Consider the following 144,179-nt stretch of genomic DNA (forward strand, 5'->3'; position numbering starts at 1 on the left):
TCTATATATTCAGGGTGAGGGTAGAAATATATATATATAAACACCCCCCCACACATATACAGTTTATATGTTGGGGTAGTGGTGGGGAGCTTGTATTCTGGAGAGGTAGCATAATGTATAGTGTTTGGGAGGGGATCTGTATGCTCAGGGCTTGGGAATATTTGCATGTGTGTGTCCATAGGTGTGTGAGAATTGTGTGTGTATATTAGTAAGACTGCAGAGGTTGTCGGTGTTTTTCTGTTTTGAGTGTGTCTGAGCATTTGGGGTGTATACTCATGAGGAGTTTGTGGGTGTGTGTATTTGTGATTTGTGAGTATATCAGGAGGCTTAGAGTCCTCTATGTGTCTATTTCCAAATGTAATGCCTGAAGAATTTAGTGGTGTTGCTTGTATGTGTGTTCTCAGTATTAGTGAGGTGGACTTATATGTACAGTTGACCCTTGAACAACACACGTTTGAACCACACGGGTCCACTTATAGTGGATTTTTTTTCCAGTAAATACTACAGGACTACTACACGATCCATGGATGCAGAACCACTGCATGGAGGGTTGGCGCCCTAACCCCCAAGTTGTTCAAGGGTCAGCTGTGTTTGATAAGTATAGGTTATTTGTGGCTGTGTGTGTTTTTGAGTTCCTGGGGCTTCTGGGTTATGTATTCTGGGGGATGTGAGAGTTTAGTTTGTGTGTTTGGAAACCAGTAGACGGTGTAGGTTATGTGTGTGTGCAGGAATCCTGGAGTATATGTATTTTAGGGCTGTGGGATTGCATATGGGTCTTTTTGGGGTTGCACATGAGACAGTTGTGTACTTGGTGAGCCTGTGTGTTTAGGTACTCAGTGTGTACATCTGGATGGCATATTGGTTGCACGTGTTTGTTTTCAGGCCCATGTTGTGTGTGTATATATAGTTGTGAGAGTGGAATGTGAATATTCAGGGTGAGTAAGATTTTGTCTGTAAAAATTTAGGTAGTAAGAGGTAGTCTGTTTGTGTATTTATTCAGGGTGAGGGTAGAAATGTACGTGTGGGTTCAGGATATATATATGTATGTATGTATATGTACAAACACATATGTGTATGTGGTATCCTTTTGGTTATATATCTGTGATGGGAGTTGAGGGTTCTACTTGGGGTGTAAGTGGATTGTGTGCACAAATTCATAGGAAAAGGTATGGGATGTGCTGGAACTGGTTCATAGTATCCTGGGATAGTCAATGGTGCATATCTCTTCCCAGCTCTGTGTTCAGTGATGTCAGGTGGGTAGCTTGAAATTGGTCATGCTGGGAATATTTGTACCACGTAGATAGCAGAGGTGAAGTCTTTCCCACCTTTCTCGGAGAGTTTTTTAGCACTTACCAGCACACCACTGATGTGCGTGTTTGGATGTATGTATGTATGAAGCAAGAATATTTGGGCATCGGTGGGTACGTATGGGACACCCATGTGAATTGTGAGTGGGGCATCTGGGGCTATGGGCCCCTGTATATGTGCATTGACCCTGGTAATTGTGAATCATTGCATTGCTCCTATCAGGTTGGTCTGTTCTTTAGGGCCAAAGAATCCCCATAAATGTTGTTGATTCCCAGTAGAAATCATGCAGATGGATACAGGAGTGTCTGTACCTTAGGCAGGTGGACACTCCTTCAGCATTTGTGTGGTCCTAGCATCTGGGTCCCTAGAAGGGGGGGCCTGGTGGACAGATGGCCATGCAGAGCAGAACCTTCACAGGTGTGTTGTTGGCGTGACAGGCAGCAGTCAGAAAGTCACGGGGCTTCCTGGATAGGCGGTCAGATGACCAAGGGCTCTCCCAGGAAAATACCCTGAGAATCAGTTGGACAGCTACAGGCGTTACTGGCTCTTCTGGGGCACAGCTGACGTGCAAGGACACCCTCCACATGGGGTCCAGAGCCACGTGTCCCTGAGCCCAACTGCCCCAGGGTGGTGGGAACTGTTGCGTATCAGGCTGGTCAACTGTATCACTAGGTCTCAACCAACCTGTCTCCATGGAAACCTAAGTCCTCAGGGATAGGCAGGACCTCTAGGGATCAGTGAGCTGACAAGGACAGAGGTGAGGAGGCTTTGTCCCTGAGGGAGAGTTGGGGACTGAGACCTGGAGAGCCTGGGGAGTCCCACTCTGAGGAGATATGGCTCTGATGTTCCCAAACCCTTTAGACATGTTCTCTGTTCTTTTCTGAAGGCTCATGATGCTTCTAGCAGTGGGAAGCTTATCTCAGTTTCATGCTTCTCTGATAGGATGAACTGACCCTTTTATTCACTATTCCACATCGAGCTGCAAACCCATCAGATGGAACCACGTGATCATTGTGGCCACCAGCTGACCCCACAGCCACCTTGTGCCTCCCTTGGACCCACCCAGGAATTTCTGAGCCTTCTTTATGGTGAGTCTTGTGGCCTTTTCTCCCTCATTGTGAATCCTCCTGCCAATAAAACATGCTGTGAATGTTAACAAAAGGAAACCTCAACTAGAATTGGAGTCTGGAAGGCCCGTAGAGGGAGCTCTCATGCCGTGTCACTCATCATCAATTACCCCAACAGGAAGAGGTCATTTACTGACCCCAAACAGGAATTGCAACCACTTTACTACCCCAGCTGGAGGAGGGAAGACTTCCTTCCTGGCCAGCAACAAGAAATAGAAAATAGAAATAGCTAATAGAAAATTCCGCAGTTTAGCCAATGAGAAGCCATTGTCACCTGAAGTTTCACTTTCCTCCAGTGAACTTTCATTTTTTCCCTTGATGATGACTTTCTTTCCTTGTCCCACCCTCTTTACTTTAAAAGCCTTCTGGGACTTCCCTGGTGGTCCAGGGGCTAAGACTCTGCTCTTCCAATGCACGGGGCATGGGTTCGATCCCTGGTCGGGGAACTAAGATTTCCACATGCCATGTGGCGTGGCCAAAAAACAAAAAGCCTTCCACGTTGTGTAACCCGTTGGAGTATCTCCCTTTCTATCAGATGAGATGCTGCCTGATTCATGAATCGTTTAATAAAGCCAATTTATTCAAACTTCAAAGTAAATCTTCAAATTTACTCAGTTAAATTTTGTTTTTTAATACATTGGTGGCATTCAGAGGTGGCCACTAACAGTTGAATATGTATCCCTCCAGAAATGTTCTGTATAAAAATATGTAAGTGCACTTTTCTAAAATCCACTCTTATGATTCCTCTTGCTAACAGGATGATTTTGTGATTAAATGCTTATCTTTTTAAAAAGAAAAAAATAAATATATTGGTGGCAGTGATGGGATCTGAAGCAAATTTCTGATAACATTTGGGACAAGGAGAAACAGGTGTGGTGCCCACAACTCCTTTGAGTTCACTGTCTTTCTTGCCATTCCTGAAGGTTGTTGGTAAGCTCCTCTTGGTTTGAGCTCCATTCTCTTTGATTGAGTTTGTGCTCGCAATCTAATTGGCTTTCCTTTACAGGGCAGCTCAGTTTGGCTGGTAGAGGATTCTCCCTGAGGCCAAACCCGTAGCCTTTCAGATGGAAATTCCCAGGACACAGTAACATCTCTTGGTTATTGCCAGTATATTTTTGAGTGGTAAACCCTAGCCCCTAATTTTGTTCCCTGGATTCCACATTGGGCACTGCTGGCAGTGTAGTCTGCACTTCCCCATCTGTTTGGCATCAGCCCTCAGTTTCCATGCTTGGAACTGTTGGTGGCGGCTATAGTTCTCCATTTTGTTAGGCATCAGTTTGCAGTCCCCATTCCTTGGGATTTGCTGGTTGGATCTTTTTCCTCAGTCCAGGGATCCCTGGGAATTGGTGGTGGTGCATACCAGGCCTTCTTTTGGCCAGGACATAGTAACATCTCTTTGTTACTGCTGATATATTAAGGCGCAGTTCTTTTGTGTGTTCTTTTGGGTTGACAAAGGCTAGCTAAGGAAATGAGATCCTTTATCACCAAAGAGTTGAGAATGCCAGCTTCTGGCACACCTGCTTATTTTATATTTGAGAACTATGGTCCTGGAGGCTGTAGATATTTAGAAAGATGGCAAAATTATACTAATATTGATCTAGAATTACAATGGTCATTGTGGGGAATGTTCCAGTTAGACAAGATTGTTCATTTGAGGAAAACACTGGAGAGCAAGGGTTCCCAAATTGGACAGGGAGAATGAGATGCCTGCTTTAATTGGTATGTAAAAGTTTACAGAAGGTTTCAAGATTCCAACATAGCTTCGTTTAGAGACTTAGAACAGAAAGCTAATGAAAAATTAAAGAGACAAAAGGTACCTGAAACAAAAGACCATAGGACGGATGTGACTGCAGATTTAACTCCTACTGTCCCCCCCCTTTCCTTTTTCACCTGAGTACTCTTGTTTTACTCATTTTCTGTCTGAAATACTTTTCTATTCCCAGGAGAATATTTAACAATTGCCATTTAAAGTAAAACTAGCTGAGGTTGCAGGTGAGCCCCCTCAGGTGTCCTTTACCCCTTGGTCAAAGACTGAACTGACAGCTATAGTCAAAGAATTCTCTAAACCTAGGGAGGAACTCCCAACATTTTTTGAAGAATTTAGAGTCACTGTCACGGCCTATGTCCCCAAACTGCTAGATCTTTATCCGCTTACACACATGTTGGTAGGACTGGGGGAAGCCCCAGAATGGACGCGGGAAGCAAAATGACATAATCCCTAGGATGATATTCAAGATCCTCAACCTAAAAAGGCTTGCAGAATAACAACTAACCTTTTATAAGCTGTTCCTAAAATCTTCCCTGCTCACACTTGGTCTATTATTAATTGGCCTAATAATGATTGGCCTGTTATTCACTCATACAAACAAAAGAGGGGTGAATCTGTGGAAGACTTTAGAGCCAGTCTGTAGGCTCTCTTTTTACAGCATTTGGGTTGCAAGCAAGAAAAAGGCCACTCAGCCTACTTTAACTGCCCTCTTTGTAAATGGATTATCTTCTGAGATTAGTGGATTGATAAAAGGGCAGAAAATAGGCTGGGAGGCTGTAGGCCTGACTGAACTCCTGACTGTAGCTGAGCATTTTGAAAGGACCTTGGAGCAAGATCACAAACAGAAATCCACCAAGCTCATAGCCTTACAGTTACAACAGCTCTAAGGCAAGAGACACAAAATAACACCTAGGCCTCCCCCATTACAACCTCCTAGGAGTCCATGATCAATTCGATGACCCAAAGTTGATGTTTCATTTGTAATCAGTGAGGACACTAGAAAAAAAGGTGTCCTCAAAGGTCCTATGCAAACTCTTCACAAATGCTCTCATATCTGTCTCAAAGGGAGGCCCCCCCCATGACCCTCTCCCCTAGTTGGCAGAACTCCAGAGGTTCTCTGGTAAACTATTACCAGCAATTACCTTAAACAGCCCAGAGGAAAATAGAATGAAAATTGATGAAAAACTGCCAAATTTTAGTTGATACTGGAGCTATGCTTTCTACTTTAAACCCCACTCTCATATTTTACTTTGAAATCTGCATTAAACCCTAACCCTAACTGTAAACATAATTACCTAACCCTTTCACACACTATCCCTAGCGCTAACCAGAGCTGTGCTTTCTACTCTAAAGCCCACCCTCAAAGAACAACAGGTCCCTCTGAGTCAAGAGGATGTTTCCATAGTGGGAGTACCTAATAAAGTTCAGAGATAATTTTTATCTCAACCAAGATTCCTTTTTGCTATGCAGTATAGCCCCAGTTAATCTATTCGGTAGAGATCTCTTTTCTAACTTAAAAGGGCCAGTACATTTTGCCTCCAGTGGAGATCTCACCTTAAAATTTCCTGATCAACCTGAACCTGATTATTTATGTTCCTTACAATCTGTCCTGGACATAAAAGAGGAAGTTCAGCAAAAGTTCTCTAATTTGGTGGAGATGCCTGCAAATTTGGGGGCTACTTCTGACAGTGTTAACATCAGAAGAATAAAAAAATGCAAACCTATAAAGATTCAGATAGATGTAGCTAAACCTCTCCCTAGGTTTCCTCAACAACTATTAAAGCCTGCGGTTATACAAGGTCTCACACCTATTGTAGAAAACTTAATTTCCCGGGAGGTAGTCATTCCTGTACTCGTCCCTGCAGCATGCCAATCTTGCCTGGTTGGAAACCTGGCAGGATGGCGATTTGTCCAGGACTTGGGAGCTGTTAATAAAAATAGTTATTCCCTGTTTTCCTGTTGTTCCAAACCTAGCCACCCTTCTGTCACAAGATTCAACTGACTTGGAATGGTGTACTGTTGGAGACCTTTGTTCACCTTTCTTCAGCATCCCGGAGACCCAACAGCCAATATCTATATGCCTTTACTTGGAACAATCAACAATATACCTGCACTTTTATGCCTCAAGGGTTCACTGGGACCCCTTCTTTTTTCTCCCAAGTACCTCACCAAGATTTAAGTACCCTCTAGTTCCCTGAGAAATCAACCTTTTTACCATATGGAGATAACCTCCTGCTGTACTCAGCTACTGTAAAGATTCCATAAGGCATGCATAAAAGATTCCATTTATTTGCTGCAACAGTTAGCTGAGAAAGAACACAAAGGAAAAATTACAATTATCTCTAGACACTGTTCATTACCTAGGACATAATCTAAGCACTGAAGGAATTCAGCTATCTGCAGAGAGAATTAGGCTGATACAGGAACTTCCTAGACTCACAACTAAGTGCTAGCATTGTGGATTTCTAGGTTTAGCTGGTTATTGCAAGCTCTGGGTTCCAAATTTTTCTCTGTTACCTCTTCCACTCTATGAACTTATTAAAGATTTAGTCCCTGAATCCTTTGCTTGGGAAGATAAACATAAGCAGGCTTTTATAAGGCTAAAACAAGCACTGCAAGAGCTGCCTGCCTTAGGGTTACCCAAATGATCAGGTTCAGGTTGATCCGGAAACTTTAAGGTGAGATCTCCACTGGAGGCAAAATATATTAGCCCTTTTAAGTTAGCAAAGAGATCTCTACCTAATAGATTAACTTTAGGTTATTCAAAACCTTTTACTTGATTTGTGCATGAATGGCATAATCAGGCCCCGCGGAACTATGTGAGCATGGTAGTAAACATAGGCCTTTTGCCTATTATAGCATGCAACTTGAGTCAGTTGCTTATGCCTATCTCAGTTGTCTTAAGGTTATAGCCACAACTGCAAATTTAGTGGAAGCCTTGGCAGATTTGACTCTAGAAAATGAAGTTTATTTGCAAACTCCACACATTGTCCACAGTCTTCTTAACTCTGAATTGACAACGTTTCACTGCAAGTGTCACTAGATTCACTTCCTGTGAAATCCTGCTTTCACCACCTAATCTTTATCTTAAACTTGACAACGTTCTCAATCCTGCTACACTACTACCTCTGTCTCACAAAGGTGAGGACCATGACTGCAAGGTAACAGTGTCCCATGGGAATTCCCTGGTAGGCCATTGCTTAGGACTCCGAGCTTCCACTGCAGGGAGCGCGGGTTCGATCTCTGGTCGAGGAACTAAGATCCCACAAGCCACGTGGCGCAGCCCAAAACAAAAACAAACACAAAACACAAAAACAAAACAAACAGAAAATAATGTCCGATTTTGTGACACCGTGTCCTGAGTAAAGATGTTACCAAGTCCAAGCTTGCTGTGCTTGCCGCACGACAGGCCAATAAATCGGAGATGAGGTGTTGAGGCAAGGAATATGACTTTATTCGGAAAGCCAGCAGACCGAGAAGATGGCGGACTAAAGTCTCAAAATAACCATCTTATCGGGGGTTGGATGCCAGTTTGTTTTATAGCACAGAGATGGGGAGGAGATGAGGAGGTAAAGTAAAAAGGCCATAAGTTTTGCGAATATCCCCTGGAATGGCCAGCCTCAGGGAGGGGATGTGTTAATTTCTTCTTAATTGCAGCCATCCACAGGTGGACAGAGTCCGTATGTTTCCCTGAACAAAGGCACTTTGGTTTAACATTCAGGCAGAGGAACAGGGTTCCCCGAGGCAGGCCATTATGTACAGACAGTATCCTTTTAGTGAACAAAAGCAGCGGAAGGCAAAGGTTAAAGTCAAAGAAACAGATCCAACGTGTAGTCAGATTTTGCTCCTCCCTGTTACAATTCCCTACTGTCAATGTCCATTCCACAGTCTTGTGGAAAAAGGGGTGACGGCCCTTCTAATTGCTTCGTCAGATGGAACTTTCCGGGAGTGTCCACCATCCGTGCCAGTGTTCCAAACGTTGTTTTTTTTTTTTTGTTCCTCTGTGGAAAGTGTCTCCTTTACACCTGTAGCCTTAAAAAAATATCCTCAGCCTAAAAGTTGAGAGTTATGATCTATTTGACGGGAATTTTGAGAGCTTCAAGCCTGGGAAGCAGCATCTCAAGTTAAGGAATTTGGCAGTTTTCTATGTATGGGAAGATGCAAGAGTCTGGGCTCACTGAAATCATTCATTTGATATGTACCTCAGCTACCCGGGGCCTGTATCCTATATTCTCATATCCTGAGTTTCGTCAGGGCTCACCGGCTCACGTTGGAGGGCTGCAATCGCTAATGACTGATGTGTCAGGCAATATTCCATTTCTCAGATCCTCTCCTCTTGGTCAGGATTTTGACCAATATTTGGGAGACATTTCAGGATCAAATTTTGTCCCACGGTGCTGGGAGGCTCATCCCAGGTCAGGGGAGAATTCTTGATGTGCCACTCCAGGTGCTAGTTTTTGGACTAGGCCCTATTGATAATTAAAGATCCTCTGGATCCTCTATCTAATTATGACCCAGGAGACATTTTCCCTTGTTTCTTCCTCCCATACCTAGAATCACACTATTACAATTATTTTATGTTATAAATGTGATCTATTTCCTCAAGATGTTTAGCCATAGAAGTATTGTTGGAGGCCTGGTTACATACTGGGTACTGTAAGAGACATCAATCTTATAAAATAGACAGGATATAAGTAATGCAGCTAGTAACGTTAACAAAGACACAGTGCAGCAGGGAGACACAAAGAGCAAACAATCTGGAAACAAAGAACAATGATCAGTATAACTACTTGTAATCCAATTGCAATAGCGAGCGACCAGAGGTACCATAACTGAGTTAGTGAGCCATCCGCTGTTTCAGTGTACTAGCAGTGCATACTTAGACATGCACGGCTTAATCTTTGAGACAAGCATACGCTACTGGCAGGATCAACCAGGTAGAGAGAAAAAGATAAATGTTTCAATTCTGCTTACAAGGGTATAATTTAACAAATTACTGTTAAGTCATAATTAGTTTAAGGGGAGAGTTTTGCTTACACCTGGAATACACAGATTTAACACAGTCATTTTTCAGATAGAAACCGTAAAAATTATAACCATAGTCACCAGTTTACCCAGTCATGTGCAACTAATCGTTTTTGTTAACAGCTTTATGAAGCCATCAGGTTTCCCATTAGAATTCTTCAAGATCTTACCCAGTTCACCTTTATGGTCTGAAAACCAGAAACTTGTATTTATCCAAAGGTCCCTTCGATAAATCTTCTTGAAGAGGAAGCATTTTTGCAAAGGCATCAGAGTGAAACCATAGCTGTGTACAATGACGAAAGACTTAAGAAGGCACTTTTTTTTTATTTTTGGGTGTAATTCAGATTTTATTGATTATGTCATTCCATACAACTTTAGGTAAACACGTTGAGAAAATATACTGGGAGTATTAAACATGATGGCAATATTGATGAAAATGTTCAAGTGTTTTACATAAGGTAGTTAAGAGGCACCACTGCCACCATCACCACCCCCCCCCCCCGAAATTTGTACATTTCGTATAAAAAGAGTAAAAATAGTTCATTGGCATTTAACTAGCATTATTCTTTGTAATCTATGAACCACGATATGCCTGAATAACTTCAGAATCTTCAGAGCAAAACAAAGCATTTTCTTCCACTAGCAGACATAGCAGTTTCAGTTTCTTTAAAAAACAAGCAAACAAATCAGCACAACAAAAACTATACACACAACCCCAAAACAAAAAAGTTGGCATATTCCAGTGGTCCGGAATTTTGACGTTTCTATCGCATTAATTCAAGAAATAAAATGTGATTCAGCATTTAAAAATGAGACAAGCTTCTTCACCATAGTTATACTTACTTTATAATTGAAACGATTTATCTGAAGCCAATGTTAACCCAGCAAAAACCATGGCTATAACTCAAACTGCTCTTTTGATAAAGAAACTTCTTTAAAAGTTAACTATTCTTTAAAAACTCAGACCCGAGCTGCACAGGTGTAATTGAGGAACCAACAACTGACTCTTCCAGAAACCACAGCAGCAGTTCTAAGTGTTTTTGAAGCTGGGGAGTATATACAGAATCACTGTAAACGGCACATACACATCAGTAACTTCCTGCTAAAACAGCATTTGAAAGACTTCTATGTCTATTTTTACAAAGATGAGTGGGCTGAGACATACATTTGGCTACTTGAAAAGAAACAAAGAGAAGGCACGTTTAAATCTGATTACGATGCAATTGACAAAGTAATGTGGTTGCTGCGGTGACATGCAGCACTTTCAGATAATAAAGAGAATTCTGACTGGTAACATTTTACCAGGGCATACCAAATTTTAGGAACTCCATATAATCTGTAGAATACCCGTATCATTTGGCATACAATATAACCTAAGAAGATTTATTGCTTATTTGACAACACTTCCCGTGTAATTCAACATACCAAGTCAACCTAATTAGTTAATATCTCTCTTTGGGATGTTTCAGGGGCCCTTTGAAGCACCCCAAAGTTAGCTAGAGGTCAAAGGAACTTCATTATAATTTGATTTGGGAAGTTTTGTCCGAAAAATAAGAAAAGGGTTTAAAACAGTGAGATAGGATCACATGTCACTGTGAAACAATAGTTATTCAGTTAGCCAAAGTAACAATAAAAGATTTCAAAGGCAAGTACAGAACAGATCTCTTAAAAGGTAGAAAAACTTAAAATCTGGTATCAAAGGCAGTCCATAATCTTAAGAAACCTTGTCTTCTTAACAGAGAGAAAAGCGAAATTCAAGTTTTGCACCAGCTTACTTTTAAAATTTATTGACTCAATTAAACTTATTTTAAACTTAGTCAATCCTGACCACGTACAGAACTCTTTTTTTCAGGGTCCACTTTCCATAAACCTTCTGTCACTTATTTTAGCACAATTCTGACTTTCAAGTGGTCAGATATCTGGAGAGACTAATTTTAGATAGACCTTCCTAAAAGATAAGTATTTTAAAAAGTTCATCTAAAGCTCTTATTTCATTTGCATTTTCTTTCCTTAAAAGTTTCTTCACATCAGGTTATTTCCTTGCTGACAAATTTGCAATAGATATAACAAGATTTTATTTAGCTTATATTAAACCTAGGCACAATAAAAGTATTATACTTAATGTTGATGATTCTAACAGCATGTCTATATTAATTAGATCAACAAACGAACGTTGGTACCAGGTCTTAATTAATACTGAATATTTCCCAGTTCACATGAACCTGAAGCTCATTTAGCTCAATTTCTCTTGAATTTAGAATAGTTTGGTTTGTAAGTGCTCACTTTTCTTTAAGCCAGTTAAATAGAGCTCATCCACAAATCCACCTCAGCAATGTTATCCAAAGACAAAGACATATACAAGGACACAAACATACAGAGACGTCATAGTTGTCATTTCCAAATTTCAGCAGGGAGTCAGGTACAGCCATGTGAAACCCATCAGTTTACAAAAAGAGGTTGGATTCAAATTAGGTTTCTGACAGATGGAAAAAATCAAACTCACTTGTCTAGATGGCTGAATTTTTACAGAAAAGACACTTAGGTTTTTTATTTATCCTTGGTAAGTCAATTTCTAAATTACTTTACCCTCTTTTAAAAAGATGCATTTTAAAAAGATGGCAGAGATGAGGGTTCCGGAGAAGACCAGAAAGGACGTTTGCATCTCAAAGACACAGGCAAGTTTTTCCTAGGATGACTTTGTTTCCCCTTTGTTTAATATTTACAAGCCTCTTAAGATAAACAGGGAGGGTTTGGAGAGTGGTATCTATTGGAGAGTCAATCAACTCGTTCCCCACTGTCAAAGTTCCCTGGGGCTCCTGTGGGGAAATTGGAATCGGGCGCCTCAAGTCCAAGGGCGTCGCCTGGCCTCTTAAAGGTTGTCAGCACAAGGGAAATTGCCCTGCTGTGGAAGTGGCTCCCGGTCCAAATTGGGTGGCCTGTGGAGTCTTAGATGGTGATACTAAATCAGGCTCCTGTGCTCTGGGGGTTAACACAGAAACTTCTATTTGATCCCCGTGGGTAGGGGAAACAGGAGGTGGTGAATATGCTGGCGGCATGGGGGGAGGGTGAGCAGTTGGAACAACTGCCGGTGCAGCTTGCTGTTTTGCAAAACACTTGTAACTGCGAGATCCTATAAAAGTTGAGTGAGCCATTCAGGGGCTACCGCCCTTCTGATCCTATATTTTGGGTCCGCACCCTATTACAATAGTATATCATGTGTTTCTTAGTCATAGGCTCAGGGCTATGTTTCACCCATTTATCTAATATAGGCCCCAAAGGGCTCTCCTTCAGGGTAGATGGAGTATTTCCCATTGTGTACACCAAAACGCAAAAGACGCAAGCAAACTCTGGCATCAGTGCACACCAAACCAAGACCAAAACCAACGAACCAGTTCCCAAATCGGTTCTGAGGGGGTGTAGTGGTGTAGAGAGCAGCCGTCTGGTCCAGAAGCCCACAGGCAGCTAGGAGGAGCTGTGTTAGTCCAAAGGCTCCGGGACACATAGTCCATTCTCAGCCCAGAAGGAGCAGCCAGGGGGAACCAGTGGGAGGGCTTGACTAATTGACCTTTGTGCCTGCTATAAAGCTTATTGTTTAGCTCTTCGCCAGTAAAATATGGAGGGTTTGTACGTGGCTGCATAAATGGGTCTACGAATGATGGACAAGTGTGGTATTTGTTGCCTCCGAAGTGTGAAGAGACCTAAGTAAGACGAGTTGGGCTTGCTATAGTGTGTTGGGGGGCTGAATAGTTAACAGCTGAGGTTTAGCTGCAAGAGGAATTTCCTGGCTTTTAGAGGATCAGTTAATGCCCAGAAATGTAATAGTTGTGGACAGCCCTTGAATTTTCTGTGGGGCAGTAGGCCACCTGTATGTTATAGATGGGTCACCAACCATGTTAGGGCCTCGTGCACCAATCTCCTGAGGGGCTCTGGATTAGAACATCAGTATAGTGCCAGACGGTGCAAGGGGACACCAGGTCTTGCCAGCAAAGACTGTGGGCAATAGCTGGGCTGTTAAGATAGCCAGTAGGCAGACAGGTTAAAACACACTGGGTGCCTTCTGCAGTAAAAGTAGACTGCAGCTGGGACTCCTCAATAACTGGTACTTAATAGAACATAATAGCTAGATTGTCACAGCAAAGTAATTCCCTGGAGCCCTTTGGATATCCTTAATTAACTGGACAGTGTTGGAAATGGGAGCCTTAATAGTGGGGATCAGCATTGATATTTCAGTAATTGCTTATAAGGCGCCACTCATTAATAGCAGGCTTTAATAGCAGCCAAATGGGGGAATTGAAAAGGAGAAATGGTGTGTTTAATGACTTCTTCTTGTCATAAATTTTGAATTTTGGGCTGCAATCCCACAGCCCCCTGTCATACATGTTATTGGAGGATATTTGCTGTCTTCGGTGGCAGTCTTATGGGCTCCCAATATTCAGCTTCCACCAGGAAGACCAGGGATTTGGGTTTGTTCCAAATGGCGTTGCGGTACATCAAGGCATCCATAGCTGTAACGGGAAAGGGTAGGGCCAAAGGGGCTACCACCACTACAAGATTTTTAATAAAGATTGTTTCAGTAGTGACATTCAATGGAAGCTGAATGCTTTCTACTCCCCTGACTATTATGCGTTGTAATCTAACGTGTGGCCCTTGCTTATAATTGAAGGGTTTCCCAGGAAGCACTGTAATTTGAGCTCCAGTTGTCAATGAGAGCCATAAGAAAAGTTGTTTATGTGTGTCCCAAGGATAATTAGAGAAGTATATGAGCAGTTGTCCCAGAGGAGGGCCACGCTCCAGGGATCTGCCAGGTCCCTAAGGCAGAGGCCTTGGCAGAGGTCAGGGTACAGGATTCGGAGAGGTGACAGCTGCCCATCACTCCAGTCTGCTGAAGAGTCTGTAACGCCTGAGCAAAAATTTCTACCTTGTGCTTGGGCTGTCCCAGGGTTACGTCATTAGGGACCCCGATCTCCAGAGCTGCCAATACAGGGAGGTCTGTTAGTCATCCCATGAAGGATGGAGCTGTGTGAAGCACCACCCCTTGGTGGAGACCAGTAAGGGTCCCAGAAGTCCCTATATCCCTTAAGGGTCCTCTGTTGGGTTCCTGGCCAATGGGGCAGTGGGGCCCATGTGCCTTTACTGGCAAGTGAGATTTGGGGCTTCAGAAAAATGATCTTCCTCATATCTAGCTACAACATGGATGCAGTCCAATGCCTGTTGTACTGTATCTGACGTTTCTTTGAATTGTAACAGCATGGCTTTATAATTAGGGGGAACACAGTTCTCCCCCTTCCCTTGGAGAAATTTTTTCTAGAAAAATTTGCATTTCTATCATGGTATCGTTACATGTCTCTGTTTCTTGTTCATGCTGGTCATCCGATGTTTTGGTGCAGTGGATGGTGACAGGGAATACCTGGAAGGGAGTTTTCCTCTTCCCTGACTCATATGCTGCCACTTCCCATTTAGGGTGTCCCAGTCAGCCTCGGTGGGGTCAAGGGATGATTTGCAACAGCAGCAAGAATTGCAGCAACATAGGAGGCACTTACCTCAGGGGCATTTGCCCGCTCGGGGTGCCATGATGCCCCTGGTAGAGCTGCCTCTGTCATGGGTTAGGGCTGTGTGGGGAACTCATGGATGTATGTTTGGGGTATAGGACGGTTTGGGGTAATAGTAAAGCTGTGTAGAGACTGTGTATGTGTGATCTGGGGAGAGATGAGGGGCCTGAGTGCCTTTATGAGTGTACGGTTGGTGTAGCATGGTGCGGCTGGGTGGTGGGGCTGGTTCTGGGTGTTTTGAGGCTGTGTGTGCAGGCATTTGAGAAGAGGTAGGGGTATGCATTTTAATGTTTTGTGTGTTGGATCTGTGTGTATTCAGAGTATAGGGGTTATACATATGCTCATCCTGTAGGGTAAGAGTTTAGGGAGTGTATTTTTGATGTGGAGGAATTTGCAGAGACTGGGGTTGTCAGTGTAAATTGGGGTTGCTAGCTGTGTGTGTATAATCAGGGGATGTGACAGAGGCTGTTTATAGTATCTCAAGAGGGAGATGGGTGTATGTTTGTATTGGGGGTGTGAGTTCATCATGTGTTCTGGGGGGAGTATTTAGGAGAAGGTTAGAAACATTGTGTCTCTCTGATGGTATTTTGTGTTTGTCTCAGCTTCTGAGGCATTGTACATACGTGGATGTTCACAGCTGTGGGGGGACTGTATGTGTTATATTTGGATTTTGGGGGTTGTGTCTTATATTAAGAAGTATGTGAGTTTGGTTTGAATGTATTTGGCTATTGTTGAAGGGTTTGTGTGTTTGCATTGGGGGGTTATATGGGGTTGGGTGGATTTTTGTGGGATATGAGGATTTAGGTGTTTGATTATCAGGGGCCGTTGGGGGTGTGTTTTTGTATTCAAGACTGTGGCTGTGATTTTATTGGGGTTTGTAGTGCATGTATACTGGAGCAGGAGGGTTCTGGGCACACAGGCATCTGCTTATAGGTAGGGAGTTTGTGTGTTTGAGGATGTTTGGAGCTCTGTGGGGCTGTGTGATGGTGGCACAGGCGACTGTGGGCAGGTGGAGTGTGTGTTGGGCTGGAAGGGAAACTCGAGGGCATGTTGGTGACTGTGAGGCGCCCATGTGAACTCCCACGTGGACTGACCTTTGTTCCTTCTGACCTTCTATGGCTTGTACCCATCCTGATCTTCTGTGGCAGCTACTCCCCTGGAATGGTCAGCAATACTCTGCTCATTCTTAGCCAGATGAGTCAGGAAATGTCACTTCCTCTGGCAGCTGGATGTGTCTCTTGCAAGTGAGTGGTCCTGGAGTCCAGGGTGCAGGACTGGTGGACAGATGCCGAGTGAGGCTGATTCCCCCGTGAGCCCTCTCCTCAGTGAGGTGGCCAGGAGGTCAGGGCTGTATCTCCAGAGGGTCAGACATGGCCAGTCCTGTCTAGAATGTGCTGGAGGGGCCAACTCATTGAACGGACCCTGCCAAGAGATAAACAGACCCCGAGGACAATTCCTAAGGGAGAAGTCTATACCTACCCATCTTCCACTTTCTGCTTTGGATGGCCTCTACCACAAGGTAAAAGCTAAGCCCCCTCACACGGCCCTTCTTGGCCTGGTCTTACTGACCGGCCAGTCTCTCCCCACATCCTGGCTCACTCTGGGCCCTCTGGTGATACAAGCATGAGGCCCCCCTGCATGTCAGTTCTCACCTCCTTGCCTTGGCCCTTGCTGCCCTTGCTGTTTGTCCTGCTCTTCCTCCCCCAAGGCCGTGAGTCACCTTCTCCAGGTGGGAAGGATCCACTGAAAATGCAAATTTGGGTAATTACTGCATCACCTGAGTCTCTAGCACGTGCCAGGCACTATGACGCTTGCCAAATCCATAAAAACCCCACAAAGCGGATGTGCTATTAGTTGCACTTTGCAGGTGATGAAGCTGAGGTTCAGAGGTGAGCAACCATGACCAAGTACCCTGTATGTACCAGAATATCAATCAGACTGGTCAACGTATCCAATAAAGCCAAACATTAGTCTGATCAGTACACCTAGATGCCAGGCTGTAAAGGCGCAAAATATGTCCCAGCAAGAGAAGGAGCAGTGCCAAGTACCCCAGCAAAGAAGCAGAGTTCATATCCTGCTTTCTTAATCAAAATAGCTGCAGATCAACCCCCAGTTTCCTAGTCTGTTAATAGGAGGAAAATACCAATGTGCGTTGTCCTATAAAACTACCTTAAGCTAGTATGTATGATCCCGAGTGCTTTGGTAATGACCCCAAATCATCATCATGAAGTTGGGATACTTCTTAAAACACTGCAAGTCTTACACACTGGCATATAGAATCTGTAAAGTCAGTTCTTTGGGTAATGATGGTAGATAGAAATGGCCCAGAAGGACAGAAGACAGAAAATAGAGCAGAAACTATTTGTCCAGAGGTGACAATGGGTCATAGTCAAGGTTCAAGCATTACTAGGGAGGTGGTGAAAATAGTAATGGGCATAGAGTGTAATAAGTCAAGGATATCTAATGTAGTTTCCAATGAAAGTTTGTGAAAGACATATAACTAAAAAGATAATAGGCTGGGAGGTGAAATAGTACAAAACATTTGATATATTTTTTACAAGGATAAAAGAAGATAGAAATGAACATTAAAGAAGTAGGTCAAATAGAAAAACTGTAAGATGGTAATAACCTCACAATATGATGAGGCAACTTAGATTTATTTTGTTTAAATAAATTGGTAGACTATATTTAGAGTAGTTTTAAGTTTAAAGAGAATTTGAGCAGAGTATCGAGTTCCCATACACCCCCTCACATCTATTCCCCAAACCAAAGTTTCCCCTATTATTAACGTCTTGCATTAGTGTGGGGCATTTTTTACAATTGATGAGCCAAAGTTCATACATTCCTATTAACTAATATCCATAGTTTACATTACAATTTACTCTGTTGCATATCCTATGGGTTTTGACGAATGTATGACAAGCATTGACCATTACAGTATCATACAGAATAGTTTAAGTGCCCTACCTTTTCCAGGATGTCATATAGCTGAAATCATGCAGTATGTATCCATTTCAGTTTGGCCTCTTTCATTTAGCAATATGTGTTTAGGGTTCCTCCATGTCTCTTCCATTTAGTACTCTTATAGCTCAAGCTGCCATAACATAATACTATAGGCTTGGTGACTTTAACAACTCACAGTTCTAGAGGCTTGGAAGTCTAAGATCATGGTGCTGGCCAATTCAGTGCCTGGTGAGGGCTCTCTTCCTGGCTTGCAGACAACTGTCTTTTCACTGTGTCCTCACATGGTGGAGAGAGACAGAAAAAACTCTCTGGTTTCCTCTTACAGGGGCACTAACAGAGCCTAATCCTCATGACATCATTTAATCTAATTACCTGCCAAAGGCCTCATCTCCAAATACCATCACTTTGTTAGAGCTTGAATATATGAATTTTGGGGGGACAGAATTCAGTTGATAGCCTTATTCTTCTAACAGTATAAAATATGACGAATAAAGAAAGCTCATCATTAAATTATCTCTTTTCTAGCAATACATAGATATTTACTTGCTTGTTATAAACTATTTACATATTTTAAGGTAAATGAATTAAAGATTTAAAAAAGTCAGGTAGGGCTTCCCTGGTGGTGCAGTGGTTGAGAATCTACCTGCCAATGCAGGGGACACGGGTTGGAGCCCTGGTCTGGGAAGATCCCACATGCCATGGAGCGACTAGGCCCGTGAGCCACAACTGTTGAGCCTGCGCGTCTGGAGCCCGTGCTCCGCAACAAGAGAGGCCGCGATAGTGAGAGGCCCGCCCACCGCGATGAAGAGTGGCCCCCGCTTGCCGCAACTAGAGAAAGCCCTCGCACAGAAACGAAGACCCAACACAGCCATAAATTAATTAATTAATTAATTTAAAAAAAAAAAAAAAGTCAGGTAGAACAAGATAAGAAATTGTAGGTACAAACATGTTGAAGCAAAAACACATAAACCCCGCCGTTGCATGGTCTCAAAAATTCAGTTAGAGTTCTAAGGTCTGATTTAGGTTTCCACCTCTGGTTCATGCCATTTGCTCTACCACAACAATAGGGATGGGGTAGTATGCTAAAGTTAGGACATTAAAAAAACCATTAGAAAACAGATACCTCGCTAAACTGAATGTTTATTTGGTGTGAATTGAGGCTGTTTCTTCTTAACGATATGATTCATATTAAAACTTGTCAGGACACAGTAAATTAACTAAACGTAACTTGGGGGGAAGCTTTACTTTTTACGGAGATAAAATTAACCGTTTTAACTCGCACGATTCAATAGCATTTTAGTACAGTCACCATGTTGTGCAACCCTTACTTCTATGTGGTTCAAAAATATTTTTATCGCTTTAAAGGGAAGACCTACCCATGCTTTCTTCTACCTAACCCCTGGGCAGTCACCAATCTGCTTTCTGTCTCTATAGAGACATCTATTTGGATATTTCATATAAGTGTAATTTATACAGCATGTGACCATTTATGTCTGGCTTCTTTCACATAGCATAATTTTCAAGGTTCACCCATATTGTAGTATGTATCATTACCTCATTTCTTTCTTCTTCCCATCTTTAATGAGGTATAATAGAGAAATAAAAATATATATTTAAGATATACAACTTGATGTTTTGATATACATATACATTTTTGAAATAATTGCCACAATCAAGCCAATTCACATATCCATCACCTCATATAATTACCATTTTCTTTTTTCTTTCTTTATGGTGAGAACACTTCAGATCTACCCTCTTAGCAAATTACAAGTACACAATACAGCATTGTTAACTGTATGCACATTGTTGTACACTAGATTTCCAGAAATTATTCACCTTGCATAACTGAAACTTTGTACCTCGTGATCAGTACCTGCCAATTTTCCCATCCCCTCATCTACTGTCAACCACTGTTCTGCACCCCACATCTATGACTATTTCAGATGCCACATAAAAGTAGCATCCTGAAGTGTTTGTAGCTGTCTTTCTGTATCTGGCTTATTTCACTTAGCATAATCTCTTTCAGGTTCATCCATGTTGTCACAAATAGCAGCATTTCCTTCATTTTAAAGGCTGAATAATATTCCATCGTATACAGGCATACCTTGGAGATACTGCAGGTTTGGTTCCAGACCACCAAAATAAAGCAAATATTGCAACAAAACAAGCCACATGAATTTTTTGGTTTACCCGTGCATATAAAACTTATGTGTATACTATATTATAGTGTGTTAATGTGCGATAGCATTGTGTCTAAAAAACCAATGTACTTACCTTAATTTTAAAGTAATGCTAATTGGGAAAATGGCACCAATGGACTTACTCAATGCAGGATCGCCACAAACCTTCAATCTGTAGACAATGTAGTATCTGCAAAGCACAATAAAACGAGATATGCCTGTTTATATACCACACTCTATTTATCCATTCATGAATCTACAGACACTTCAGTTGATCCAATATCTTGGCTACTGTGAAAAGTAAACATGGAAGTGCATATGTCTCTTCACGATACTGATTTCATTTCCTTTTGCTGTATACCCAGAAGTGGGATTGCTGAGTCATAAGTTAGTTGTATTTTTAATGTTCTGAGGAACTTCAATACTGTTTTCCTTAGTGGCTGTATCAACTTACATACCCAACAAAAATGCACGAGGGTTCCCTTTTCTCCGCATCCTCATCAACACTTGTTATCTTTTGTCTTTTTGATAATCGCCATTGTAATAGGTGTGAGGTGATATCTCATTGTGGTTTGACTTGCATTTCTCTGACTGTTAGTGATGTTGAGCACCTTTTCATACATCTGTTGGCCATTTATATGCCTCCTTTGGAGAAATGTCTATTCAAGTCCTTTGCCCATTTTTAAAAATAAATTTATTTTATTTATTTATTTATTTTTGGCTGCGTTGGGTCTTTGTTGCTGAGCGTGGGCTTTCTCTGGTTGAGGCGAGTGGGGGCCACTGTGTTGTGGTGCACGGGCTTCTCATTGCAGTTGCTTCTCTCATTGCAGAGCACGATCTCTAGGTGTGCGGGCTTCAGGAGTTGTGGCGTGTGGACTTAGTTGCTCCACGGCATGTGGGATCTTCCCAGACCAGGGCTCAAACCCGTGTCCCCTGCATTGGCAGGTGGATTCTTAACCACTGCACCACCAGGGAAGTCCCCCATTGGGATTTTAATAGGGATTGCATTGAATCTGTGGATCACTTTGGGTAGTATGGATATTTTAATGATAGTAAATCCTCCAGTTCATGAACATGGGATGTCTTTCCATATTATCAGTGTCATCTTTAATTTTCCTCATCCATTTTTTATACTTTTCAATGTAGACATCCTTCACCCCTTTGGCTAAATTTATTCCTAAGTATTTTATTCTTTGTAATGAAATTAAGAATGGGGTTGTTTTCTTAATTTCCTTTTTTGGGTAGGTCATTCCTTTTGTATAATGACTTCTATATGCTGATTTTATATCCTGCAACTTTACTAAACTCACTTATGAGTTCTAACAGTTTTTTGGTTTTTATTTATTTATTTATTTACTTACTTACTTACTTTTGGGTGTGTTGGGTCTTCGTTTCTGTGCGAGGGCTTTCTCTAGTTGTGGCGAGCAGGGGCCACTCTTCATCACGGTGCGTGGGCCTCTCACTATCGCGGCCTCTTGTTGCGGAACACAGGCTCCAGACGTGCAGGCTTAGTAGCTGTGGCTCATGGTCCCATTTGCTCCATGGCATGTGTGATCTTCCCAGACCAGGGCTCAAACCCGTGTCCCCTGCATTGGCCACTGCGCCACCAGGGAAGCCCCTCTAACAGTTTTTATTGCTGTTGTTGTTGAATCTTTAGGATTTTCTACATGTATGATCATGTCATCTGCAAACAGGTAATTTTACTTCTTCCTTTCTGATTTGGATGCATTTTATTTCTTTTTCTTGCCTAATTCCTCCGTCTTCCAGTGCTATGTTGAATAGAAGTGGTAAGTGTGGACATTCTTGCGTTCTTCCTGATATTAGAGGGACAGCTTTTAGTTTTTCACTGTTGAGTAAGATGTTTGCTGTGGTCTTTTCTTTTTCATATGCCTTTATTGTGTTGAGGTACATTCCTTCTACACCTAATTTGTTTAGAGTTTTTATCATGAAAGGATGTTGAATTTTGTCAAATCCTTTTCTGCCTCTATTGAGGCATATGCTGATCATATGATTTTTCCTTCATTTTGTTAGTGTGGTGTATCACATTGGTTGATTTGTGTATGTTGAACCATCCTTGCATCCCAGGAATAAATCTGACTTGAGCATGGGGTATGATAATTTAAATTTATTGTTAAAATTGGTTTGTTAATACTTTGTTGAGGATTTTTGCATCTATGTCTATCAAAGATATGGGCTGTAATTTTCTCTTCTTGTAGTGTCTGTGTCTGGCTTTGTTATCGGGGTAACGCTAGCCTTGTAAAATTAGTTTGGAAGTGTTCCCTCCTATCCAATTTTTTGGATGAGTTTGAAAAGGATTGGTAGTAATTCTTCAAATATTTGGCAAAATTCACCAGGGAAGCCATCTGGTCCTGGATTTTCTATTTTGCTTTTTTTTAAATTATTGATTCAATCTCCTTATTTGTTATTGGACTGTTCAGACTTTCTGTGTTATCTTGATTCAGTGTTGGTAGGTTGTATGTTTGTAGGAATTTATCCACTTCTTCTAGATTATCACATTTGTTGGCATAATTGATAATGGACCCTTATGATTACTTTATTTCTGAGGCATCACTTATATTGTCTCCTCTTTCATTTCTGATTTTATTGAGTTGTCTTTTGTATTTTTTTCTTAATTCGTGTAGTCAAGAGTCTTTCAAGTTTATCTTTCCAAAAAACACCACTTAGTTTTGTTTCTATTTTCTATTGTTTTTCTGTTCTCTGTTTGATTTATTTCTGCTCTAATCTTTACTATTTCCTTCCTTCTGCCAAATTTGAGATTACTTTTTTCTTCTTTTTCTAGTTCCTTGAGGCATAAAGTGAGATTGTTTACTTGAGGTTTTACTTCTCCTTTAATGAATGCATTCATCACTACAAACTTCTCCTGTAGTACTGCTTTTGCTGCATCCCATAAATCTTGGTGTGTTGTGTTTCATTTTAGTTTGTGTCAAGATTCTTTTAAAATTCCCTTTTGATTTTCTCTTTGACCCAATGGTTGCTCAAGACTGTATTATTCAACATGATAAATATAATTAACATTGCTGTGTGTCATGCATGAAGGTTAAGAGAGTAAATCCTAAGAGTTCTCATCACAAGGAAAACATTTTTTTCTTTTTCTTTTATTTTGTGGCCATATGAGATGATGTTCACTAAACTTACTGTGGTAATCATTTCTTGATGTACATAAGTCATATCTTTATGCTGTACACCTAAAACTTATGCAGGGCTCTATGGCAGTTATATCTCAATAAAAGTGGAACAGGGGAAAAGAGGATATTGTTTAGTTTCCACATATTGGTAAATTTTCTTGTTTTCTTTTCTTTATTAAAATTTTGTTTTTAATTTAATTCTTTGCTGTGTTGGGTCTTCGTCGCTGCATGCAGGCTTTCTCTAGTTGCAGTGAGCAGGGGCTACTCTTTGTTGTGGTGCACTGGCTTCTGATTGCAGTGGCTTTTCTTGTTGCGGAGAACAGGCTTTAAGGCACGCAGGCTTCAGTAGTTGCAGTACTCGGGTTCAGTAGTTGCGGCACGTGGGCCCTAGAGCGCAGGCTCAGTAGTTGTGGTGCACGGGCTTAGTTGCTCTGCATCATGTGAGATCTTTGCTTACCAGGGATTGAACCCATGTCCCCTGCATTGGCAGGCAGATTCTTAAGCACTGTGCCACCAGGGACGTCCAGATATTCCTGTTTTCTTACTCTTATGGGATTTCTAGTTTCATACCATTGTGAACAGAAAAGATACTTGAAACTATTTCAGACTTTTTAAATTTGTTAAGACTTGCTTGTGGCCTAACATATTATCTATTCTGGAGAATGGTGTGTGTGTACTTGAAATGAACGTGTATGTGCTGCTGTTGGATGAAATGTTTTGTATATGTCTGTAAGGACCATATGGTCTATAGTGTTGTTCAAGTCATGTTTGTTGATTGATTTTCCGTCTGGGTGTTCTATCCATTATTGTAACTGGGTTATTGAAGTCCCTTACTATTCGTGTACTGCAATCAATTTCTCCATTTAATTTCGATATTTCCTTTAGAGCTTTCTGTGCTCTGATGCTGGATGCATATATAATTGTTACATCCTCCTGTTGAGTTGACTCTTTTATTATCATATAGAAACCTTCTTTGTCTATACGATTTTTGACTTAATGCCTATTTTGTCTGTTATGCATATAGGAACTCTCACTTTGTTTTGGTTGCCATTTGCATGGAGTATCTTTTTCCATCCCTTCACTTTGAGCCTATATGTGTCTTTTAATCTAAAATGAGTCTCTTGTAGACAGCATAAGTTTGGATATTGTTTTTTTATCCATTCAGCCACTCTATTCCTTTTGATTGGGAAGATTAATCCATTTATATTAAACTAATTATCAATCAGTAAGGACTTACTATTGCTGTTTTGTTAATTGTCTTATGTGTGTTTTGCAGCTGTTTTGTCCTCTTTCTCTGTAGCTTTATTTCATTGTTGTTTGATTATTTTTTGGTAGTGATTTACTTTGATCCTTTTCTCTTTATCTTTTGTTTATTTATAATAGGCCTTTTCTTTGTGGTTAGCTGAAGGCTACATAGAAACCTTGTAGTTCTAAACATCTATTCTTTTACTCCCATCCAAACTTTGTGTCCTTATAGTCAATTTCCTTCTTTTTATATTGTTAACAAATTTCAACTTTTATCTCAGGGTGAAAGTACTTTATACAGCACCATTACAGTGTTATTATGCTATATTTGTGTGTGTGTGTATGAGTTTACCATTGAAATTTATGCTTTTGTTTGCTTTTGCATTTCTGTTCACATGTTTTCATTTCAAAGTGGTCTCCCTTAAGCATTTCTTATAAGGTAGGTCTAGTAGTGATGAACTCGCTTTGATTTTGTTGACTTTATCCCTCCTTTATTTTTAAAGCATAATTTTGCTAGGTATGGTCATTTTTGCTCACAGGTTTGTTTTTTTTTTCAGTACTTTGACGATATCATCCAAGTCTCTCCTGGCCTGTAAGGTTTCTGCTGAGAAATTCACAAATTGTTTTCTGGGAGTTCCTTCATATGTGCCAAGTCACTTTTCTCTTGTTCCTTTCAATATTCTCTCTTTGTACTTCACATTTAACAAGTTGATTATAACGTGATTGCGTGTAGTCTTCTTTGTGTTGATCCTATATTGAGCCCTTTGGTCTTACTTCTACTGCTACACTATTTATTTTCTAGATATCTTATATCCTTTTTGTCCTTCAGTTCCTTCATTATTACATTCTTTTGTGGTTGATGTGTTTCCCAGTTTACCATTTTGATTCTCTTCTTATTTCTTTTCTGTATATTTGTGAGGTAGTTTTCTTAGTGCTTATCCTAGGGGTTAAAGTAAACATCTTAATTTTATGAAAAAACAAATTTGAAATAATAACATTTTCATTTAATAATAACACAAATTCTGCTTATTTACATCCCGCATCCTCGTTTACACTGCACTTGTCACAAATGACATCCTTATGTATTGTGTGCCCGTTAATAGCCTTATAATAACTATTTTATATATTTGTCTTTTAAATCACATTTTGAAAAGAGGCGTTACAAAGCCTAACTGCAAATGTGTTGGCCTTTTAAACTTAGTGTAGTTACCTTTACCATTGGTTCATATGGTTTCAAGTTGCGTTTCATTTCAGCCTGAAGGATTCCTTTAACAGTTCTTATTGAGCAGATCTACTAGTAATGAACTTCATCAGTGTTTCTTTATATGAATGTCTTAATTTTCCTTTATTTAAAAAAAATCTGGTAAAATATACATAACGTAAAATTTATCATCTTAACAATTTAAGAGTGCAGGCCAGAGGCATGAAATATATTTACACTGCTGTGCTATCATTACCATCATCCATCCACAGAACTTTTCATCTTGCAAAACTATAATAGTCTGTACTCATGAAACAACAACTCTCCATTTCCCTTGCCCCCTCACCCCTGGAAACCACCAATATACTTTCTGTCTCTGTGAATTTGATTACTCTGTGTACTTCATATAAGTGGGATCATACAGTATTTGTCCTCTTGTGACTGGCTTATTTTACTTAGTGTAATGCCTGAAGGTTGATCCATGTTGTAGCATGTGTCAGAATTCCCTTCCTTTTTAGGACTGAATATTGATTTATTGTTTGTATAGGCCACATTTTGTATATCCCTTCATCCCTCAATGGACCCTTGAGTTTTTTCACCTTTTGCCTATAGTGAATAATTCTGCTATGAACATGGGTGAACACATAACTCTTTGAGTTCATAATTTCAATTCTTTTTGAGTATTTAATAGGAATTCGAATTATGGGATCATATGGTAATTCTATTTTTAATGTTTTGAGGAACGACCATACTGTTTTCCTTTCTGTGTGCACCATTTTCCATAGCCACCAACAGTGTACAAGTGTATACATACTACTGGATAGTAACCTTATCAGCTATAGGATTTGCATATATTTTCTCCCATTCAGCAGGTTCGTTTTATTTTTGGATGAAAGAAGTATTTTTAAATTTTGAATACCTAGTTTATCTATTTCTTTTATTACCTCCACTTTTGGTGTCATATTCAAGAACTCTTTGCCAAATTTCATGTCATGGTTTTCTTCCCAGAACTTTCTTCTAAGAGTTTTATAGTTTTAGGTCTCACATTTAGGTCTTTGATTCACTGAGTTACTTTCTGTATGTGGTGTAAGGTAAGGGTCTACCGTCATTCTTTTGAATGTGGATATTGTTTTTCCAGTACCATTTGTTGAAATCACTATCCTTTCCCCATTGGGTGGTCTTGGCACTCCTGTTGAAAATCATTTGGTGATGTATATACGGGTTTACTTCTGGGTTTCTATTTTGTTCCACTGGCCTATTCTCCGTCCTGTATGTGTGTTTATGCCAGTACTATTTTTATTACTGTGGTTGTGTAGTAGGTTTCAAAATCAAGAAATTTGAAACTTCCAATTTTGTTCTTTTTCCACATTATTTTGACTATTCAGGCCTTTAAATTCCATATGAACTTTAGGATGAATTTTACTACTTCTGAGAAAACCTCACTGTGATGTTTAAAGAGATTGCTTTTAATCCGTACATCCCTTTAAGTCGTGTTGACATATTAACAACATTAAGTCTTCCAATCTGTGAATACAAGATGCCTTTACATTTATTGGTGTCTTCATTAATTTCCTTCAGCAACGTTTTCTAGTTTTCAATGTACATGTCTTTTGTCCCGCTGGTTAAGTTATTCCTCGTCTTTTACTATATTTCATGATATTTTAAATGGTATTTTTTTTTAACTTTCCTTTTCAAACTTTTCATTCTTAGTGTATAGAGAAACAACTGATTTTTGAGTGTTGATTTTGTATCTGGCAAATTTTCTAAATTCATTTATTAATTCTAACAGATTTTTTTTGGTGCATGTGTGTTGTCTCTGAACAAATATAATTTTATTTCTTCCTTTCCGATTTAGATGCCTTTTATTTTTTTTCTTGCCTTATTTATTTGGCTAGGAATTCCAGTACTTTGCTGAATAGAAGTGGTGACAACAGGCATCCTTCCTTTGTTCCTGATCTTAGGGAGAAAGATTTCACCACTGAATATAATAGCTGTTGGTTTTCTATCTGTGACCTTTGTTATGTTGAAGTCATCAACTTGTATTCCTGGTTTGTTGAGTTTTTTTTTTTTTTAAATCATAAAATGGCATTGAATTTTGTCAAATGTTTTTTCTGCATCAATTAAGATGATCACATGGAGTTTAGTCCCTTCAATCTGTTTACGTGCTATACTACATTGATTTATTTTCATATGTTGAACCAACCTTGTCTTGCAAGAATAAATCCCATTTGGTCATGATGTATAATCCTTATAATGGGCTGTTCTGTCTCTTATTATTTTTTAAAGGGTTTTTGCATCAGTATTCATAAGGGATATTGGTCTCTAGTGTACTTTTCTTGTAGTGTCTTTAGGTTTGTAATTGATGTAATGTTAACCTCATAGAATGAGTGAAGATACATTCTCTCCTCTTAAATTGTTTGGAAGAACTTGAGAAGGATTGGTGTTAATTCTTCTTTAAGTTGTTGGTAGAATTCACCATGAAGATACCTGGTGCTGGGCGTTCAGTTGTTGGGAGATTTTTGATAACTGATTCCGTATCTTAACTTCTAGATCTGTTCAGATTTTGTATTTCTTGGTAGGATGTGTGTTTCTAGGAATGTGTTCATTTCATCTAAGTTATCAAATTAGTTGGTATACAACTGTCAATAGTACTCTATTGTAAGCCTTTTTATCTCTACAAAATTGGTAGTAATGTCCCTTTCTTCATTTCTCATTTTACATATTTTGTTCTTATCTCTTTTTTTAATAGTCAATCTAACTAGTTTTGTCAATTTTGTTGATCGTTTTCCTCTTTTTATAGCTATTTTGAGGCATAACTGACAAAACTGTAATATATCTAAAATGTATAACGTGATTATTTGATATACGTATATATTGTGAAAGGATCCTCACAATCAAGTTAATTAACATACCCATCACCTGTCATATATTTACTTTTTGTGTGTGAGGACACAAATTCTACTCTCTCAGAAATTTTCAGTTACAGAATACAGCATCATCAGTTAGTCCCCATGTTATACATTAGCTCCTCAGACCTTATTCCTTCATTTTATCCCTCATGTTATAACTGAAAATTTCTATCCATTTACCAGCGTGTTCCCATTTCCCCCCATGCCCAACTGCAGGCAACAATTTCTGCTCTGTGTTTCTATGATTCCGAATGTTTTTTTAGATTCCACACAAAAGTGATACCATGCAGCATTTGTCTTTTCTCCATCAGGCTTATTTCACTTAGCATAATGTTCTCCAGGCTCATTCATGTTCTTGCAAGTGTAAGGATTTACTTTAAGGCTGAATAATATCCCATTGTGTATGTTATGTATGTATATTTGTGTGTGTGTGTGTATCAGATCTTGTTTATCCATTCATCTATGAGAGACAGGCAGGTTCTTTCCATACCATTACTGTGAATAACATTTCAAAGTTTTTTTTTGTTTTTGTTTTTGTTTTTTTCCTGTACCACGTGGCTTGTGGGATCTTAGTTCCCCAACCACGGATTGAACCCGGGCCCTCCCCTCAGCAGTGAGAGCACGAAGTCCTAACCACTGGACAGCCGGGGAACTCCTAAAAAAATATTGTTTCTTTTTGCTATATGACCAGAAGTGGAATTGCTGGATCACATGGTATTCTAATTTTATTTTCTTGAGGAATCTCCATACTGTTTTCAGTATTGGTTGTACCAATTTACATTCCCAAAAACAGTGCACACAGATTCCCTTTTCTCCACATCCTCACTGGCATTTATCTCTTGTCTTTTTCATAATACACATACTAACAGGTGTGAGGTGATATCTCATTGTGGTTTTGATTTGCATTTCCCTGATGATTGGTGATGTGAATCACCTTTTCATATACCTGTTCCCCAGATGTTTGTCATCTTTGGAAAAATGTCTTTTTAGGTCCTTTGCCAATTTTTAAATTGTGTTATATGGTGTTTTTGCTACTGAGTTGTATGAGCTCCTTGTATACTTTGGATATTAACTTCTTTTTAGATACGTGATTTGCAAATATTTTCTCACACTCCATAGGTTGCTTTTTCTTTTTCTTAATGGTTACCTTTGCTGTTCAGAACCTTTTTCGTTTGATGTAGTCCCACTTGTACATTTTTGCTTTTGTTGCCTTTGCTTTTGGTGTCAAATCCAAAAGAACAGTATGAGATTAATGTCAAGATTACCCCCTATATTTTCTACTAAGAATTTTAAGGATCAGGTCCTATGTTCATGTCTTTAATTAATTTTGAGTTTATTTCTATGTCTGGCGTAATGTGACTTTTGCATGTGGCTATGCAGTTTCCCCAAAAACCGTTTATTGGAGAGACTCTCCTTTTCCCATAGTTTATTCTTGACTTCCTTGCTGAAAACTAATTGACTATGCATAGGTTTATTTTTGAGCTCTCTATTCCTTTTTGTTGATCTATGTTTCTGTTTTTTGCCAATACAGTACTTATTTGATTACTATAGCTTTGTATTATAGTTTGAAATCAGGAAGTGTGATGTCTCTAGTTTTGTTCTTCTTTCTCGAGATTGCTTTGGCTCTTTGGAGTCTTTTGTGGTTTCATATGAGTTTTAGGATTTTTTTTCTATTTCTCTAAAAAATGCTTTGGAATTTTGATAGAGCTTGCATTGAATCTGTAGATCACTTTGGATGGTATGGGCATTTTCACAATATTAACCCTTCCAATCCATGAACACAGAATATCTATCCATTTGTTTGTGTCTTCTTCAATTTCTTACATCCGTGTTTTATGGTTTTTAGTGTATAGATCTTTCACCCCATTAGATAAATTTGTTCCTAAGTATTTTACTTTTTTTCATACTATTGTAAATGAGATTATTTTCTTAATTTTTCTTTCTGATAGTTCATTGTTAGTTGATATTCGTTCATATACAAATGCAGCTGATTTTTGTATATTGATCCTGAAACTTTACAGAATTCAGTTATTCTAACAGGTTTTTTTTTTTTTTTTTGCAGTGTGTTTAGGGTTTTCCACATATAATATCATGTCATCTGCAAACAGACTTATTTTATTTATAACTTTACAATTTGGATGCCTTTTATTCGTTTTTCTTGCTTAATTGCTGTGGCTAGGACTTACAGTCATATGGTGAATGAAGGTGCTGAGAGTTGCATCCTTGTCTTGTTCCTGATCTTAGACAATCCTGTTCCTTGCTTCAGCTTCTCACTGTTGCGTGTGATGTTAGCTGTAGTCTTATCATATATGGCCGTTATTATGATAACGTACATTACATCTATACATAATTTGCTGAGTTTTTTTTTTCACACACACACACACACACACACACACACACACACACTGTATTTTATTTTTACAAGAGGTAAACTGACACCAAGCATTGTAAATGGATGACCACAACAAAAGCAACAATGATTGCAATTACCAAACACGAAACACACTCATACTATGCCATAATATTGACATTCAGTCCAGCAATCCTCCACTGTAACAGCTCCTTTACTTTGCAGTGAAAATTGATTTGTATATTTTTTGCCTCTGAGTCCTTGTGGGATTTTTTTTTTTATTCAAACAGAAAGTCACAAAAATTGTAATCATCCTCATCAGTCCACTCAGTCCCATGTAATTAATTTTTATCTTGATCTTTTGTTAGCACTTTTATGAATTCATCAGTTTTTCATTAGAGTTCCGAATATGCTTATTCATTCAGTTCAGCAGTATAGTTAGTTACCAGAAACCTGTACTTGTCAGAGTCTTTTCCATGAATGTCTTGAATATGAAACGCTTTTATAGGAACATTTTTGCAAAAGCATCAGAGTACACCCAGAACTGTCTGTAAATGACAAAAGACTTAAAAATGACCACGGTTAAAGATTTGATGAAAGTTCATAATAATGCAATTGACAAGGAGATTTAGTTATTCCTGAGATATACATTTTAAAGTAATAACTAGAATTATGACTTATAACATTATACCAGAACATATAAGATTTTTAGAAATTTCATGTACTGTCTGAAACATTTATATTAACATATTTCCATACAAACAACCCAAAGAAAGTTTCGTATTAGTTGTTTTTTTGGTTTTTTTTCTATACCGCAGGTTCTTATTAGTCATCAATTTTATACGTTATGGTGGCCTCATAGAATGAGTGTGGGAGTTTTCCTTCCTCTGCAATTTTTTGGAAGAGTTTGAGAAGGATGGGTGTTAGCTCTTCTCTAAATGTTTGATAGAATTCACCTGTGAAGACATCTGGTCCTGGACTTCTGTTTGTTGCAAGATTTTTAATCACAGTTTCAATTTCATTACTTGTGATTGGTCTGTTCATATTTTCTATTTCTTCCTGGTTCACTCTTGGAAGGTTATACCTTTCTAAGAATTTGTCCATTTCTTCCAGGTTGTCTATTTTATTGGCATATAGGTGTTTGTAGTAATCTCTTATAATCCTCTGTATTTCTGCGGTGTCTGTTGTAACTTCTCCTTTTTCATTTCTAATTTTATTGATTTGAGTCCTCTCCCTCTTTTTCTTGATGAGTCTGGCTAATGGTTCATCAAGTTTGTTTATCTTCTTAAAGAACCTGCTTTTAGTTTTATTGATCTTTGCTACTGTTTTCTTTGTTTCTATTTCATTTATTTCTGCTCTGATCTTTATGATTTCTTTCCTCCTGCTAACTTTGGGTTTTGTTTGTTGTTCTTTCTCTAGTTCCTTCAGGTATAATGTTGGATTGTTTATTTCAGATTTTTCTTGTTTCTTGAGGTAGGCTTATATAGCTCTAAAATTCCCTCTTAGAACTGCTCTTGCTGCATCCCATAGGTTTTGGATCCTCGTGTTTTCATTGTCATTTGTCTCTAGGTATTTTTTGATTTCCTCTTTGATTTCTTCACTGATCTCTTGGTTATTTGGTAATGTATTGTTTAGCCTCTAAGTGTTTGTGCTTCTTACTGTTTTTTCCCTGTGATTGTTTCCTAATCTTATAGCGTTGTGGTCAGAAAAGATGCTTGATATGATTTCAATTTTCTTAAATTTACTGAAGGTTGATTTGAGACCCAAGATGTGATCTATCCTGGGGAATGTTCCATGCGTACTTGTAAAGAAAGTTTAATCTGCGGTTTTTGGATGGAATGTCATATAAATATCAATTAACTCTATCTGGTCTATTGTGTCCTTTAAAGGTTGTGTTTCCTTACTTTTCTGTTTGGATTATCTGTCCATTGGTGTAAGTGAGGTGTTAAAGTCCCCCACTATTATTGTGTTACGGTCGATTTCCTCTTTTAGAGCTGTTAGCAGTTGCCTTATGTATTGAGGTGCTCCTATGTTGGATGCATATATATTTATAATTGTTATATTTTCTTCTTGGATTGATCCCTTGATCATTATGTAGTGTCCTTCCTTGTCTCTTGTAACAGTCTTTATTTTAAAGTCTATTTTATCCGATATGAGTATAGCTACTCCAGCTTTCTTTTGATTTCCATTTGCATGGAATATCTTTCTCCATCCCCTCGCTTTCAGTCTGTATGTGTCCGTAGATCTGAAGTGGGTCTCTTGTAGACAGCATATATATGGGTCTTGTTTTTTTATCCATTCAATTTGCTGAGTTTTTATCATGAAATAATGTTCACTTTTGTCAAAAGCTATTGCTGCATCCATTGAGCTGATCATATGATTTTATCCCTCATTTTATTAATGTGCTATATCACATTTATTGATTTACATGTGATGAACCATCTTTGCATCCCGGAAATAAACCTGCTTGGTCATGGTGTATGATTCTTGTAATGTGCTGTTGAAGTTTGTTTGGTAATATTTTGTTGAGGATTTTGGCATCTGTGTTCATCAAGGATGTTGAGCATTAATTTTATTTTCTTGTAGTGTGCTTGCCTGGCTTTGGTAGCAGGGTAATATTGGCCTTGTAAAATGAGATTGGAAGTTTTCCCTCCTCTTCACTTCTTTGGAAGTGTTTGAGATAGAATGGTTAATTTCTTTAAAGTGTTGGTAGAATTTACCAGTGAAGCCATCTGGTCTTGGAACTATTTTTGGTTGAGAGGTTTATTATTTACTGATTCAATCTCCTTACTTGTAATTTGTTCATAGTTTCTATTTTCTTATGATTCAGTCTTGGTAGGTTGTATGTTTCTAGGAATTTATCCATTTCTTCTAGGTTATCTAATTTGTTGGCATAAAATTGCTCATAGTAATTTCTTCTGATCCTTTATCTTTGTTGTTACTGTTATGTGTGGTAATATATCCCCTTTCACTTCTGATAATACTGAGTCTTCTCTTTTTTGCCTAGTTAGTCTAGCTAAAGGCTTGCACATCTTTTTTTTCCTAACTTTTAATAAACCAGCTCTTAGTTTCAGTGGTCGTCTCTTGTATTTCTAGTCCCTGTTTCATTTATATCTGCCCTAATTTTTATTTCCTTCCTTCTGATAACATTAGGCTTAGTATGTTGTTTAGTTCCTTGAGGTTTTTTAGTTGTTTTTTTTTTTAGGTTATTTATTTTAGACCTTTCTTTTTTCTTAATTAGACTTTTATCATTATAAACTTCCCTCTTAGAACTATTTTTGCTGCAGCTCGTAAGTTTTAGTACATTGTGTTTCATTTTCATTTGTCTCAAAATATCTTGTCAATTGCCCTTTGATTTCTTCTTCAGCCCTTTTGTTTAGGAGCCTGTTGTTTAACCTCCACATATTTGGGATATTTCTGGTTTTCCTCCTATAATGTATTTTAGTGTCATACCATTGTAGTTGGAAACGATACAGTGATTTCAGTTATATTATGACCTAACAGATGATCTATCATGGAGAGTATTCCATGTATGCTTGGGAAGAATGTGTATTCTTCTGTTCTGCATATGTCTGTTAGGTCCATCTGGTATTATGTGTAGTATGTGTAGTTTAGGTCCAATGTTTCCTTATTGATTTTCTTTTTGGATGGTGATCTATGCATTGTTGAAAATGGGGTATTGAAGTCTGGAAATACTGATTTGCTGCCTATTTCCGCCTTCAGGTCAGTTACTATTTGCTTTATATATTTAGGGTGCTTTGATATTGGAGGAATACAAATGTATAATTGTATGTCCTGTTATAACTAAATTTATTTTTTATCTTTATATAATGACCTTCTTTGTCTCTTGTTACAGTATTTGACTTCAAGTTTATATAAGTATAGCTACCATTGCTCTCTTTTGTTTTCCATTTGAATAGAATATCTTTTTCCATCCCTTTACTTTCAGTGTAAGTGTGTCATTAAAGCTGAAATGAGACTCTTGTTATCAGCAGACAGTTGGGTCTTCTTTTTAAATTCATAAAACCACTCTATGTCTTTTAATGCGAGAATTTAATTCATTTGCATATAGAGGAATCATTGACAGGTAAGGACTTACTAATTCCATCATATTAATTGTTTCCTGGCTTTTTTGTCATTCTTTTACTCCTTTCTTCTTTTCTTGCTGTCTTTCTTTGTGAATTGATAATTTTGTTGTGGTATGCTTTGATTCTTGTCTCTGTTTTTTGGATATCTACTAAAGGTTGTTGATTCTTTGTTATCGTGAGCCTTTCATACAACCTCTTAGACTTATGACATACTATTTTAAGGTGATAACTTAATTTTGAATACATACAAAAGCGCTACAATTTTACACTCTCCTTATTTTACGCTTTGATGTCACAATTCACATCTTTTTATATTGTGAATCCATTAAAAAATTATTGCAGTTATAGTTGTTCTTGTCTTTAACTTTTATACTAAAGTTATAAGAGATTTACCCATCACCATCACAATATTAGAGTATTCTGGGATTAACCAAGATGGCGGAGTAGAAGGACGTGCTCTCACTCCCCCTTGCGAGAGCACCAGAATCACAGCTGGCTGCTGGACAATCATCGACAGGAAGACACTGGACTTCACCAAGGAGGATACCCCACGTCCAAGGACAGAGGAGAAGCCACAGTGAGATGGTAGGAGGGGCGCAATCAGAGTAAAATCAAATCCCATAACTGCTGGGTGGGTGACTCACAGACTGGCAAGCACTTATACCACAGAAGTCCACCCACTGGAGTGAACGTTCTGAGCCCCACGTCAGGCTTCCCAACCTGGGGGTCCGGCAACAGGAGGAGGAATTCATAGAGAATCAGACTTTGAAGCCTAATGGGAATTGATTGCAGGACTTCAACAGGACTGGGGGAAACAGAGACCCCACTCTTGGAGGGCGCACACAAAATAGTGTGTGCATTGGGACCCAGGGGAAGGAGCAGTGACCCTGGGGGAGACTGAACCAGACATACCTGCTGGTATCTTTCCCATTTTTAAATATCATTTTCTAGAGTATCAGTATTATAATTTTTGCTTCAGTTACCACATGTGATTTAAAAATCTTGTGGGTGGAAGGATAATCTATTGTATATACTCATATTTCTGTTCTTTTCATTTTTTCTTCCTTCCTAATGCTCCAGTATTTCTTCTTTTATCATTTACTTCCATTTGAAGAACTTCCTTTAGACATTGTTTAAGGGTAGGTCTGCTAGCAACAAATTCTTTTAGTTTTCTTTCATCTAAAAAACATGTTCATTGCACTTCATTCCTAAAGAATAGTCTTGCCAGATGCACATTCATCAGTTGACAGTCTTTTCTTTCAGCACTTGAAGAAAAAGATTGTGCCATCTCCTTGTGAGCTCCAACGTTTTCTATTGTATGTGCTGTCATCTGAATTGGTGTGTTCCCCTCTCCCCCATGGGTAATGAGTCATTTCCTTCTGGCTGCTTTCAATATTTTTTTTGTTTTTAGTTTTCATAATTTTAAATATGATGTCTTAGTGTGGATATATTAGGATTTATTTAATAGTCACTTGGTTTCTTGAATCTGCACACGTAGGCCTTTTGCCAAATATGGGAAGTTTTCAGCCATTATTTATTTAAATAGTTTTTCAGTCCCATTCTCTCTTTGTGGGACTCTGATAACATAAATGTTAGCTTTTTTATTCTTGTCCCAGAGATTCTTTTTTTATCCCAGTCTATTTACTCTCTGTTGTTCAGATTTGCTAAGTTCTATTGACCTGTCCTCAAATTCTCTGATTCCATTTTCTGTCATATCAACTCTACCATTGACCCACTCCAATGACTTTTAAATTTTCTAATTTTTAGTTGTATCATTTCCACCTCACTTTTTGTATACCTTCTTTTTGTTGAAATTTTGTACTTTTTCCTTTGTTTCATTGTTTCAAGAGAACTTACAATTGCTTGAAGCATTTTGATGATGGCTGCTTTACTGTCCCATCTCAGTATTGGTGTCAGGTGATTGTCTTTTCTAATTTGTGATTCCTGGTTCTTGGTATGATGGGTAATTTTCTATTGTATCCTGAACATTTAGCTGTGATGTTAAGGGACTCTGCATCTTGTTTAAATCTTTCATTTTAGCAGGACATCATTCTGTCTTTAGGTTTGGCCCCCAGATCCTGGCCTAGCGCTGTGGGCTGTGTTTGTTCCAATAACAGTTTTCAAAACTCTGTGTGATACTGTGAATCTGTTTGGTTTATTTGGTAACACTCTTGCCCCCACTTTTCCCTGCTGTTGTTTTTGGAGTGTGTGGATGGAGCTTCCCAAAACAGGCTTCTTTGTGTCTGTAAGTAGGGGATGCTGTGGCCCAAAATAGGAAAAGTTTCACTGGCTGAGCCACTGATGTGTCAGGGTCCCCCTTCCCACTGTCACCTGGCCACCCGGTATCTGCCAGTAGGGGAGGGGACTCTCTTCCTGGGCTGGGCAATTTAAGGTGGGGCAGAGGGGACATGTCCTAGCTGGTGGTGCCTAGCTGCCAGGTGTCTTGCATGTAGATGGGGAGTCTCAGGTATGTGGGGATAAAGAACACTTTGTGGGACAGGTATTTCTTTGGCAGAATTGCCCTGGCTGCTACCAGCCAACTATCTAGTGTCCCTGGGTGAGGGGAGGGGAGTGTCAGTCCTGTGAGAAAAGAGAGCACTTCCCTTCACCACTTACTGTTATCAGGGGTCCTAATTGATACCACCTGCTGGTGCTGCTGGGCTCACCTGGTGTTGTCAGCAGGACTTCCATTCCATCCAGGGAGGAATGAGCCTATTTGGGCTGTCTTTTGCTAGTTTGGGATCCAGGAAATACTGGGCCACTCTCCTCTGTAGGGTGGGGGAGTGTAAGAAGCACTGTCACTATGTTGTTATTCTAATCACAAGGTCCATTCTCCAGGAAGTAGAGCTTAATTGCCCTCCCTAGGAGTATGAGCTACACTTACTAATTACTTTTAACGAACAGGGTATGCAAAGAGAAAAATGGTTGATCTTGTAGTGGAGAAACCTGTCCAACACTACCTTTATCAAGTGATCAAGGTTAACATCACCAGGAATAAATCATGTTGGCATCATGTACCCCTTGATATGGTACACTTCGTTTCTGTGGTATTCTTGCAAAAAGTCCATGATGCAAGTCTAATGAGAAAACTTCAGACAATCCCAAATTGAGGGGCATTCAATAAAATAGCTGACTAGCTCTTTTCAAGTGTCAAGGTCATGAAAGACGGAAACAGTGAAACTGTCACAGATTGGAGGACACTAAAGAGACATGATGACTAAATGCAGTGTCAGATCCTAGACTGGATCCTAGATCATAAAAAGGACAATAGTGGAAAATCTGAATACAGTGTGCAGTTCCTAATAGTGATGTCACAATGTTACTTTCTTAGCTTTAATAAACGTACTATGATTGTGTAAGCTGTTGATATTAGGAGGAAAAAGTGAAGTTACCAGTTGCCATTGACATTCTACTGTAAGCAATAGACTTCTTTGACTTATATATTTATTGTTATAGACTTGTAAGTTTCTCTTTTTCTTCCCAGTGGTTTATAAAAAATTTTTTTTTGCCCACCCATCTTTTTAAGCCAAAGCCCATGGTAATTATTGCTTCTTTCTCCCACAGACTGTGTATACGAGACTGCGGGACTCATGTCAAAAAGAGGTTTGTTTAAGCTATAAACTCTAAATACATAAAAAACAGTGAGCCCTGTGGTTTAATCAGAGTGCTGGCAGAGTTAAAACAATACAGCTCACAGATTTCTCAAATCACTATAAAGGGAATTATGGTCCCCTAGCAGTACTTCTTAAAAAGCCCTTTTCTTCTCGTCGGCAAACTACTTCTGTCTTCAGCTGCTTTGGTCAAACCCTCAGGGAGGGTTGAGGAAACCATTCTCCGTCATGCTTCTTCCTGTGCTTCCCTCCCCTTTCCCATCATGAGATCTCAGGAACCGGGATGAGGAGGGTGAACCCTAAGGGAGGGGGGCAAGGAGACCAGGCTGAAGTGTGAGTCAAGGTAGAAGTACCACGGCCCCCACTCGAAGGCAGGGTCAGGGTAAAGGCTGAAAAGTCTGTGTGCTCATTTCTGGGCCATCCAGAGGGAGACTCAGCCCAGGAAGTGTACCCCTAAGTGCTTCAACAACCTGTGAAAATACCAGACAGTTCTCTGCGTTTTACCAAGAATTCTGAAAGATACAAGAACATGACTGTGAAAGATGTTTTAAGCCAGTAAAGGCTGGCATGAAGAAATGTGATCACGGGAGTTCTCTGGTGGCCTAGTTAGGATTCTAGGCTTTCACTGCCGTGGCTTGGGTTCAATCCCTGGTCAGGGAACTGAGATCCTGCAAGCCACGTGGTGAGGCAAAAAGAAAAAAAAAGAAATATAGTCACAGCTTCAGTCTGCATGCCATGGTTTCCAGGAGAATCTTTGACAAATCGTGACCTGAAGCACTGAATGTGCCCTGGAACATTGTAGGTCATGCAGGAGAGTGGTTACTACTGTGTGGATTTTTTTAAAATAGCAGCTTTATTGAGGTATCATTCACATACCATACAACTCATCCATTTAAAGTGTGCCTTTCAATGTTTTTTAGCAGTTACCGAGTTGTGCAACCATCACCACAATTTTATAACATTTTGATATTCTCCCTCCCCGCAAAAAAGCAAATCCTGTACCCATGAGAAGTTACTCTCCATTTCCCCCAACCCTATTCCTCCTAGGCAACCACTAACCTGTCTTTCCCTGTGGTTTTGCCTGTTCTGGACATTTCATATAAATGGAATCATACAATATGTGGTCCTTTGTGACTGCTTCTTTCACTTAGCCTGTTTTCAAGGTTTACCCATGTCAGCGTGTATCAGCACTTCATTTCTTTTTATTACCAAACAATATTCCATCAATATGGATATACCACATTTTATTTACCGATTCATTGGTTGATGGACATTTGGGTTGTTTCCTCTTTGGGACTGTTACGAATATTACTGCTATAGACATTCATGTACAAGTTTTTATGCGGACATACGTTTCCATTTCTCTTGGGCATATACCTAGAAGTGGAACTGCCAGGCCATATGGCAAGTCTCTGTTTAACCTTTTGAGCAACTGCCAAACTACCAAAGCAGCTGCATCATTTTACATTCCCATCAGCAGTGTGTGAGGGTGGGTTTTTTAATGCCAAAGAATTTAGTTTGCTTGGGAAGCAAGTTACTTCTAGAACTCTTATTTACTGTGCATTTAAAGATATTCTTTTTTTTTTTTTTTTAAATGCTGATCCATTTATTTATTTATTTATTTATTTATTTATGGCTGTGTTGGGTCTTCGTTTCTGTGCGCGGGCTTTCTCTAGTTGCGGCAAGCGGGGGCCACTCTTCATCGCGGTGCGCGGGCCTCTCACTGTCTCGGCCTCTCTTGTTGCGGAGCACAGGCTCCAGACGCGCAGGCTCAGTAATTATGGCTCACGGGTCTAGTCTCTCCGCAGCATGTGGGATCTTCCTGGACCAGGGCTCGAACCTGTGTCCCCTGCATTGGCAGGCAGACTCTCAACCACTGCGCCACCAGGGAAGCCCTAAAGATATTCTTAACGCCTTTTTAAAAATTGGAACTTTATTTACTATGAGACCAAGCGCTTTAATACAGTTGAAACTAAAGATACATAAATTTTGCATCCTGCCTTTTTACTTAATTGTGTGGGAAGCTACACTTACTAAGCATGCAGGCAGTTTAATGACTAATACTTTATCATAAATAATATACCATATTTCCTCCATTGTTGACATTTAGGATTTTTTCAACCCTTCACTTATATGCTGCGATGAATTTTTTGGTATATAAATAGGTTTCTCTATTCTGAGACACTAAGAGATTGCCACCAGTACAGGACAAAGAATATGAACACTACTAAAGCTCTTGACTTACATCGGCAAGCTGCTTTAAAAAAATACTTACGACAACTTATGGTCCCACTATCAGTATATGAGCGTTCATTTCATTGTGCCTTCTCTAGCACTGGGTGTTCCTTCTTGTTCAGAAAACAAAATCAAAACCAAAGCCTTAATTTTAAGAAAAATGTTCTATTAAAGTAACATATAGAAAATTACACAAATCAGGGAAGGGCCTGTCAGTCCAGTGGTTAGGACTCCATGCTGTCACTTCCAGGGCCTCTCAGTGCAGCCGAAAAATAAAAATAAAATTACACGAATCATTAATGTCTGTATAGCTTGATGAATTTTCACAGAGTGAACACACCTATGTAAACAGACCCATCTCAGCAGACAGGACATTTCAGCACCTCAGAAGTTACCATCACCCCCTCCTGGGGAAGCCACCGTCTTAACTCCTAATACCATAGGGGAAAAAAGCCTTGATAATCTTAATGCATAAAAATGTATAAAGTAAACCAAGTTACCACAAAATTCCTAACCCTTTTCACCATTTGTTTCTTTTGGTAATCCAGGGCCTATACTTTGCAAAGATAGGTTTCTTTATTTCAGGTTCCCCAACTGGGTGGGAAAAGAGGGAACCCACATGATTTCTAATCCCAGGGTCTCAGATTTGACCTCAGCTGTGTGCCATGCTTGTGCCCAGTATCCCTCCTGGGAATCTGTAGAACTTCTTCCTTCCTGTCTTGCTTAGGTAATGATGGGCTTTTTCCTGCCCTTCATGAATTATCAAACCAAACTCTAGAGGATGCCACTCTAGGATTCTAAGCCAACAACAGAACTTTCACACAGTGAGTGAAGCATTTTACTCAAGGGAAGACCAGAGCTAAACCCATGGCCCTACTCCTGATCAATTTTTCTATAGGAGATGATCTCTTTCTAGAACAGGAGAGAACAAGTACCTTAGGAAGCCATTGCTCTTTTCCCCACAGACCTGGCAGAAGCTTGGAATGAAGGAACTCTTGTTTTTCCAGGTCTGGGAGCACAGGACATTTTTCTCCAGCCTGCCTGGTCAGCTGTGTTCCCTGGTCTTCCTCTTACATTGAAAGCTAAGAACTTGCATATAGGAAATGACGTCAGCACAAATTCCGGTGACTAGAGCTTTTGGGGGAGCACTTGGTCCTCTGCTGCTGCCACGTGAAGAGAAGGAATACAGAACAGGATTTTCCTCAGAGTCTCTTGGAAGATTCTAACATATTGCTGTTCTCAGCCCTGTCCCCCAACCTCACCTCAACCCACTATATTATATTATTTACAACCATCCCAAGACAGGGTGGGATAACATTATTACCTTTTACCCAAGAATCATGGCGGTCAAGTAATTGACCTGCATTTGATGGCAGAACTGGGGTTGGAACTCGGGGGCTCCTGAAATCGAGTTGAGTGTCCTTCTGTCATTCTGTACCTCTGCTGTGGATAGAAGCCTTCGGACTGTGGCAGCCTATGTGGAAAATCATGCGCTTTGGAGAAATCCCATGAAATCTATGCCCTATACTATAAACTATGAGAATTTAGGTAAGTTATTTACCAACTCTGAATCTGTTTATCATATAAAGGGAGGCAATACCTACTCTAAGCTGTTAAAGATTAAGTGAAAACACTACAAAATACCTTGCCGACTATCTAGGTTTGAATCCTGACTTCGCCTCTTTCTGATTGGAGGAGAAAATGTTTTAATCTCTAGACCTCCATTTCTATGTTTGTAACAGTATATCTTTTATTTAAAACAAACAAACAAAAAAACCTTATTTTACTGATGATAAACTGATCACAGTTATGGAAAAATTCAATGCCTGCACCTCAATGACTAAGTCATTTCAACTTAAGTTTCCTCATCTATAAAACAATCTGAGCAGGGATCTCATCCTTATACTGTAGGGTGGTGGTAGAAATCAAAAGTCATTGAGAACCATTTAAAAACTCATGATCAAGGAAATATTAAGGCTCCATGTTTCTTAGAAGACTTTGTGATCTTAAGATGCCTTAAGTGTCCAGGGGAAGCTACATTGTATTGTGTCTCTTATGTATCTGGTGAGATACTTTCCATTTTGTTAATGTCAGTACTGGAGCTAGATATTAAATAACTTGCCTGAGGTCACAGAGTTAGTATGATTGACCTGGGTCTGACTCACAGCTTTCTTCTTCAAAAACAGTGTTTTTTCAGGATGAGAAGGTCATGACCAGGACCTTAAGTTTTGTTAGAGAAATGAGACCTCTGGCCATGAAGATGGGTCACACAGAGTCTTGGAATGGCACCATAGGGCTACCGGGAATATATTCATAAGCAAATCTGAGGGAGGATGGGCTCAGGCCTGACATCTTTTTCAGAAGAGCAAAACACAATAGCAAACTCTACTGACCCTGTACTGCCTTCTCTCCTCACCCACCATCACTGCTCCCAACTGGATCAGAAGAGAGGCCTCCAGACAGCTGGTGAGAGGCCAGTCTCCCGGCAGCTGGGAGGTCCCATCCTTTTCGCCCACTGAGAGCACCTCTCATTTCTGCTACCTGGTATCCACTAAGGAGCAGGTCTCAGAGGACAGGGTGGCAGTGACTAGGGAACACTTGCAGCCTCAGGGCAAGACAGGCTCCTGTGCCTCCAAGAAGGCAAGGAGCAGGTATCAGCTCCAGGAAGCTGTTACCCTGCAGGCTGAGGAGTCTCGGAGACAGAGCCCTGTCCTCTCCAAGAGAGGTGCCCTTCCCCAAGAAGAAGCTCAGGAAGGCATCCTTGGCATCACCCCCAGGCAGCAGCTGAGTGCAGAGAGGCGTCCTTAGACGCCCCCCAGGCCCAGCCACCACTGCTCATGGCTTGGCCATGTCTAGAGAGTGTGCCCTCCTAGAGCCGAAATATTCCTGAACTCAGTGCCCAAAAAGAGGAGGGGAGGGCTTGCATTCCACACCCAGCCCCGCGCGACCCTGACCAGTTTTATTGAGATGGAATTGACATATAACATGGTATAAGTTTAAGGTGTACAAAGTGATGATTTATGCATCTATTGCAAAATGATTGCCACAATAAGATCCATCTCCTCACAGGGTTACAACTTTTTTTCCCTTATGATGAGAGCTTTAGACATCTATTCATTTAGCAACTTTTTTTCTTTTTTCTTTTTATTAGGAACTTTCAAATACAGTATTGTTAACCAATCATCATGTTGCACATTACACCCCCAGGCCTTAGTTGATAAGTGGAAGTTTGGACCTTTTGATCACCTTCCCCCAGTTCTCCCTCCCCCCACCCCCTGCCTCTTGTTTGTTCAAGTTCAGTTTCCCCCCCCCCTCCCCGATTCCATAGATAAGTGAGATCATGCAGTATTTGTCTTTGTCTTATTTCACTTAGCATAATGCCCTTAGGGTCTGTCTGCATTGTTGCAAAAAGAGCCTAGAATTTAATTCTGAGATAGCTGGCTGACAACTATAGCATCCCAGGACTAATTGGGGCATAGATTTCTAGAAAGGGTCAGGTATGTCCTTCTCAATCTGTCCTCTCTTCTCTTGCTCTCTCCTCCCCTCCTGCCTCCTTCCCCCCAATCTACACACTCATGTTCTCAAGCTGACAGTTGTCACCCACGCTGCAGCCTTGGGATTGCCTGTTCAGCCAGGGTTTCTTGTACTAGTGGGAGGGCATGAGGTGAGGAAAGTTCATATCAGGCAGGCCACCGAAACTTCTACTCTAGAGAACTTTCGAGGGCACAGAAAGCACTGACTCTTTTCTGAGGCCTGCTCTGGGGCTGGCCTGGCCCCAAGTGGGGAGAAGAGGCTCCCCAGCAGCAAACCCATCAAGAACCATGACTTGAATTCCTCTTCAGTTTGAGGTCCAAGTCGGTCACTCAGAGAGCTAGTTGGGGAAACAGCCTAGCTAAATAGCAGAGGTGTCTGTGTGTCTGAGGCGGTGGCCGGTGCTTTTAACACTGTTACAGAAATAAAAGCAAACTGGAAAAAAAAAAAAAAAAAAAGCCCTCTTGATTCTTGCTGCATTTCCAGTATTCACCACAAGGTGGCAGTGGGCTACAGGAAAAGAGGGAGCTCTTAGGCACAGGGTGTGCTCTTCAGCCCATCTGTCCCTGATGGTGATGAGGGGCCCTCCTTGGCATTCATGTCCCCCTCCCTTAGTGGGAATCATCCCAGGCACCTCCTTTCCCCTCCCTGCCCTTCTTCCACCCCTGGGTCTCACCATAGTCCCAATGGTTCTACACCCAGAGCTCCCGTCTGTGTTCTTTCAGGGATGCATCCCTTCCCCTGGGACTGGATAGCAGTGGCTGGAATTTATGTGTTTACTATGTGCCAGGCAGAGATCTAAACATTTACATGGATCATTTGATTTAATTATCAAAACAACACTCTGGTGCAGGCACAACAAGTCACCCTGTTGGACAGATGAATTGGGCGAATGGAGATTAAGAGCAGTTTTCTTGGTCACGTGGATCAAAAGCCCTTGGGCCCAGGCTTTACCTGAGGCCGTTTCCCCAGAGGTGGAGCCACAGCCACGTGGTAATCCACCTGCGTCAGCAAACCACAGTAAGTCACTCACAGCCAAACTCCCAGGAGTTCCCAGTTACCACATAACAAAGCCCAAACACAGGCTGGCCTCCCATCCCTCCCCAGGCAGCAGTGACTGTGCTAGGAGCAGCCTCCTTCCCACCTCCCAGGCCTTCTCCCAAATAAGATACTTCCAGGCTCTTTGGTCTGGCCTTTTACCATATCAGGGAGATTATCCTTATCTGGTCACAATCCTATTCTACCCTCAAGTCCTATTATGGGATGAAAGATGTCCCCTCAAAAATTCACATGTTGAAGTCCTAACCCCCAGAACCTCAGGACATGACCTTATTTAGAAATAGGGTCATTGCAGATGTAATCAGGTAGATGAGGTCATACTGGAATGGGATGGGGGTGTGGGAGGCAGGCCCTAATCCAACATGACTGGTTCTTAGAAAAAGAATGTCATGTGAAGACAGTGACACGAAGAGAGTGTCATGTGATGATGGGAGTGATGCAGCTACAAGCCAAGGAATGGCAGAGATGGCCATCAAACCACCAGGATCCAGGAGAGATGGGGAAACAGATCCTCCCACACAGCCCTCAGAGAGAACCAACCCTGCAAATATCTTGATTTTGGACCTGATTTTCCGACCTCCAGAACTGTGAGGCTATACATTTCTGTTAAGACACACAGCTTGTGGTACTTTGTTATGGCAGCCTTAGGCAATGAATACAAGACCCAATTCCAATACTTCCTCTTCAGAGCCTGCAGGGGCTTCCCCTGCTGTGGGTCAGGACTAACATCCCTGGCGGGCCCAGGAAGGCAAGGAGCAGGTATCAGCTGCAGGAAGCCTTTACCCTGCAGGCTTCAGAGTCTCGGTGGCACAGCCCTGTCCCGTCCAAGAGAGGTGCCCTACAAGAAGATGTCTTGGCATCATTCCCAGGTAGCGGCTGGGCATGCCCATGAGAGGAAGCCCCACTTAGTCCTGGCTCTGGCTGGGTCCTTAGACCCCAGGCCAGCCACCACTGCTCATGGCTTCGTCATCGGTGATGTCAAATGTCGCAGGGCCTTGCATTTCAGCTGATGCCTGTCTACCTTCGGGCTGAGAACTGTTCAAGGACAGTGTCCTGTCACCTTCAACCGAGACAGATCCGAACTGGGGACCTGAATGAGGCAGGGGACCCTGGGAAGTGGTAAAGTGAACAGGGCCAAAAAGGGGCAGATAAATGGGATGGAAGGAGGAAGAAGGAAGGGAGCAATAATTTCTCATTTGGTCTCAGCACCAAGAGTGGCCCTGAGGTTGTAGGGTCTGCTATTCCTCACTTACCTGCCTTCCACAGGGCAGTGCTGGGACTGAAACTTTCCTGAGGCCCCTTGGGTCCTAGTGGGGAAAGAGCCTGTTAAGTATTACTGATCTGAGCTTTACATACACATTCTCATGCCCACCCCTAATGATCGATCCAGGAGGCATTGTGATTTCTATTTTACAGATGAGAAAACCAAGGCTTGCATTTCGTAACTAGACCGAAGCCTCAAGGAGGCCAGGCCAGCAGCAGTCCCCCCCATCTGCTCTACCTGATTCCCAAGCCCTGGCGTTTGGAGCAGAACACCCCCGCCCCCATTGTGTTGGGTGCAGACTGTGGCCCTGGGGTTTGAGGTGGAGCCAAACGGGGTCACTGGAGCAGCCAGCTGTGACCCCTTCTGCCACATGGAAGCTCTGAACCTCCTTATCACCAACCTCCCTCGCTGAGTCTCATCGAAACCACCAAAGGCCCTGTCCCTGTCTTGTGATGGAGCCCAGAAAGCCCCGGGGCTGCCTGAAAGTCAGCTGCCTTGAAACAAAGGGCCACTCGTGCCCTTCCACCCCTCCCCCGTCACACAGCCCAGCGGGGACAGCAGGTATGTAAGCAAATGGGGGAAATAGGGCCACAGCTGCCGCCCAGCCCGGGCAGCACTCGGTCTTCTGAATTCCGGTTCCCACTAAGTGGTGATTACTGCAACTGCCTGGGGCCTGTTCCTTCCAGCCAGCTGACTGCAGCCAGGGGGGCGCTGGGAGAGCCGGAGCAGCTGGCGGCGTGCACTTCGGGCGGGGGCAGAGCCTCAGCGGCAGATGCCAGGCCCTGATTATTCCGGCAGGGCTGCAGAGAGGTCGCATTTGCACGTCAAAGGGGGTTGGGGCCCCAGTGCCCTCCTCTTGGGACCTGGGTCTATTCTGGGGAAAATCAAGTTGCTTTGAGTGAGTTCCACACCCGGGTCCACCTCCTTCTTAACACGAGGGCGGGTTTAAACATGACAAGGAGGAGTTACAGCCCACTCACTAGACCCTCCCAGGGACCCTCTGTCCAGCAGCTCTCCGTCTGGTGGAGTCTGTTCCGGTGGGAGGGGCTTTGGCGTTTAGCCCCCGCTCTGTTTCAACTGCCCTTTCATCTCAGTCCCCCCAACGTCCCTCCTTAGGGGGTGAATCATGCCCCCCAAAATGTTGACATCCTAACCCCCAGTACCTGGGAACGTGAACTTATTTGGAAGTAGGACCACAGCAGATGTAATTAGTTAAGATGAGATAGGCCTCTAATCCAAGGTGACTGGTGTCCTTACAAGAAGAGGAGAGACACAGAGGGATGCCAGGTGAAGACACGGAGACACAGGAGAGAAAATGGACAGGGGAAGACACAGGCAGAGAAGGGAGTGATGCTGCCACAAGCCAGCGGACACCTGGAGCTGGCAGAAGCTGGGAGAGGCAAAGAGCAGTTTCCCTAGAGCCTTCCGAGGGAGCACAGTCTTGCCAACACCTTGATTTTGGGCTTCTAGCTTCCAGAACTCTGAGATGATAGATTTCTGCCCTAAGCCACCCTGTTTGTGGTACTTGTTAGGCAGCCCTAGTACACTAGTAGACCCCTGAAAAATAGGGGTTAATATCCCTATGTAACTAAAGAAGAAACAGGCCTGGAAAACTGCTGTTCACAGGCCATGCTTCTTTGCAAAGTGTCACGAGGACCTCGCTGTAACACCTGAGCAGTGTGCTGGGGCAGGGGGCGACCAGCCCAAGTCCCCCCCCACCCCGTCATTACACCCCAAAGTAATTCAGGTTGTGACCAGGGTCCTGAAACCACACGATGAAATGGGAAAGAAGACTGGACGAGAAGCAGAATCACCCCTCCTTTACCCAAATCCACCTTCTCTCCCTCCCGGGGCTCCCGTGCTGTTTGCACAGGCTGCCCTGTCATTACTCAGGTGTGTGTCTCCTCACCCAGCCCCGGGAACGGGATGCATCCCACAACCTAGCTCCTCCTCCTCTCTGCTCAGTAAGTGCCACTGGCTTTGGCTTCTCTCCTGCTGGGTAGTGGGATAGGGGGTTGAAAGGAATTATCGCCCTAAAGGAGTTCACGGTCTGCAGGAAACCATGGAGGAAGATGTGTTCAACTCCTTCCAGGCCTGACCCTGACCCCTGGGCTAAAAAGCCACTGTCCTGCTTAGCCTCTGCGAAATGGGGCTGTTAACAGCCATGGCGGCCTTGGGTGAGATGTTCTTTGCACGCTGCAAATGCTGTTGTGAGCAGATAGGGTAGGGGGTCCCTGAAGAAAGAGAACCAGGCATGGCTCTCTTGACATAAGAGAAGGCATTTTGGGTCTAAGCCGTTTTGTGACCTAAGCCTGGCCACAATGCTTGCCCTTGAACGGGTCTCAGTATTTAATGATCTTAAGGGAAGTGAGGGAATGCAGGAACAAAGGAAAAGTAGTCAAGAAACAATAGTCCAGTGATAGAACAAAGTCCTAGTTTCTCCTCAAAGAGTATAGGTAACGGTCTGATACATACCGTTGAGTTCTGCGGGAACTAAGGCCCCCATCCAAGCGGAGGATGGAAGGATGATGTTGACTCCTGACTTCGATGAACTAAAGCTAGGACTATGCTGACCTTCGCCCCAAGTCTATGCTGAGTTCTCCTCTGCCCAAGCCCCTTCATGAATATGCATGTACCCTTACCTTAAAACTTCCCCAGTTCGGCTGTTCGGAGAGACATTGCTTTGGGAAAGATCCCCGGTGTTCTCCTTACTTGCTGCAAGTCATAAATCCTGCCTTCTGCCCTTTGCCTCAGCTGTCTTTGGGCTCGACACCCAGCAAGAGGCGAACCCAGCTTTCGGTTAGCACTGTGTCCTGTAAGACTCCACCTCACTCCCAGCAGTGGGTGACCTAACAGGTGGGGTTGTCTCCTCACCCACAACCCAGGCCCCCCAGTCACGACAGAACTGCCCTCCTCCTGGTCCTCCCCTTCCAGAGACATTGGCCTTCAGCTTTCCAGCCTCCGTGCCCCTCACTCAGGCCTGCAGATGCTGCTAGCTTCTTGACGGGGCAGGACGGGAGGCTGTAGAGGTAACGACTCTCCTTGTCTGTCCCTCCAGCCTCAGGAGGTGCAGATTGGAGCAGTAAGGGGGAAAGACAGCCAAGTGGGAACCAAGGGAGAGCGTTGTTCCAACAGTCACTCGCTGTGCGGGTGACCCTCGCTGAGGGCGCCTGTGTCGTGGGGATGGTGTATCTCACAGCACAGGGTTGCCATGGGTCCTGGGGAATGTGGACCTGCAGCCACGTAATCAGTGTGCTTTTGCCACAGGGTCTGGAGTCATTGGCCTCTCACCGCCGAGAGAGAGAGAGGAGGGCCAGTCACTGTGCCTGCCCTGTGGGGACACAAAGCAGGGGATCCCGCCCCAGCCTCCTGGCCAGGACGCTGCAGCAGCCTTAATGATCTCCGCTTCCTCATTAGGCTGCTGAATGGACAGCCTCCGCCCTCCCCCGTCCGGCCTCCCCATCGTCTGGCCATTTGTCTCCAGCCTTTTCCCTCTCCTCTGTGTACAGCACAATAGCCTGGAAATGGCCACTTCCTCTGTCATTTACTGCCTGGGATGGCCTCACCACAGAGTCTGAGGATGAGAGCCTTCACTAAGTACCCTCCAGATCACCATAGCCAGGGTGGGGTGGGGGACCTAGACCCTCGGAGGTGAAGGGGTTCGCTCAAGGTCATGTGGGGGAACTGGCAACAGAGGCCCATGTGAAGTCCGACCCCCCATCCAGAGCCCTCTGCTGAGTACCCACTGTGGCTGAGGAGGTGCCAGCCAGCTTTGGGGGCCCCTGCCCGGAGGTCACCTACAGCTAAACTGGTGGGCTGGCTCTTGGGCAACCCCGAGAACAGCACAGCACAGCCTGCCCCAAGCCTCCCTTCCCTTGCGGGCCCCAGTTCCTCCCCATGCCTAGTGTCCCATCCCTGGAGATTTGCTGGGGACATCCTAGGAGTCCTTAAACGTACCCTTCATCAGACACATTACATATATTCAACCAGTGTTCCTTCTCTTCTCTGTAATGGCCCAAATTCATAAACAAATACGGCTCTCGGCAGTGAGCGTCAGTGAGCACCTACCGAGTTGTGTTTTGGAGGCTCGAAGAGGGGAGTTGTGGATGTAAGCTGCACTTGAGCTTCGCACAGGACCCTTGGCTTGATCTTGGTGCCATCCGTGAGGGCTTGGAGGCTGCGGTGGAAAGAGCTAGGATGGAGGCCCCCATGCATGAGGCTTTGACTGGTGGTGCTGGGTTCCGAGGCGAGGGCAGACAGTAATGGGGAGGCAGCGAGGAGGAGGGGAGAAGAGGGAGAGTAGGGACCCTGGTGGACGCACGGTGGGTGACCCGGATCCCCCATCCAGGAAGAGACTCATCCCCCCACCTGTCCGGAGTGTTGTGGCTGCAACTGTCAGCTGAGTCCCTCTCTGCGTTTTGCCTCCTGGTCCACAGCCACACCTCGTCCCGGGAGTGGGGACAAAGGCCCAGCCCTCCTGCCCCACCCCGTGGGAGCCTCGCGGTGAAGTCTCCCTGCACGCAGTCCTGCTGGCTTCCTTCCCTGCGGCGTGGCCGGAGGCCTGCTCATCTCGGTCGTCGCAGAGTCGGCCTCCTGGGAAGCCTCTCCTGTGTGAGAGGCGCTTTCTGGAGGTTGACCTGTGCCCTGATGAGAGGGAGGGGTGAGATGGGAGGCACGCAGTGCCTTTCCCCGTTGAGAATCCCCTCCACCCCCTTCCCACCCACACCCACATGCACACACCTCTCGGGCCCCAGTTTTCAACATCAACTTTAAAAACACTAGAAACTAGGGGAAAGGAGCACTGTTTTTTATTTTCTGGTTTCCCTTCTGTGTATGTGTGTGTGTGTGTGTGTGTGTGTGTGTGTGTGTGTGTGTAAGAAAAGTTAATTAGCTTAATAGGCTTTTTCCTTTTCTGATAGAGTTATGCCCTTTGGGAATCTGTAGGTAGAAATACCCTATGAAACTAAAATATTTGAAAGATGGCAGTATGAAATTGAGCCTGAGAACGGTTTGCTTTTCTCGGGCTCAGGAAGCAGGAGGAGTGAGGTGGGAACCAGATTGGGAAAGACAGGCTTCGGGCTGGGGGGATTTTACTTAGGTGTTCCCATAGCTGTGTCCTTCTGTGATGCCAGCTCTCGCTTGGAGCTGGCCGGCTGGCATCGCTGTGGCCCCTCCCGCTTTCTAAGTATAGTCTTTGAGGCCCAGCCAGCTGGGAGCCAGAGCCAGCATTTCCCTGGAAAGCATTTGCTTGCACAGGGGCCAGGCCAGGGAAGCTGGTGTAGGGGGCTGGCGGGACTGGACTGCGGGCAGAGGTGCTCAGATCCCTCCCATTTCTTAGTTCCTCGGATGGGCCTGGCTCCCTTGGGCTCCCTGTGTGCACATCAACGTCTTGGATGGATGGTCCTGAGGCTTCTTCCAGGCTGACCTCTGGGTGGGCGGCCCTCTCCTCCAACCTGGTGGTGACCAAAGTGGGGATCAGAGCAGGCTGAGCTCCAGGCTGCTCAGCCGGGCGTTTGCAGGGGCTGGGGGTCAGCTGGGCCCCCAAGAGCCTGAGGCACTCAGACGGGAGTGGGGGACAAAGGCAAGGTGACCTTGAGGAGCTGAATCCCTCGCTGCACCGGTGCCCAGCTCCCCCGACGCTGGAGCCGAGCGATCTCACGTGACCTCACTTTTCTCCAGCTTGGGAAATACTTCAGAAAGCAACTCACTTCCTCCGAGGTCACCTGTCCCGGGACATCTATACTTCTGAAAGCTCAGCCCAAGGACGTGCATTGCTAACAGTGGAATTCCAGGACTCTGTGAGGGAAGGGCGTTCTTGAGGGGAAGAGGGGCCTCTCAGCCCGTGGGAAGGTGGGGAAGAGGAGTTCAGAACACAGCCTTTTATGGTCTGTCAGCCACCTGGGGGCTGTCGTAAGGGCGGAAGGAAGAGGCAGCTTCCTGTCAGAGCGAGAGGCTGGGCAGTGGCCACAGTCAGGCCTCACACACTGGGGGGTCCTGGCCTCTCAGAACCGCAGCTTCTTCGTACGTAAAATTCACGGTTGCTGTGAAGGGTAAACATAGTGTGGATTTGGGAAGTCATCCAGCCGCAGCCCAGGAGCTGATAACTTCCCTTCTAGGGGTGGACCGCACCCCCTAGTCGCCACCCGGTGACCTGCTCTGCTTTGCCCACCCTCCAGCCTGGAAGAACCAATCGAGCCAAGGGAACCCTGGGCCTTGAACCCTCGGGCTACGTGCTGCCTCGCTCTCGGCCCGCAGCCCAGGAGGGTGCCACCGGGTGATGGATGCTGGCAGGCAAATAATCCTGTTATTTTTGTTGCAAGGAATTTAATTTGCCTCACCTGTCACCGGTTACAAAAGCTGTCGTGAGCCTACTTACCTCTAAATTAGCCGTCATTGAGACAGTAGGGGGTGGGGAGAGCAGAAGGGAGAGTGCGGTGGGGACTGTGTGTGTGTGTGTGTGTGCATGTGGGCACGTGTGTGTACACGCGTGTGTGCAGGGCGGAAAGAGGGGAGGGGCCGTGAGAGCCGAGAGGCTGCGCTGGGAGAGACAGTGAACTGGGTTCTAACTGGCTCCCTCCAGGCAGGGGGTTTGGTCATTGCCACAGGCTTGCTCGGGCCCAGGTCTGCTCCAGCCCCTCCACCCCAACTCCCAGCAAATCCCTCTTTGTTCCTTTCTTCCCCCAGCTGTGCCCTTTCTCCCAGGAGCTTCCCCTGACAAGCCAGCCTTCTGGAGTTGAGAGCTGGGGAGAAAAAGCTGGGGGTGGTAGGGAGACAGCTGACCAGAATAAAGTCAGCCGTTCCCCAAGGCGGGGAGCTTTGCTAAGGCCGCTGGAGCCTGGGCCACCATTGTAGTTTATCACAGTTTGAAGCAGTGACATTATATTAACAAATAATAATAATTACAGTAACAATAAACTATGATAGCAGTAATAAAAATAGCAACACTCGATCTAACTTTTATCGGCATCATCTCATTGAATTGTCAAAACCACCCTCTGAAGCACAGGGAGGTTAAGTCACTGATCCAACATCACACGGCTCAGCAGCAGTGGAGTCTGGAGGTGAACTCAGCTAGCTCTGAGGCTGCACTTGACCCCTTGTCATGCTTGCCATAGAGGCTCCCTTGGCCGGTCTCACAGTAGAACACGGAACTGGGCAGCGGAGTGGGTTGTTTTTTTTTTCCATAAAGATTGTGACTGATGAAAAATGTCTTCGTGTTTATTGAGATTGTGTTGATCGTAGTTGTGCTGTTTCAGGGACTGTGCGTTGACGTGTGGTTAGAGTCTGGTTTGCTGAGATGGGTGTTGTAAACATAAAACGTAGGGACTTGAAGCCGGTTAAGGGGACTGAACTTTATTCTGAGGTTAGAGGGGAGCCCCTGAAGGTTTTGGGTAAGGGAGGGGCATGGAGGGAGCAGCACGGGGCGGGGTAAAGCTGAATGCTGTGTGTCAGTGGATTTAATGGACCAGAGTGGGGGCAAAGAAACCAGCGGGGATCTGAGAGTTGTCAAGGTGACTAGCTCTGTCATTCCCCAGCTGCATGACCTTGAGAAAGTCCTCTCTCCTCTCTGGTCTCTCTTTTGCACATCTGTAAAAGTGAGATGGTTGGAATTAGAAGATATCTAAGATGTCTTGGGCATTCTGTGAGTCTCTGGATGACCTCGGCTGGGCCAATAGATGCTGGAAGAAAAGAAGGCCCTTTTTTCCCCAATTAATTAATTAATTAATTTTTGGCTGCGTTGGGTCTTCCTTGCTGCGTGCAGGCTTTCTCTAGTTGTGGCGAGCGGGGGGCTACTCTTCGTGGTGGTGTGAGGCTTCTCATTGCGGTGGCTTCTCTTGCTGCAGAGCACGGGCTCTAGGTGCGCGGGCTTCAGTAGTTGTAGCTCACAGGCTCTAGAGCACAGGCTCGGTAGTTGTGGCACACAGGCTTAGTTGCTCCGTGGCATGTGGGATCTTCCCGGACCGGGGCTAGAACCTGTGTCCCCTGAATTGTCAGGCAGATACTTAACCACTGCACCACCAGGGAAGTCCCAGGGGGAAGGCTTTAAGGAGTGGAATCTAGAGAATCTAGGATCTGATTGGATAGGATGATGGAAAGGTGGAGTGTGGGGCCAATGATGGCTCCCAGTGCAAGGAGAGATTGATAGGACATCATGGGAAAACAGCCTGTATTATACATACAGTAGGTTGATAAACTTCTGCTTGGGGACCAAACAAGGCAGACCCCTCCCACCAAAACAAACATATATATATATATATATATATATATATATATATATATATATATATATAAAAATTAATTAAAGCTGAACATTTCTCTGTCAAGTTATGTGGAAAGATGCTATTTTACCTTTAGCATCTATGTAAGGATTGTGCTACTTCGCAAAATTTGGTTCTACACATGGAAGAACAATGTTTAATGCTTCAGACTTCTCAAGGGTTTTCATAGGAATTGCTGGGCAGAATTGTTTTTGAGGGAGAGGAAGGTGAGGTTAAAGGCTGCTCAGGGCTGGGAATTCCCTGGACTTCCAGTGGTTAAGACACTGTTTGCGGGGGGCACGGGCTTGATCCCTGGTCAGAGAACTAAGATCCCACATGCCACGCAATCAAAAAATGGGCAGAAGACCTAAATAGACATTTCTCCAAAGAAGACGTACAGATGGCCAAGAGGCATATGAAAAGCTGCTCAGCATCACTAATTATTAGAGAAATGCAAACCAAAACTACAACGAGGTATCACCTCACACCGGTTAGAATGGGCATCATCAGAAAATCTACAAACAACAAATGCTGGAGAGGGTGGGGAGAAAAGGGAACCCTCTTGCACTGTTGGTGGGAATATAAATTGACACAGCCACTATGGAGAACAGTATGGAGGTTCCTTAAAAAACTAAAAATAGAATTACCATATGACCCAGCAATCCCACTACTGGGCATATACTCAGAGAAAACCATAATTCAAAAAGACACATGCACCCCAATGTTCATTGCAGCACTATTTACAATAGCCAGGTCATGGAAGCAACCTAAATGCCCAACGACAGACGAATGGGTAAAGAAGATGTGGTACATATATACAATGGAATATTACTCAGCCATAAAAAGGAACGAAATTGGGTCATTCGTAGAGACGTGGATGGATCTAGAGACTGTCATACAGAGTGAAGTAAGTCAGAAAGAGAAAAACAAATATCGTATACTAACGCATATATGTAGAACCTAGAAAAATGGTACAGATGAACCGGTTTGCAGGGCAGAAACTGAGACACAGATGTAGAGAACAAACGTATGGACACCAAGGGGGGAAAGCAGCGGGGCGTAGGTGTGGTGGTGTGATGAATTGGGAGATTGGGATTGACATGTATACACTAATATGTATAAAATGGATAACTAATAAGAACTTGCTGTTTAAAAAAATAAATAAAATTCAAAAAAAAATCCAAGATCAAGGTGAAAAAAAAAAAAAGAACCTACTGTATTAAAAAAAAAAATTAAAAAAAAAAAAAAGATCCCACGACCAACAACAACAAAAAAGCTGCTCAGGGCTGCAGGGGATGTTTGGGGGCAATAATGAAAGATGCTGAGGTTACAGCAGTGCCGTGAGCCACCTGGCAAGAAAAAGCCTGCTGAGACCCACCCCCCATCCCCCCAGAGAATGTAAGTTTTCCAGGAGAGAGAACTTGGGGTGCAAAGGAGTCCAAGTTAGGAAAGGACAATGGCACAGTCTCCCCAAATGTAGAAATAAGGGGATATTTTGGTTTTCCAACCTTCTTTCCCTGAACCAATTCCCCCCGCCCTTCTAGATACAGCACCGCCTAGGCCCTACCAGCTATATCATCCTGTTTACTTCCTTCATATCACTTCTCAGAATGCAAAAATCACTTGATTTATTTGTTTAGTTCCAGAGTGTAAGCTCCATTAGGAGAAAGAAACGACCACTTTTGTTCGCCTCTGTACAATTTCCGGTCTCTAGAACAGGGCTCGTCATGGAGTAGGCGCTCAGTCAATATGTGCTGAACGAATCCACGCATGCACACATGAATAAATGTAATGGTGATATTTCAGGCCTTGAGAAGCCTGGGCTGGGGAGAAATTTGGGGCAGCATGACCTTCCTCATATAACTCAGAAAGCACCAGCTGCAGAGGCTGCTTGGGAACCATCGCTGGTTTGTCTCCCTCCTGATGGGCCCAGCACACAGTTTGTCTACGGCTCCGTGAGAAACCCTGAGAAACTATATATATATATAGTTTCTCTTTTGTTCTATTTTTTTCTAAAATAATCAGGTTTACGGGGGCTGGGGGTACTCAAGGAAGGCTTGCAGCCTTGACAGCGCTCCAGAGCAAGTGGGGTGGGGAAACCTTTGCCCCCCACTTTGCTGCCCTTCCTGCAGCTGGAGCAGTCTTCCCATGACCGCATCCCTTTCCAGGCACCCCGCTTTTCTGTTACCCCAAGCCCTATGGACGGAGAGAGGCTTGTTGGTGTGGCAAGTAAGGGGATTGCCAGAGGGCATTTGGGTTATCTTTTCCTATGTCACGTAATAAATCACCCTGGGTTTATTAGGTGGCTTAAAAACACTGCCATTTAATGTGCTCTGGTCAAGATTCTGGAAGGGCCGAACGGGGGGAAGCAAATCTCTGTTCCATGGAGGTTGGCTGGATCCTGGTCACTCAGCTGGAGCCTCGGTGGAAACACGGGACCCCTCCAGCGCCACGGGGTCACCCCAGCAGACTGGAGGGGCTTCTTGCATGGCAGCTCGGGACCCCCAAGAGTATAAAAGGGGAAGCTGCCAAGCTTAGGCTGCCCTCTAAGCTTCGGCTAGAACTGGCAGAGCATCACTTCTGCTGACTTTGACTGGTTTGAGTGAGTCCCAGGGCCTGCCTGGTCTAAAGGGGAGGGGGCTGCACGGCGTGATCCGTGGGAGGCATATTCCAGTGGGCGTCACCCATGAAGCGGCCTGCCAGCCTCGGGCCAGGTCCAGGAGAAGGGGAAGTGTCACCCCAGGCCTGACATGACCCCTTTGCCCCCATGCTAGGGCCTTGGAATTAAGACAGATGTGGGCTCCTGTCCAGGCTTGGTCAGCTAGCTGCCTGACCTTCCTTGGGCTTTGACGGTTCACCGTACCCCGATCCCCCATCTCGCTGGCCTCCTGTGCTGCCCTATCACCTGCACAGACAGGCAGGAAGACCAAGGCTGTGTGAATGCCTGCTCTGGAGTACGTTTCTTGTCTTTCCTCTCCTTCCCACCCCTCTTATGTCCCACCCTTGCTGCCAAGGCCCCCGCCTGTGCACCACCTTCCTGGAGACCCTGATATTTCCCATCCAGAGGCACTGTGTCTTGTACCCTTCGTGTGCTGCACAGGCTGCCCCGTGTTTTTAATTCCCTCTTTACACATCCCTTCTGTCTCCTGCCACCTGAGTAGAAAAGCCCTCTGAGCCTCGGATCTGGGCCCAGAGGAGTAGGGAATGCCTGTCGGGGTGAACGAGGCAGGCTGGCACCGAGAAGGCTGGACAGATGGCCACGGTGGTGACTGCACCTTCCCAGCTGGTAGGCCCTGGGGTGGTGGTAACAATAGCCACCCTGGTCTCCTGCCAACGAGGCCATACGAAATAGGCCGAAGAGTTGGCTGGTGAGGTGAGCAGCTGGAGGAGAAAGGCAGGGAGGCCTGAGTTTGGGGCTGGGGTTAGGGGGGGGTCTCTGTTGGAGAACTCTCGGCCTTTGCAGGGGACCATGGCCCTTGGTCTTCTTTTCCCCCCTCCCCAGGGTCTGCCCAGGGCCTGGTCACAGGGTTGGTGAGGGGTAGGGACCAGCTGGAGGTCTATCTGATGCCAAGGCCCCTGCTTTCCTACCAGCCAACATAGCCCTCGTCAAGGCTGTCCCCCCGCCCTCCCTCCACCCCGCTCCTTCACTGATGGGAAGGGACATCACCTTTCTTATTCCAAGTGCAAAGGCCCCAGGGAGCTGCCGCACCACAGCCAGGGGAAGGAGGGCAGTTGGGGAGGGCATGAGAAATGGCATTCTTTATTCATAAATAAAAACATAAAATTAACAGAAATAGTTTACATGGCCAAAAGGGAGCATCAAAAATAAAATAACTCAAAGCTGTGAAAAGCAGAGCAAACCAAACAAGACCCGACCAAGAGAAAAATAACTCTATACATTTCTTCCAAATGCCAGTCAATCCACAGCCAGCCCGGGCCGGGGTTCCACAGAAGAGGTGAGGAGGGCAGCGCATCCAAGTGCACAGGTGCACGGCCTCCTGCCACAGCAGCTGCCGTTGCAACAGCCCAGCCCGCCTTCTCCCTGGGATCCCTCTCTCCCAAGAGATGGCCCGGCCTGGGCTGGGACGAGAGCAGGGGCAGAGGCTCAGCAGGTGCTTCTGAGGGGAGAGGTATCCCCCTCCCAGTCCCCACGGAGCTCAGTGCCCCTGGGGGTGGGGCGTGCTCAGCAGGAGTTACCCGAATACAGAGGCCAGAGGAGAAACCCAGGGTGGGCGCCGCATTGAGAGTCTGGTCACTCCAAGGCCCAGAGGCAGAGTCCCCTCTTGGTGTGGTGGTGCCGGTGTTGCTGTCTTGCTGCAGACCGCGGAGCATTTCACCATCCTGTGGGGAGCAGCAGGGGTGGCTCTGACCCTGCGAGCAGGTGTGCCAGCAGCCGTGCTCAGAGGGAGGGGCGGCGAGCTCCCACCGGCCCCGGGCCAGGCCACGTGGTTGACTTTCCCAGTCCCCGCTCAGCCTCTGCTGCTCGGAGCCGCCTTCCAGAGAGGCTAGGTGGGGCAAGGTCCAGAAATAGCAGGGAGGTTTGTGCACAGGGAAGGGAAGGGAAGGGAAACCACACTGCAGTGAGGTCGCTATATTACACAACACTCGCACTCTGGTGCAACTGGTGCCAGCGTGGACCACCCTGGGGTCTTGGGCTGGTGGCAGCCCTGGGAGGGCTCCGCGAGTTGGCCTGGGGCAGGGATGCGGGGTGCAGGGCACGGTCACACCGCGGTGGAGCCCCTTCGCCCCCTTCCCCAGGTTTAGCACCCACCTCTTCACAGCGTGGTCTTGAGGGCACAGCGATGGGCTTTGGGCTGCTCTTTGTGGAGGGAGGGGTCCTCCAGCCTGGGGAGGGACAGCAGCCCCTTTCTCTATCCCGTGGGGCAGTCTCACTGGGAAGAAGGACTCAAACAAGGCACAGGCTGGTGGAGATGGAGGGACCAAGGGCCGTGGAACAAGGGGAGGGACATCTTTGATTTGGGGGTTTGCATGTGCCCAGTGGAGGGGACTGGCCCCCAGGCAGGGAGAGGGCTCTTGGCCTGTCGATTCCAGGTTTAAATCTAGCCAAAGACTAAGAGTAACGGCTTGAAATTCCAGGAAACCTGCTCTGTTACCTGAAGGCAGGACAGGCACAGCTTGACGCAGGGATTGGAAGGCAGAGCCAGCAGCAGGGAAGGTGGCCCTGCCCTCAGCCCAGACTCAGGGAAGGAATGGTGGCCCTGGAAGGATGGGGGGGCAGGAGGAGAAGCACCTTCCCACTCCCACCCCGGGGCGGGAAGGGCCAGCAGTCGGGGACAGAACTGGGGGCACCGGTCTGGGACTGCTAACTAGCCAGACGTTCTGGTCCCTCCTGCCTCAGTGAACCCCTCTCAGCATGCAGGAGGGAGGCCCAGGAATCCAGCAGCGGCTGGCTGTCCCAAGAACACCAGCTGCGGCTAGAGGCAAAAATAGAACATGGAACAGCCTGGCTGCCTGCGAGATCGGGCTTGCTTCCGAAAAGACAAGAAAGGAAAAAGAAGAAGAAAAGAAAATTCGCTGAACCAAGCAACTGAGGAACCACCTTTTCCCTGCACATCTTCAGAAGAGAAGCCCAGCCTCCTGCAGGGCCTGGGTCCTTGACTATGGGGCTCAGGTGGGGCTGCAGGTGGAGAGGGCCAGCTGGTACCCCCCGGGGCTGTTCAGAGGCTGTGTTGGCACCTCTTACTCTCTTTGGCCACCGGCACTCTGGGGCCCCTCCCTGACCTGTACAGACTCTTGTCTGCACTTAGCCCTGGAGGTGAGAAGGGAAACGGCAGGCAGTGGGATGGAGCTGCAGGTGAAGGGGGGGATGCCCAGCCCAGACGACCCTGCGCCATCTCAGGGGACACAGGTTATCCTGGATCCAAGCAAAGGCTTGGTTCTTGGGAAAGAAAAGCAGCTCAGGGTAGCTGCTGGCCAACTTGAAGCAGGTGGGGGAATCCCTACCTCTGGTCCCATGAGGAAAGATCTGGAGGCTCCCCTGGGAACAGCTTGAAGTCACACCCTCCCTGTGTGAGGGACAGGGGCGTCCTCAATCTTTCCCTCCCAGCACCCACCCCAGGGCCTCGGGTCTATGGCTTTAAGAAGAGTAGTCACAGATGTCAAAGGCCACCAGCCATCCAGAGGCTGCTCATTTCTGGTCAGCAGGGCCAACAGGATCTGGCCATTACTACCTAGCTTCTCTCTCTGACCCACTCTGGGTCTTGCTGAGTCTAGATAATCCTGGGCTGGCCCAGCTCTCCCCTCCTTTCTGTGGCCTGCCAGGGTCAGGAAGCTCTGATGTTGTTAAGTCACGTTCTCCACACCTCACTCCAACCCCTACCCCTCCGTGGCCAGGGGAAGATAGCTCAGGTTACGACCAGGTCAGATTCCAAAGCTTCTGGTCACCAATGCTTGTGTTCTATTCCCAAGGCATCCCAATGTGCTGGGGGCCAGGGGGGCAGGGGGGCTGTGCAAAGAGGGGGAGCGAGAAAAGAAGTTGTGGGAAGAGAGGTGGAAGGGAGCTTCCATCCTGGGGAGGCCACTGGCCTTCATGGTAGTCACCACCCTCACTGGGAGAGGGTAACTCTAAGTATTTTGAACAAAGGCCAAGGTTTAGGGAGCCCTTAACCAAAATGACGTAGATCCGGGGACTCATCTCTTGGCAAAGCTAGAGGTCTGGCAGGCTGCAGGGGTGCTAAGCACTGGAACGTGGGAAAGGTGGGGAGAGGCCATGTAGCAGCCCCTCCCCTCCCCTCCCCTCCCCTCCCCTCGAGGTCTGTGCTTCTCTCAGAGGCCTGAGCAGGGGAGATGGGGAGGGGAGCCCCCACTGACGGGCTCAGCACCCCTGCCTCCCAATGCCAGGTCCCCGGCTCCCTCCCAGGAGGCCCCTCAGATCTCGGTGGCGATAATGTCCTCATAAGGGATGTCAGCCCCTTCGAGGTCAATCTCAAAGGGCTCCCCTGCACCATCCCCGCGGGCCAGCTGCTGCAGCGTCTTTTCCAGGCGCTGGTTCCGCTGGTACATGGCCAGGTAGCTCTGCTGCAGCTGCTTCTGGTACTGGATCACCTTCTCCTTCTCCTCCTTCCATACCAGCCGCTCATGCTGGAAGCCCGAGGACATCTGGTCGTGGCCCTGCCGCTCCTCCCTGAGCTCGGCCCGCAGCCGTTCCAGCTCCCGCTGCAGGGCAGGCACGTCCTCGGGGGCGGCGGAGGCAGGCCCCAGGGCGGCCGTGTCCCGGCCCCGCGGCAGGGCGGCCTGGGCCTGCAGCTCCAGCAGCTCCTGTTCCAGCAGGTTCACCTTCTCCCGCAGGAGCTCCGCCTCGTTCTTCTTGCGCTGCAGCTCATTCTCGCAGACCTCCAGCTCCAGGCCCTTGGTGCGCAGCGCGCTCTCCAGGTCCTGCGTCTTCAGCTCCAGGCCCTCCAGCCTGCCCCGTGTATCCTTCAGCTGTGCCTTCAGGTTGAGGATCTCGCTGGCCTTAGCGTTGATCTCCGTCTGGGACTCCTTCAGCTGCTGCTTCAGGAGAGAGATCTCGCCAGACTTCTGGCACACCTGCCGCGGGGCGGGGACAAGAGAGAGAGAGAGCCAAAGGGTGAGAGGCGGCACCTGGGTGTGGTGTCCTTACTTGTAAACGGACGATTAGTAATAGTACCTATTTCATAGGGTTGTTGTAAAGATGAAATGAAAGAACCTAGGGCCTGGCATTAATAACCACTCTATGAATTATTATTATAAATATGTTTGCAATATATTTCTGTGTTATTGTGAACGTTTAATTAATTTAATTTAATTTATTGTTTTACTATACAGCCTGACTGGAACCTGGGAATGAGGTCACAGCAATGTCCAGCTCGGTTCTGGATTAGACAAACAAGGATGGATGCGTTGTGATGCCAGCACTGGCTTATGTCTCTGACATGCTCTGAAGTGTCCCAGGTCCTGGCTGAGATACCATGGCTGGGGTAGGGTCTGCTGTGCCAACAGTGATGGGAAAGAGGAGAGGGAGTGGTTCCATGGCTAAGGTCCTGTCCTCTTCGGGAAACCCGGCAAACAGAAAGTGACTCTCCCTTCCCACCTGTGTGGTGCCTCCATCCATCACTTCCACGGAAAGGATCCTTTCCCTCTACCCCTGATAACACCTGTTGCTCTAATTCCCAGGATGAGTACAGGCAGCTCAGTGCAAACAGATGGCTGTGTGGCCGAGGATGTGTCACCTCGACCTGGGGGGGTGATGCTGGTCTAACCAGACCCAAGGAGCCCTCAGCCCCTTCCCAGGGCAGGAGTCTTTGGGGTGAATGCTGTGCACAGCCCCTCCCGGTCCCCTGCACCACCTCTCAGGAGAGAAAAGCGAGCAGGATGAGGGGGTTAGGCTGTTCTCCAGCGAGGCCAGGCCCAGGCACTTCCCTTCCAGGTGTGCCTGAGTGGGTGCATGTGTATGTGAGCCCCTTTCTTCCTGTTCTGCGTTTCCATCTCAGCCCACCAAATAGAAGCCCCACTGGCACTTCTGTGAGGACTTCTGTCCCTGAGACCTGCACAGCTGCAGCCGCTCCTACCAATGGGTGGAGTCCCTTCCCTCAAAAGTCGCAGATGATACTATGCTCTCTCGTGGCTCTGGGGCCAGCATGAATTCAGGATGGTCTGTGGTCCTCCTGAGCCTCTGTGAGCAGATGCAGTGAGTTGGCCCTCAGACAGCCCCGCCGGGACTCGGCTCTCTTGCTCCAGCTTCTCAGCCGATGACTCGGTTAGTAAATTCAATTCTGGCCACGAGGCACCGGGGTGGGGAGAGGAGGAAGCCCAAACTAAGAGTACCCCCAACTTGGTTTACCATGGAGCCCCTTATTTGGGTCATGAAACCGGTACTTCAGCCCAGTTTTCCTGGGCAGTTGTGTTCTCCCCCATTGCGTAGAGCCTGGAGGAGACCTGGAGAAGGCTGGGGGGGGCGGGCGCTGGCACCGAACCCCTGCCCGCCCCCCCGCCCACGCCCGCATCCTCACCTCCCACTGCGTCTCCTCCAGCGCGGGGACGAAGCTGGTCTTCTCCTTCTCATAGGACCTGAGTTTGGTCTCCAGCAGGTCCTGCTCCTTCATGAGGCTCTCGAGCTCCTGCCGCAGCTGCCGCTTCTCCTGCTGGAGTTGGAGCACCTGCAGGTGCAGCACCTGCTGGGCGCGCTGGCTCTTCTGTGCCGCGGACTTCAGCTTGCCCTTGGGCTCCAGCCCCTCCGGCTCGTCCTTGCAGCGCCGCGGTCGCTCCTCGTAGGCCTGGCTGGCAGCCAGCTCCTTCTCCTCAAAGCTGCGGTGCAGCCTCTGGAGCTCACCCTCCCTCTCCAGCAGTTTCTGCTCCAGCTCCTGGATGGTGCACTGGTCCGTGGAGATGGGGGAGCGGATGGAGCCCTTGTCCGCCTTGCTCGGGTGGGCCAGCTTGCTGCCCCCGTCGGAGAAAGACAGGGCCTTCAGGCTCGTCATGTTGCTGTCCTGGAGGATGTTGCCCTGAGTGATGTTGTGGGCCGAGCCCCCAAAGCGGCTGGCGGGCCCCACCGGCGTCACCAGCGGGTCCAGCTGGTAGCTGCTGGTGGTGCTGTGAGTAGGCAGGCTGGACATGGAGTTCCGGCCGGAGTCAGACAGCGCCCCGGAGCACAGGCCGGGCTTCAGCTCCTGTTCCTTGGGCTTGTCTGGAGGCGCGGGGTGCAGCTGGTGGCTGGCGCTCTCGGGGGACGAGTGGAGGATGGCGCCCGACCGTGGCAGCACCGGCTTGAAGGCCGTGGGTCTCACAGCACCCTTCTCCAAGTCCTGGGGAGGAAAACAGGCATATGGAGCCCGTGTCTTCCCCCGATGCACCCCCCGCCGGGTATGCGTGCCGGCCACGTGGCCCCTTCCTGGTCGGGAGCCACAGGTGACCTCACCTGTTGCTCTGAAGGAGCCAAAGGTGGTGAGTCTCTCCCAAGAGGGAGAAATTCCTCTGTGCCTGGGGACGTCCTTAAGGATCATGAGGCAGTCTGTATTGTGAACTACAAACCCGTCACCGTCTTGACCCACCTTCCACCCCAAGGTACCAAACGACTCTTAGATTCACTGGCTGAGACCCCCGTGCCAGGGCTCTGGGGCTCTGTGTGGTGCAGCTAAGGACACTGGACGTGTGTCCTTGAAGAAGTCCATCCCTGCTTCACCTCCACTGCCCCTTGCAGTCAGCCAGGAGCTGGAACACTGGACGTGGCCTGCCCTAGAGGTTGGGGGAATCGCTTGAAATAATAATCCTTCCACTAAAGCCGTCCTTTTCATTATTAGAGGACTTCACAGTTTACAGGCTCTTTACTTTGAAAAGCTTAAATCTCTATGCAAACATATGGGGCCATTTCCTAGCACATCAACACCACAGATTCATCTTCCCAGGTGAGGCCAGGGCACTGAATAGGAACAACGTTTTCAGTGTCCACTGGCGGGACCCGTGAGAGCTTGAGCCAGCATGAGGGCTGGACCTCTGAGTACGTGGGACTCTTTGCCCTCATCCCTGCTAGACTGATGATGAGAACAAACTCCCAGGCCTTAACCAGTCAAAGATGCTTTGGGGCCAGCTTGAGCAGGAGCTGCTGTCCCACCAGAGCAGAAAATGAGGGGAAAGCCCACGTCCATGAATCCTTTAAGGAGAGACGCTGCCAGCTCTCTCCAAGTGCCCTCTCTACCTGTTCTTCCAAACGGTAAGCGAGCCCCCTCTTTCCCACGCGCTTGAAAACGTTGCTGCCCGTCCTACCTTGGCAATCCTGAGTTACAGCCCAGCAGAGCTCAGGAAGGCTTTCACTTCCCCTTTGCTCTCTCCTGAAAGCTCACCCAGGACTTCTGCATCAGGGGACTGACCAACGTGCCGGTGCCCATCCCTTTGGCCAGGCTTGCTCTCTGCTGTGGCTCAGCACTCCTGCCCTCTCTGCATCACTCAGCCTCTCGGAGATGTAAGCGTTGAGACCTCCACCGCCACCCCTCCCGGCCCCAGGCCTCTCTCCTGCCTTTCCAACCCAGCCACCCACACCAGAGACCCCGCTTACCATTTCTAGCTGGTTGGAGAAGGGCATGAGCTTGGGTGGGGTGGACGGGCCGAAGTCCACCCCGGCCTGGCCCCCTAGGTCCCCACTGGACAGTGCAGTGTAATCGGGGCGGTGGGAGCCCCGGGCCTTCTGGCTGACCTTGATATAGAAGAAGTCTTCACTCTTGCCCATTTTGGAGCTCGACTTGCCATGACCCAAGTCCTGGGAGAAGCCAAATCTCAGCAGCCCGTCTGAATACCGATTGAGTTTCTTGAGGTGTGAGGACTTGCGCAGCTTGTACTGGGAGGCCCGGCAGTGCTTGCTGTGGAAGCCGTGGCCGGAAATGAGGCTGCTGACGCTGCCCATGGTGATGCGGGGCCGGGGACAGGCAGGGCAGAGCGGGGGACCTGGCGTGGCTGTGGCAGTCCTGGCTCCGCGAAGAGGCTGCGGTCATAGCAGAAGCCTCACAGAGCCCGGGAGAGCCGAGACCTGGAATGAGAGACAAGCAGGAATCAGCCTGGGACGGGGCCGGTCACTGCACGGTCCCCGCCGGTGACTTAACAGAGGAGGCATTCTGACCATGAGATCTGGGCGACAGAGAAATGCATGTTTCTCCTAACAGAAGCTCAGTCCTGCCTCTGTTATTGGGCTCCCCTCTCATTCTTCCTTTGTCCTCTACTTCAGCAAACATCCGCTGGGAGCTTACATCGGGATGGCCCCTGGTCTCAGCACGGGGATGCAGGGGTGACTAGAACAGGCACAGTCCCCGCACTCATGGGGCTTGTGTGTGGCATAGTGTGGACTGGCCACAAACAGATCAATGTGTCCGACCTCAAGTGATCTAGGTGCTACGGGGAAAATAAAGCAGAGCGAATGGGATGGCATTCTGGGAGGTGGTTATTTTATGCAGAGAGTACGAGGGAGGCCTCTCTGTTGAGTATCATTTGGAGAGACCTCAAGAAAACGAGGGAGCAAGGCACATGGAGATCTGGGGGGAGAAGGAAGAAGCTCAGGGGCACCCCAAGGGCAAAGCCCTGAGTTCCTGTGTGGAGTATGCTGGGCATTTGTGAGACCAGCAAGGAGACCAGTCTGGCTGGAGGGCAGTTAGCAAGGGGGGCACAGGGGATGTAGACGTCAGAGAGCTAGCAGGTGCCAGGCAACAGAGAACCTGGCTGGCCATAAGGGCTTTGGCTTTTAGCCTGATGAGATGAGGAGCCCCCAGATGGCTTTAAGCAGCTCACAACCTGATCTGACTTAGGCTGTGGAGGGTCGCCCTGGCTGCTGAGTGGAGAAGAGGCCATGGAAGGGCCTGGGTGGAAAGTGGTGGGCCAGTTAGGGCAGATGAGGGACTCACATGGCTGGGCCAAGGGCGGTAGTTATGGATTCAATTTTAGATGTAATTTTAAGGTTGAGCTGATAGGATTAGTTAAAAGATTGGCTGCAGGGAGTGAAAAGAGTGGAGTCTAGGATGACTCCAATAATTTTGTCTAAGCAACTAGAAAAAGTAAAAGTTGCCATTTATTGAGATGCAAAAGACCACAAAAGGAGCCAGTCTGGGATGAAGTCGGGGTGGAAAATAGGAGTTTAGTTTAAGACATTAAGTTTGCAGAGCCTATTAGACATCCAAGGAGTGATGTGGAGTAGGGAGTAGGATGGCTGTGGAGCGGGGGAAGCTGCAGATTTCCATGTACAAGGTGTTTGTGCAGAGAAGCCAGGTTTGAGACTAGATGAAAAAGCAAAGGCAGGAAGACAAGAGAAATGTGAGGACTGGTTCACGGAGGCCAGGAACGTGAGGGGGAATGAGGAAGAGACACTGAGAAGGCTGTGACAGAGATGCAGGAGACCCACGAAAGGCAAGGATGAGGATGGTGTCAAGTGCTGCTGAAGTAAGATGGTGACTGAGAATCGGTCAATGGATTTGGCCATGTGGAGGCACAGTGACCTTGACAAGAGCAGTTTTGGTGGAGTGGTGGGAAGAAAGGCCTAGACTGGAGAGCGTCAGGAGAAAAAGAGGGGAGAAGTAATTGTACCCTTGGACACTGAGAAGTACGTGATAGACTTGGCTTGCATTCCCGGTTACGCTCCCTGCCAGCTATGACTCAGGAGGTAAACACTTGCACATCTTTAACCTTCAGTTTCACAGACACTTAAAAAAATTCTTTTAAAGTAATAGGGCTGCATCTTATAATCAATGCTGAAAACAGTAACAACGACCTTGCCAGTCACCAGACGGAGGAATGCACTGTAAGGCAATGTGGGCACTCTCGCAGACACAGGCAAATCGCTGAGCGCAAGTCACATGATTTTCAGAGCTCGGAAAGGCTGTGTGGTTGTCACGCATTGGGAAGGGGTATTTCTCAGTCAGTCAACAGACAGATGATCCAATTAAACGGGGGGACTACCAGTTTAATAAAATAGGAAATGCAGAAGGAACCCGGTATTCTTTATTATGCTCTAAATTACCCTGACAATCCGAAAGGGGCGAGAGACAGCCCAGGTGGGCGATGAGGGTGTATGGGCACAGCTGAGGGAGCCAGAAGACTCTTCAGGCGCTGAAGGTGAAGGCTCAGATTCAAACGTGCATTGTCATCTTGAAGAATAAAGTGGTTATGTTATGAACAAATACATTCTATATTCCAGTCCTAAAAGTACAACACAACAAAACAGCATTGTGTAAGCGTAATGTATTTTTTCCTATGAAAAGCTTTTATTAAACTGATGGCCTCTTAGAATCAGGGAACCATGGTGATGCCTCATGGGGTCATTATGAGCAGTTTATTGGATCCCATCAGAAGCTAATAGGTCTGGTACATTTATTGAAAGCCTAGAACATAGCTGGTGCTTCATAAATGGGAGGTATTTTCACTGGTATCTATGATTTATATTACTATCATTGTTCTCTCCAGCATTCGTCATCCCTGTGTTGTCTTTAATGGCCATATCTCATTTTCCAGAACTAGTTCTCTTCCTTCCAAATGCAACTTTCCTGCATCTCATTGCCTGACAGCACAACTTAAGAGTATGAAGTTACTCTGCTGATTTAACAGCTGACAGTGACAAAATGTGTTTCTCATGCCCCAGGTCATCCATCTCTTGCTTAGCTGAGGCCTTCAGGTCCTATGAGGCAAATATTCTACTGCTGTCCATATGTAGGGAACCTATTTTTGGCCAAAGGACTCTCCTGCACTCTGCACATTCTATCAGTTGGGCAACTGGTGACTTACTTTTTGCCCATCCAATTACACATTTGTGAGCATCTACATGGGTAGTGTTGTAGAGATAAGGCCACTGGCTATGGCATCAGACAGATTTGGAGTTGAAAATTAACCTCTCTGAGGTTTCTTTGCTTACAAAATGGAAATAATCATTATTTCACAGGATTAGTATGAGGATGAAGCAAACTCACAGACGTCAAGTGCAATGCTTGGCACATGGTAAGTGCTGTCCAGAGGTGTGTGTGATCAATACAAGGCCAGGACTAGGGTGCCATCTAGAAGCATGTAACAGTTGGAGCAGAACTATAACACTGGGAAGACATGTAAAATGAATCTGTTTGCAGCTCATACAACTCAATAACAAAAAAACAACCCAGTTGAAAAATGCGCAGAAGACCTAAATAGACATTTCTCCAGAGAAGTCATACAGATGGCCAATAGGCACACGAAAAGATGCTCATCATCGCCAATTATCAGAGAAATGCAAATCAAAACTACAGTGAGGTACTGCCTCCCACCAGTCAGAATGGCCATGATTAAAAAGTCTACAAATAACAAATGCTGGAGAGGGTGTGGAGAAAAGGGAACCCTCTTGCACTGTTGGTGGGAATGTAAACTGGTGCAGCCACTATGGAGAACAGTATGGAGGTTTCTCAAAAATCTAAAAATAGAGTTGCCATATGACCCAGCAATCCCACTCCTGGGCATATATCCAGATAAAACTATAATTTGAAAAGATACATGCACCCCTATGTTCATAGCAGCACTACTTACAATAGCCAAGATTGACAGATGAATGGATAAAGAACTTGTGGTGTGTATGTGTATAGTGTGTGTGTGTGTGTGTATACACACACACACACTATACACACACACACAATGGAATACTACTCAGCCATAAAAAAGAATGAAATAATGCCATTTACAGCAACATGGATGGACCTAGAGATTATCATACTAAGTGAAGTAAGCCTGACAGAGAAAGACAAATACCATATAAATACCACTTATATGTGGAATCTAAATAAAATATGACACAAATGAACATATCTACGAAACTGACTCACAGACACAGAGAACAGACTTGTGGTTGCCAAGGTTGGGGGGGATGGGGGAGTGATGGATTGGAAGTTTGGGATTAGCAGATGCAAACTATTATATATATAGGATGGATAAACAACAAGGTCCTACTGTATAGCATAGGGAACTATATTCAATATCCTGTGATGAACCATAATGGAAAAAAAATGAAAAAGAATATGTATATGTATAACTGAATCACTTTGCTGTACAGTAGAAATTAACATAACATTGTAAGTCAACTCTACTTAAATAAAATTTAAAAAAATACAACATATCCGTTTGCAGCTCTCCTGCTGCACCGCCATCTCCTCTCACTTGGGCCTTGAGACAGCCTCCAAATTTGTCTTTTCCGCATCTGCTCATCCTAAGCACCTGGGGTGTCACAGTCCTCTCCCTGCTGAAAACCTTTCAAGGTTTCCTATTGTTCTTGGAGTGAAGCAGACCCTTCACAAGTCCTGCAGGCCCCGGCAGGCCCTGGTTTTGCCCACCACTCCAGCCTCCTCACTGCATTTACAGCCACGCTCATTTCTTTCTGCTGGTGGAACACACCAAACCTTTTTCCAGAGGAGCTTTTGTGCTTGCTGTTGTCTCTGCCGACAGTTCTCTTCCCTTAGCTCTTCCTCTTCGCACAGATTTCCCTTTCTCACCCTTTAGTTTTCAACTCAAATATCACCTCTGCCAGGTGGTTTTCTCTGGTTACCCTTGGAAAAATCCATCTCCCTCATTCCTCTCTGTTAAGCCAACCTGTTTATTTCCTTCGTAACACTTGCTTTAACCTATAATGATCTTATTTTTAAATGTGTTTATGGTGTGTATCTCCACCAGAATGTCAGCTCTACGAGAGCAGGGACTTTGTCTCTAGAGTCCTAGGACAAAAATGAGGAAAATGAGGGGAAAACTCAGAGAGGTTAGATGACTTGACCCTTGTCATTCAATTGGCCAGTGACCAAGGTGGGATTTGAACCCAGACCCAAATTCCATGATCTCCATGTGATAGCAGATTGCTAGGGACCGTAGGTGAGGCTCAGAGATATTAGGGGTCCTGTCCTGGAAACCAGGCCAGTTTCAATGGTTGGCAGAGAAAAAGCCTAGGGGGGAAATCAAGCTGTGGCCTCCAGCCATAGCTTCATTTCTCCTTTGGGTAGAGGACAAGGTCTTAGGTACAGGTGAGCTCCTTCATTGACCTGAACGGCAGTCAGGATGATGTGCAAAGCACAAGTACTGTGCTGAGCCCTAGGGGACTGAGAGGAAGAAGACAAATTATGCTGGGGAGCAAAGGCGAGGAGTGGGTGAAGGATGCTGGCTGTGACCCTGAGTGCATTCCTGTCCCTTAGCCCCGGATCCCCTGCTCTCCACTGCCCAGGTCTTAACACACAGAGGCGCTTTGAAGTTTGAGATTATCCCCAGATACACTTGAAGCTAAACTAATTACCTTGAAGTGTCTAGACTTGTTTGGTTTTCAGCTTGGGGAGCGCATCACAGAAAACCTGGCTGTGATCCATCCTAGTTCCCAAACCCTGGGTCTTCCCACCCACCCCCACCGGACTTGCTGTCTCTGCCCTCAGACACAAGGGGAAGGGCACATTTTTATTCTTGGGAAAGAAATCCCCACTGGCCAGGAGGGCGTACCTGGGGTGAAAGTGAGCAATCACGCTGACCTTGGAGATTCAAGAAGGGGAAAGGAAGAGGCAAGAAGGACTGGAGAGGAAAAAGTAACGGAGCCACAGCACCTCAAGCGGAGTATGTCTCAGTAACCTTCTGCCTGGCCTCTGACTGATGTTACAGAAGAAATCCAGCAAGAATTAGACTTTAGGTCTTAAGAGAAGAGAGGAAAGAGAACAACGGCCAAAAACAGCTGGTGGAGGGACTTCCCTGGCAGTCCAGTGGTTAAGACTCCGCACTTCTAATGCAGGGGGTGCGGGTTCAATCCCTGGTCGGGGAACTAAGATCCCACATGCCTCACGGTGCGGCCAAAAAAAACCCCACCATCACCAACAAAAAAAACCAGTTGGTGGAAAAGGACCCCCTAGGCTACACGTCTCAGAATCTGGCCCCAGGGAAGTCAGGAGACTTGCTCCCAGAACCAGTGCCAGCCTCCCCCTTCCCCACATGACCTATCCCACTGAGTGTGGCTCCTGAACCAGGCCAGGCAAGGACCACGGAAGCCTGGGAAGCCCTCGGCTGTGAGTTGCTGCTACTCCCACGGCAGCTGCCTCCCCCTCCCCATCCATCCTGCACTCTCCTTCCCAAAGGGAACCAGGGCTCACACCAGGGTGACACATTCCTCTGATGTCCCTTTCTGGAATACGGAGATTAGAGGCACGGAGTTGAAAAGGGATCTGTCTGGACTCAGGAAGGTGAGAAATACTACTACTCACCCTCCCATCACACGCTGGAGGGGAAGCAGCTATGGCCTTACCCACATCAAACCCCAAACCCACACTTCCAGGCTGGGGAGAGCGGGGGTCCATAGCTGCCGTCCTGCCCACCCTCCCCGTCTGGAAAGGTCACCCACAAGATCAGGATGCTAGCCTCTATGGGACTTCCCTGGCAGTCCAGTGGTTAAGACTCCACGCTTTCAGTGCAGGGGGGCACAGGTTCGATCCCTGGCCAGGGAACTGAGATCCCACATGCTGCATGGTGAGGCCCCCCCCCCAAAAAAAGGATGCTAGCCTCTAGTCTTCATACCTCCCGCTCCCTACCTTCTCTCCTTCCTTTATGCCCTCCCCACCACCACCCAGGCCAGGCCAGGGGGCAGCTCTATGCTCTGCCTGGTACTCACCTGCCAGGGGCCTCCACCCAGGGCACCCACTGGGCCTGGGCGGTGGCGCTGCCAGTGGAGCAGTGGGAGGCCTCGCTCACACCCTGAGGGAGCCTCCTCTGGCACCCAGGGCGAGGGGGACTGGTGCTGCCCACCCTAGAACACCCAGCGAGGTGTGTCCCCTAAAAGTGCCGAGTAATGTCACCTGCAGGCTGAGCAGACCTGATGAGGCTGCAGTGCCGGGGTTCATTTGGTCATTTATTCAACGAATATTTCTTCAGCATCTGACAAGTGGCAAGTACCCTGCAAAGTGCAGGTGGAGGGGCAAGGAAGGAAGGAGAGGAGTTAAGTGCATAGAAGAAAAAAAAGAAAAGCCAGACATTTTAAATATGCTTAAGTGTCTCTCACTACCTACTACACACCGTTGCTTTGTGGGTTTGTTTTGTGTGTGTGTTGTACAGTAGTTAAATCTCTGTGCAGAAAAATAAATGTCCTGAATTCTTATATTGCTATTCTTTATCGGCTAATGAATATCATGCATGTAATTGATTTAGAAATGCAGAACATTCTATTAAATGTATATGCATGTTGTCAGGATTATACCAAGGTTTCTTTCATTAGAAGCAGATTGTTTTGGCATAACTGTAACTTATGAATGAATGTTAAATAAAATACACAGATTTATTTTCTTCATTATAAAAAAATAAATAAAATAAAAGCCAGAAATAAAAGGGCCAGGTGTGTGTCTGTGTGTGTGTGTCTGTGTGTGTGTGTGTCCACTACTTCAGCTGTGGTATCCAGGCAAGGCCTCTGAGAAGGCGGCTTTCAAGAAGAGCCAGCTGATGAAGGTTTTCGGTAGAATGGTTCCCTTAGGGAGAACCACAGGTGCAGAGGCCCTGAGGTAGGAATGGGCTTGGGCTCGGGGGTTTAGAGCAGGGGGTCTCCAGTGGGGTGATCTGGAGATATCTGGAGACAAGGCATTTTTGACTATCATGATCGGGGGGTGCCACTGGCATCTGGTAGCTGGAGCACAGGACAGCTCCCACGACAAAGAATTATCTGACCTGAACTGTCAACAGTGCCGAAGTTGAGAAACCTGGCTTTAGAGGAACAGAGAGAAAACATGAGTTTAGAGCCTCAGTTCTGCCGCTGAGTGTGGCTTTGAGTAAGTGATTTAAGCTCTATACATGTTTCCTCACTTGTAAAATGGAAGTAACCACACTTGCCCTGTCACAGGACTTTATTATGAACACAAAAAGAAAGAAAGTGAGAACGTAGAATATACTGGGAAAAAATCACCAATGCTGGTTATTGTATTATTTCTCATTATTCTCCAGGACAATTCTCTGAGATATTCAATTATACAATAGGGTTTATTTGAGAAGAGAAGCACCCCAGGGCTGCACCCCCAGAACAGACCCTGGCCTGGCCACAGAGGTCTCAGCGTGAATGCTTGCCCCCGTGACACCCGTGAACTTGGGAGCAGGCACAGACGGGGCTGCAAAATGTAGTCCTCCCCTCTGTTGGTGCAAAGCCTTGAGCCCTCTCTGGGCTCAGTTTCCAACCACAGCATGAGGGGCTAGATTCATTTCAGCTCCTTTTTGAGACTTCCTAAGAATTTAATGAGAGTCATCGATCCCTTCCTCCCAAAAATGTACCCCCCCCCCACCCTGCTCCAACTTTTTGGCTATAACTTCTTAGCATTCCTTGAACCCGAATACCCTTCAATGGACCCAGTTTAAAAAGAGATTAATACATCCTGCTCTGGGGGGATCAAATGTGAGCTTTGGGGTTCCGGGGAGGAACGAATAACTTGGCCTTAGATTATTGACTTAACTAATGACTCCCTGCTTCCCTTCAGGGACCAGGGAGGTGGAAGCAAGGGGAGGAAGTGAACTAAAGAAATAGTGTCAGGTCAGTGCAGCCCTACCTCCCACGCTCAGACCCCAGGGTCCTGCAGCCTATTTCCCAAGACTTGGGACAGACCTCGGACCTACTTCAAAGGGAGTCAGAAGGTGGAAGGCTGGTCAGAGGAGGCAGCTACCTACCCTGGGATGAACCAGGCTCCCTCCGGCAAGGTTTTCACCAAAGCTCACCCCAGTTCCTGACGGGCCACTATGAGAGATTTCTTCTATTTAATCCTACTTTTAATCGATTTTTAAAATACCGAAATCCTATAAATATCACCTAAGTAACTCCTGCAGAACTGACAACTGTTAAAATGTTGCCATATTTGTTTCGGAAATAAAACATCTCCAAGTGGAAATCCCCCTTCCCTACTCCTTTTTCCTGCCCCACCTCTCCCTCCCCAAGGGGAATCCCGATCGTGAATTTCATGGGTATATTTGTTTATCATTAAACGTATTTGTAACAAATAAGGATACTCTACGTATTGCTTTGGATTTTACTTTACAGAAATGGTATCCTGTTTTGTGTATCACTCTGCGACCTTGATTGCTTTATTCAACACTTTATATTCGGGGTCCATTCGTGTCCCTTCTTTGCCTGCAGGGGCAGTGATCTGATGCTCACATTTCCTTCGCCAGTCCCTACTCAGATGTTCCCATTTCATTGCAAGAACCCTCTGGTAGATGATTACTTCTCCACATATGTGGGAGCTGAGTTTTTCTAAGATTTATTTTGAGTCTTGGAAGATGTCTAGTTTTTAGAGCACGCCACACCACCCCCACCCCGTCTTAAGCTGAAACCCCTGAGGAGAGAAGGCATCTTAGTCCGTTATAGACCAACACATCAGAGGGCACAAAGAGTGGGAGGAGAGGCCCCAAATCACACTTCACCATATTACCCGGGGGTGGGGGAGCCTTGGCCAAACAGAGAGGTCATACAGCTGCAGGTGACGGAGGACTTCCTTGCTCTGAGGCAGCCTGGACGCTGAGGACAGCATCTTCCATGGCCGAATCCCAAACTCTGGAGCCACGCAGGACCTCAGAGATCCTTTACCCCAATTCCTTCACTGCACAGAGGCGACACGGTGGTCCAGAGCAAGGAAGGGACTTGACCAGGTCACGTCGCAACTTCTGGACCCGAAACTAGTATCCTTTCCATTTTATCAACAGCACGGGAACAACTGGGTTCCATTTTCCAGACTGGAGGGCTGGGGGCAGTTCCTGGCTCCATGAGGGGCATGTGTGTGAGGACGGGATGTGCGGAGTGTGTGTAAGGCTGCCTGATACAAATGGGATTCCATCCTGTGGGCGGGCGGCACTGCTCCATTCAGAGATGCTCAGCCGTGGGTGTGGTGCCTGAGAAGACAGAAGAAGCTGCCGCAGGCTCTGCGTGGGCCCCAGCCATGGGTGGCGGAGCTGGCCGGCCTCCAGGAATGGCTGCTGGCTGCTGGGCTGGGGCTGGAGCTCTGACTGCATCACTAGTCCAGGACAACTTCTAATCTTGGCCATGGCAACCACACCTTTGCGTTCTCATGTTCAGTTCCATCTGTGGGACTTAGAGAACTTCACACTCACTATTATTCATCCACATGGTCCTCAGGGTAGACCACGTGCAAACATCAGGTGGCAAGAAGGAGAGGGGCAAGTCCTCTCACAAAGAACTTGAATGTGGACCTCAGCTTCCTTTTTTTTCTTTGTCTTTTATTTTGGCTGGGCCACGCATCATGCAGGATCTTAGTTCCCTGACCAGGGATCAAACCCGTGCCCCCTGCAGTGGAAGCTCGGAGTCTTAACCACTGGACCTCCAGGAAATTCCCTCAGCTTCCTTTTTTTTTTTAAATTTTTATTGGAGTACAGCTGATTTACAATATTGTGACCCTCAGCTTCCTAAAGGAAGAAAATGACCCTCTTCCAGACCTGCTCTTGTCTCCCTACTGAGGGAAGCCCCGCCTACCATGGGAAGCCCCTTCCTCTGGGCCCACAATTGCTACTCAGCTCACTTGGCACTCAGCCAGCACAGTCTGCAGACAGCTGTTGCATTACTGAGTTTTTCAGAAGCGAAGGGTTATCTCTCCAATGATCTTTAAACCTCCTTGAAGGCCAGGATGGGGCCAAAGCTTCCTAGTATCTGACATCGTATTGAGCATAGTGCTAAGAACACAATCGGTGCTCAATAGATGTTTTTAATCAAATCAGCTCACAGGGAGCTCAGGCATTACTGGCCAAGCTCGTGGAAAGGAGGACATGTGACTTCAACTGGGGTCCCAGACATATGGACTGGAAGCCAAGTCTACAAAACTAGACTCCAAATCTGGTTTTAACCCAAACTTTCATATCTTGGACTTCACTTGAGTCAACTGGTCACCTTGGGAAGAAGGAAATTTACCCTCTCCTTGACCTCCTAGTCCTTTTCAAAGTTTTGGGCCAAGACAAAGAAATATCGGGCAGAGTCTCTGTTTTCAGTGGGTTGGTTGAACGACAAGGCAGATACACTTAAAAAGAGCTTAAAAGGCAGCACCAGGATAACTAAAGATGCAAGATGAACTGGCAAGACTGTGCTGGATTAGAGCCAGCTCTCTGCCTCCAGCACGTGATAAGTTTTTAATTTTTTCTCTTGTATAGAAGTGAGGTAAAGATTCTCACTCTACTTTCTGCCTGTTATGGACTAAATGTTTGTGGCCCCCTAAAATTCACATGTTGAAGCCCCAACCCCCAATGTGATGGTGTTAGGAGGTATTAGTTTTAGAAGAAACTGTGGGTGGGGTCCTTATGATGGGATTAGTGCCCATATAAGAAGAGACTGGAGAGCTCTTGTCTTCTCTCTCCCTCTCTCCCCGTGCCACTACCCCCATCCTCCCCTCCTTGCTTCCTCCCTCTCCCTCTCCCTTCAGTGGGAGGACAAAGTAAAAAGACAGCCATCTACAAGCCAGGAAGAGAGGTCTCACCAGAGACAGAATCTGAAAGTGCCTTGATGTTGGTCTTCCCAGCCTCCAGAACTGTGAGAAGTAAATGTCTATTGTTTAAGCCCCCCAGTCTGTGGTACTTTGTTATAGCAGCAGAGCTGACTAGGACACTGGCCTCCCCCACTGCCCAGACACCTGGCAGAAGATGCTTATCTGGGCCGACAGGTCACCCTGTTTCTGGCATTGTCCTTTCCTTACATTTGCCCCTCCTGCTTCTCTGTCTACATGGTGCTGATAGCCCCAGAGTGTGCAGATCTGCCATTCTTTGTGGGGAGCTCTATAATGGATGGACACTTGGTGGGAAGTCAGGGACTCAGAGCTCTAATCCTGGTTCTGGGACACCAGCAACCAAGTCACTTTCTGGTGTCATCTGCTGTGACTTGCCTGCCCCTTCAGGTAAACTCCCTGGGGGCAGGGCCTGTGCCTGCACAGTTGTGGGTCCACAGGAGGGAACTGTCATGTACGATGCATTCATCAGGTCCCATCCATGGAGTGAGCTCTACCTGCATTACTGCATTAGGCCCTCGACAGAGAATCACAGATTGATGGATCTGTTTTGTCAGCTGGCAGAAGAGATAACCTTTCAGCATCTCAATTTCCTTCTGCGTTAGATAAGCACAGCTGATACCCACCTCACAGAGCAACTGTCAGGATTAAATGAAATCGTGTTTATGAAAATGCTTGACCACAATAAGAAGAACAGTACACGATGGATGAATTTAAACCAAAGTGCTTGTGAAATTATAAAGCAGTATGGAAAGGTGCTAGAACTAGATCCTCCTATATCATGAAGTTAAAAGAGCAGGTCTTTAGGGAAGGACTACACACCCCCACCCCCACTATCTCCCTGTGGTGGCAGGCTGGGACTTGGCAGCTGCCAGACGGGCCTCTCAGTCTCCAGGAGGGTAGCTGGGGCTTGCAGAGATGTGAGAGCAGTCCCGTGGCATCTGCCAGCTGGGCTTGGGGTGGGGGGTGCTGGCTGCACTAGGCTGGTGGGCAGGCCCCCAGCCAGCTCCCAAGCAGAGGTCTCTCTGGGGCTAAATGGGGCGCGTGCCCAGGATTAATTGACTCCCCTTTCAAGATGCCTCTCCCCCTGCCCCTCTGCCCCTCCCCTCAGCATGTTGCCTGATTCAGCTTTCCTTATCTGGAATTCCAGTGCGTGTACTCCTGTCCTTGACCTCTCCTCCCATTTGCTGTTCTAAAGGAGGGTCGGGGCAGGGGTGAGCCGGGGAGCTGGTTAATCATCTCAGCCTAGTCTGCAAACCTCCCGGGCTTGGCTTGCTAATGCCTGGAGGGCTCCACTTGCAAAGCTCAGTACATTTTCTTTTTCTTTTTTTTTTTTTTTGAGTGAATGGATGAATGAGAGGCGAGGATGGAGGAGGGAGAGGGTGGGGAGCGTGGGCAGCGTGAGGAGAGGCTGAGGGTGTGGAGGGGGATCAGGGGCCCACGCGGCTCTCAATTAAGTGCACTTGGGTTCCGTGGAAAGGCAGAGAGTGAAAGGGAAATCGCTGGCAGGCTGAGTCATTCCACTGGGGTGAACAATCGGAAGCAATTCTGCTTCCCACTGCTGGGGAGGAATCAAAAGCCATTCTGCCCCGCAGCCTTTTGTGTGCAGGCCGTGGTGCTCAGCTGCTGGCAGAGCCTTCCTCCGTCCCGGTGGGCAGCTTGTGTGCTAGCAGCGCTGACTGACAGTTCGCCCCAGGAACACTGTTACCCACCGATCCCAACCTGCCCTTCTCCCTTCCAAAAATAAAGCCACCGTTACATGCAGAGCTCATGCAAATTGAACCCCACAGCTGCGAGTGCAGCGGCTGCTGCCACATGAGGGAACAGAAGGCGAGCCTCATGCACATTCATGACTTGGGTACCACCAGGCACCAGGGCCCTGTGAGCTGCGCAGCGCCGGTGAGGGGAGCCGCTTTTCCTCCTAGCGAAGGGGGCAGCATCTAAAGAACCAGATCTTAAATGGGGGAGTGGGTGAGACATCCAGGAGGGCTGGGAATCTGGCTGGACTCCTTCCCATCTCCCCTGGTCAGAGATAAGGAACCCAGGACCAGTTAGGACTTCGGAGGCCAGAATGCAGGGGACAGATGGACCCCCTCTCTGCCAAACCCCTTGCCACCCTAGAGTGCAGACTGAGTGGGTACCTTTTGGAAGGGTAATTTGAAGATACTAGGTATGCATCAGAACCAACAGGGTCTCGGACAGGGATTCAAACTTAGGTTTGACTTATTTACCATTTTGGTGGCTCCCTAAAGGATTCTGAGTTCAGGTTCAAGTTCAGTAGGGACGAATCTGTATTAAATTAGCCATGTGGGCCCTGGGCTTAGGAAAGGGCAGTGGCGACACACTGTTAGCTACGTGACATCCCTGGTCCAGGTACCAAAGTTGGTACCTGGTTAGCCTTTGGCAAATCATATGACCCAGCATCTTTTTTTTTTTTTAATTTTATTTATTTATTTATGGCTGTGCTGGGTCTTAGTTTCTGTGCGAGGGCTTTCTCTAGTTGCAGCAAGCGGGGGCCACTCTTCATCACGGTGCGCGGGCCTCTCACTATCGCGGCCTCTCCCGTTGCGGAGCACAGGCTCCAGACGCGCAGGCTCAGTAGTTGTGGCTCACGGACCTAGCTGCTCTGTGGCATGTGGGCTCTTCCCAGACCAGGGCTCGAACCTGTGTCCGCTGCATTGGCAGGCAGATTCTTCACCACTGCACCACCAGGGGAACCCTGACCCAGCATCTTAAATTCAGTGGGAGATGTCTCAAGTTCCCTCAGGATCTCTGAGGCTGTGGAATGCCTTTGTGGCTCCACCTCTACAGAATTCTGACCCTTCCTTCCCCTGACCCAGCTCTACACTGTGGTCCTCTTCACTCTCCAGACCAGGTTCCTTGGTCCGAGGAAAATCCAGCAGGGGAGCGACCTCATGTTCCATATCATCACAGGAGCCAGGGAGAGGGAAATGCAGGGAGCCTCTCACTAATGCAGCGCCACTTGAGCACAAAAAGGGCTCTAGACCCCTTCCATGGCATCACAGAGACACCCATCTAATTACTCCACCTGTCTATGAGGCCCATCCTAAGGGGGCGGGAGCCCCCGGGCAATCTGTAAGATGGGAAACAAGTTGGTACCAGATCACAGGTGGAAAAACAGAATGCAGAAAAGCTTTTACAGCCCAGAAGTGCTGCTTCAATGCTCCATGATAAAAGGCTATGAGGCCCAAAGAGGTGGGGTGACTTGTCCAAGGCCACACAGCAAGGCAAGAGCAGAGATGGGGCTAGAAGCCTGGTCTCCTGGCTTCCTAGCCAGCTTTCTTCCCACTTACAACTTTCTTTAACAAGAGAGAAGGAAGGGCTGGAGTGAAAATATCATTCTATGCTGCGAGGTACTGCTTTAAAAATACTCAGATCAAAGGATCTAAACCAAAGATGAAATGAAGTCCCCCACCCCACATCCCAGCAACCTGTGATGTGTTACCATCAGCCATAAACAGGGGCCGAGGGCAGGTGAGAAATGGTATCTTTCCACGAAAAATCAATGGCAAACTGGAGCTCATAAGTTTGGTTGGTGCAGGGGCATGTCAAGGGACAGAGGAAGCAAAACAGAGTAGAAAGAAGCAGGTAGAGTAGAAAGCCCTCAACCACCTACAACACCCCTGGGAGAGCTCTGCTTCAGGAATAGAAGAGGGAGATCTTACAGCAGAAGACACTGAATCTTCTAGAAGGCAGGTAGGTGTGGGAGAAGGATGGAGGGTGGGTGGAGGAGGGGAGTGCTTGTCCTAAAGAAGCTCCCCTTCCCGCCTCACTTCTCCCCTCATCCCCACCACAGACTGGCTTTTATACCCACTGAGTGTATTCAGTATGTGTGAATGTGTACATGGGGTGCAGTGGAAGGGGGTGGGGGGAGTACCTGGTAGGTTTCAGAACTCAGGAAGGGACTGGAATTGGGGAAGCCCTTGCTCTGGATGCTGGAAATGACCTAGAATAGCTTGAAGAGTTTCAACTGGTCCCTTAGGGAGTGTGGCCTTCGGTATTCGGAGTTGTCCGTGTGCACCTGAGTGTGTTTCGTGTGCTCAAAGGCATGGCCCGTCTGTTGAGATCTCTGTGCACGGCAGGGGAACATGCCCCCCTCCCCGACCCCGGCCGCCACCATTCCTGATGAGTCTCGACATGTCCCGAGTTAATCCTCTCTTGATGCATCTCATGTGTCTAGTTAGTTGGGGAATTCTGACTTCTGTGTCACCTCTGCCCTGACTTCTCAGCCTCCTGCTTCCTCCTCCAGGGCGTGTTCCTGGCGGTGAACCGGAAACCTCACATCCAGCAAAGGAGCCTCTGGTGAGCATCAAGCAGGCCCCCTACCTTCCTGGAGCCTGCGGCCCCCGCTGGCCCCGACAGTGAGATAATTAACCTCTCTTCAAAGCCCAGGGATCCCACAGGGCTGGCCCATGGCTGCCCCTAAGTCCTCACTACTGTCCTCTCCACGTCTGTGACACTTTACCTGTTAGGGGGACTACCTGACAGAGCCACAGGTGTGCAAAGAGGCTCTGCAGTGCCACGTGGAGACGCTGGGCCTCGGAGGTCCCTCCAGCTGCGCTCCTATCCCTCTTTGCCCTTCATGTTCCAGTGAGGCTGAAGGGCTCCTGGTTCCCCAACTTGCCTCTCACTGTTTTCTATCACACTCCTCCCTCTGCCAGGATACCTCCCTGACCTTGGCTGCTTCGCGGGGAAAGATGGACAAGTACCCTTCCTCCCCCGTTGCCTTCTTCAGTGTGTCTGAAGGAAGCAAGGGCAGCTCTACACCCTGCTAGCAAATCAAATCCAAGACCACAAATACCCACTCCCTGCACTCTGGGGGAGGAAGAGGGCTGGGCACACGGCAGCTGCCGCTGGAGATCTCAGAGCAGATGCTGAGATCTGGGCAGGAGGAGGGGACCTCCACCCGGGGGTTCTTAAAGAACCCTCTGCAACATCTCCTGTGCTGTCGTTTTGAGCTGGTATAGCACACTGGGTCACCAAATCTCCCAGTGCCTCTATGAACAGAAACCATATCTATTTCATTGGATTTCTATGAGGATTAAATGAGCAATGTCTGTAGAACCCTACACTCAGCACCCAGTACATCGTAAGCACTCAATAACTGTTAGCTATCATTGTTCAGTATCTCAAACACTATTCATCTTTCAAGGCCCACCTCAAATGCCGCCTCCTTCCCAGATGAATTCAAGGCATGTCAATCTCCAGATTCTTTTGGACAATGGTTCTCAAAGTGTGGTCCCCAGACCGGTGGCAGCAGCTTCACCAGGGACATTGTTAGAAATGCACATTCTCAGGCCCACCCCAACCCAGACTGCTGAGACCCAACAAACTGTGTTTTAATGGCCCTCCAGAGGATTCGGAGGCAAGCTAAAGTTTGAGAACCACTGTTCTGGTATTTTCTTTGTATTCTATCATTATACTGATTATAGCCTGGTTTGAATTACAATAAGCTCCTCGAGGATAGACATCATGTCTTATAGTCCAAGGAAGCTGGGGAAGTCCTTGTATTTTGAGTTCCATGAGCATTTTCATTAGATTTCACCTGAATAACTCCTAACCTTGCATCTCCTCCCCATCTTCCCCATCTGCTCAACCTTCCTCTCCACCCGAGGCCCTGGGGAAAATATTACTCCACTCAGTAAAAGACCATCTCCCTCCCTTCCTCCCTTCCTCCCTCCCTCCCTTCCTCCCTCCTTCTCTTCCATCTTCCCAGGTGACCACTTGGGGCTCATAAAATTGACAGTGAGTAGAGAGTAGGGGTAGAGCGCACTTCTGGAGTGTCAGGAAACTCCAGATATTTCAGAGTTTGGACCAGGGGTATAAGACATTGTCCCTGTCCCAGGACTGTTATGAAGACTTCTTGGGCTGAGATGTCCTCTCAAAATGCAAAACCAGGGCACAGGATTCTGGATCTCATTCCCTAGCGCACAGATTCCTTCCAGGATACCCCTGAGTAGCCTGAGTATTGTGACCCATTGCACTGTAGCCAGGTGGAGAACAGCAGAGGGTACCAGGACTTCCTGATCACCACTGTATTGGCTATGGGGCTCCTTCCCGGGGCTCGTGGGCAGTGTCACTGAAAGACGGGGGTGACTACAGCCAAGGAGACACGTATGAAGCATCAACATGCCAGCCAGACTTGGTTCTCTCTCTGTCCAGCTAAAGCCACTGATTCGCAAGCATAAGCTTTCCCAGGGACACAGAAGCTTTGAACACAGCACAGGCTGTAGGTAGGGTGACCATATAATTTGGACACTTTAAGAGTGAACAGGATCACTAGTATTAAATACACCAGGACAGCAGACATAAACTGGGATGTGTGGTCACCTTACGTATCAGCCATATTTCTTCCCATGAGCACCAGGCCAGGGGTAAGGATGTCAAGGAGGGAGTTTGACATCTCTTGACCCCCTGTCCCCTCCCCTCAGTCACTTAGCATTTTGTTGACTACACAAGGGACAAGGAATGGGAAGCAGCTAGGAAGTAGTGAGTCCCAGCCAAATGGACCACTTACCAGCTGCTTTGTGTACAGTGGGTCTGTAGGGAGCTGTGGCGCCATATACTTCAAGCACCTTTGCACTGGGTCCTGACCTCATCTGTCCTCACAACAACCCTGGGCAGGTACTGAAAGAGTTTCAGGGGTCACAGCTAGAACAACTGATTCTAGAACCCAGGACTTGCTGGTCATGGGCAAGGGCTCATCCGCTGCCTCACACAGCCTAGTCACAGGGCAAGGTGAAGGCAGGATTGATACACCTGGTGGGGCAGGCCCACCTGCATGTCACCTCCCAGTACATGTGTCAGCAGATGCTGCTGGAAGCACCCCTGTCTTTGTTCAACATTCCCAAGTATTTGGTGAGCATTTATTATGTGCTTATAATGACGATGATGGTGTGTCATCATCAGGGCCCTGTAGATAAAGCAGTGAGCAGAACAGAGTCTGCCCTTACCGACATGTAAAACCATGTCAGGAAGTAAACAAACCTAGCTTGTCTTCAAGGCCCTGTACAGTCTAACCTCAATCTCCCTTTTCTCTTCAGCTCCCATTATGGCACTTCCCAACTGGTCCCAATACACAGGGTCATTGACACTCAGGGGTGCATCTGACATCAAGAGTGACCTTGCCGGCATCCCTGAAGCCCTCGGGATTTTCCTGTCTCCATGCCTTTGCTCATGGGGCTTCTTCCCATCTGAAGCACGGCGCCTTTCTCTCTCTCTCTCTCTCTCTGATCCAGCCCTCCCTGGTTTCTTCTGCTCAGCAGACTTTGTATTGTTGGGCAGTGCTTTTGTCAACTAGATAGTGAACTCCTTTGAGCCCAGATTCTGAGGAACACACCGAAGGATCAAGATCTCCTAGCAAGCCTGGGCTTTGACTACTGACTTTTGCACTTCTCAAGTCGTATCTGTTAAACCTTCTTCACTCTAAGCCCTGTACCCACCTCTGCATCTCACCCCCTGCAGGTGACTTCATTTCTACAGTACAGAGATAAGTAGAAGCATTGGGAGGAAACTCCCTCAATTTCTTCAACTCCTAAACTTAGCTGCAGTTGACATGATTCCTGCCTCTTTTTGCCTGTCACAGTGAACTGTCCTCGCATCAGGCTAAGCCTTCCAGCCATGGTATGATTCTATCAACTCCAACCTTCCTAGAGGTCTGGCTCTAAGAATTATGTTCTTTTCCCTCTATTTCTTCAAGTTCTTGCTTTCTGTTATTCTCCCCCATGAGCACTTAAGCATGCACAAGTCTGCCAACTCCAAAGCAACATACCAGCTCTTGAACTCCATCTTCCCTCCAGGAACCATCGTCTTTCCTCCTGTGCACAGCCAAGCTTCTTGAGAGAGAAGGCCATCCTCACCTTTGCCCCTTGCTCCTTCCCACTTGGCCTCAGTCCACAAAAGCCTGGCTTCTGTCCCCACCAACCCACTAGAACTGCTCGCCAGGGACGTTGCTAATCCAACTGATACTTTTCAATAATTATCAAACTTGACTTCCCAGTCACGCCATATATTTTTTTTTCCCACGCCATCCTTTTGGAGACACTCTTTCCTTGGCTTACAGGATATTACAATCTCTTGACTTTCCTCCTATCACCTTTGACCTCTCTCACTGTCACTTTTATCTCTTTCACCCTGAAATGCTGGTGCTCTTCAAGGGTCCATTGTGGACCCTGTTCTCTTCCCCTGGTTGGCCCATCTTTTCCCATGGCTTCAGCTGCATCCACAAGATGATGAATTTTGGATCCGGGTCTGCAGCCCAAACCTTTCTCCCAAGCTCCTGACTTGAATATCCAACTGCCTGCTGGTCACCTTCACTGGGATGGGCTGACACATCTGAAACTAACATGTCCGAAATGGAATTCACCATTCTCTCCTCCCTGCCATTACCCACCTTCCCCCCACACGTCCCTCCTTCTGGGTTCCTAGGCTTGGAGAATGGCACAACCCAGCCAGAAATCTTGATTATGAGAAATCTGACCAAGCCAGGAACCCTTGATTCCTTCTTCTCTCTCACTCTTATATCTGATCAGTTACTAAGTCCTATCTTATTACTGATTTTCCTCAAAACCAGCATTTCGGGCTTCCTTGGTGGCACAGTGGTTGAGAATCTGCCTGCTAATGCAGGGGACATGGGTTTGAGCCCTGGTCTGGGAAGATCCCACATGCCGCGGAGCAACTAGGCCCGTGAGCCACAACTACCGAGCCTGTGCTCTAGAGCCCGCAAGCCACAACTACTGAGCCTGCGCGTCTGGAGCCTGTGCTCCACAACAAGAGAGGCCATGATAGTGAGAGGTCCGCGCACCGCAATGAAGAGTGGCCCCCGCTTGCCGCAACTAGAGAAAGCCCTCGCACAGAAATGAAGACCCAACACAGCCAAAAAAAAAATAAAAATAAATTAAAAAAAAAAAAAAACAAAATAAACCCCAGCATTTCCCTGCAAATCCACTGCACTTACTGCACTTAGTCTAAGTTTCTATTATAGTTCCCTTGGGATATTGATAGGCCTGTTTTTTGCTCTTTTCCAAGCTTTCCCAAGGATTCCCTATTGCCCAAAGAATTCCCTAATGTGGCAGAGAATGCCTTCGTGATTAGGACTACTTATCTTGTATCTTCATATGGCACCACAGCCCTCCCTTCCCTCACCTCCACCCATTCTGACTAACTTGAGTTCTGTAATTGTATAGTATCTCCCACGGACCTTCTCCCAGGTTTCCCCACACTGCTCCCTACACCTAAGTCCCCAGGACTTTGCTGAGACAGGGCTTCCAGTCTGGGGCCTTCCTACATGTCCTCAACATACCCTCTGATTATTCTTATCAGGGCCTCAATCACCCCACAATGCAAGTCCTCTTCATTCATGTCTCTTTCTCAACAAACTATAAGACTGTGTTTTATTCAGTGCTGTATTCCTAACTCCTAGCGCCATACACAGTCTAGAGTTCTATAAATGTTTGCTGAATGAATGGAGAAGCATATGTTTAAAAATTGTATTCTATTTCAGGGTGCATGGGTTCTGTGAGCTGCGACACCACAAAACAGTTCACAGCGGTGTTTATAAAACTTTTCATCCCTAAGCCCCACCCTGGGGGGGGGGCTCCCTGGAATGCATTAGGCAACCTGGAGCACAGCCATGACCATCCCAGCCCTGCCACGCTCTAGAGAAGGCTCCTTTGTGTGGCACTAGTGCCTCACTGGCACCCTCGTCTGAGTGTCCGGCCCAGGGCTAGGGGTGTGTTGGAGTTTGTAGGCCTGCGTGTTAGACCTTCGTCGTGCACTAAGTGAACAGCTTAATGATTTGACCTGCTAAGTGTGTGTGCGTTGCATTCAGTGCCCCTATCAGTGTTGGGTTTTTCTAAGTCATCTGTACTCTGAGCTCCATTTTGTGAAAAGAATCTGGGACTCACAGAGTGACCACCTGTCCTGTTGTGCTAGGAACTTTCCTGGGATGCGAGACTTCAGCCCTAAAACTGGGAAAGTCCCAGAAAAACTGGGATGAGTTGGTGGTCTTATCTAGTCTGGAAGTTGGGATTAGTACAAGAGAAGATTGAATTAGCCCTGGTGATACCCTGACCTGCCCATTGGCCTCTGAGTGGCTGCCTGGGGTGATGTGATCAGAAACCAAGGTAGCGTAGCTGCCTCCGTTATCTCTCAGGCTGTGATCTTGGGCTCGTGAAGGGAACTGTCTGTCGGGCTGTGTCATGAGTTGGGGGGCAGGGGGCAAAGAAGAATGTGTGTGGAGGGGATAGGTGAATCATTAAGTTGGGGGGAGAAAGAAAGGGAAGAATTGAGCATATGGGTTGGCCCCCATCCTCATCCTTCCCACAGACGCCAGAGATACAGGTAAGCAGCAAGTGGGGGAAGGGCCTGAAGGAGGAGGAGGAGGTCTAAGAGGATCTGGGAGGGGAAGGGTCCAAAAGGCTGAGGGGAAATCTCAGGGGAGGGGAAGAGCATGGAAAGAAAAAGATGGAGAGGGAGGAAGATGGAAAGTGCCAGTTGGTCCAGTCTGCTCTGGAGGGACCAGACAGGGCTGCTGGGCTGGGGGTGGGGCTTCATTGTGATGTAAATGCAGTGATAGTGAGGAAGGGTGAGGGTTCACTGCAAAAACAGCAGCGGAGATGAATGCAGAGATTATATCAGAGCTGCTGGTTATGGAGATCTGATTTCTTTTGTGCAGATGTCACATGCCGGGTAAGCTGTTATTAACTAAAAGAAGTCAGGGCTTAGCAGAAAGGAGATGTGGGGTTGAGTGCATCTTAGCATGTCAGGAGAAATCACGTAGCCTGCAGAAATGAAGGCAGCTTTCAGGGACAGGGGCACATTTTAATAGGAAGAGACATCTGTAAAGCTAGTAGCTACTACTCTTTCCTCCTTTACCAACAAAAAAAATTTTTTAAATAGTAATACATAGATAGATAATGACAGCAAAATTAAACGAATAAAAAACCAAAAATTAAAACAAAAAATTTTTAATTAAAAAAATACAATAATTTAAAATAAATAATGAAATCCTGGGATATAGTTTTGTTTTATTCTTTTTTTTTTAATTTTTGAATTTTATTTTATTTACTTTTTTATACAGTAGGCTCTTATTAGTCATCAATTTTATACACATCAGTGTATACATGTCCATCCCAATCTCCCAAACTGTCCTAAAAGCACCTACCTTCTTCTCTGTTTCTACCCACTGCAGAGCCAAGAATCTCATGCAAGGTTCCCAGTGACAGGATGTATCTGGGCCCTCTGTGTCTATTGCCAATCCTGGCTTAGCGCAGGGTTTGGGGATTCTGGGACTGGAGGGAAGGGGGAGGTAAGAGATTGTGTGTGAGAACCCCCCCATGCAACCAGGAGCAGCCCGTGCCTCAGCAAAGAAGGGTAGAAACAGCCCCACTGACTGTGAGTCCCTTGGAATATCTCACCACTATATCATTTAGCACAGTGCCTGGCACACAGTTGAGCTCAATAAATGTTCAATGAAGGTATATATAAAATAGATACCCAACAAGGACTGTAACACAGGGAACTAGTCTCAATATTTTATAACAACCTATAAGGGAAAAGAATCTAAAAAAGAATATATATACACAAACACACATATAGATATATGACATAACTGAATCACTTTGCTGTACACCTAAAAGTAACACAACATTGTAAATCAACTGTACCTCAATAAATGAAGTTTAAAATAACATGTTTTTAAAAAGTTCAGTGAATGAATGAATGAACTTCCTGACTTCGGTCTCTCCTAGCGCAAATGGACCTTCCCCATTGCAACAGCTGCAAGTTTCATTTCTAAAACACAGACCTGATTGCTTGAGGCTGAGATCCTTTACAGCCTATCCCCTTGGCAACAATTGTCCTAATTTCCTTCCTCAGAGACCTGCACTCCCAGGGTGCTCATGATTCCACATGACCTGGTCCCAGCCCCCTTTTCCAGCTCTGTTCCGCCCTTGACCCTCCCCTGGTTGCTCACCATTTCCTCCAAATACCACTCAGCGCATCCTGCCCTCAGAGCCTTGCTCAGGCTGTTGGCTTAACCTAGAATCTCTTTTACCACTTGTCCCTGTGACCCCAGCCTCCAGTCTGTGATAACCCACTCTTTAAGGTCCCACTCAAATACCACTTCCTCCGGGAAGCCTTCCTGTGTCTTCCTTGCTTCTTTGTGTGTCACTTCACAACAGGGGGCCTGGAGAGAGCTGATGCCCCACACTGATTTCACCTTCCCTTGCTAAGTCCCTCATTCTTTACCTACATCCTACACTAGTTTTTGGGTTTCTTGAAGACTAGTGCTGTTTTCTGTGTCTCCACAAACTCAGCCAAATGACTCTTAAAGGAAGGAGGGAGGGAAGCCAAAGAGGTTGGAAGAAGAAATGTTAGTGGGTTGGTATTTAAAATGGCAGATCCCTAGCTTTTTGCCTCAGAAATTGCTGTCGTCAGCACTCAACTTCCTTCTCCTGATTCAGCTTCTATCCCAAGAAGGAGAATTGCTACTGAAAGAGTGGCGCTGAAGGAGCCCTGGACCACCCTCCTATCAGGGCGGTAGTGAAGATGCTCTCATTCCCCTAGGCCCACCACCCCACCCCGTTTCATCAGAGAAAAGAATTGGCCTTGACCCTCTTAGAGCATACCACAATCAGGCTGCGCCCTTCCTCCCGCCTTAATCTGCCCAGTAATAGTGCTAATTGCAGGGACTTGGGCTCCTTCTGCAGCCTTGTTTTGTCAGGCGTAAAAGTCCTCTCTAATTTTCTGGATGCGGATACTGTTCAGGCTGGCACCCTTCCTCGGGAGTTCCACTGTCATTCAGGCCTCATGAAAGGCCCCTTACAGCTCACGCATTCACTGTACCTCATTGTTCCCGACCATTCATTGACATTCATTGGGATAATTCCTCCCCGGCGGCGCATGCATGGAGGCGTGTGCACATGTGTTCAGACCCCATGTCCCATTAGCAGTGAGGACATTTGAAGTAAGAGGGGATTGCCGCCTGAATGCAGAACACCACTCCCCCTCTAATGGCTGGGGAGTCCACCGCACTAATGTGATTTCAAGAAGGGACCAGGAGAATTGGTGGCCTCTGCAGAGCAGGCAGGGAGGAAGGGTCGGGGGTGTTCCTAGTCTAAAACACTGTCAGCTACATCACTCTGGACAGATGGCTTTCCCCTCCCGTTCCTCCCAGAACCAGCTGGTTCTGGAGACCCAACCTCCACCCTCCTTCTTGGCTGTTAGCCTGGCATTCAAGGCTCTTCAGAAGATGGCTCTCAAGTGCCTTCCAGGCATTTTTGCTGCCTCCTCCCTGCACTGAATTCTACTCCAACCAGCCAGGTCTGTTCCTATGATCCGTAGCTCACGCTTGCTTATATATTCTCTCCAATCACTGCTTAGGGACTGGGCAGTTGTAACGGCAGAGCAGTTGTTCCATCTCCGCAACTCAATGAAAACAGTGTCTTTCAACATTTTTAAGGTAATAGTTAACAAGATGGTTGTTAGGGCTATGGAGAAAGTCATTAGAGGCAGCAGAGCAAAAGTAAGTCCATGAAATAGGTGATATAAGAGAAAACAATCAGTGGAACGGTAGTGCTTTCATCATGGCCTAATTCTACCTCCTGCCCAGCAAACTACAGCCTCAGCCCCCTACCCACCTAGCCCCAGAATCAGGCTCATTTCTCCCTGATGTACTCTCTTGAGTAATGAAATCCCACCACCAGGCCTTCCAGGACCTACTCTAGCCCTGCCCTTCCACGAAAGACACTCCCTGATCCCCACCAGGGCTCACAGTTCTGGGGCCCAGGGGCTTCTTGGTAGTACCCTCAACCAGCACTTAGAAGGCCTCTGCATGTGCACATATCATAACTACTCAGATGAGAGTCCCAATTTCTGGAGGCAAGAGGCAGGGGCTCATACCTCTGTAACTCCCCAGAGCCACCTGCGGGAAAAGTCTGCACCCCAGCAGCTGCTCCCTGGGCTTCTGGCTGGCGGTGCACATTGGTGTTTGCTTGCCTTGTGAGAAACAATGACGTCTGTTCTGCCAGGACAGATAGGACCTGGTGGGCCATTGCTCTTGAATGGGAGCATCTTGTAAGCAAAAGAGCAGAGGCTTTCAGGTCAGACTGATGTTGACTGTACTGTCACTGGCCATTGACTACTAGCTGTAAGGCCTTGGGGAAGCTACTCAGCTGCTTCGAACCCCCAGCTTTTCCTTTTGTGTCTGTAAATTGCAGTTGAATTTCCTGGGCTAGGAAATTCTTTATTATAATCAGTGGTCCTATGTATTGCAGGAAGTTTAGCAGCATCCCTGGCCTCTATATACTAGATGCTAATTGTACCCACTCTCTGCCTCCCTCCCCTGCAATTGTGACAATTAAAAATGTCTTAGATGTTGATGAATGTTTCCTGGGGGCGCAAAATGGATCCCAGCTGAAAACCACCGATATGTACACCCTGGGGTTGTTCTGAAGATAAGATGATGTGATAGCAAATGTAAAATAAAGTATCTGCATATAATAGGTGCTCAATAAGTGCTAGTCCCTTTTGAAATTTTAAGTAGAATTTGGCATTTCCCTTCCATCCTCTGGGGCTTCAGAAGTGGGTGGGGTGGGGATGGCTCTAGAGAAGAGCTCGGTAGAGGATGTCTGAGCCCAAGGACCTCTCCAGTGGCTTCACTGGTCACAGAGGAGAACTTTCATGGATGCTCAGGTGTGTCTTGGAAGTATCTGACGAGAAAGAGGTGGTGGGAGAATTCCCTGGCGGTCCAGTGGTTAGGACTCCACGCTTCCACTGCAGGGGTCCTGGGTTCAATCCTCGGTCGGGGAACTAAGGATTTTTTTGGCGGTGCAGCCAAAAAAATAAAAAATTTAAAAAATAAGGAAAGGGGTGGTGGACCTGGAGGCCCAGAGGGGGATGCGGGTTCAGCAGTTTCCTTGAGAAGACTTTTCCAAGCAGGCAGCCCATTTCTGCTTCAATTTCTCCTCCCCACCTGGTTGTTCGGGGGAGACATATGGCCCATTCCAGACCAGGGACCATGGCTCACGTAGAGAAGCGGTTCACACCAGGAGGGAGTGGAGAAGTACTGCTGAGATGCTAGCTTGGCTGGGGCACAGGAGGGAAGGACCCGGAGCACGCCGGCTGTACCGCAGGCCCCCGAGGACAGACTGCTGGCCCGCCTTGCCCCCAGCACATCTGGCCTGCGTAGCTGCCAAGTTCTGCCTGCCCAGCTCCAGGCCTTTCCACTGGGGTGGGAAGACAGAGGAAGGAGAGAGCTCTCCAGAGGCTGCACTTCCTTCTGGACTGGAATCCATGGAAATCTTCCAAGTGTACAGTTGGGCTTTCATGAGAGGTAAAACTGACCATTATAATATAGGGAATCTCAGAGTTGCTCAAGCTATAGCTACCCCCTAACTCCCGCATGGGCTTTTTGGTTTGGTTTTGTTTTTTAACAGTGGAATAGCAATGACAATGGACAAGAGGCTTGAACTCGCTCCTCTGGGCCATCGACTAGTGTGGTCTTATGTGGTCTTGAGTGAGTCATTCTCTCCGGGGCTCCCCTCCGTCATCTGCTCTTGGCCAGCGTGGTTAACTGCTCTCACCAATACAGACACTGTGAGAGGCTCTGGTGAGATCAGGGACCAAACATGCTTCGAGTGGAAAGAAGGGATTGTTGGTGTACACCCACTGCCAAGTTCAGCCTCATGCTGAGGGAGCACAGGCCACAGCACAGCCATTTAAAGGGAGTCCCTGGATGAAAGGACCGAGCTGAAAGGGTGAGCACAGACCAAAGTGGGCCGTCTCTGGGAGGCCGGAGGAGACTGCCCTCTGAAGATTAACGAGGTCACCGTGTCAGGAGCCGGGAGCCCGCAGCCCTCAGCTGGAGAAAGGGGTCCAGCAGAGCAGATGAGGGGGGCCAGCAGAGCAATGGATGAGGGGGGAAAGAGTTTATTGTGTTTTGTTTTGGTTTTAATCATGAGAAAGGGTAAAAGATATGGACGTTTCACGTTTTTTTAAATGGGAAGTTGAGATTCAGAAGCCCCAGAGGTGTGTTCTTCATGTGGATGTGTCCCATGCATATGGATCTGTGGTCCTGACCGGGTGGGTACCTGGCCCATCTGGGGTTCCTCCCTCTGCACCCCCTGCTTTGTTCTCCCTGAGTGCCTGCATCATCTCTGCTTGGCATGTGGTAATAACCTTTAAGAGGGCCTGCACCTCTCTTCCCACTAACCCTTCTTCTGCACAAAGGTCTTCTAAACACAGATTTCAACACTCACATCACTTGTCTTCCTGATAACCTTTTCCTGCTCCCAGGGCCTATCTCATCAAGACCCACAGCAGCATCTGATAGTGTCAGTAAACCTCTCCTTTAAGAGGGGAAATCAAAAGGCTTGTGTTTGAAACCTATCTTACCATTGACTTCCTCACGGACAGAACTCGGTCAAGGCTCTTAACTCTCTGAGCCCCTTTCTTATCTCTAAAAAGGGCATAAAGATCTTACACGTGACCTCATAGCTGTGCAGTGAGGGTCAATGACACGGTGGATGTGAAATGGCTTTACAAACTGCAAAGTGCGGTACCAACATTTCATCCTATTCAGGTCTCCGGGACCTTTCTCAAGGTCGATTCAAGGTGGTTTTCTTATGGTTCTTGTGTAGTTTCTCTCCATAGGGATTCTCCCTCCTTTAATTGGCCCAGCAAATCCTGCCCTCGAAAGCTCACTGATTTTCCCAACCTGATGTTCTCCTTCCTTTACTAACTGCACCCTTAGTATCGAGTCCCTGACCTGCCTCAGTTCTTCTGCACACAGACAAGAGTTAGCAAGTCCCCAACAAGGTGCTTGGGGTTTACCCACTATCTCAGCCCCCAGAACTGTGAGAAATGAATGTTTGTAGTTTTAGCCACCCAGACTATGGTATTTAGTTATAGCAGCCCAAGCTGACTGAGACACTCAGTGAGAACGAGAGGAAGGCCAGAAGCTAAATCTATAAACTCGCCCACCTACTCTTTCTCTCCCTCCTTGTACTCTCCTTTCCTTCCTGGCTCTCGAGTGTTCCTGAGCTTGCCTGATTCTTCACTCAGCCTCCCTATCTGGCAGAGTGAGGTCACCTTTAGGACAAGGTTGGCAGGGTGGCCTCAGTAGTGCCCAGAGGTGGAATGGGAGGGAGAAGGGGGAGGAAGAATGCGGTCCTGGCTGCCTTCCTCTCCCTCAGGCTACCTGTGGCTCAGCCGCCACCAGGCAGGGTAGGGTCTCCTCCACTCAGCTGCTCCTGGTGAGGTCCTCTGGGTGAGGGGGGCTGGACTATCTTGCTCAGCTCCCCTCTCCCAGCCTCCAGGGCTTGGTCCTCCACCTCCACCTCAGCTCTTTTCCTCCTTCCCACAGACAAGAGGGAGTGAAGCTGTCTGTGATGACAGAGCACTGAGCAGGGCTTCCTTCCCGCTGTCTCCCTCCCTCCCTCCCCCACACAGCTGGGGAATTCTTGAGCCTCTGCCTTGCTGAACAATCGGGACCTGGATGCCGTTGGGAGCCTCCTCTGAACAGGCTGATGGGCCAGCCTCCCACAGCTCAGGAAGGAGGTCACCGCTGCCCAGGAAAGGCTGGGGGGTGGGTGGGGGGACAGCTGCCCTCTCCTTTCATCTCCTCTGGCCGGAGGAGGACGCCCAAGCTGAAGAGCAGAGTCCAGGAACGTCAAGCAGGGGGACGGAGCTTCCTCTTAAGCTCCCATCTGCTGTTTCCTTAGGTACTGGACGGAGCACGCTATACACAAGACCGGATGCAAGCTGCACCCCAAGGTGCCCTGAGAAGGAGCGCTACTATTATCCCCACCTGACAGATGCAGAAAATGAGGCCTCAGGTTTTATACCTGGCAAGTGGCAGTGCTTGGCTTTGAACGTGGCTGCAGTCAACAGCGCACTACTTCTTTATCTCCAGCGGTGTCAGGGCCAGGCACACAGCGCTCTGCCCAAGGCCGACCTCACCACCAGCCAGGGACACCGGCTCCCACCCAGGCTTGCCAGCTCCTCCAGATCTCACCCTAACTCTGTTCCACCCTTCACCAACCCTTGTGCTCTGGGTTAGGTCTGTAACCCCCTTTATCTCCTTTCAGCCCTAGTCTTGGGCCCCTGCGGCAGCCTCTCTAAGCTTCAGTTCCTTATCTGTAAATTGGGACTGACAGTAGTACCTACTTCATAGGGCTTCTGTAGGTATTGAGTGAAGTTTTATTAGTAAAGGAATGAGTATATAATTAAGAGGTCAGTAAATGGCAGCTAGTTTTTGTTTTTGTTTTTTTTAACATACGGGGCTTGGTAACTCAAGAGACTACTGGGGTCTAACCCTAGGCTCAATCTCTTGATATATTTTCCTCAACTTTGCAGGTCCCTGGGCTCTATTTCTTTTCTTCCATTATCTAAAGAAATGGGGAGACTTCCATTTTGGGTCTTTAGAGATTAGATTAAAAAAAAAAAAAAAAAGATGAGTAATCACCTATCAATTGTTAGTCAGAATTGCTCTTAAAGTGCTTAGAAATCACCAATAGACAGTAAACTCCCGAGGCCACTCTGATATCCCTGGGGGCTAGCACAGAGCCTGCCAGGCAGGAAGAACTCAGCATATTCAAGGAGAGAAGATAGTCACAAACACGGTAAGTCCAGCCTCTTGTCAGGGTAGTACAGAGGGTTAGAGGCTGGGGTGTAAGCTAGAGCCACCTTCTCGTGCCCCCACCCCAGCCCCAGGTGTGGATGAGATCAGACGCCTCTGTCTTCCCTGGAGGCATTTCTATGAGTCTCTGGCCCTCGTGTCCATGCTGGCCTCCTTTTATCTCTTGCGTCTACTGTTCAGCCCACGCTTTCTGCCACTACCTCCTTGAGGAAGACTGAACAGGACCTCCTGTGGGCATCCTTTTCACCTGAGTCCAGGGAGGAAAGAGGGGAGGACAGAGTGGGGGAATCCAGGGTACCACCTCCACTCAGTGGCTGGGGGCAGGGAGAGCGAATGGCCCAGAGGCGAGTCCCATGCTTCCTTTGTTCTGGGCAGCTCACTTAGGTCTCTTCAAGCTCCCTGAGTCCTAGCATCTGACGCCCCACAGCTGAGCTGGCATCCCCTCTCCCAGGTGTTCCTAAAAGCCACGTGCCTTCTCCCCAACAGATCCCAACATGCTAGAATAGAGAAATTGCTGGACTCTGAAGACAGGATCTAATGTCAGATCAGGTAGAGGAAATCACCTCAATTCTGTTTTCTCCACTAAAGACACACACACACACACACAAACATATCCACAGAGGAAGAGGAGACAAAAGGCAATATTGAGCTCTCCTGGAAGGAGCATTAAACACCAGCTTGCTTGTTTCACTTGGGAGGATTCCAGTACGTGATCCTGGAGGGGAATGTGTGTCCCAAACAGGAGCAGCTTCTCCTGGGTCCCCCAGGTTGCCTGCTCCCGTCTTGTTTAAACGCCATTTAGGCAGAATAGATGTCCCTCTGATTTTCCAATGCAGAATTTGATCCCTCAGTCTTTTGCTTTCTCCTATAGGAGTGTCAGCCAGACCTGGGCCATCTCGCAGCTGTACATCTCCCATGAACACAATGCAGAGAGAAAAGTTTCATTTTATTTTTCTTTCTCCCCCTTTCCTGACCTTATGTGCTACATAATCCAGAAAATGATCCAGAGGGGAAAGACATCGGCTTTGAAGCAAGAGGCAGGAGGAAGGAAGAAAGGGGCGCAGGATAAACCCCTTCTATCCAGCCGTTCGCCCTGGGGAGAAATCCTCCCCGCCTAAACTCTGCCCCACACGCGTGCTCAGGATGGTGTTGCGGGGTCTGCCTGAGGCAGAGGGAAACTCCGCTGATTGGCAGGATCCCTGAGCCCTCACCTCTCCCCTCCTCCTCCCCTGCACACGCGTTTGGCATAAGCCAACGTGAGCAAGAGATCCACTTTCAGTGCTGAGTCTTGACATCAGGGTGTTCAGTGATGTCTTGCTCATCTGTTCTACATAATTTCATTAAGTCAATTTTAATTTAGTCAAATTGACAATGGGGATGGAGACCCAGAGTGACAGAGGTGTCAGGGCTTCCCTCCCATATGTTTTTAGCTACAACGAGCCCCCTCTGCCAGAGTAAGCAGATAAGGGAAGCTGTCACAGGTGGCATTGCCTGACCCCTTGGACATGTGCCTGGACCGAGGGCTCATGACCTTCCTGCATAGACAGCTCAGCCTTCTGCTGGGTTTCCTTCCATTAGAGCTGATGGAAAGGGGATGAGACTAACATAAATTGAGCTCCTGCTATGTTTCATGTGCTTTCACTTATATTGGCTCTTGTACTTTCCATAAAAATTCTATGTGGGACACAATACATTTTACAGATGAGACTGAGACAGACAACTGTCTGTCTCATTTTACAGACAGACAACTGAGGCTCAGAGAGGCTAAGTGACTTGCCCAATGCCACACAGCTATTAGGTAGCAGAGCTGGGATCCGAACACTGGTCTGTCTTATTCCCAAATACACATTCTTTCTGCTGTCCCCTCGCAAACTTGCCCCCAGGATTGGCAAGCGTGAAAAAACCCATGCCTCACCTTTAGGACTCACCTGCTCTCTCTACTAGGACTGTAGGTTGCATTCAGGTGAAGATGAATTGCTCTGGGAGCCTAAGGGTGCATGGCATGGGCTGGAGTGTTTCCCGGAGGAAGAACCTGTCTCCAGGTATCACCTCACTGGAGACTTCACAGGACACTGCCACGGCTTTGCCCCTCCCTTGGCTAGCTGAGTTTTCAGCAGGCAAAAGGGAAGCTCTTGGGCAGGTACCTGGTTGAGGAAACTTCCAGAGGAAGGTGGGGAATGGTGTTCTGAGAGGTTCAGAGCTGTGGGCAGGGCATTCCTGGTACCCTGTTCTTCTGAGACTGAAGGAGGTCCCTGCTTGGTGAGAGCTGCCTCTCCTGACGCTGGGATGCACAGCTGCCTCCCGTCTGGGAATCTCTCCCGCTGTGGCATCAACGCGCTGGGTGGTCATTGTGGCTGGGGGCACCTGCAATCCTCCCGTTCTGTTTGAGTTTGCTTTAAACTGAGTACACATGAGACACAGGCAGAGACTTTGTTTTTCATTTTTGAAAGGTGCCAACTGGTAGCAACGGCCACTGGCCTCGTAAACCTTCACTGTCATGTTAGCCGGGAGCTCCTCAGCGCACTTAGAACAAAGGAACCGGCAGAGGAACAGAAGGAAATAGAACATCCGAAGCACTCAGAGAAACAAGAAGGAAGACAAGAGAGGAAAACGGAGGCCGTGGGTATCAGCTGTCACTGGAGTGCAGGGAGAAAGCCACAAAGATGACTGAGAGCATCCCACTACCGACAAGCTCTCATATGTCCCCTGGGGCAAACCTGCCTGTCACCCCAGGTTTGATTATCTGATGAACCCTACTGGTCCCCAGTCCTTGTCCACAGTTAGCAGTGGGTGAGTGCAAGGAGTCTGCAGTAGGGCACCAATCCTGGTTCTGCACTAACCAGCTGTGGGACCCTGAGCGAGTAAGTCCCTCCCCAAGCCGGGCCTCTGTCTCCATCCATTAAAACAAAAACAGGCCCCCACCCCCTCCCTCCATGACTCCTTCCAGGTCCAAAGCTAGGAGGTGTTCCCTATGTCTCCTGTTATAAATAGGGCCTAGACCCAACACATCCACCTTTGATCTTGGACTAGGAACTTCCCTCTCCTTGAAGCCTTGGCTACCCCACATTTCCAGGCTGCATGGGATGTCTGGGAATATGTGCTATCAGCTAGGAGATGGAAGGAGGCTAGAAAGGTGTTCTAATAAATAATGTTATTTCTGGAAAGAAGCCTCTCCACCTGAAATCCATCCTACACTCCACTGACAGATGAACTTGCTAAAACAAAGGTCTGTTCCACACCACTCCTCTGCCTTATGACTTCCATGGCTCCCCACTGCCCACCAAGTCACGTGCAAACTCACGAAAGGCCCTCCTCGATTTGACTCCACTTGCCTTTGTTTCCCTGCCACTTCCGTCCCTTCCCTGTGCCACCTACTCCTCCCATCTCTTCAAATCACACCCAACCCACAGGGTCCTTCTCAAATTCTGTATCTTCCAAGATGTTTCAGACCAACTGGGCTTTGTACTGTGATTTTTTAAAAATGTGTCTGTCTCTTGTCCCAATACCAGGTCAGTGATGCCCCCAGAATTTCAGCAGAGTATTTGATGTGAACCTACCATTCTATGACTTTAAATGAATTGAACTAAAGGAGAATGAACTGGGTTCCTGGGGTCCAAAACAGCAGCTCTTAGAGGTAAGCAGAAAAAAGACTTGAGGAAGAAGATTTTGAGGGGTATAAAATGGTATTTATGGGGATTCCCTGGTGGTCCAGTGTTTAGGACTCTGCGCTTTCACTGTCGAGGGCCCGGGTTCGATCCCTGGTCGGGGAACTAAGATCCCTGCAAGCTGCACGGTGAGGCCCCCCAAAGATGGTATTTAAGCGTCCTTTCCACCCAGAGATTTTGTGTTCTATGCAGAGCAGGGGTGCATTGCTTCAAGGCAGGCTCTTCAGTTTCCCGATAAATCTTGGAACCCTGGCCTTGGAGGTCCTGATATAGCTCTAGCATAGAAATGAGTCCATCATGCAGAGAAGTTTCTAAGTCAACACTTGGCTGAGGCACTGCTAGGAGGCCAGGGGAAGCTGAAAGCCTGGTGCTCCTGGTTATCCTGGTAGATGAGATGTCATCTCGGGAAAAGCCAAGCATCCTGCCCCTACCCGCCCACAGCCGGTGCAGAGCCTTTGAGCCGGGCAGCTGCAGGCCCTCCGAGGGGAGGGGTTCAGGCAGCTGGGACTGCTTCCTGGGCCCCTTGGGTGGAGCCCTCCCTTCCCAGTGCAGGTGGAGGCTAGGGGCTCTGCCCGGAGGCTCTTGTTTTCCCCACCTGCCTGCAGTGCGGTCTGTCTGCTGGCGCCGCGGAGGCGTAGGGGCTGGGGGAATTTGATCAGCCAGAAGGCCGAGGCTGTCTCCCCACGATGTGAGCACAGCCTAATCCCTCCCTCCCTCCTCTGGGTGTACTGCTGAGATGCCCTGCCAGGCGGAGGAGCAGAAAGGAGCTGAGGCTGAAGTATCTGAAGGCTGCCAATAAATCAGGGAGATGCCCCGAGTCCTTACGAAGTGTCCTTCTGAAACTCTGCTGCCCCTGACCTCGCCGCTGAGGTGGTGAGGCGGACACAACCCAGGCATCCTCCAGACACTCGCGACAGAGCTGCCCCTCGGCGACTGGCAGAAGGTCAAGGGCGGCCTCAGGGCTCCTTCGCCCAGACTTGTGCCCTTGACATTCTCAGTGTGGTTCCCCAGTGTCCCTGCCTCCCTAGCTGCGTGGAAGCTTCTGTTCTCAGGGTTTGCCCATTATCTTCCTTGAGAAAAGGGTGGGAGGGAAGGAAGCTGGGTTGGGGGGCCCACCAGGTTTCAGGCAAGCTTGGGTTGGCACTGAGGTCCCCTTCCAACCTCTCCCTGGGAGACCAAACAAACGTTATCAGGGACTCAGAGAAGCTCCTGTCAAGGTCACTCTGCTCTGCCTGATGCTGTCTCCGCTGTCGGCCATGAGAAGCGGCTCTGCTGTCCAGCCCCTGCCGGCCCCAGGGCACTGCCCGGGCTCTGGACAAGCTCTCCAAGACAGCCCCATCTCCGGGCTGGAGATCACTCCAGCCTTCAGCTCCAGGACAGAAGGCCTCCAAGTTTCTGCTTCCCTCTCTGGTCTGTCCTTCTGTGATATTAACCCTTTCCCTCCCTGAAGTTTCCTCACGCAGAGAGTAGACCAAGCCATGAAAGCTCCCTTGTGATTCCTCCTCTTCTCGTGTGCCTGGGATCCCAGACCCCACGGCCACTGGGCAGCACAGGGAGATCTGAAATGGCTGGGTAGGAAGGGCCACCGTAGGCCTCACCACCACCAATCTCAGCCATGTGGGGGGCTGAGCCCTGACTGTGTCCAGGGCCTGGTGCTACACACTGGAGACATGACACACTTTCTCTTTCAAGAACTTTATCATCGGGAATACCCTGGTGGTCCAGTAGTTAGGACTCCACACTCTCATTGTTGAGGGTCCAGGTTCAATCCCTGATCGGGGAACTAAAGATCCCATAAGCCATGCGGCACGGCCAAAAAAAAAAACCAAAAAAAACAGAGAAGTTTATCCTCTAGGCAGGGAGGAAGGATAGAAGCTAAATTTTAATACATGGGAACAGATACTCAAGGGGTGTGACAGTACCTACTGGAGAATTAAAGGACCAGACCAGGCAGGGGCAGCCCCAGTAGCGAGTGTACCCCTCTCACCCTGAAATGCCTGGGTCTCCTCCTGGTCTCCTCCTCGCCAGTGGGCCAGCACCCACTCACCTATGGCCCACTGCCCCAGCACCCAGGGTGACTGGGGTCACGGGAACAGGTGTTGGCAAGCCCCAGCTTTGTTTCCCTGCCTCCTTCGATTTCTCTTACCTCCTTCCCTCTCCCCTTTCCTTGCGTGCCTATGCTCAATTCTCTCTCTTCAGCAGGAATATAATGTTCGGCTGCTTTCCACCCACTCTCTGAATGCTGCCAGCGAATAATGACTAAGGTGGTGGGTGGAAGTACAGCAAGTTGAGACCAATTTAGCAGTCCAGGGTGCCAGGAGGAGGGTGATTTAGCAGCAAATAGCTTTGCAAACAGCAAGGAGAGTGAAGATGTCCCCAAAGCCAACAGACCAGCGAGCCAAGTGCACTGCCCTGCCCAGGTGCCCGGGGCCGGGATTGCCTCAGCCACTTGGCAGTCTGTGCATAAAGGTTAGGTCAGGCATGGAGCAGGGTTTGTCCTGAGACACTGACTGATTTTCAGAGCCATGCCCACCCTCAATCTCAGCTCTATTCTTGACACCTTTGAGAGACCCGTGTCCTTGTACACCCCTGGGGCTGGGAGTTTCACCTAGATGGGCCCCTCTTCTTCTAGTGGATGCTGGGGCCTGGGAGGATATGCAGCCCTGAAGCCTGAAAAACTGCCCTGGGCATGGCAGAAATGGAGGTTCTGTGGTCTTGGGGAGGGGGCTGCCCAAGCACACTGCCGATCATGCCCCAGAGAGAGGCCAACCCAGTGGACACAGGTGCGGAGCTTGCAGGGCCTGCCAGCCAGGACTCTGAGGACTGGTGTTATGGGATGTGACTGCGAGTGTGGGTATCAGAGGAGAGCTTAGCTGAGATGCAGAGATGATGAGAATGCAATGGGTGTGGGGGGGGGGGGGGTGTGTCTGCCCGCAGCCATCTTGAAGGCAGTTATCTTCTCCCACAGTGATTAGCTGACATGGAAGCAAATCCGTGGGTGATCTGGGGAGGGCAGCTCTTTACTGCCTTCGTTCCAGACACTGAAAGAAGCCTACATCATATCTGTTCAGACAACAATTTGGCCTGTCACTTAGTAAGAAAAATCACCTCTCTGTTGGATTGATAGGACAATTAGTTTTAGTTGTTAGTGCGCTCTCTCTCACACACACACACACACACACACACACTGTCCTCTGTCTCTTCTACCCTCCCTTCGATCCTCACTGCACCCTCTTGCCACCTTCCCTCCATCCAATTCTGTCCTCATCTGGGCGGCAGCCTCCATGTGTGATCACCTCCCAAGTGTGGTTTCCACACTGCTTACATTACCAGCAAAGAGACTGCTAATCCCTTTTTAGTTTGGGACTTATTTGCATATGGATAAGATGGAAACACTGAATTAGATTATGGAATAAAGTTTGCTATTCTAATGAAATGTCGTTAATTCAGATTCTGTGAAGACAAAATTTGCATAATTTCACTGTGGCGTGGCTTATGAGTTGGCTAGCTATAAAGAGAAAGAACCGACATAGGATACATTTCATTCCTTAAAGTAAGTCTCAAGTAGAGATCCCATTATGCCAGATACTTTCCTAGTTTATCATTTATTGAGCTTAACCTATATGCCTAACAAGTGCTTAGGGATAAGAAGGCGGGGGGGGGGGGGGGCACAGAAAAAGGGAAGAAAACTCTCATCAAGCTTGAATTATAACAATTATGGAAGAAATCGAGTTCTTGTAATTTTAAAAATCTCTTTTCTTCTGCACTTTAAACACTTGTCAACAATTCATTGAACCTAAATCCATTTAATGAGGCCTAATGGTTGGGTGGTTACAGCCCCGACGGGGAGTCAGGATGGCCTGATTCAAATTCCAGCATTCCACTTAAAGTCTTGGGTGAAACCCCTTTCCCTCTGACAGGCTCACTCAATTTTCTGATCTGTCAAATTGCTGAAGAAATCTGAGTTGTAAATAATAATACTGATAATAATAATGTTCCTTTTAAAATTAAAAAGCGCCACTAAAATCACTACAATAGGAAGCCTAGGGATGGTTAGGCCGTCTGGTGGGAGTCTGTGTCCGGCAGGAAGCAAGAAAGTGAGAGAAGCAGGATGGAGATCACACATACAGAGGCAGCTTTGCCAATCGGCAGCTAGAAGCCCAACTCACCCCTGCCTAACTTTGGCTGACACATCCCTGCCCACTTTTCTGGACCCTGGGAGGGGGCCATCCATGGCCAAGCTGCACACTTGTTCGGCTGGAGGCAGTTGTAAGAGGTGAGTGACCACCCACCCTGCCTTCCCCAGCTCTGTCTGGTCCCGGGGGCTGGCCCAGCCGGGCAGAAGGAGGTAACGGGCTCCTTCCGGGGTTCCCCTTGGAGAGACAGAGATCCATCTGCTTGGTTCTCAGTTTGCATCTGGGAGCCGTGACCTTGCTGCTGCTATGCTTCCTCTCTAAAGGGAAGGTATAAATCCCTTCCTTAGGTTCAACTTCCAGGTTCCGTTCTGGCCACCTCCACCCTGGAGAGTTCTAGCTTACCTCCCCTCCTGGGAAGCAGCTGCTGTGTTCAAAGTTACCAGGATCCAGTTTTCAATGTACTTGTCACTGATTCATGGGGGGCTGGTTCCTCTTCAATCCTCATCACAAGTTTTGGTCTCAAACTATTATTTGGCCATTTTGTTTATCCCCCATCTATCTCCCTGGCACCTTGCATGGCTAAGACCTTTAGTGTAAAGAGTGAAATGCGGGGCTTTTCAAACTTGAGCGATGACCTTTGAAAGGAAAACGAAAATTGTCACGGACCCCTGAGAAGGCATGTGAAATCCTGATATGAGAAATAATGGGGTGGTGCAAAGGGCACGGGAAGGGAGTCACCGGACTCTGAACCGTGTGACCTTGGGCAAATCACAAGCCAGATGACCTCCCCAAACATGGTAGCAACTCACACTCCCAACAGCACCGTGAGAATGTCCATCTCAGAACAGTGGTTTTCAAACTGCAGCAGCACAAAGATCTATTCAAAACCAAACTCAAAGACTTCACCATGTAAATCTCCTAAAGATTCCTCAGGCAGTTGGATACTTTTTTGTTGGCCAAATCCCAGAAACGCATCACCATTGCCCTGGAACCACTGCCCCCTGGGATTCCAAGTGCAGGATTTTAAAACCCCAAATCTACATCACATCTAGCACTTCCCACTTGTATAATTGTACTTCTCGGTCGATGGACCTGGAGATAGAGTGCGTAGGTTGGCAGGGTGGGTGGAGGCTGGGTTTTCTTTAGGCTCCCGAACTATTGGAGGCAGGAACCAGGATGGAGAAGCCCCGTCTAGGCAGAGACCCTGAAAGCGTTGGCCCAATAATAGCAGCAGGAAGTCAGAGGTCACGCCAGCAAAGTGTCCCCAGGCAGAAATCTGCTGCTAGGAAAAGTGCTCTCACCAAGAGTCTCTGACAGCTCTTTTCTCTCCCATTACTTTATTAAACATGCTTTTCCTAAGGGATTCCTCCTAGCACCCAAACACTACTCTGAGCTGGGAATTCACGACAAGATCTCTGCCTCTAGGAACTTTGGAGGCTCTTAAGGGGCCCGTGGGTAAATGCCAGGAGAGCAAGGAGTGACGGTAGGACCTCAGAGGAAGGCATGTGAGCCAGACTTAAGGAGAGAAGAGGGAACAGGTTCTTGGAGGAGTCGATCCTTACGGTTAAAACCTGAAGTGCAAGCAGGGGCTGGCTGGGTGGAGGTAAAGGACTAGGGCAAGAATATTTTGCACAGAAGAAACATGTTCAAAAGTAGCAGAAGAAAGTGGAGTCAGGGGCAAGGCTGAGCTGAGTGCAAACCCTTGCTCCCCCATTTCCTATCCTGGCAACGTTATTTAAGTCTCTTCCTCTAATAATCATACATACCCTGTGGGGCTGTGCTGAGCATTAAAGGAGATAAATGAATAAAAAGTACTGGACACACAGGGTACTTAGTGAGGGGTATTAAGTGTTGCTAAATAGTCCCCATTACACTAGTCTGTAAGCTGCATAAGCACGGGTTTGCCATCATCACCTCCTTTGTCTTTGTAGACTCACTTTCTGCCCCAGAGCCTGGCATTTTGTAGGCACCCAATGAATATTTATTAAATGAATGTGGAAAAAGTGCAAAGGCATATACATACATTTTGGGGAGTAGAAAGCCATTTTCCCATAGCTGGAGCCCATCCACCTCTGTGCCCATACAGGCAGACACGTGGTTTCTCGAAACGGCACGGTACATCTTTCCCCCACACACTCCCAATGCATTGGCTCTCCCCAGCCTCCACTGCACAGCGGCACCCCTTTGACGGCAGCCAGCCCGACACACATCTACCTGGACACAGGGGCAGACCAGACAGGGGGCTCCTGCTACAGACAGACAGACGCACAAGCTCAACTATTCAAACAGGTTCTACCTTGTGAATCGCAGAGGCTGCCATAAATGTTAATTAAAAAAAACCCCACCATCTCAAATGTCCCATCCTCCTTCTGGCTCACACACTGATACCTTCAAAGAGACACCCTGCTTTCTCCACCTGAGTTTCTTCTCATTGCCGGCAGAGCGAGTGTCCCACGTTCACATCTACCCAGCTGAGCCCTTTGTGCCTGGGGAGTCCACTTGCTACGCCTGACTTTGCTCCCATTAGCTGTGGACCTCGGGAAAGCCCTGCTGCTCTGGGCCCTCACTTTCTTCACTGGCAGAACACAGAGAGTCAGCCGTGCTTCATGCTCACCTGGTAGTTATGTCACGAGAGTAAAGGAGATACCAAATGAGGTAACATCTGTGCTGCTGTGCAGAAAACACCTCAAGAAGAAAGGCGCTGGATAAATACAAGGTGTGAACCCCACACCTGATTAGTGTGTACGCTTCTGTCCACAGACTTCACCCACAGACTGTGCTCTCTTCCACCCTTGAACGCAAACAGCCTTCCTCCCCGTACATGCTGTCTCAGATACCCATCTTCATGTGCGTACATATATACGTGTACTTCCAACACCTGTATGTTCCTCAGCGTGTCCAGGGAAAATTGTTTTTGAACTTAGAGCAAGCTCAGGTTACGAACGCTCTCTTGCCCCTACCTACAGGCTCTTTTGCAGGGTGTCTGGTGCAGGAAGAAGCTCATCTCTCTGTGGCTGGGCCCCCATGATTAGGCTGCACTTCCTCCCAAGGGCTCTGCAGAGCTTGGTACCTCCTCAAACTTGCCAGCACCCAAGACCAGAGCAGAGGGGCTGGTGGCAGCGAGAGGATGTGGGAATGGAAGGACCCAGAAACTTCAGACGCTCAGCGCCCTAAGTACTCCTTGTTCCTGGGAAATCGAGGACCCTGAAGCTACAGAGTCTGCAGCACTTTCCTAGGCATGACACACCCCTGGGCAAGCAGAATGCTCATGTCTTTCAGTTTAGTCCTTTCCACCTGCAGGAGGAAGGGGAAAGCCCTTGGTGTTTTGGTCCTGTTGCTGCTGAGTTGTGTGTTCTAAAGGCTGGAGATAAGCATGTGGAAGAGTGTGTGTGTGTGTGTGTGTGTGTGTGTGTGTGTGTGTGTGTGTGTGTGTGTGTGTGTGTGTGTGTAGGGGTGGGGAGAGGGTGAGGGGCTGGCTGCCTGCGGTGGGTGAGAGAAAGAAATGAATGTGGTGTGTGTGTAGGTGTGAGACTGTGTGTGTGTGTGTTGCTTTGGCTGAATTGCTCCAGCGGGCCAGGTTCATCAACCCCGCTCTATCCGCCTCATCCCCCGTGACCTATTCCTTCAGTGAAACAATCCAAACCTCTAACTGCATCCGTGTTCCCACCACCAGTGCAGACACAGCCCACCTCCAAAGTTCCAGACAGCGAAGTTCAGTGGCCAGGCCCCAGCTGTCAGACCCTCACGCACACCTCCAGCTTCCTCATCTCTGGACATCGGTGTCACCCAACACCTATGACCCCCCAGATCAGATTCTGGGCTTGGAGTAGATAAACCCCGTCTGCAGGAGACGGAAACAAAGACGGAAGGACGGACGCACCCTCCTTTCTTCCGGGCTGGTACCAGACCCGCCGCACGCGCCCAGACAGAGGGGAGACCCTGACAGTTACATGCGGAGACAAAGACACCTGGACAGACGCCGGCAGAGACAGACAAAGACCGACGGACGCGCTGGCACGCCGCGGGGAGCGCAGTTTCCCCGGAGCTGGGGCGCCCTGTCGGGGCCGCAGACCCTCCTCTGGAGGGAGCGGACCCTTGTCCACCGCACCTTACCTGCCCCTGCGCCTGGGGCTGACTTCAGGTTTTTCTTTTTCAGTGCGTTTTGAGATGCGCTCCCGTCTTTCTTCTCCCAGAGCTGCCGGGCCGGGCGGGTACCGCGGCTGCTCGCGGCTCCGGCTCGCTGGACTACGCGGGCAGAGAAACTTTCGGCCTCGTCGCCCTCCCGGCGCCCGCCCGCTCCCGGCGCGCCGGCCTCCGCGCGGATCCCGGAGCCGCGGGCTGGCGGGAGGGCAGGGCGGGCCGGGCGGGCCGGGGCGGGGTCGGCGCCGCTCATTGGCCAGGGCGGGCCGGGGCTGGGCTGGGCGGGGCCCGCGCCGGCACCGCTCATTGGCCAGGCGCTGCCGGCGGCTCGTCCTTGCGGCTCGGCGGCCTTTGTTCCCAGCTGACAGCTGGGGCTGCTCTCGACCTCCGGCTCGCCTGCATCCGCCTACCGTGTGGGGTCCCGGCTCCCCCAACTCTCCGATCTCAGCTTCAGCACATCCCTGTGGGCAGCCCCGTCTGCTCAGTCTTTTTCCTCCCCCTCTTTCTCTTTCCCCATTCCTTCTTTTTGTCCTTTTCTTCTTATTTCCCCCCTTCTTTTTCACCCCCTTCTTTATCACCCCTTCTTCTTACAAGTTTCATTTTCCTAGCACCATCTCCCCACTCCAACCCCCAAACCCTGCAAAAAGGCTGGACTTGTAGGTTCAAAGATGGCACCAGCAGCCTAGTGAGAGGCATTGGTTCACCGTGCCAGGATTGCAGATTGGAGCCTAGACCACTGGCACTCCCACTCCGAAGACAATTCAAAGGCAAAGGTTTCCAGCTCCCTCCCAGGGACTGAGTTTCAGGTGAAAGCTGAGGCCTGTTTATAGATAGTAATATTACGCAGTACCTTTCTAACGCTATCATTGTCTCTACCACCCTCGCTTTCAACTTCTAGCGTTTGAGCTAGGAGGGGACCTAACCTTACAAGCTTCGGTTGGACAAAGGGCCAGTTAAGTGGGCTTCCAGGTGCTGCATGAGGTTCTGGTCCTGAGGGTGCACTAAGGCTAATCCGTTAAAACCAGGCATGGCTCTGCCCAGGGAGTGTCAGACGGGGGAAGACTGAGGTGGCTGACTTCTGATTATAACTAGAATGGGGGAAGACAGCCTGAAGGGCAGTACACCATTTTGTTTCTGCCACCCCTCCACTCAAACCCTCCAGGGCAGCGGTCCCCAACCCCCAGGGCAGCACACATATGCTGTGTGGATGGATGTGGCACAAGAGGCACGGATGAAGCTTTAAAAAAAGGAGCCATCGTTCTACCTGGGATGATCAGAGAAGGTGTGAGTAAGGATTGCATTTTAGGTCTCAAATTTTGACAAACAGAGAACGGCTTTTCGAATGAGGGATGAGTGTACACAAAGGTGGGGAAGAAGTGCTGTTCAGAGGAGGCTGAGTAGCCTTGGGGTTGACACACAGAAATTGTAGTATTACTTGTAATAGCTACCATGTGTATGTATTGGGTTGGCCAAAAAGTTCGCTCGGGTTTTTCTGTAAGCTTTCGGGAAAAAATGAACGAACTTTTTAGGCCTGTTAGGAACCGGAACACACAGCAGGAGGTGAGTGGTGTGCAAAGGAGCAAAGTTTCATCTGCTGCTTCCCATCGCTCGTATTACCACCTGAACCATCCCCCCGCCAGCCCCTGTCCGTGGAAAAATTATCTTCCACGAAACCGGTCCCTGGTGCCAAAAGGGTTGGGGACCACTGCTCTAGGGGATCCTCACTATCTCCAGTTCTTGACTGTGAAGACTGCATCTCTCAATTCCAGGCTTCCTGGGAGGCAGCAAACCATGAGGTTTAAGAGGTCAAACAGGCTCTGCTACTTATCAACTGTATGACCCTGAGCCAGTGCCTTAACTTCCTTATATGTCCGTTTTTTCCTATAAAAGATGGGGGTAACAATTCCCCGAAAGGAAACTCCCTGAGGGCAGGGACTTGCTCTTCTGTTCGTGGCCGAGACACTTGGTTCGTTTTGTCCACACATGTATCCCCAACACCCAGAACTTGGTTGGCACATAGTAGGCACTCAATAAATATTTGTTGACTAAATGAATTTCGTGTTTATAGATTTGTTGTGAGGATTAAACAAGAATCCCTAGTAAGTATTGGGTTGGCCAAGAAGTTCGTTCGTTTCCCCCAAAAGAGGGGACAAAAACCCGAACGAACTTTTTGGCCAAGCCAATACATACACATGGTAGCTATTACAAGTAATCCTACACTTTCTCTGTGTCAACCCCAAGGCTACTCAGCCTTCTCTGAACAGCACTTCCTCCCCACCTTTGTGTACACTCATCCCTCATTCGAAAAGCTGTTCTCTGTTTGTGAAAATTTGAGACCTAAAATGCAATCCTTACTCACACCTTCTCTGATCATCCCAGGTAGAATAACGGCTCCTTTCTCTAAAGCTCCATCCATGCCTCTTGTGCCGCATCCATCCACACAGCATATGTGTGCTTGCTTGCATGGGGGTTGTGGCTATAGGGCTGGCATTCCCTGGAGCTTGAGCTATCTGGGGTCAGGTACTGGACTCTACATCTGCCTCCAGGGATAGATGTGGTACCTCCACACATGAGAGTTTCTCAGTAATATTCGCTGAATGGGTTAATATAGATCAAACATCTCAGCACCTTCAAGAAAGGGTAGATTCTTGGAAGGCAGAGTAAGGGACCCAGGGGTCTTCAGACTTCGATCAAACTAATTTTTCTGTCTTCAGATGTGGAGTTCCATGAAAGGGGCAGAAGGATTCTGGAGGCTAATTTTTCTGTCTTCAGATGTGGAGTTCCATGAAAGGGGCAGAAGGATTCTGGAGGCCTGCTCCTGGTTCTGGCCTTACCACTGACTATGTAAATGCTTTTGGACAAGCCATGTCCCTGGCTAGGCCTCAGTTTCCTCACCTGCAAAGTGGACAGTTTGGATGAAACTCTTTAAGGGTCCTCCTCTAGCACTGATGTACTGTGGTTCTGTCAGAGACATTCTAGGCAGACATTCTAGGGCTTGACACACAGCCCTCTTAGAAGGAATGAGTAAGGCAAAGGGTCTGGGCAGAGTTTTGGTGTGTGTGTGAGGGGTGGAATCCAGAAACAGTATGGAAGAATAGAAACACCCTGTGCAGGGGCTGCTTCAGAGATAAAGTGGGGTATATGGACAGTGGGGGTGGAAGTAAGGAAGCAGAATGGGAGAGGAGAGCTGTGATGGTACAGCGTGTGTGTGTGTGTGTGTGTGTGTGTGTGTGTGTGTGTGTGTGGTCACAAGAGCCTCAGGAATGTGGACTCCAGAAGTACAAGGCCACAATTAGCTTCCTGATTCAGCTGTTGGGTATGGTAATGCAATGCCTGGGTGTGTCTGCCCCTAAAACCACTGGTGGGATTCTCATTGTGGCTCCTCTTTCTTTGTCTAGTGAAAGAGTGCTGCCCTTCTAGGCCCTGGGTATCCCATTTGGCCCTCTGCATCACGCAGGCTCTCCCTTGCCTGAGCTGAGTCTAGAAAGCTGGGTCACAAAGTATGTTCTTATAAAAAATTCCCTGCTGGGAAGAGATATGGGGACATATGTATATGTATAACTGATTCACTTTGTTATAAAGCAGAAACTAACACACCATTGTAAAGCAATTATACTCCAATAAAGATGTTAAAAAAAAAAATTCCCTGCCATCTTCACCTGCTCATTACCTGAGGTCCAAGTAACTTGCTGTTCTAGCTTATCATTCTGTTATTCATCTCTAGGACCTCAGATCGGCCACAGAGGACCAAGCCCATGGACCAGTTAACCCAGCAGCTTGTCTGATCTAGAAACACCTCTGCTTTTTTCAGTGTACTTTTTTTTTTTTTTGGCTGTGTTGGGTCTTCGTTGCTGCGCTCGGGCTTTCTCTAGTTGCAGCGAGCAGGGGCTACTCTTTGTTGCAGAGCACGGGCTCTAGGGCGTGCAGGCTTCAGTAGTTGTAGCACGCGGACTTTTAGTTGCTCCGTGGCATGTGGGATCTTCTGGACCAGGGATCGAACCTGTGTCCCCTGCATTGGCAGGCGGATTCTTAACCACTTTGCCACCAGGGAAGTCCCTCAATGTACTTTCTCCTATCACAATTTAAATAATTGCCTGACTTCTTGTTTGTCTTCAACTCTTCTGTAAGTTTCTTGTTCAGAGACCAACATCTTTTTTGTTCAATATTGAATCCCCAGCACATTGTTGGTACACAGCAAGCACTCAGAAAGTACTTAAATAAATTCCATGGTGGAAGGCAGGATGATGTTGCAGAGAGAGGAATGAACTCATATACAAAAGATTCACATCTATTCCCACTTCTTCAAACTTGTGGTCTTGTCACAACCTTTTTGAGATTCAGTTTGCTCATCAGTGAAATGGGCATAATAACATTTGCCCTATCTGTCTTGTGGCAGTGACACAAATATGAAAAGAATTACTGACGTCAAAGTTGGTAAGAAAAGTAAAAAATGTTAAATAATTGTTTAATATTATTTCAAGTCTAAAAATTCAGGGCCTTGGGTTGGGAGGTAAGAAAGGCTGACTATATTTAACTGAGGCTGGGTAATCTCCAAAAGTAGGCAAGAATATATTATAATGCTAGAGAATTGAGAAAAGCTTTAAAGAATCAACAGGCTGCCACTACTTCTATCTTCCAGCTACCCTGGGAAAGTAGAGGAAGGCTGGTTTTCGTGTAGGCCAAGCCAGTGCCTCCTGATCTTAGAGGATGCCTAACCAGTATCCTGTCTCCCTCCAGGGTAGAAAACAGTTGCCCTGGAGTTGCCCTGGAGGTTAAGCTCTTATAACCAGAATTTACGTTTCTTACCTGTATGTCCCTGGGCACCTTGCATCTCTTATCTCTGGATATCACTAAACTCCTTTGCTTTGGGAGGGACATCTCTTCCTTGACTTCTCTGGGTGTTAAGAAAACAAATTAGATAAAATGCAAGTAGTGTTTCTCCTTTCCTAGAAAGTACTTCATGACTTTCAGAAATTGTTTAGCGTTATCATTATCACCATCATTATCATCAGTGGCATTATTATCTATAACTTCATTCTGAGTACTTAGCCTATGTTCAGGTTCAGGAGACTCAGAATGCCTATCCCGGGATGACTCAACTCCACTAAGATGCTCAAGTTACCTTAAGAAGTATGTCCACCCCACTCTTTCACTGAAAGGAAAAAAGAGTCAAAGACCAAGATAGGAAATTGGCCCAGCCTCACTGGGACGCCAAGGTCTTAAGGCACGGGTCCTGTACGTGCCTAAGCAACCACGTGACTGATACAGTATGTGATGTGCTTTGGTTTGGGCAGTGTAGACCACAGGCAGGCAGCATTCCCCTGAGCAGAGAATAGTAAACCAGCCACCTTAGCTAATGCAAAGGACTCAAGAGGCACTAACTAGCTTCCAGTGCGAATAAGCTTTGTTCAGCCACCAGCTGACAAGGCTCATAAGATAACTGTTTAGCAAACCTTTCAATGTAAATGCAGGGTTAAACTAGATTATGGAAAAACAAGAAGGAAGTGTTCTGATTTGATTCCGCCCAACCCAATACCATTTTCAATAGGACGCCATAGGCTGTTTCTAATTCAACAACCTTGCTCTGAAAGGTTCTGGGCTATCACCTGTTATGCAGTCTATCTCTTCCAGGGTTTGGACTAGTTTGTCTAAAACTGTGAAGCAGGCAGATGTTTCCACTTACAAGTAATAGAAGAGCTTGAATCAAACTGGTTTAAACAATAGGAAAATAATCTCATGAATGAATAAATGAAGTGATCAGCTCCCTGGTTATACCGCCTGGTCATACCGTGGCTTCACGATGTCATCAGAGATCATGTCTCTCCATCTCCCGGTTTGCTATCCTCAGAGTAAGGGCTTTGCCCTCAGGACGATTGCTTCAGGACTACAGGCTGGATCTATCAGTCCAGTTGTCACACCCAAAACCAGCAATGCTCTGAGGATTAAAGGAACTTTGTTTCTGCATCTCTTTCCTAGGATCAAGAAAACCTTTCCTGGAAGGCTCTCTGCTGACACTGGACAGGCTTAGCCACATCGGCAAGCAATCACTGGCAAACTCAATGAGATTACTTTGACTGGCTTTGACCAAAGGGTTAGAAGTGGAATAGATATTGGGATATACCTATATCTCTTGTCTTCAAGGGAGAAGGGGGAAGCTATTGAGAGAACTAACAATCATTGCTTGTCTGTTACGTACCTCAACTTTGCTGGACATTTTATCTACAGTATTAGATATTTAGTATTAGATACTTATCTACTTAATTGTAGAAATCATTATTTCTATTTTCCAAGTGAAAAAATTGCAGCTCAGAGCGGTTAAGTAATTTGCCCCAAATCCCACCACTAATAAGTGGAAGAAAAAGGACTGAAATGCAGTTCCATCCAAAGCCTTTGCTCTCTCTACTCTTCCCGGCCATCTCTGTAGAGTTGACGCGTCTCAGCTCTACCCAAGGCTAGAGACCCCCCCACAATGAATTGGAGCCTTCCAGGACCACTGTAAGCACAAGAGATAAAGTAGCTTCCCGTCCACCATCAAGTTTCAACTTCTTTCTTAGCATTTCTACAGTGTGCCTCTTCCTTACCTGTGTATCCCTTTTTCTCCCTCTTTCCAACAGGTATGTCTCCTCATTTCCACATGGCCTCCTCACCTCCATCAAGGCCACGTCCGCCTCCGTGCCCTTGTCTTCCTTCTAGCCAGAATGGAAGTGTCTTTCAAGGCCCTCCCCAAGCTCTGACCCAGCCCCCCTTCATCCCCAACTCCCACCCCACCGAAGTCCTATTGAATCATGTCACATCCGTGTCCTGATCTTCTTTCCTCCATTGTGCACTTTGTAACTTGTGCTTTATTGTTTCAGGTGAATGCATCTCATTCTCCTACTAGATTTTTAAGTGGTCAGCTCCATGCTTGGCCCATGATAGGCCCTGCACAAATATTTAATGACTAAATAAGGGCAGGGACCACCTCTTAGTTTTCTATCTCCCTCATAACACTCAGCCTGCTGCTGCACGTGGGCGGTGAATAATGGACTAATTGGCTTTGGGCTAATTCCTCCCCAAGGCTGAGGAATGACACGCAGACAAAGAAGTTGGCATGACCTTTGTCAGTTCTGAGGGAGGCCTTTGGTAAATGGGCCCTGTCTAGCCCACATTTGCTTGTAGCCCTAAACTCATTTAAGCAAATAGAGCATATGAGACCATGACTTCTGGGAAATCATTTAGTTCCCCTATGGAGAATGTTGGCACGCTCATTTCCTCCCCCCCAGGCGGGGGAGAAAAAAATAGCAGAAAGGCTTTTGAGACCCCGTGTGCTGAAATGGAATTTACACATTTACTCAGTTGTTTCTGAGGAAGCGGCTCTGGGAGTCCTAGACTGAAAGGCTGACGCTGTCCCCTCAGAGTCGGTGAGATCAAGACCGGTCAGCTGGGACCTGCCCTGGGCTTGGGCTCCTGCTGGCTTACCTGGCTTTCTAATTAAATCTTCCAGGTCACCCCACTCCTCAGTTAGCACGGCCATTCTTCCCTCACGTCTTCTGGTATTGACTTTACTCCCTTCACTTTGTGTATCAAATTCTCTAGGTGTTGACCCTATATTTTGCCTTTGTTCCCAGACTGACTGTATTTCTTACACGTTGACCATTTCTTCTGTTTTTGTTACCAGATTGATTGAGAAGGCCTCCATCTCACCAGCTGCAAAAATAGAAGAGGAGGGGAGGGGGACAGAGAAGGGAAGGTAACAGGTGGTTGTACCAGGTACAACCAGGTCTGAGGTTGCTTCTGGCATTTTCCGACTCTGTTTACCTAAGGTCGCTGGGAGCAACAAAGAAGCAGCTACCAAGAGAGCACTTTGGTGGGAAGAGGCTCCTGGTAACCTTGGACTAATTGTGCCTGTGAAGGAGCCTCAGTTTGCTTGAGGTTCCCTAGTACCACACCTGCCTCACAGTGCTGCCGTGAGGGTGTAACGCGTCAACACTTGTGCGGTGCCCAGCCCAGCATCTATCCTACAGGCAAACCCTTCAGCTGCTGTTGTTCTCTGTGCCACCTCCCCTCCCCCCACCAGAAACCCAGGGCCTTTTCTACCCTATTTCTTCCAATTAGAAATGCCCTCATGATTTGGCCTGAAGCCCATTCAGCATGGTGAAGTGGAAAAGAGAACAGCATTTTGAGTCTACAGACTGGAGTTGGAGACTTGGGTTTGAATCAGACTCTGCCCTCAGTCGCTGCGTGACCTTGGCCAAGTCTCTTGCCCCCATATCCTCTGTTTCCAACACTTTGGAGTGATATGAACAATATAATTCCACAGGGAGGGATGCAGAAAGAAAGTACAGATGATTAAAATAACATCTCCTACAATTCTGGGGGTACCGTGATTGTTACGAAAGAGCACTTCACACTAGGGTGAACATGACTCCTTGACAACTTAGGGCTGCTTCCTTCCTGCTCCATTTCCCACCCCCTTCCCTAAGGTCTGAATTGTATCACAGAAGATAACCAGCCTCAACGTGTGAGTCAGAGGACACTTCCTGGCACAAACGGTGGGCAGAGGAGGTGCTCGGGTGGACGATGGGACTCATCCCGTTCTTGAGATCCTGAGGTTAGGTTCCGAGCAGAGCTGCAATGCCGAGGGGGAAAGAAGTAGCTGGAAGTTAGGGGGGCAGCCAGGGGAACGGGTCCAAAATGGCAGCTTGAGAGGAAGTGCCCGGCTGCCTGTTCTGGAACCTTGCAGAGCAGTGTTTAGAATGTTCTCTCTCATTAATCCTATTTAAAGTCTGGCTGCTGAGAGGGAAGTGGAGAGTCCTGTTTCAACTTGCAGCGATGCGGTTCCCTGCCACCCCCGCACTGCAGGGCCGAGCCCGGCGCTGGGAGGGGGAAGGGGCTCTCTGGGGACACCTCTGCTGGCTCTCACAGCCTCTCAGAGGAGCTTCTCAGGCTTCCCCTCCCCTGAGACCTGCATTTCATTGGCCTGCCCCTGGCCCTAATCTGCGGCGAGGGAGGGGCTGCTTGCTAAGATGGCAGGAGGTGTAGACTGGCCGGCCGCTGCTCTGGTGAGGAAGGGGTGCTGGAGAAGGCGAAGAACACGTCATTGATGTGCAGGTGGGGGAGGGAGGGACAAAACAGCGGGGGCTCTTGTGCAAGAGTGCCTTCCGGGAAGGTCCCTCTCCCTCTGGGCATAGGGAGGTTTCTAACTGCTTGAAAAGCTAAGAACAAACATTCCCAGCTTCTCTCTTTGAGATTCTCATGGAAGAGCCAGGACTAGGGAAAAGGGGCCTCCCTGGCCTTGAAAAGGAAAAGTGTGAGTGAACCTACCACTAATAACATAGGGCCAGCCTTTTGCAGAGGGAGAATAATGGACAGTGTTCACCTCTGTGGTATTATTTCTGGGAGACCAAAAAGAGACTTCCTAAATATATCCCTGTGAATGTGAGTCAATCCTTGAGATTCGTGTATGGACAAAACAACTTCTAGTGTTGTTGTCCAAAGACCAGAGTTCATGGGTAGCTCTTTACTAGCTGCATGACCATGGATGTCATTTAACCTCAACTGATTATCTGTAAAGTGGAGAGTCTCCCCCTCCTCCCCTCCACATCTGACATACATCTCACTGGGGTGTCACCAAGACCAAATCATGTGACAGTGTGAAAGTGCTTTTATTTATTTATTTTTATTATTTTTTATTTGGTTGTGCCGGGTCTTAGTTGCGGCAGGCAGGCTCCTTAGTTGCGGCTTGCCAGCTCCTTAGTTGTGGCATGCATGTGGGATCTAGTTCCCTGACCAGGGATCGAACCTGGGCCCCCTCCCTTGGGAGTGTGGAGTCTTACCCACTGTGTCACCAGGGAAGTCCCATGAAAGTGCTTTTAAATTGAAAGTCACTATATACACGTGGTGGGTCCATCCCCTTCACTCAGACAGACTTTCCTCCTGCCTCAGACAGAGTTTAAGCCCATAGCTTGTACTTGTTGCCCAGTATTCTGATAAGCTGCAAGAGCCAAACGCTGAAATTTCACAACAGAGACAAGCTTGCTCTCCTGGTTACTTCTTGTTCTGAGGACCCTTTCTTTGCCTGGGCCTCTCTTGGGTTGTCTGAGAAGGTGCCATGAGAAAGGTTAGAGCCTTTCCTAGCAAGACAGGCCAGGGTTGAAAGGTCTGCATGCCATGATCCTAAAAGTGAATTGGGAGTAGAGTCAACCCATGGGAAAGACAGAATCATCAGAAGGTGTCTGAAGATGTAGGAGCAAGAGTAATGTGCCAATAGGAAACCATATTTGTAAGCTTAGGTCCAGCACTGGTGAGGCCAAGGTATTTTATAAAGGCATTTAATTGTTTTGTATCTTAGTTTTCCTTCTCAGTTAAATAGGGATCATAAAACCCATCTCGTGTTCCCATTTGGCTTACATGAGGGTGACGGGATTGTGAATGAAAGGCTGCAAATGTAAGGTTATTTAGACCCCTGGGATTGTTAGGCTGCCCTTGATCAATGCCCATTTGGCGGTGCTCTTGCTGTCTTGAAGCACAGCCAACTTCACGATGATTTGCATTAAACTCCCATCATGCCAGGCACCATTCTCGTTGCCTTGAAAGCACTAAAGCAGTCGGGTAGAATATGTTATTTTTAGCACTTAAAACTAAAAAGCAAAAAAAAAAAAAAAAAATCAATGTGAGCATAAAGGGATAATTTAACAGGATTGTGTTCATGAGGGAAGGGAAGACATATATTAACTTCTACTCAAGTGGAACTTAACATTTATGTAGCAAGTGAAATCACCACAACTAAAAAAAACAAGTTAACAGCCCTATTATCACCAAGCAGGGAAACAGAGAGAAGTGCAAACTATCTCTAAGATGTCTAGGGGGATTTGAGGAAAAACACTCTTGTTTTAGACTGACAGAATCTTGGCCTGGGCATCAGAGATGTGGTCCTTCAAGATTCCCTTTCTCTCAACAGAGCGGAGACTTAATGTATTTGTAGAGCACTTTATACTTTTGAACTGCAAACATTATCGTACTTGATCTTTGCCAACCTTTTAATGTAGAAAGGGTAAGTATTAATTTTTTAAATTTATTTTATTGAAGTATACTTGACTTACGATGTTGTGTTATTTCCGCTGTACAGCAAAGTAATTCAGTTATACATATATATATATACATTCTTTTCATATTCTTTTCCATTCATATTCTTTTCCATTATGGTTTATCACAGGATATCGAACATAGTTCCCTGTGCTATACGGTTGGACCTTATCGTTTACCCATCCCGTATATATAGTTTGTACCTGCTAACCCCAAATTCCCAATCCATCCCTGACCCACACCCCCTCCAGCAACCACAAGTCTGTTCTCTATGTCTGTAAGTCTGTTTCTGTTTCATAGATATGTCATTTGTGTCATATTTTAGATTCCACATATAAGTGATTTCATATGGTATTTGTCTTTCTTTGTCTGAGTTACTTCACTTAGTATGATAATCTCTAGGTCCATCCATGTTGCTGCAAATGGCATTATTTCATTCTTTTTTATGTAAAATCAGCCATTTCAACAAGGATCCCTGGATCCTTTTATTGGAGAATGATATTAGAAACCAGGATTTGCTCTAATCTGCTCATCATTGAAATTGGGGTGTCATCGCCTTTAGGCCCTGTCAGAAAGTAAATGTATATATATTACCCTGCGTATGCATATATATCTGTATTATTTCTACTATTACTCATCAGTTCCTAAGTTAAGCTAAACAGGAGTTTCCACTGATGTCTCAGACCCTAGTTCAGAACCACATGGCTCATTTTAGCATTTTCCCCTTATCTGTTACCTCCCATTCCAACAGTGAGATATCTAGCTTCTACCATTCCCCATATTTTTACTTATTTTTTCAATTCCAGTGTACAGAGCTCAGGGCTCTGACTGCCGGTCCGGCACTATAGTCCCTACCACACTGTGCTAATTCTGCTCACCTGAGCAACCCTAATAAACCTACTCCCTCTTCCACCTGAAAATCTTGCAGATATTTGAAAACCACAGTCTGGTCCATTTGAATTTCTCGTTTCCAAATTTAATGTTCCCATTTTCCTCATGCAATGTGATTTTCTCATGTATTCAACAGATGTTTCAAGAGAACCAGCCATGCTCGTCATTGTGCTAAGAACAGAGCAGTGAACAAGACAGATGTGTCCTTGTCTTCATGAAGCTTACAGTCTGGTAGGGAATACGGTCATTGAGTAAATAAAATAAGGTGTAGTGAATGGGATGCTATAGGAGGTTCAGGGAGGTCTAGGGACTATGTTGGGGAGGCCACCTGATCTGTGCCACTGCCAGGCATTCTTGTAGCTGTGTGCCCACATGCTGTCTAGTTAGGGGCTCCATAAAGCGTGGGGTCCTTAAGAGGTCATATGAATTCAAATATTTGTTTAAGGCACAATGCAACCATTCTTTCTCTCTCTCTCTCTCTCCCTCCACACACTAAACTTCTGTTAAGGCGAGCTAAGACGGAGTTTGCTTTTTCACCAGATGCATCGTATTGCTGGCTTCTCATAGATTGAGGTGCCCTGTCTAGTCAGACCTGATTAATTTGTTTTAATTGTTTTTAATTGAAGTATAGTTGATGTACAATATTATATAAGTTAACAGGTGTAGAATACAGTGATTCACCATTTTTAAAGGTTATATTCCATTTATAGTTATTAAAAAATATTGGCTATATTCCCTGTGTTGTACAATATATCCTAGTTGCTTATTTTATACATAATAGTTTGTACCTCTTAAGCTTCTATATTGCCCCTCCCCCCTTCCCTCTCCCCATTGATAACCACTAGTTTGTTCTCTATATCTATAGGTCTGCCTCTTTTTTGCTATATTATGGTATTTTTTTAGATTCCACATATAAGTGATATCATACACTATTTGTCTTTCTGTGTCTGACTTATTTCACTTAGCTTAATGCCCTCCAAGTCCATCCATGTTGTTGCAAATGGCAAAATTTCATTCTTTTTTTTATGGCTGAGTAGTATTTCATTGTGTGTGTGTGTGTGTGTATATATATATATATATATATATATATATATAAAACACATCTTTTTCCATTCATCTGTTGATGGACACTTAGGTTGCTTCCATATTTTGGCAATTATAAATAATGCTGCTCTGAAAGTTGGGGTGCATGTATATTTTTGAAATAGAGTTTTTGTTTTATTTAGATATATACCCAGAAATGAAATTGCTGGGTCATATGGTAGTTCTAGTTTTAGTTTTTTGTTTATTTTTTATTTTTTAGTTTTAGTTTTTTGAGAAACCTTCATATTGTTTTCCACAGGGGCAGCACCCATTTACATTTCCACCAAGTGTACAAGTGTTCCCTTTTCTCCACATCCTTGCCAACATTTATTTGTGTTCTTGTGATAGCCATTCTGACAGGTGTGAGGTTATATCTCATTGTGGCTTTGATTTGCATTTCCTTGATGATTCGAGATGTTGAGCATCTTTCCAAGTGCGTGTTGTTGGCCATCTGCATTTCCTCTTTGGAAAAATGTCTATTCAGTGTTCCTGCCCATTTTTAGATTGGGTCGTTTGATGTTGAGTTATATGAGCTGTTTGTATATGTTGGATATTAGCCACTTATCATACCTGATTAATATGGGTTTTTTTTTAACAACTTTATTGGAGTATAATTGCTTTACAATGGTGTGTTAGTTTCTGCTGTAAAACAAAGTGAATCAGCTATACATACACATATATCCCCATATCTCCTACCTCTTGCGTCTCCCTCCCACCATCCCTATTCCACCCCTCTAGGTGGTCACAAAGCATGGAGCTGATTTCCCTGTGCAATGCGGCTGGTTCCCACTAGCTATCTATTTTACATTTGGCAGTATGTATAAGTCCATGCGACTCTCTCGCTTCATCCCAGCTTACACTTCCCACTCTCCGTGTCCTCAAGTCCATTCTCTACATCTGCGTCTCTATTCCTGTCCTGCCCCTAGGTTATTCAGAACTATTTTTTTTTTTTTAGATTCCATATATATGTGTTAGCATACGGTATTTGTTTTTCTCTTTTTGATTTACTTCACTCTGTATGACAGACTCTAAGTCCATCCACCTCACTACAAATAACTCAATTTCATTTCTTTTTATGGCTGAGTAATATTCCATTGTATATATTGTGCCACATCTTCTTTATCCATTCATCTGTTGATGGACACTTAGGTTGCTTCCATGTCCTGGCTATTGTAAATAGAGCTGCAGTGAACATTGTGGTACATGACTGTTTTTGAATTATGGTTTTCTCAGGGTATATGCCCAGTAATGGGATTGCTGGGTCGTATGGTAGTACTATTTTTAGTTTTTTAAGGAACCTCCACACTGTTCTCCATAGTGGCTGTATCAATTTACATTCCCACCAACAGTGCAAGAGGGTTCCCTTTTCTCCACACCCTCTCCAGCATTTATTGTTTGTAGATTTTCTGATGATGGCCATTCTGACTGGTGTGAGGTGATACCTAACTGTAGTTTTGATTTGCATTTCTCTGATGATTAGTGATGTTGAGCATCCTTTCATGTGTTTGTTGGCAATCTGTATATCTTCTTTGGAGAAATGTCTACTTAGGTCTTCTTCCCATTTTTGGATAGGGTTGTTTGTTTTTTTGATATTGAGCTGCATGAGCTGCTTGTAAATTTTAGAGATTAATCCTTTGACAGTTGCTTCATTTGCAAATATTTTCTCCCATTCTGAGGGTTGCCTTTTCATCTTGTTTATGGTTTCCTTTGCTGTGCAAAAGGTTTTAAGTTTCATTAGGTCCCATTTGTTTATTTTTGTTTTTATTTCCCTTTCTCTAGGAGGTGAGTCAAAAAGGATCTTGCTGTGATTTATGTCATACAGTGTTCTTCCTAAGTTTTCCTCTAAGAGTTTTATAGTGTCAGGCCTTACAATTAGGTCTTTAATCCATTTTGAGTTAATTTTTGTGTATGGTGTTAAGGAGTGTTATAATTTCATTCTTTTACAGGTAGCTGTCCAGTTTTTCCAGCACCACTTATTGAAAAGGCTGTCTTTTCTCCATTGTATATTCTTACCTCCTTTATCAAAAATAAGGTGATCATATGTGCATGGGTGTATCTCTGGGCTTTCTATCCTGTTCCATTGATCTATATTTCTGTTTTTGTGCCAGTACCATACTGTCTTGATTACTGTAGCTTTGTAGTATAGTCTGAAGTTAGGGAGCCTGATTCCTCCAGCTCCGTTTTTCTTTCTCAAGATTGCTTTAGCTATTTGGGGTCTTTTGCGTTTCCATAAAAATTGTGAAATTTTTTGTTCTAGTTCTCTGAAAAATGCCATTGATAGTTTGATAGGAATTGCATTGAATCTGTAGATTGCTTTGGGCAGTAGCGTCGTCTTCACAATGTTGATTCTGCCAATCCAAGAACATGGTCTAGCTCTCCATCTGTTTGTATCATCTTTAATTTCTTTCATCAGTGTCTTATAGTTTTCTGCATACAGGTCTTTTGTCTCCTTAGGTAGGTTTATTCCTAGGTATTTTATTCTTTTTGTTGCAATGGTATACGTGACGGTTTCCTTAATTTCGCTTTCAGCTTTTTCATTATTAGTGTATAGGAATGCAAGAGATTTCTGTGCATTAATTTTGTATCCTGCTACTTTACCAAATTCATTGATTAGCTCTAGTAGTTTTCTGGTAGCATCCTTAGGATTCTCTATGTATCGTATCATGTCATCTGCAAACAGTGACAGCTTTAGTTCTTCTTTTCTGATTTGGATTACTTTGATTTCTTTTCCTCTCTGATTGCTGTGGCTAAGACTTCCAAAACTATGTTGAATAATAGTGATGAGAGTGGACAACCTTATCTTGTTCCTGATCTTAGTGGAAATGGTTTCAATTTTTCACCATTGAGAACGATGTTGGCTGTGGGTTTGTCATATATGACCTTTATTATGTTGAGGTAAGTTCCCTCTGTGTCTACTTTCTGGAGGGTTTTATCATAAATGGGTGTTGAACTTTGTCAAAAGCTTCTTCTGCATCTATTGAGATGATCATATGGTTTTTCTCCTTCAATTTGTTAAGATGGTTTATCACATTGTTTGATTTGCGTATATTGAAGAATCCCTGCATTCCTGGGATAAACCCCACTTTATCATGGTATATGATCCTTTTAAATGTGCTCTTGGATTCTGTTTGCTAGTATTTTGGTGAGGATTTTTGCATCTATGTCCATCAATGATATTCGCCTGTAGTTTTCTTCCTTTGAGACATCTTTGTCTGGTTTTGGTATCTGGGTGATGCTGGCCTCATAGTATGAGTTTGGGAATGTTCCTCCCTCTGCTATACTTTGGAAGCGTTTGAGATGGATAGGTGTTACCTCTTCTCTAAATGTTTGATAGAATTTACCTGTGAAGCCATCTGGTCCTGGGCTTTTGTTTGTTGGAAGATTTTTAATCACAGTCTCAATTTCAGTGCTTGTGATTGGTCTGTTTATATTTTCTATTTCTTCCTGGTTCAGTCTCGGAAGGTTGTACTTTTCTAAGAATTTGTCCATTTCTTCTAGGTTGTCCATTTTATTGGCATAGAGTTGCTTGTAATCTCTCATGAGCCTTTGTATTTCTGCAGTGTTAAGTTGTTACTTCTCCTTTTTCATTTCTAATTCTTTCGATATGAGTCTTCTCCCTTTTTTTCTTGATGAGTCTGGCTAATGGTTTATCAATTTTGTTTATCTTCTCAAACAACCAGCTTTTAGTTTTATTGATTTTTGCTATTGTTTCCTTCATTTCTTTTTCATTTATTTCTGATCTGATCATTATGGTTTCTGTCCTTCTGCTAACTTTGGGGTTTTTTTGTTCTTCTTTCTCTAATTGCTTTAGGTGTAAGGTTAGGTTTTTTATTTGGGATGTTTCTTGTTTCTTGAGGTAGGATTGTATTGCTATAAACTTCCCTCTTAGAACTGCGTTTGCTGCATCCCAGAGGATTTGGGTCATCATGTTTTCATTGTCATTTGTTTCTAGGTATTTTTTGATTTCCTGTTTGATTTCTTCAGTGATCTCTTGGTTATTAAGTAGTGTATTGTTTACCCTCCATGTGCTTGTATTTTTTTACCCTCTCAGGTTGGTGAGTGCTGGTCAGCACCGATCCTCTGTGCAGGAATCTCTCCGCTTTGCCCTCCGCACCCCTGTTGCTGCGCTCTCCTCTGTGGCTCCGAAGCTTCCCCCCGCCTACCCCCACCTGTGCCAGTGAAGGGGCTTCCTAGTGTGTGGAAACTTTTCCTCCTTCACAGCTCCCTCCCAGAGGGGCAGGTCCTGTCCCTATTCTTTTGTCTCTGTTTTTTCTTTTTTCTTTTGCCCTACCCAGGTACGTGGGGTGTTTCTTGCCTTTTGGGAAGTCTGAGGGCTTCTGCCAACGTTCAGTAGGTGTTCTGTAGGAGTTGTTCCACATGTAGATGTATTTCTGATGTATTTGTGGGTAGGAAGGTGATCTCCACATCTTACTCTTCTGCCATCTTGAAGGTCTCCCTCCCGATTAATTTTTAAATGGAAATGAAGCCATTCACAGTTTCCCACATTACAGTTCATCTTTTTGGTTTGGGCCGAAGATTCTAGTCTATAACAATTTCTTCTTGTCTGTGTTTCTATTAACAAAGATACGTTTGAAAAAAACTAGAAATTTGGTCAGGTTATCTCAACTTATGAGAGTTTATTGTAAGGACAAGAAAAGCTTCTGCAGACTCCCAGTGTGGGCTCTCAGAGGAGAGTAGGGGAGGGGACCACAGCAACTGCAAAAGAGAACAACCCTGGGCACCCACCTGCCCCTTACGTATTCTCACTCCTCCACCTCTTCTTCCTTCTGTACTCTCTATGCTCTTTCTTCCTATTTCTGTCTGTGGTTTCTTTTTATTCTTGTTTTTTCCTGTTGCCTTTTCTCTGTGTCTTTCTATTTCTACACTGTTCCGTCAGCTGCATTTGCTGCTTTTGAACCCCCAGAAGATCTGATTAAATCAGCCATCTCTCTCAAGAATCAAGTGCCCACATGGCCCTGGCTATTTGGATCAGACACTCCTCCTGATCTAATCTGCTACGGGCAGGACTGTGGCCTTCTGTGGGAACAAGTACACTTACCTACACATAAGGAATCTCTCAGAAGAGGCATGTGGATATGCTGGCCCCAGAGCACAGACTCTTAAAGACGCTGAAAGTGTCTGAGTGCTTCATAATTATCTCTGCATAGAGATTTAATTCACTTTGTTTTCTGTTTTCTGGGTTTCATCAATGTATGTCTCAGTTTCAGACCTTGTACCTCCCTTACAAAATGAGCACTTTCACTTTGCCTCCTCATGTGTGTGCTGAAAGCCAGAGCCATGATCCCAACCACTTCTCACTTGAACAAGAGATTTATTACTTTTCAACTAAATGACGCCTGTTATAACAGGAATGTCTTAGGCATTATCAAATATATTATCCAAAGTTGCGGTGGAATTGGCACCCATTCAGTTTCTCTTGTCACTTCATCCAGACTTTGAAGGGCAACCGAGAAGAGAGACTCAGAGGCTGGTTCTCTGAAACGGTGGATATATCTGTGGTCCAACACTGTTTATTTGTCTGCAGAACTTGAAGGCTGTCATTCAAGAACACTTGGTACCTAACCAAGTGTTCATTGGCTATTGCCTGCTTCAAACACGGGATACAATTACTCCTCCAGTTGAATGAAGGTGAAGTAAACCACAGGCTGGCCTTCATAAATGCTGAGCTTGGTTATAAGACATTATAACATATATTGGGTTGGCCAAAAAGTTCGTTTGGGTTTTTCATAACAGCTTGCAGACCCGAACGAACTTTTTGGCCAGCCCAATATTACGCTCAATAAGGCAAGAGAGGTCCTTTAAGTATGAAATCAAAGTGTTATCCAAGCATAGATGTATCTGTGGGATCAATATACTCTTATTGTTAATGACTCGTGTCACTTTCTAAGAGTGGGAACTTATTCAAGGTGCAAATTCTTAGGCACCACCCCCACCTACCGAATCAGAAACTCTGGGGTTGGGGACCACCAATCTGTGCTTAACAGGTGGTTTTGATGCACACTCAAGTTTGAGAACCACTGCTTTCAGTCTGAGAACTGGGTTCATTTTTAGTTTTGCAAATATTACTAGCCAAGGTAAGGGTCAAAATAGATGGACATTCTAGATGTTTATAATGGTGAATAATGAAAGTGTTGTGCATGTGTGTATGTATTGTATTGTATACATATTATAATATATTTATATACATCATATATTTCTTATGTATATTTCATATATGACAATATGTATTTTCATACTTTATGAAATTATTTTGTATAATATATGGAACTATATGATAAAATATATATTTTTATTGATAATATTTATAAAAATTTCATTTTGTATAATACACACGTGTGTGTGTGGGTATACAAATGTGAAATAAGCCTTGTAATACTTTTTTTTAAATAAATTTATTTATTTTTAGCTGTGTTGGGCCTTCGTTGCTGCGCGCGGGCTTTCTCTAGTTGTGGCGAGTGGGGGCTGTTCTTCATTGCAGTGCGTGGGCTTCTCATTGTGGTGGCTTCTCTCATTGTGGAGCATGGGCTCTAGGCACGCGGGCTTCAGTAGTTGTGGCACGCGGGCTTGTGGCTCACAGGCTCTAGAGCACAGGCTCAGTAGTTGTGGCACATGGGTTTAGTTGCTCCACGGCATGTGGGACCTTCCGGGACCAGGGATCAAACCCATGTCCCCTGCATTGGCAGGCGGATTCTCAATCACTGCACCACCAGGGAAGCCCTTCAAGTATACTTCTTAATATACCAAGAAACCTTCCTATGTGGAGACTGAGAGAAAACACTTCACGTTGAAGGTAATATCAAGAATTAGGACAGAGACTTCCCTGGTGGTCCAGTGGTTAAGAATCTGCCTTCCAATGCAGGGGACGTGGGTTAGATCCCTGATCAGGGAACTAAGATCCCACATGCTGCAGGGCAACTAAGCCTGAGCGCCACAACTACTGAGCCTGTGTGCTCTGGAGCCTACGTGCCACAACTAGAGAGAAGCCTGCGTGCCGCAAGGAAGAACCCACGTGCCACAACAAAAGATTCCGCATGCCACAACTAAGACCCGATGCAGTCAAATAAATTAAAATATATACATATTAAAAAAAAAAGAATGGGGACTAGTAGGGAGGGATAAATTGGGAGAGACATATACACACTACTGTACATAAAATAAATAACTAATAAGGACCTACTGTACAGCACAGGGAACTCTACTCAATATTCTGTAATGACCTATACAGGAAAAGAATCTAAAAAAGAGTGGACATATGTATATGTATAACTGATTCACTTTGCCACACACCTGAACCTAACACAACATTGTAAATCAACTATACTCCAATAAAAATTAAAATAAAATGAAAAATACTGTATTGCTAAAAAGAAAAAAAAGAATGGGGACAAGTATTTCTTTCCAGTAACCCTGGATGTTTAACCCATGGGGCTTAGCCATTAAACCAAGAGTCAACCAAGAATATGACCCTCCTCGTCAAGGCTGAAGAGCAGCACTAAATCAGGGCAGTGATGCTTCCCCACCTCAGTCCCCACTTCCCAGGGAACAGCTATGGCTTCTCTGAGAACTTTTCTGGAACCTCTGCAGGGCAGTTTAGAGTTTATCCTCAAAAGCTCTGAAATGGGTCAGAACAGTCCCCTAGTGGAATAAACCCAAGACTACTCTGTACCTATGGTTGACAACTGACTCCCTTTCCCATCTCAAATTATGTCTGACCATATTTTCTAGTAAAGCATGTCAGAGGTTCTTTAATGAAGTTAAATGACCCACTAAGATCTTCCAATTATAAGCTGTGTAAAGACAATTCAATAACAAAATGTCAACAATTTAGGAATGCCTCAGATTTGAATATAAATGCCCCTCATTATCGTATTCCCAGGGAGAATTTAAAGTTCAAAGACTAAATTTCCTTGCCAAGTCAAAGTTCAAAGAAGCTAATCTCCACAATCAAATTCGCTTGCTTTTATAAGTTAAAGGTCAAAGAAATTAAATTCATCCTCTTCAATTTCTTACTCTGCCTAGACTCACCCAGAGGATGGTTGGGTTAAACAAGAAGTCCTTCAGCAGCTGTACACAGGACTCTCCCTGGATGGTGTAATTCCTTCAGAGCCTCAGGAGTTTTATTAATCCAGTTCCAAGCCACAAATGCCTCACTTTTAAAGAGCTTGTTCGTTTAATATCAATAGAACACATAGTTTATCACAATGGGGAATTCATATATCCCCATACCACTGACAAAGATTCTCTCCTTGACCAAACTTTAATCAGTCTACTCTGAGCTCCTTTTCAACTAGGCCTGGTCCTCGGGCATGTTCTCAAGAGCCCAATTTTAGCAAGAATCCTACTAAGTCAGTTTAACCAGAATCCCCCATCCTTGATATCTGATCGCCCTGGCCAGCCTTCAGCAAGAATCTTATTAGGATGACATAACCAAAATCTCCCCTTACTCCTGATGTTTCCTCTTAGTAATTTTCCTTTCACTGACACCACCCATCCCCCACCAGTCCTGCTCCTTGGCTATAAATTACCACTTTTCCTTATTGTTTTCAGAGTTAAGCCCAATCTCTCTTCCTTACTGCAAACCCCCCTTGTAGTAATTCCTATTACCTACTGTGATACTCCCTCTGAATAAAATCTGCCTTACCATTCTTTAACAACCAGAATGAGTATTTTTTTTCTTTAATATCTCCAATTAAGAAAACCACTCAACTTCCAGTAGTTACCCTAGGCAAGATTATATACTCAGATTCTAATACTTAGTGCCACAAGGACCATTCTATCTTAGGGGGTGAAGGAAAACCAAGATCTTGGTTTCTACTTCATCATTACGTCTCTCAGGTGATATCCCTTGTCTGGAATACACATCTGATGAACTTAACCTCGACTGATGGAAAGCTTCTGGTAAGAGGTTAATTTTGGCACACACAACACATTGATTTTGTCACTATGTGTTTACCTGAACTGGGCAGGAATCCCCTTGTGCACGTTGCCTGCACTCTCAGAGAAGGGCATTGAGATGTCGTTGCCTTCCTGCAGAGCATGCAAATTTGCATTAGCATTGCGCCTCTAGCCCTGAATTTCTGGAATTTCAGAATTTCATTGAGGGTGAGCCCCATCTGGTAACATGGCCTCTGCTCTGCCTTGTGAGCAGACATTTAAAGTGTTGGGCCACACAGGAGGCTACTACCTCTTGTTTTGGAATTATTTGGGACCAAGGACCTTCTACAGAAAGTTTTCACCTCATGCCCACATTTGTTTCAGTTGGAAAATCACTCTCTGCTGATTCTGGCCAGGAGCTACTGTGGGCTTCCAAACCTTTTGCCCTTATGGCTTAGAAAGGACCCATTCCTTTACCTTGACTTCTCAAGATACTCCGTTTTCTTCACTTCTGAATTCCATGAATTTCTTGGGCAAATTTCCTCAGGGCCCAGGCACAGCACCTAATGTCTACCTACAATAACTGTATTACCTTGTAATATTTTTATGATTTTCTTCTCTTGTACCTGAGGACAAGCCTCGTGAATACAAAATCAGCCTTTTGAAAAACATCTCCTTGACCCTGAAGGCAGAATGGAATTTGGGGCAAATGTAGCTTTGCCGACTTGGGCCTGACACTGATGATGAAACATTAGAACCTAATTAGCGTTCTGTAGCATGCAGGGAACTGGGCTGTCTTACCGATATTGTTCTTCCCCACCAAGGACTGAAAAGCTCTAATCTCATCTCAGCCTGGCCTGTGATACAAGTCCAAGCTGCTTCTGCAGGGTAAACTACAGTGGCCTGGACAGAGACTGCTGATTCTCTGTTGAGGCTGGGATGGCTACATTTGGCTGGTCAACCAGATGGCCCAAGCACCTTTGCTTAAGATAGCCATGGCCTGAGCCACATTTGCTTGAAGCTGCCCATAATTCAATCATAATTCAATTGCTTCTGGATACAGTCACTCTCCTGTGGACAAAGCCATCATAATCTCCTGCTCTGGGTGCATTAGTTAAAAGCCACCTAACTGCACAATGGTAAAAACCCAATTAGCTCAATGTAAATCTCTACAAAAATAACCTAAGTTCCCAGGGCCTTGCTCAGCCCAAGACCCATGTACCTTAGCCCCACCAAAAGCTTTTCCATTTATTATTTTGGTCTGAAAACTCAATTTCCTGGTCCATGCACCAATTGATGGGGTCTCTGTGTGAACTCAATCAATGACATTTCTTTTTCCCACCTCAGTTCTGATGCAGATAAAGGCGAAGTCACAAGACATGGCTTATATCTGTGGGCAAGTGTGTTTCCTAATTCCCCGAATTAAACACACATACCTAACCTGTCACAGAGAATGCCAATCTGAGTAAAGACTTCTCACCACTCCCCTCCTCCTTCTCATGACATAAGACCCAGCATGGGGGCAGAAAAGACCTGCAATTCCCTATAGGCAGCTCACTCCCAAGAGGAAAAAGGGAAGAGATGAGTTAAGATGAGCATACCCAGTTTATTCTTTTTAAACTCATTAATCCAATTAAATTATACTTTTTCCCTGGGAAGTGAGAAATAGAGAAGAGGAGTGTCACTCCTCACCATGGAAGAAGCATCTGGAGTGAGGAGAAAGTGCCCACCCCCATCCATGTGGCAGATGTTGCATTATATAAGAGTATCAGAGTGGTGCTTAATAAATATACCATGCAACATAATTCCTAAACAGGGAGTCCATTCTTCCTTTTCCTTAGTTTTTGTTCTAAAGGTATATTAAAAACAAATGAATAAAACCCTTTATACTGTTATGTCTGAATATTGTAAGCTATATAGTTTACTCTGCCTCTAAACCTTCTGCCATTCTTACCATTGCTTAATTTGTCCCTGAAATATTTAATCATCTGAATGTTTTTCCTTAAATCTAACATCAGAAATACCTATCACTACCTCAAGCCTTGTAGAGTAGCTTGTCCTTTTCCATTACGTAACATGCTTCCCAAACAAGATGGTAAACTGGTTGATTGATTTTCCACATGGAAGTCAAAGCATTCAATGTGGGAAAGAATAATGTTTTCAACAAATGTTGCTGGGACAACTGGATATCCATACGCAAAAGAATGAATCTCATATCAGAGAAAGGAACTCAAGGGGATAATAGATTTAAGTGTATGAACTAAAACTATAAAACCCTTAGAAGAAAACATAGCTGTAAGTCTTCATGACCTTGGATTAGGCAATGATATCTTAGAAATGACACTAAAAGGATAATTGATAAGACAAAACAAACAGATTTATTTTTGTGTTGGAAAAGATACCAACAAGAAAGTGAAATGACAACCCACAGAATGGGAGAAAAAAGTTGCAAGTCATATATCTGATAAAGGGCATTAGAATATCAGAATCCATATATGTCTTACAACTAGATAATAAAAGACAATCCAATTTAGAAATGGGCAAAAGGTCTCAATAGACATTTCTCCGAAGAAGACATAGAAATGCCCCAGAAACACATGAAAAGGTGCTCAATATCATTAGTCATTAGGAAATATAATCAAAATGCATTGATATACCATACTCTTTAGAATGGCTATAATCAAAAAGATAGATAATAATAAGTGTTGGTGAAGGTGTAGGAGAAACTGTAATCTCATACATTGCTGATGGGAAAGGAAAATGGTATATAACTTCTTCGGAAGCCAGTCTGAAAGTTCCTCAAAAAGTTGTACACAGACTTACCATATAACCCATACATTTCATTTCTAGTTATATAACCAAGAGACATTAAAACTTACATCCACCCAAAAGCTTGTACATGAATATTCATAGCCAAAAAGCAAAAATAACCCACTGTCTATCAACTGATGAATGGTTAAATAAAATATCCATACCATGGAACATTATTCACTATAAAAAGGAATCAAGTATGGACAAGAGAATTCTTAGAAACAGAAAGATTAGTGGTTGCCTAGGGCTGGAGAGAGGGTAAAGGGAAATGGGGGAGCACCGGTTAAGAGGTACAGGGTTTCTTTTGGGGGTGACAATATGTTCTAAAGCTGATCGCGCTGATGGCTTCACAACTCTGTGACTATAGTAAAAACCACTGAATTGCACACTTGAACTGAGTGAACTATATGGTATGCGAACTATACATCAATAAAGCTTTTAAAAAACAGATTGTTGTGCTTCTTGGAAGCAGAGGCCATGGCTCATGCTTCTTTGTGCAAAGGAGTATGAGCACAGGTGCGGGCGTCACTGATTTTGCCCTTGGTTGAGCTCCCACCTAACAAGGCTTGATAGCACTGAAAACAATGAAAAGGTTCCATTGCTTAATGATAGTTCTGAGGACTGCGCTGTGCAGAGGTAGACTTCACCTCCCCAGGCTCAGCTTCCTCCTTTGCAGTTTCATTAAAGCACTTGGAGAAAGCTGGGACCAGACATACCAAGAACAAGCACCGGAAGGCTAGCCCCCTCCTGTCTGTGCCCATGGCTGTCACACAGTCCATCACCGTTGAATTGGACCACAGATGGAGCCCTGTCCCCGCTGGTCCCCTCATAGTGTCACTACCACTCACCACGGTTCAGGGGCACAGTGTCAGTGTCTTAATTATGTCTAGACAAGTTAGAAACGCTCCATGCAGCTTCGAAGCATGAGGTCTCACAGGACCTGCCGGCGGCCCTCCATCCCTGGAGAACCTCTGCCCAAGAGTCATCCACAGACATTCCCCGATCGCTTTGTGCTGAGCACTGACCCCAATGCCACCTCCAGAAAAGCAAACCCAAGGCTCTTACCATGTTGACCCCAGAGCATCTGCCCTTCTCCTCTTTCTCCCTGCTTCCGCCATCATCCTCTCCCCACCTCCACCCTCTTCCTAGAGTTTCCAGCTTCTTTTCTGCCAAGCGGGATTAGGTACAGAAACACCCAGGATTTGAAGTCAGAAAAACCCGCATTAGCACCTGCCCTTCTCCTTTGCGCAGCACAGCTTGCCCGCCCTGCCCCGCCCCGCCCTCCCGCGCCCTCCCCCCCCCCCGGCGACCAGGGTTGGAACCCGCCCCTGGGCATTGAAAGCACGGAGTCCTAACCACTGGACTGCCAGGGAAGTCCCTGCCCTCCTCCTCTTGTTATCTGTGTAAAATCAGTAAAGTTACTTAACCCCTTCTGAGTCTTTTCTTTCCTCATTGTTAAGTAGAGATAATTATAGCTTCCTCGGGTGAGGGGTGGTATGGGGAAGCAGAGTGACGGTGGTGTGATGATTAAATGAGATAATGTAACTAAGGCTTTTAGCACAGCGCCTGGCCCTTGGAAAGTGATCCAAAATTGGTAGCAGCTGTTATTATTTCCAGCTTGGAGTGGGCCGGAAGCTCCCCCGAGATAGTGGGTATGGAGGTGCCGTAAGGGGCTCAGCTCCACGGTCCCCTGCCTGTGCTGCGCCCGGGAGCTGGGCTTGCAGGATCTTCCTTCCCTTTCCTCATGAATTAGCCCTCACCCCATCCCTGGGTGCTTTGACAGGGGAGAGGCAGCTGGCCCAACCCCCTAAACATGAAAAACAATGCTTTCCCAAGTTTGGGGTTTCTGGATTTGTTCCTGGGATAGGGCTGAAGGAGAGCAGAAAGGGCTACGTAACCACTACCCCATGTATTTCTGCTGCCCTGCCTCAGGACACTCATCTGTATCCTCCAAATCATTCAAATTTGGAGAAAAGTCAGTCCTCCTGGGACATGTTTAAAAGTGTTAATGCACTGAGGCCCTTAGTCATAGGCACTTTCTAGCAACTTCCCATCCCAGGACTCTCCCAAGCCCCATACCCGCCGATGGCCAAAGTGTTTCTTTCTCAGGGCTGGTGGGGTCCTCACAAAGTCCCCAAGCAGCTCTGAAGCCCTGGGCTTGAGATGTTTCTTGTTTCCTTCTAATACACAATCCTTTGGCCATGCTCAGTAAATATTTCTGGACTGATTAGTCACCGTGGGCTACGTTCCTTCCCTTTCCTCCTCTGAGAGCCCAGCTGAGTATGGAATGAAAGGGAAATGAAATAAACATCTCAGGCCCCGCAGCCCACTGGGGTCAAGAAATTCACAGCGCTGCTGAGAGTCAGAGCTGACCCTTCTTTGTCATCTACCGAGGCACCGGAACTCAGAGAATAAACAGAGGTAGAAGAGGACGAGGCATTTCAGAACAGGGGGATTTGTTCCTGGGTAATGCACTGTCAAAGCCCACAGCTTTCAACAATAAACTTCCAGGAGAAACACTTTCTAGGCCAGACCAGTTGGTGAGATTTTGTACACAGCATCACATGTAATCCTCATAATGCCTTAGAGAGGGACGCTTTTGGACAATAATGCAGTCGGAGCCACGATCAAGTCCATCAAATGATCTTCTCCTTTGCTTACTTTCAGAGTTTCACTTCATTAGAGAGGGAGGTGTGTGGTCTGTCTGGTCAGATATGTGATCAGGGTTTGGCAAAGGGGAGCAGATGTTTCACCATTAATTGTCAGTTATTGGACAGTCTGGGGGTTCATGATTCAAAGTTAGGTTTTCAATTTTGTCCATCGGCATTTAATGGAGGCATTTAAGGGCATTTCCTCAGGGGCGCATAATAAATGATGTTGAATTTAAACCTTTTCTTATTCTTTTTGGTTTACAGATGCCCCCCAGCTAGGGTTAGAGAGGTTTAAATGACTTGCTCAAAGCACTGCAATAAATTAGAGTCAGTGGTAAGACCAAAACCAACATTTTCTGATTCCCATTTCATGACTCTTCTCAATTTATCCGCTGGTTGCTCCCCCCATCTGTGCCTTATTTCGCCTTCAAATGCTGTATGCAAAGACTATGGAATGCTTGCTGGCCTCTCCTTGGTGGTAAGGGGGTGGTGAGGGATTTCAAACCTTAGACCCAACTCACTGTTGTTCAGCATTGGGGGTGGGATAGATATAAAAGAACAGATTAAAATCACCTTTCAAGGTGAGCTTTCAAGAACACAAATTGTGGCAAACGGCTCAGAAATGCAGGGTTCTATTAATCTGGTTACTGCCAATTTTCTATAACAAATAATCCCATGCGATAAATGATTCTTTTGGTCCGTGTCTATGTAATGTTTTACAATGAAATAACGTATATGTGAGCACTTGCATCTGAGGAGACACGTTTGCAGTTAGTCAATAACCAGGCATGGTTAATATCACCTGTACGTTGATCTTGGTTTCCTAATCAGATCATAACTTTCTTGACTTCAAGGACTATTCCTTAAATTCCTTTGTAATATCAAAATATCCAGCAATGCTGGGTGTTATGATTTTTGTATTGCCACGTGCTAGATTGTGTTGCAGAGTAGGTGCTGAACAAACATGAATTAAATGGATTATAAGCAGAGCTGAGATGAGCTCTCTTAGGTCCCACTATCCACTTGTGCCAGTAATTCAGCTTCACTGACCTCTCGCCACCTCAGACTTGCAAACAACAGACTAGCCACTTGCAGATCAACTTTAAAAACCATGAGCTAGGTTGGAGGAGGAAAAAGAAAGCTTCTGGCTACATAGGGAGATTTAATGACTGAGAAAATGTTAAAAGTATGAAGACACCGTAGGGGTGAACTAGCATGAAGCTTCTCATTTTTTTCTTCTGAAGGCAAAGCAGAATAAACATCTCCCTAGGAATTGTACATACAAATTTCTTTGAATTTGTGTGCTTTTTATTTTAAAAATCATGTATCTATGCCTGCCCCCTTTCTCCACCCACTGGTCCATAAGGCCGGCCTCCAAGCAACTTTCTCACCTTAACTAATGTATTGGCAGACCCCTTGCCCAGGCCAAGTTATTCGGATGCTGTCTATTGGGAATTTAGAATTTAAACCAAAACAGACCAGGAGCTAGAAGGAGTTCTGCTGTTGAGGGTTTCATATTTGCCCTTGCTCCTACACTTACCAATGCCACCTTGTTCAGACAATGAGATTCTCCAGTATCCTGTCAATACTTCCCTTTTGGACTTAAGCTAGCTTGATTTGATTGGACATCTATTCTTTTGCAGGTACAAGCCCTTTAACAGATATATGTCTGTTTCATACTCAGGTCTGCTCTCACAAACAATTATTTCTGACATTTTTATTTAATTAGTGAAATCCTTTGTCTTTGATTAATTTAGATATCCTATGATTTTACTGGTGTAATACGCTTTGCTAAAGAGTAGTTCACAAATACTTGGGGGAGAGTGTATCAGACTGAATCATTTTAAATTGCTGATATGTGACTATTTTTGAACCTCCAGCAATTTCGTATGGTTCAGACTAATACATTTTAAATTAAGTGGAAGGAACAACAAGGGGTATATACAGGCATCCAATCAATCATTTGTCCTCTCAATAAACATTCACTGAGTATCCTTATGTGCAGTTCAGTCCATTAGAAGCTTAAGAACCACAGAAAGAATGATATATGGACACCATGCTCAAGGTATTTACTGAGGAGGTTATAATATAAGGTAGACAGTGATGCATGTGATAAATGAGGTTTAGATTGAGTACTATGAGAGAGGAGAGGGAGATTTCTTTGCAGAATATTAAAGTTTTCATGAATGTGATTGTGTTAGAATTGGGGTTTTAAAGATAGGTGATACTTTCACATTCAAATATTTCGGATAAGAAAAGTATTCCAGAGAGAGGAAAGAAACTGTGAGCTGAAAGAGAAAGAAGAAAGCTGTGAAGTTATGGTTTGTGCCCAGGAGCCAGAAATAAATGTCTTGGACAGAACGCATGAAAGGAAAATCATGGGACAAAACATCAGAAGAGAAGATTGTGGCCAAATTACATAGAACTTTGTAGCAATGAAGAATTATAAAGGTTTTCCAACCAAAGCATGCTGTGATTAAAGTCAAACAAATTATAGGAAATATTACCAAACAGCATGAAGAGGGTGAACTGGAGTGGAGATGGCTGGTGACAATAGACCAGGGGCAAGATGATGGGGAAGAGCTAGGACCATAGCTGTGAGACAGACTCTTGTGGCTTAGCCTGGTCTAACTAGACCAAGGGGACCACACACAGTGTTGAATCTCTTTGATGCTTCAGAATGAAGATCAGTCATATCTCCTTCATTCTATGAGATTCTTAGAGAAGGGAATTGAAGGTACTTGCCTCCAACAGGCAGCTTGCATTAACTTGAAGTTACTTTTTTTTTTAAAAATACATTTATTTATTCATTTGGCTGCATTAGGTCTTCGTTGCTGCACACGGGCTTTCTCTAGTTGCGGTGAACAGGGGCTACTCTTTGTTGCGGTGTGCAGGCTTCTCATTGCAGTGGCTTCTCTTGTTGTGGAGCATGGGCTCTAAGCGTGCGGGCTTCAGTAGTTGTGGCACATAGGCTCAGTAGTTGTGGCTCATGGGCTCTAGAGCGCAGACTCAGTAGTTGTGGCGGACGGGCTTAGTTGCTCCACGGCATGTGGGATCTTACCAGACCAGGGCTCAAACCCGTGTCCCTGGCATTGGCAGGTGGATTCTTAACCACGGCACCACTAGGGAAGTCAGTCCAAAGGACTTGTATTAAACAAGAAAAAATATCAATTTGGAACTCATTTATTATAAATTTAAATACTTATTTAAATATACATATAAATTTTATATCTATAAAAATATACATTTGAACTCACTTCCCCCTAGTGAAGCCTCAGTTCACTTCCTTTATTTGCTCTCAGGCATTTGCAATACAGTGCTTCTCAGAGCTGTGAAAACCAAACAGTGTACAGAGAATTCTAAAGTTTTAGACAAGAAAGGCTCTCCAGGTAAAACAGGGTGACAATAAAAACAGCTCTGAATTTTCCCCCTTTATTTCATCTTCTTGGAGGTCTCTCACATTTAATCCTGTTGGCAGAGCCATACTGGATCTTTGGATGCTTGTTCTGGAGCTCTCTGTTGCTCAAACCTAGGAAGGTTTTGTGGCTTAGTTTAGAAAACAGGTGTAAGACTTCCACATTGGTCCATGTTGGAATAACTGGGACCATATACTTATCTCACTACTGTAAACAATTAGAAAACTAGAAAAAAAATGAGGCAATAGTTTTGTACATTGGACGATAAGTAGTACAGGACTGTGGTCCAAGAGAAAGAGAAAAAAAAAATTAGGTGAGCTCTAAGATTGCTCCAGCTTCCTGCCTGGAGGTTTCTGGACGTCAACACAGGGAAATAATCCCAAACAGAACAATCTTTCTGAGTGGAGCAAAGAGAGACCAGAATTTGGGAAGGCTAAGGTAGTCAGAATTTCTGGGACATTGTGCCAGAGCTGAGGAAGCTGCATGGCAAAAGAGACCATATGAGAAATCTGCATAGTAGTCCCCTTAAATCTGTTGCTCAGTATTACACTATACATGCATAGGTTGAAACTCCACCAGGCCAGTCAAAAGAAAATTCAGGGAAACACTGAACTGAATACAGTCTGGAGGTGTTTGAGTTCTGACTAGCTGGAGTTGAGAGTTCTCACTGAGCACTCAGGGCTTCCTATGGAAACTCTAGAGGTGTCCTGTCTTAATAGTGGGGCTAAACTAGTGATAATGTAAGGGCTTCTCTAAACCCACTCTAATAAAGTTTAAAAACAAGCTTTGAAAGAATCAAGCAGACCCACAAGGAACTTAACTGTCTGCCAGAATAAAGTCCAATACTCCCAATACCTTAAAAAAATCCAGCACACAAAATATAAAACGTGATAACTAGCATCCAATTAGAAATTACTAGACATGTGAAAAAGCAGAAATATGTGACCCATAATCAGGAGAAAAATCAGCCAATAGAAATAGACACAGAAATGATGGAAATGATGGGGTTAGCTGACAAGGATTTAAAACAACTAACATAAATATGCTCAAGAATTCAAAGGAACATATAAGTAAAAGAAAAATAATCTGTTAAAAAAGAAACAAGTGGAAATTTTAGGAATAAAAAATAAAAAATATGAAAGTAAAAATCCACTCAATGGAATTAACAGAAGTTTAGAAACTGCAAAAGAAAAGATTAGTGAACTTGAAGACATAGCAATAGAAACTCAGTCAAATAAGCTGGACTTCTACTTTGAAGCTAGGAAAAAATGAGCAAATAAGACCTAAAGTAAGTACGTAGAAGGGAAAATAAGGAGCAGAAATCAGTGAAATATACAATCAGCAAAAAATAGAGATTAGAAAGAAAAACAGAACAAAAGCTTATTCTTTAAAAAGACAAATAAATAGAAAAAGAGACACAGATGTAGAGAACAAGCGTTATGGACACCAAGGGGAGAAAGCAGGGTAGGGATGTGGTGGTGGTGGGATGAATTGGGAGATTGGGATTGATGTATGTACACTAATAGGTATAAAATAGATGACTAAGAAAAACCCTATGTGTAAAAAGATAATAATAAAATAAATTAAAAAAAAGAAGAAACAAATATTTCAGATGTGGAAAACAATATATTGGCTTCAAATTTTTTAAAAAGGCAAAATTAAAATGAATAAACATTTTAAAAAAATGACTATTTGCCCCTGTGTTTACTTGTTAATCAAAGGCTAACTTTAAAATTTAAAGATGTTTTGGGGCTTCTTTGGTGGTGCCGTGGTTAAGAATCCAGCTGCCAATACAGGGGACACGGGTTTGAGCCCTGGTCTGGGAAGATCCTACATGCCACGAAGCAACTAAGCCTGTGCACCACAACTACTGAGCCTGCACTCTAGAGACCATGAGCCACAACTACTGAAACCTGCGTGTCTACAGCCTGTGCTCCACAACAAGAGAAGCCACTGCAATGAGAAGCCCACACTCCGCAGCGAAGAGTAGCCCCCGCTCGCCGCAACTAGAGAAAGCCCGCACGCAGCAACAAAGACCCAAAAAAGCCAAATATAAATAAATAAATAAATAAATAAATAAATAAATAAAATTTGAAGATGTTTTCATTTGAATAGTTTCAATCAATATCCACTTTCCTCAAAAAAAAGACAAATATAATTTATAAATCTCTATTTAGAGTTATCTCAAATAAAAAGAAGACATCTGGAATGAAAGAGAGTATATCACTACAGATACTGACAAAACTGGCACATTTCCCTGTTTGATGTGTGGTGAGGAGTTTATGAAGGCATTGGAGATGCTAGAGGTCTTTGTGGAGCAAGTCTTAAGGTGATCTCTGCCGTCATGAGGAAGCAGATTGAGAGAAGAAAGAGTGGATAACAGTAGTGGGCAACAAGCTAAGGATGAGTTAACTATATCTTGGGTCACCCTCATAAAAATCTTAACTTACATAGTGTAGTCATGGAGCTATGTCACATTTAAAGAGTAACAAGGAGGACATCAGATTCTTACTGGTGTCTCCTACAGTTGGTCAAGGGGATAAAAGTGCAGTCTGTAGAATCTCTTATATAACATCCCCTCTCCTCACCTATTCTTTAGCATTCAGCAATTCCGAGAAGCCTCTAATTCACCTAGCCTAGAAAATAATCTTACTCTCCATGCCTCCCTGTTTCCACAATATTGCTCCCTCCTCCATCTCTCTCAATCTGGCCATGTTCTACAGAAATATGTGCTTCAAATACTTGACCCCTCTACCCTCCCATGCAAAGCTCCCTAGGGAGGAGTGCATTTCATCTTCATTTGACTGCTTTTTATTTTTGGAATTCAATTGTTTGGATTTAGTCCATGTCTTGCTCTTAAAATAGAGGAAAACACGAAGCCTATGGTGGTGGTGCTGATAGTGGGATAAATTTTTGAATTCCCACACAAACATTTTTAATTGACATACTTGTAAAGCTTGGTTACTTAGTTTGGTGTTATTTTAAGCATTTATTTTTCTTTTTTATTCTTAAACTTTTAGAAATGTTTTGTTAAAAATTTTATCATTTGTGCTATTAGAAAAAAAATTGTAGAAGAAAACTTAGCATAGTGTATCAAAAACCTTAAGAATATGCATTTCTAAGAAAAAATCTTAATGAAATTATTATGAAGTTACGCAAAAAATCTATATACAAGGATATTTCTACAATAATGTTTATAAATATGTATTAGAAAGAATCTAGTGTGGAAAAAGGTGGAAACAAAGTGGAAAAAGGTTAATAAAATAAATTATGATAGGGATCACTGAACATAATGCTATGGAATACTTCTTGATGGCAAGGTTTTAAAATGATCGTAAAATATATGGTTAGATAATTATGGAAAATAATAATTAAAAGGTCTCATTTTTAATTGAAGAATGTAGTTTATCCTTATTCAGAAAAAAATATTGTCATGTGCAACAAAATATCATAGTGGTTGGGTGACAGGTGATTTTTCATCCTTGTGCTTTTCTCTGTCTTTGACAATGTACATGTATGTATATCAGTTAGGAATGCTCTTGGCTGCCTATAAATTAGACACCTGACTTCAGTGGCTTAATCAAATAGATTCTCCCTTCGTTAATTAGAAGCCTGAAAATGGATGGCTTCTAGTCCTGGTTCAGCATCTTGACAACGTTGGGGAGGACTAGCATCTTTGAGATTCTTATGACCTTTTTTTCACATTTGTCACCTGAGCCACAAAATGGCTGCTGAAGTTCTAGCAGTCAGGCCTGCATTCCTGCAGAATTCTTTCTGCAGTCAGGCAGAAAGAAAGAAGAAGGGGAAAGTGGCAACACAACAGATTACCACTTCAATTGGCCAGAATTGCTCCTCCTCAGCTCCAAGCAAGGCTGGCAAATTGAGTGCCTTAGCTTTTCCAACCTTGTAACTACAGACAGACAAGGGACAATTGTCTAGGAGTGTTTGGTTAAGCCAGCCTCTGGTGTTTGTACTATTTTGCTTGTAATATGTATGTCTGTTAGTATGTATTACTTTGATGAAGAGATTAAATTTTAAAAAGAGGTTACTAAAAATCAACAAATCTTTTTGAATGGAGGTCAAGTAAATAATGTAGAATATAGAATGTGATGATATCATTTCAACAAATCGTTTTGTTTATAATATTTGTTATGTGTACAACATTGTACAAAAAGGTGTGAAGGAAAATGACATTTCTGACAGGGTGGGCCATTGGAAGACATAATCTGGTCTAGGAGGTATGTCCTATGTTCAGAAAATTGTCTAGTATAGACTACCACAGGAAAAAAGTGTCAAACCAATGGTAAAAGCAAGTATTGCCCTGAAATGTCAATAAGGAACTAGGTATGGCCAGAGAAACCTCCTGGAGAAGAGAGCACCTGAGTTGGGTTTTAAAGAAGGTAAGAATTCAGAAGGGTGGGTTTAAGGAAGGAGTCTTCAAGCTCGGCAACAGCCCTGGGGAAGACTCGAGATGTCAGTGAAAATGTCATGTATGAGTCTGCGTGGGGTTGGGTGAACTTGAGGAACAGGGAGTGCTATGATGAACTTGAAAAGGTTTTCAAACAGATATTAGAGTATTTTCATTCCAAGGTGATGGGAAGGCCACATCATCCTTACCTCATTCCTATGACATCTGTCTTGCTGACTCAGCGTCTTTGCTGGCCTATTCCTGTTGTTTCCAAGGGGCCCAGATGCCAAGAGCTGATTCCTGCCATCAGGCACCTGCCTGCACTTTCTGTCTTGTCAGGGGCTGCCCAGCTTAGGCTTGTGCCTCCTGGCCTCACACACCTGCTTTGCCAACTCTAGTTTTCTACCACCTACCAGGAAGAGACCAGGTCAAGACTTTGTGAGGCCACTTAAAGTGCCAGCATCTGGGGTTTGTGCTTTATGCTGTGTCACTGGGATCCTTTACAAGATGCTTGGAGAAGGTGATTTCAGGCCCCCTGGACACAAGACATGAACCACAGGTACTGATGCAAGAAGTATTATTTGGCGGGGGAGG

At 45.9% G+C, this 144,179-nt stretch overlaps 1 protein-coding gene across 4 annotated transcripts; it reads right to left on the minus strand.

The window, feature by feature from the left end:
- Window positions 1-58,565: 58,565 nt before the first annotated feature.
- LZTS1 (leucine zipper tumor suppressor 1) lies at window positions 58,566-108,578 on the minus strand. 4 transcript variants are annotated; one of them, XR_014266221.1, is made up of 5 exons: window positions 108,340-108,578; window positions 65,851-66,318; window positions 63,812-64,603; window positions 60,176-62,369; window positions 58,566-59,326 (listed from the first exon to the last, which is right to left on the minus strand). XR_014266221.1 is itself a non-coding variant. In XM_082471280.1 (5 exons), exons 3-5 carry the CDS (start codon window positions 66,193-66,195, stop codon window positions 61,710-61,712), a joined length of 1,797 nt encoding a protein of 598 aa, XP_082327406.1. In that variant the 5' UTR covers window positions 66,196-66,318; window positions 66,409-68,419; window positions 108,340-108,578; the 3' UTR covers window positions 58,566-61,709. The 4 variants fall into 4 exon arrangements, 3 of the variants coding, with proteins under 3 accessions (XP_082327406.1, XP_082327404.1, XP_082327405.1); XM_082471280.1 differs by adding an exon at window positions 66,409-68,419 and having other exon boundaries at window positions 58,566-62,369; XM_082471278.1 differs by having other exon boundaries at window positions 58,566-62,369.
- Window positions 108,579-144,179: the final 35,601 nt, after the last annotated feature.

This window comes from Balaenoptera physalus (assembly GCF_965194825.1).
Source record: "Balaenoptera physalus genome assembly, chromosome: 7".
NCBI classification, from domain to species: Eukaryota; Metazoa; Chordata; class Mammalia; order Artiodactyla; family Balaenopteridae; genus Balaenoptera; species Balaenoptera physalus.

Excerpts from the sequence above, each read along its gene's own strand:
- LZTS1 (XM_082471278.1), bottom strand. The coding sequence starts at position 66,195 with ATGGGCAGCGTCAGCAGCCTCATTTCCGGCCACGGCTTCCACAGCAAG. Across the intron at positions 64,604-65,850 it reads TCTCCAACCAGCTAGAAATG|GACTTGGAGAAGGGTGCTGT; the intron begins GTAAGCGGGGTC and ends TTTCCTCCCCAG. Across the intron at positions 62,370-63,811 it reads TGGAGGAGACGCAGTGGGAG|GTGTGCCAGAAGTCTGGCGA; the intron begins GTGAGGATGCGG and ends GCCCCGCGGCAG.